Source organism: Tauraco erythrolophus, chromosome 7 (genome assembly GCF_009769465.1).
Source record: "Tauraco erythrolophus isolate bTauEry1 chromosome 7, bTauEry1.pri, whole genome shotgun sequence".
Classification (NCBI taxonomy): Eukaryota; Metazoa; Chordata; class Aves; order Musophagiformes; family Musophagidae; genus Tauraco; species Tauraco erythrolophus.
Genome location: NC_141471.1, coordinates 23,124,511 through 23,230,526, shown reverse-complemented (window position 1 = coordinate 23,230,526; position 106,016 = coordinate 23,124,511). Strand labels below are relative to the sequence as shown.

Sequence of the window (106,016 nt, the reverse complement as noted above, 5' to 3'; positions counted from 1 at the left end):
TAACCCAGTAACCTGGGGCTGTTCCCTGGTGAGCTGGTGTTCCCAGAATAGGAAGGTATTCTGAAATGTGACTTTATGAAAGGAGACCACTAAATAACAGCAATAGTTCCTCTGTTTAGCAGCATGCTGCAGACCGTTTCATGCTCTACTTGACCCCTGAGCAACCAGATCTAGTTGGAGATATCCCTGTTCCTTGCAGGGGTGTTGGACTAGATGACCTTTGAAGGTCCCTTCCAGCCCTAACGATTCTATGATTCTATGATTATGATAATTTAGAGAAATAATTTGGACCAAAGCTTAATAAATATAAATCTGCCCACTCATTGTGCTCTGTAGCTGAAAGCCCCAAATGATTTCTCCAGAGCACCCTGAGAGATCAGCAGGCTTTGAAACTTGGATGTCTAGAAATTCAGACAAGGATGATGTTCCTGCTAAAATGACAGAATTCAAATGCAAGAGCGCTCGGCTTTATACAGTAAATACACATCCCTTTGTCACTGTTCTTGGCTAGCAGACCTAGAGATGAAAGAGATCAGCTGATGAAGTACCACAAGATGAAGGATTACCTGGCTGTGAATATTTCAAACTAAGATATATCTAACTAACCAGCTCATGTGTAAGAAGTCTACTGCTTCAGAATGTGCAAAAAGTGGCTATCAGCTGTTCGAAATAAAGCTGTTTCAGAATAAGCATTCCACAAAATATTCCTTGGACTTGATCTCACACAGACTCCTGTACACAAGGTACGTGAGCTTTGTGGACCCGAGAGCTCCTGGAGGAGCTACTGCATGGATGTTCAGGATCTATTCCACAGATTTGTCACATGAGAACGAGCAACAGGACAGAGAAAGATCTCCCGGTCAAGTGTTTTTCAACCTAAATTGCCATGTCAGGCTGTAGCTCCACCACAGATTAACTGGTTTCAAAACTGCCAGACCTTGTGCAGCTCTGTTCCCTGCGGGTACCGTTGAGGTGCTGGGATTAGCAGAGCCTGAAAGGATAGGCATGCCAAATAACGAGCAAGTTTAAGCAAGTTTACTATCAGTAAACCGAGGAATAGTATTTACAGTCAAAGGTTTTTTACGGTTATCATTTCAGAACTTGCAGATGGTGGACAGCTTGTTAAAATGACTGTAACGGGAGAGAGAGAAGGGGGAGCAACAATCAAACAGTGTAGGTACCCAGAGTCCTTTGGCAACTTCTGTCACCATGGGGAGAGATGGGCTCCTGCCCACCCCTTCTGACTGGGGAGGGGCTCAGAGATGTTACCTTCCTCACTCGACTGAGGTTTCAGGGGACCACTGGGCCTGTCCAACAGCCATCAGATAACAAACAGCCCCCGCTGCACCCCTACAGTCCCACCTGCATGATCTCAACCCTTCCTTCGCTTTCACTCTGCAATCCCCCTGGCTCTGTTGGCATGAATCAATTTTCTCTTTTTGTTGCCATGTCAGGTTTTTGCCAGCTCAGTGTGCCAACGTAGCTCAGTGTAGGATCAGACAGGAGCCAGAGCCGGCACAAAGGAAGGGGTGGAGTGCAAGAACGAGGACTGGACTGTATAGCCAGCCATTACAGCTTAATCACTGTGGAGCTACAGCCCAAATTTAGCACTTCCAGTTAGGCAATGTGAATATCCCACCATGCTGCCTTCCTTGGGATGCAAACCAAGGCATTTTAAGTATGTTTTTACTATGCTGCAAGGATAGCAGCATTTGATTCATAACCATACAAACTCCCTAACAGACACTAAACAGGACTACATAATGCCCCACAGGGGGAAGAGAAATTACCAACTCGAGGCAGCGCTGCATCCTAAAGGAAGATGCAACATTAAAGATTCAGAGGAGAAAAAGGAATAAAGCAGCCAGGCAGGCTTAATCCAACGATGCTGTGAAGCAGTCATGTGCAAGGACACTGTCAGCCTCTGCAAAGGTACAGTGGAACTATTAGCATGTTGTCAGTGCTTCTATCTTTAGAAAACTATTTAATCTCAATATTCACTCCATAGTATGTGACAGCATTGGAGGCCCACAAACCCTAAAAATGACTATTCCTTATGTGAAGTAGAGAGAACTGAAAGGTCCTTCCTAATCTTTGATCAAGAATCCTTAATCGAAACTGCACTTGGCTTGGTCTTGCAAAAGTGTCATGAACATTCCCAGTCAGGAACCAAATTCATTTATTCATCATTAACCTGATATAGATGTAAAATAAATGAGAAATAATTGATCTAGCTACCCGAGAAAATATCCTTTCCCACAGTGAGTGTACTTCAGCAAGTCTTGATCAATCTAACTGTACCCTGTCACACAGAAGCGCTGCTATTAACTTGCCCAGCCTGTGCACAAATTAACACAGCCCAGCCACCAAGCACACAGCAGCAATAGCTATAATAAAGCCGAGAGCAAGGTCTGCACTCCTGTGAAGTGGATGCAACTCACATCTCATAATAACTCCATGTCTGGAGCAAGGCCTGAGAAAGCTACACTAAAAATAGGTCCTTCATCTAAAGTCTAATAGAGCATATTTTTATTCTATGAGGAGTTAAGAGTATTTGTAGGAAAGGTTAACAATTCCTCCACGCATTTCTGGTCGGTCCTGTGCTCCACACAAATCACTGAGAGTTTTGAGAGCACAGAGGATCAGGTCTTCAGGTCAACAGCAAATTTAAACTTTGCTGAAACAGTGCTAAAAAGTCAAAATGTCTGTCCAAGTTACAGAGCTTTTCATTTTCTCTCATTTGTGAGTGCTACATCACACTCCTTCAGTTAAGATCTCTTTTTGTCAAGGGAAACTAGCATAGTTATCTTCTTTTCAGATAAACCTCTCTTAAAATGTATTCCAATAACCTTTCTGGTTACTAATACATGTGTGTCATAAGTAACGCAGCCGTATAGAAATAGTCCAGACACACAGTAACTTCAGCTCTTTATGGTGTGTCATGGTACAGAGTATACATTTATTCACTGAGGTAATGCAATACGGTGCTAACTAAACAAGACTTTTGAAAAAAATTGCTTCTCCACTGCAAATAAATTTCATTTTCTCCTCTCCACATCTTCTACTTACACATAACCAGGTTTTGTCACTTTACTAATGCTGAGTAGCTCATTGAATTTAATCTGAGCAATGAACGATTTTCATCACCTCTACACACACACAAAGCACTTGCAATTGTTCTAGATACAATGCAAGATCCTCTCAATCTCTAAAAGATGTATGAATTTTTCCAAGTTAAACCATGTAGCTGCTACAAAGCCAACATTATCTCATTGCACTACACTAGACCAGAATAAATTGAAGTCCTTGCCTGAATACAAATGCGTCTTTGTTTCTCTGGATGAAATACGACATGGTTCTCCTCAACCTAGGCTATTTGCATCACCCAAAGGACAAGTACATCACTTTGCAAAGCTTCCAGCTACAAACACTCAGGGACAGTCTATGTGAGTGATTTATGGTGTAGGAGGAGCTGTTTGATGACCAAATTTGACTCTGATCTATAACCAGGGTCTTGCAGTAGGCAATCATCCATGATGCTCGTAACATGGATGCAAGGTCTTGCAGCAGCCAGCTCTCTGCACATGAGCAGCAGATGCCTGTGGCCAGAAACTGGCACAAATTTCACTGCTGGTGAAGACAAAATGTGGACATGTGGTGCTGCAACCATAACAGATCACAGTAAATCAAACTTGTGCTCGCCTCTTTCAGTCACCAGCTGGTAACGCAGATGTACCCATCAACTCAATTCTGATGTCTTTGTTCCTGTTAAAAGCTCTACTGATATTCAGAGGTCCATTCGTGTATTAGTGGTGTCATTCAATGCCCCTAAGCTTGATCTATTTTTTAAAAACCTTATTTTGCAAAAAAATTTACTTTATTGCTGATATATGCAGCCAGGATTTATAGACACTTCTGCTTGAGTAGTAGTATTGGATTCTGATGTCATTATCCTGGAAATGGATCAAGTTGCTGAATGTGTCTCAACTAACAGACCTGGAACCATAACAATTGATTCTAACACTTTCAGGATTATTTACGTGATTATAAAACTGCTGCAAGGTAAGCTTTCAAATATTACAACAATATAGAAATGCTCTTTAAGGTATCAGTTTAAAAGGGTTTTTTAACCTTATTCTATAAGGTTCAATTCATTTAAGTAGGATTTTTTTTGCAGATATAATCCTCAATGAGTGGAACATTGAATGCTCTTCAAATCAGTGGATCGGGGATTTAATGCTACAGTGGCAAAAGGAGTTTTAGCAAACAAAATACCTGATAGTATCTGACTGTAAAAGAAGGAGAAGAAGGACACTCTATCTTTGAACTGATCATTCAACAGACTCTCAAAAAAACCACTGAAGCTCTTCTTCTTTTAACAGAAACTGGTTATTACAATTTTTTGTTGTTGTTGTTGGTTGGTTGGTTGTTTTTTTTTTTTTCCTTATAGTAAAACACATAAGCAATAACATAAAAGCAGCCATAGCTATGGGAACAACTGCTTGCCATAGCTCCTGTAAATGTTAAATGTTAATGTGATTCTTTCCATTGGGCTGATATTTCACTTTCTATGGTCGCAGGATGTTGCTCCACAGGTATTTCTGGAGTATATGGAAACTTAAAGCACAAGAACTGCATTGGTTTTAAACGAAGTGACTCTAGGTTCTTTTCTCATGTGTCCTGGTATAGGAGAAGACCTTGGGGTTGATTGTAAGAGGAACATTCTTCTAATGATGCTTAGTGCAGTTTCCTCATCTGTAGTCACATATTGGTAGGAGCTATGCTAGATGAAAAGGAAATAGAAGAACGATAGGTTTGGTACCAATCATTTTTCTAATGAATGGTCCATCTCGTATGTCAGCAAAGATACAGATTTGGGATTGTAGGAATGTGCGCAATATGTGCAAAGTCATGCCCTACCAGGACTCTGGGGACTGCAGCATGAAACCTAGTTTATTGTTCTCATTTGGAGCTGAACTGGACCTTAGGAGCATAAGCAAGAAGTGGGGTTTAAAAACAATTATACAGCTCTGGTCCTTCTTGTTCACAAAATTAACATCATTCACATGAGTGATCCCATTAAATCCACAGCATTACCTATTGCCCACAAAATGAAAGCCCATAAACTGCTTGACTATCTCTAACCTGAGGGATTTTTTCATCTGTGCACCTTGGGACAAACTAAGAATGACAGGGCTCTGAATTAATTACTTCGCTGTAGCTCTTCTCATTTCATTTCCCATGTAGACAATTGCTAGTGTTTACAAGATCAAGTTCTTAATTGAAAACGTTCACTGTCAGCTCATGCAGTTACCATACAGAGACGACTGCCTGTACTACGTGATATTAACGATCCAGAGATCTTATGTCAAAATGTTTTAATGACACTTTAAGAAGTAAAACATGATTAATGTCACATATTGCCACCATCCTGAGATTGTGCTTTGCTACAATTAAACCACTAGTCAGGAGTTTCAGAATTTCTCAAATCAATGCTATTTTGTATTTAAAAAAATGATTACTCAAAATTCAGAAATGTAGCAGTCACTGTGTGAAAAATCACTTTTCTCTCCAAGTGTAAAATATTTCTCTATTTTAATAATGCCGTTTAATGCTCACAAAATCACATCAGACCAAATCCAACACTGAACTGCTGAGATATACACAAATTGTTTCCTTAGGATCAACGCCCTGGAATTAAAACAATAAATGTTACTGATATTTCTTGTATAGTAGGAAAACTGCTCATTATATTCAAAATAGCTGTCTTCTGTGTATTCATTTCACCTTCTACATCTGCTTTTTCAGCCTGATTTCAGACTGAGAGTCTACGACATTTATTACACAGTATCATAGGCCCACAAAATTCTCCTGGGTAAATTGGACTGCTACTGCCTGATCTAGCTCGAGCATCTGCTCTTTCTAAAGGAGGACTCCTTCGTTTGAATACCGCCCGAACTGCTCACACTTACTCCACCTGCACCACACTCTTCAGGATTCCTAAGCTAACCAAGGCTGGGTCTAACCAGTATCTTCATGGGACGCATCTACTATTAATTTGAATATGGATATGTTCTAAATTATATTATCTTAATCTTATTTTGCAATAGCTAGAGATTGAAATTGTTCTGTTTCTTCAACAGGCTAGTTCTGCTGTGGAAAAATAAAACAAAATAAAACCCCACAACTCTTCTAGATCTGTAAGTATTTTTTCATTTTATTTGAAATCTAATATAAATTCTAATTTGATTTAATCTATGTTTTTCTATTCTGGCAGGTTTTAACTAAACCAGAGCAACTTATCTCCACTTGTTTCATTACTGACAATATTCTTAACACTTAAATTTAGTTTGTGGCTGAACACATGAGTAAAATGTGTGATTAAAAGTTACACTGCATGGATACTAAAGCACAAACCCTTTCTTTGTATATATCCAATAACTTCACGCTGGATAATATTTGCCCAAGTCAAGGATAGGCCGACATTTGGCTGCCAGACAGGAATACAGAGGTGTCTTTATTTTCAAAATGTGGTATCATTTTTCTCAAGGTAATTAAAAGTGAATTGTGGGGCAGTTCGTATTTCTCTAGCTATATTGAGACATCACAAGCAAAAAAGAATTTCAGCAGAATTTAAGCTCATGCTGGTATCCTACTGTTATAAATAGGTTATTAATAATGATTAATATTTATAAATAAGTTATTTGTAACAGTATTTATCATTTACTTGGATTGCAGCAACTTTCAAGATTGAAAAAAAGATCACACCCTGATGGAGTTTGGAACAAAATGATTCTCTTTGGTGTTAATTCCTGAGCAAGTAAGCAGGCAGCTCCTGCTTTACAGGACGTCCCCCTGCTAGCTCCCCCTGAGTGGAGGACTCCACTGCAGCTCTTTCTGTGGGAAAAAGATAGCTTTTAATCATCTGGTTGGAATTTAAAAGCCCAATCTCAATTTTTACTTTTCAGGTAAGACACACTCACACTCAGTTGAAGGTTCAGCCGTTCTTACTCCCTAACCACCAGCACACCTCTGCTCAAGCCCTCCTCCTTCAGTCCTTTTGCTGAGACAATTGAGCACTATTTCCCAGTCTCAGGAAGTCTCAGTCTCATTCTTACTTTCTATGCTATTTTTCTGTTGACTGACTCCATTAAGCAGCTGCTTAATGTTACTGTGCTGTATGTCAAAGGAACACATACTCATCTTCCCTGCCACCTCCTTCTAGCAAGCAGAAAACCTGATGGATTCTTGGTCAGACAAAATTTGCATTTTAACCAGGCTTCTGGGCAATCAAATTTTTGCCAGTCTGAGTAATTCATCATCTGACAATTTTTCTAATCAGATTTTTCTGTCTCTTTTTAAATATGAATCAGGCCATTTCCCCTTCTTGAACTTATGTTTACTTGAAGCTAATGACATGTCCTTCAGGCTTATCAAGTTAAACCAATGAACAAACAAGACTTCCTTCAGCTGGAGGGCCATAGCAAAAATGATTTGGTAATTTAATACAAAATAATAAAGATCATTATTTTAACTACATTTCAAGATTTTGCTGATGTCTCATTTTCCATTTTACCATCTGTGATAGGTATGCATCTACTTTAGTGAAGACATGCACATGTCTGTTAAGCATAATCATTAAGGAGCAGGAGCAGATATTAAGGCAGATGGAGTTTCCCGCATTCTTCAGCACCAGCCCTCACAAGGCTCTCATACCTGACAATTCCCTCTATCCAACAAGCAAAGTTCTCCTTCACAATGGCAAAGACGGTGTTTAGGAGCGATACTGCCAAATGATTCACTGGGATGCAGTTATGCTCTCCCTATACTGTTCCAGAACCTGCCACCTGCTTGCAATACAGGTGCTTGCAGCAGAGCAGCTTCCTTCACTTCCTATTTGCAGCAGCAAACTTTAGTGTCCCAGTAATGCGTGAGGGAAGTTCTGCCTGAGACTTCTGTGGGCTCCCAGTGGTGTAAGGAACCTTCAGCTACTCACTAACAGGTAAGAGCGTGGAGCAGGGAGAAGAACATAAAAGGGAAACTGGGAAGAGAAAGGAGATTGTTCAATTTTTAGAAAAGGTCATCTTCAGTGAAATGTATTCATTGCAGAATTTCAATTACCTCTAATAGTTGATAATGGTAGCAGAATGGTCGCTCATACTGAAAACATTTAATTTCTTTGGCTTTAAAGGGCTAACTTTTCTCAGTGCAAATGTAAGTGATTAAGATAGTAGAGAAAAATCTCAGGGCAGCACAACTCATCCTTCTGGTTGTTTTTTTTCTTTACCGTTTTATTTTGCAAATTTGCCCACATAAGTGATTGTCGGTCTGTCAAGCATGGACACCATTTAATTAGTCCATACATATACAACATTTTTGTGGCTTCTATCTGCTTCTCTCTAGATAAAATATTCATAAAGAGCTGCCTTTCATTTTCTTAGCTGCTATAGTTACTACAATTAAAATTACATGGATGTCTCCAGCAATTTATATTATAGGAAGAATAAATACAATGGAAACTGCAGGGTGTAAACTGCTTAGCCACTAAGAAAAATACATTATCTATTTCTTAACCTTTCCAATATGCTGCAACTTTTTACAAGCGAAAAGTATACCTTAGCCACATGAAACTGCATATGCATACACCTCCTCCTAGGTAATCTCCTGCCATGGACTAGGAGAATGGATTCACTAGATGGCTTCTAGGGCCCTTCTCATATGTTTTATATTATTCTAATAATAAATGAAAACAGTTTATTTTTCTATTTCTTCAAATAAACTGAAACTGAATAAAATTGTGTCTTCTTGGTCCTAGCAATCTGCTAGTTTAAAACTTAGCAGCCTCTGACGATGAACCAAGTGTGAACGTTTCTTTGATAGCATGTTTTCTAAATACCATCAAAGGGTATTTTCCAATGCATTTCAGAACCTAGCTAGAAGAAAAGCCCTTAGATTTTGAACTTAGAATTTCTGGCTTGAACAAGATGAGGCTATTTTAATTATTTGAGTAATACAGTCATAAGATTACATCAGTCCAATGAAATAATATTGTCTACAATGGTAGGTCTACTGTACATTTCACTTACTGTTATACTAACTTGAATCCCCTGGAAAAATAGAGTTCTCTGAAAGGCAAATCTGACAACAGTATTGTGAGCTGGGGAATTTCTGAGTTGGCTTAAAAGATGAAGAAATATTTATACAAATAGGTCTTATTTTGTCAAGAGGGCAAATCAAGATTGAAAACATACAGGCAAGTCTTTTTCAAAGCCGTATGTAGTCTGTACACAGTAAATTGGCTCAAGGTCAGAGGCCAGACTCTGTGCTGCATTTCTCTGAGGCAACACACAGAAGGTAGAGGTCCAAGGGGGATGGGACAGTTAGAGAGGACAGAGTAAAGCAAATGACACTTCATCCTATATTTGCAACTCCCAGATTCCGAGCTGCCTCAAGGTAAAATCCTCAGCAAGATTTGCTGTAGTGTATGGCAGCTTCCTCACTGCCATCCACAAGCTGTTCTGCAGCCCAGGGCTGCAAGAGCATACTGCTCTAAACTTGTCTTTACCTAACAAGAGGGAACAAGGGCGCACATGCATGCCACTCCTTCATGGGCAATCTTAATCCTTACTTTGGCTTCTGTATACATCTGGAAAGGCTGTGCCAGGATTAGGTGTCTTCTCTTGTAGATCACAGTATGTGATTGCCTTTAATAAAGCAATTCACAAAGGAGGCTGGTCGATGGGAATTGATACAAAAACAAACATAGGTTGGTAGAGACACATATCTGAGATGAGGAAACACTACTGTTTGACTGTGAATTATGGTGACAATGTGTATTTAGCTATGCTCCCCATCTAAAGTTCACAATCAGAAAATATTTCTCGACTCTGTGATACATTATATTTATTTAGAAAACTCCAACTTTTCACTTATTTATGAACACAACTTTCATCGAGTATAAAGTAGAAGTGTCTAAGGAAGAACAGACCCACACTGTTCGCAAAATTAGTTTTCCCTTGACACATTACTTAAACGAAGACATTTTATGTGGTAAGAACGTGACCTACCTTTTTAGTCTGATTCACATTTACCAAACTGCAACTTCAAAATGCCTTTGCCATGAAGCTGAAGGAGCTGGTTGTATTCTTTGGGCATTGCATGGAAACCTGGTTTAGGCAGCTGGTTGTCGTAATAGTGGTGGCTGATTGGCATCTTCTCTGTGGATTTTGAGAAAGGCCAGAAGCCATAGAGCTTCACATTCTCACACAGCTCAAGAGCCGCACTAGTGATCATAAAACCAGATGACAACCGGTAGGCTTTCACACCCTTAGTTCTCCAGAACTGGGCAAGACTTTTCAGATAGGTGGGGTGAAAAAATATTGCCCTTTGGGTTGCTTTAAACTCTTGCAGAGTGTGATATACTTTAAAAGAAGTGGCTGTGTTGCTTCTGAAGGAAAACGCTGGCAATAAAAGGAAAGCATCTCCATAGACTGTAATGTTCTCCAGAAATTCTGTCTTCTTTTCATTTAGTTTGTTGTATCTGCAAAGTACATTTTAGAAAAAGAGTGAATGGAATGTACTATTGATATAATTATTACAGACCAAACCAGCACAACTGCACTTGCATATATGAGTTACGAACTCTGCTGCACCAGCTCAGCATGTCTGCATTGCAAATTTATACCAACCTGTTACATGTTGTCATATGTGCAGTTATGAAAATGTGGCTTTATTGTATAATAAGAGCACACTCCATTGGATTGAATTGGCAACATGGGAGCTTCTGAAGCAGATCAAATTCACTGCTAATGAGATCGGGTCCTGTTTACAGAATTGATTAATCCAAGAAATTTCAAAGGAAAATGAGAAAAAAACTGTCTTTATACTTTATTTAAAAATACATGTGCTATGATATGTCCTGCATGTGTTTGTGAAATGTGTTTCTTACTTCAATAGGTATACAATCATCTCTTTTCAAAATCTGGGTGTCTGCCCTGTATGGAAATACAAGTATGCATGTGAGCAGTCTTGAAGTGTTAAAAATATTGTGTGCTCAAGTTTTGCAGGGTCTTAGCTTTTTTTATATACTTTTGAAATAGCTGAAAATATAGGCATGTCTATTTATCTCCTTCGACTATAAAGGGAACACATGGAGATCTGTAAAGACTTGAAGATCTAACTTTACAAATGAAGAGGATTTTTCCTTAGATGATTTGGTTCCTCAACAACCAGAAAAGGGACTTAGTTGTCACCATTGGATAATTCTGTGTTCCCAAATATTGAATAATGAACTTCCAGAGTTATACAAGTGCTGCAAGGGACACTTGGGGGTCACTCAACTTGTTTCCTCTACAGATCTGACTTGTCCGAATCACCTGAACATATGGTGCTTGCACCTTCATTGGGATTCAAAGCACTGAGTCCTCTTTGTAGGTAGTTTTCTATTTGAGCAGTGCTCTTTCATCTTTTAAGGGGTACCAGAGCCCACTTTTCACAAATGGCTCCAGCAGAAACTGGAAAACTTGCTTTCATTGTTCTTCACAACTTGAGTAAGTTCAAACCCTCTTCTCATGCAGCACTTCAAGACAGAGGACAGCAGCCACTGCCAGTTCCATTCAAAACTCTCACAGAGGGGTTATCAGTTACCTCTTGCACAACTGAACTCATGCAAGGAGTGATACACCCCTTCTCAGCCTGAGGAGGTTTAAACTTACAGCTTCTGCTTCCCAGAAAAGTGCCATTACCACCAGACTCTGAAACAAAATGAATGAGAGAGACTCAGCCCCTCCTGTAGACCCTGGCCCCTGCACATGCAAGAGTCGCACCACCAAAACAAGCAAGAAACATCTGAGCTTATGTCTAGGAAGAACGTCTGAAGGGTAAACTGCCCTCTACTCCAAGAATTTTCTCTATTTCTACTCAGTGTAAAGTATATAAAAGCCTTCAGGATAAAATTAAGATATTTGTTCTTCCTTAGCTAGAAGTCTGAACAACTCAACCTTGTCTTTGTTTTCCTTTCCAGTTCTGCCACTGTAAGGTGCAGTGTAGCCCAGCTCCATTAAGACACGTAAGAACTATGCTTCTCTCCTCCAAGAGAGTTCACCTACATTGTACAGTCTGACAGACACAGTTCAAAAGCTTCAAACCTTAACAATAATAACATCAGACTCAGTACCCAAACACAGAATTATAAATTAAAGTGAATAGTCAGAATAAGTCTTCTGAGAGAAGATACAAACTTAGTTCTGCTAAATGGTGCCAAGTTGCTTCCTGATCCTCCTTCAAAAGCACTTACAGTGTTCCCTGAATATTTCAGTAGTTATTTTTTTTTTAAATCCTACAGTCCTCTCATAATCGCACTTCATCCTCATACAGGTTTAGCTCTTATTTTCTTCAGCGTGGTTCCTATTAACCCTGGTGTGGCTTAATTTGGCTAAAAAATGAGTGCAGCTGTGGCAGAACACTTTGATCAAGCCCAGACAAATTGTGCATCATGTCAGTAGTCACCAACGATGCTGAGTCACTGGACAAAGTTTTCCTTCCTCATATTCTTGTGCAGCCCCACTAACATCAATGAACTAAATCTATTTTTGGGGAAGCAACAATACACCTTCATTTAAGTCCAAAAAGGCTGGGTAAACATCAAGGTTATTAGTACTCATTGCAAAAAATCAAGTTCTACCCTTGAATCAATGACAAATGCCTGTTAGTCATTTCTATGCTCATGGTACTTTTTCCTTCTGCCTTTAAAGGAAAAAAAAAAAAAAAAAAGCTTTGCCTGATGTTGTCTATTTGACGAATACAGATATGACAGACAATAAGATACAGTAAGATCAGTAAGGAGTAAATAACATGCCACAGCAGTCCTTTCCATAGATAAGCTGCAGTTCCAGCCTGCTGAAGAGGTCAGATTACTCAGCCTGGCCTTATTAGATTTTCTTTTCATCAAGAAGGTGAAAAAAAACCCCACAACTCTGCTGAGAAAAAAGCGTGTGAGCAGCTTTCGTATGGATTGAGAAAATGGATTAAAGAAATTGTGCCTCCATTCAGGAAATAGCCTTCATCAGAATAGCCTCTAAGCACAATACCGAAGAACATGTGCTTACAGTCCTACTGATAGTCGGACACACATTTCCAAGCTTTCCTGATTTATGATTACAATTCCTTTCTTATGCTGGGGGTCATGAGGGTCATGGCAGGGAAAAGAAGTTGTTTGGGCATGCAATCATCAATTTTATTCTGTCAAAAATTGTGGACTGGTACCAGCTAAGGCACTTGCTAATCTGGGTATTGCTGGCTCCTTTCTGCCTCAAAAAAGCCAGGTTTAACAGATTTCCATTTGGACTGGGACATATTTCACATGGGAACTAAGGCTTAATGAAATAATTTGCATGCACTGCTCTCTGTGCTGGTATCCCAACGGATTTCCAGCAAAATCTAAATCATGTCAAACAATTATACAATATTGCACAGAAACAGATTTGCAGTGGTACTTACTTCTGAGATATGATACTCGGATTAACAGTCACAAGGTTTGTTTTATTGCCAACATCTTTGCTAATGCTTCCCGAGGTTGGAGGGAGGTTACACCTGAAATTGAGAAACATTTACTTAAACAGATGTGCACCAGAAATGCTTTACAGTTATTATTTGCAAATTCCTCTCTTGTGTAATGATACTTTCACATCAGCTCCCAGGGATCTCTAAGCACTTTACAAATATTAAATAAGGCTTACAGCACTTCTAGTAAAAAAATTTAATCTACTGTACAGATGGTTAAAATAGGGCACAGAGAGCTCATTTTCATAAATCATCTTACAAATCAGGACCAAGGTTAAAATCCCAGAAGGAGCCAGTCTATGAATGCCCTATGTTCGCTGCTGGGAAATACTGCCCTTTTTGCCTAAACAATGTTATTTCTTCTGAAAGTCTTCTATTCTTTTCTGTTTAAAACCAGTCTGATTAATACCAGTCCCTCGGCTTGCACAGCAATGTTGACAGCTGTTTCATGAGACAACAGCAGCATAACTTGTCGAATTGCAGAAACATTGGTTTCTGTACCAGGTAAGGAAAGTACTTTTTTAAAGTCAGTCACTTAGTAGGTTTAGCATCTTGGTATGTAGATTTCCCATTTTTATTAACACAGTTATCTAACTGGAAAGACTTTTTTTTTTTTTTAATCTGAAAAGCCCAAATATTAGTCAAAAGCAGGGAAGAAAACAAAAAGCAGCAGACTGTGTGACTGGACATCACTGAGAGAACCTTCACTTGTTAGTCTGTTCCCTTGCAGGAACTATGAACTGTGTGTCACATACTGACAGAGTGAGCCAAATTATACTCTGAGCATGCCTGGTATTCTCCACAATCTATAGAAGGAGATGAAAAATACCTATTTAAAGTAGATGTCTAATTTTTTAAATGGCTAACAGAAGGTGAGACAAATACCGGAGGGGGCGGGTGTTAATAACTGCTTCAGTGAGCCAATCTAAGGCTAAGTAAACACTTTGTTAAACCAGAGGTAAAAGTAAACATGTGACATTTAATACCAGTCTTTTTCAACTTCAGGGTTTTCTTTATTCTCTTCTCTTGATAAAAAAAAAAAAGAAAGAAGGAAAAAAACCAGTTCTCTCTACTGAAGGATGTTAAATGAACAGAAATTTCAGGTTCTCAGATAATCATGTTTCACATCACTGGCAAGGTATCTTTGCAATCATAGATCATATATGTATCCATATAGTCCTCTTTATACTTAGGAACCAGCATTCCGAAATCTACAAAGCAGAAGGACTACCCTTAGAGAGGCAGAAATAAAGAATTGTCAAGATCCTTCCTCATTACTACAAACTGGCGTTGGCGTGCTTCCAAGCTTGCCAAGTTTGTAGAAACATTTGACACCCTTCAGTAAGATGAAGCAGCTCTTACCTAAACACAAAGTCAGAACGATCGATTTCTGCTCCGCAGCTGGAATTTTTCAGAATGCCTCCATTTCCAACCACGGCACAGGTCTTGAAGGGATAGACTGAAAGAGGAGAGGACTGCAAACAAATAAAAAGACATAGCCAATGCCTTATAAATCTTTTCATTGTTTCTTCACGTCTTTAGTCATATGTCCTTGCAGGTTTAATCCAGTAAATCACAGTGAAAACATTCACCATTTAGCAGGCAGGGTTGCTAGCCAAGAGTCAAAAATAGGCATCAAAAACTGCTACTTCTGTCATCAGTACTTTGAGGGAAGGATTGTTAAACTAACTGGATTTTTAAAACAGGATTAATATCTTTTAAATATACTTAACTCAAAAATTATCTAGTAGTGGACTGAATGCTTGACAAGCTAAGGAACTGACTCGTACTGAAGATTGTTTACATTTCCCCATTTTCCTTTGCACTGTAACAGACTGGGAGTTGTCACATAGTCATTGACTTTGTCAGCTAACGGAAGGTAACTTTGTAAACACTTATTAGTGTGTCATCACACAATTAAATTTGATGTAAAATAACGAATTTAGGGGAACCTGGAGATGCTCTAAAGGATAATCATGTGCCCTGGCTTAACTCATGGTGAATGTGACAGCTAACTGAAGAGGTTACTGTGTCTGGCTGTTCACCGTCTCTACTCCTCCCCTTGTTAGAGGTTGCTGTCTTGCAGTGCTGAAGCTGAAAGGGAGCTAAGCGCACTCACTTGGGAACCAGCACAGATCACAACCTAGCAAATTAATGTAAATTGTTGGCCATTTTAGCTGACATTAATATAGTTGTCTGTTATCTCAGGGTCTCAGAAACATATCTTATATCTTGTTCAGCCTCTCCTGCTGTGGAAGCACTGACATTCAACAGAAAAGGCCAACAGCTGGGGTACTTCGACTGCAGAAACTGAACTCACTTGTAAAACTGAGTCAAACCTTGCTTACACAAAGTGTTATCCTTCCTTATCCTCTCATCAGATTGCCCAAAGAGAAGCAGGAAGGGATGCTGTTATGAACGAGGCAAAATGTATGGGGAAAGTGGCAGACATTATGTTGTCCGGCAATATATTACAAAAAAACATGTTAAAATATTTTGTTCAATTCTGAAAAGACAGTAGGAGAACACAAAGGCCAGACAACTCTGGCTAGCTTTGCAAGTATATACTCACATAAAACATACGACTTTTTTCTTTCATTGTTTAAATTTGGAACGACTGTAACCTCTATTGCAATGAAGTTTTTAGTGATTCACAGCAGCAGTAAAAAGCACTAGACTCATGGTAGCTGAGATCTCACAATTCAAGAATGCCAGAGACAGGTAAGAGGGCTCCCACATGCTCTTACTTTTGAGAAATTCTCTGTGCTCCTCTTTGTCTGGTCTCCAGAGCTTATATGTCTATTGTAAGTCCTGAGCTACAAAATCTGATTCCTTTGCTCAATCTGTGTTTCTGGCTGCAAAGGCCCCATCCCAGTGGGCAACAAAGATGGTGAAAGGGCTGGAAGGAATGTCCTATGAGGAGCAGCTAAAGGCTTTGGGCTTGTCTAGTTTGGACAAAAGGAGGCTGAGGGGCAACCTCATTGCTCTCTACAGCTTCCTGAGGAGGGGAAATGGAGAAGGAAGTGCTGATCTCTTCTCCCTGATATCCAGTGACAGGACATGTAGGAGTTGTCCAAAGCTGCACCAGGAGAGATTTAGACTGGGCATTAGGAAGCATTTCTTTACCGAGAGGGTGGTCAAACACTGGAACAGGTTTCTTAGAGAGGTGGTTGGCGCCCCAAGCCTGTCAGTGTTTGAGAGGCATTTGGACAATGCCCTTAATAACATGCTTTAACTTCCCGTCAGCCCTGAATTGGTCAGGCAGTTGGACTAGATGACTGTTGTAGATCCTTTCCAACTGAAATATCATATCATATCATATCATATCATATCATATCATATCATATCATATCATATCATATCATATCATATCATATCATATCATATCATATCATATTCTGTATCAGGTTTACCACCAAAATAGCTTTCGTAAGTTATATGCCCAAGCCTGCACCAGAAATGGCACAGGAATACAAGGAATATGAAATGTTGTTCCAGACTGAAATGCCTTTGAAAATGGGAATGAGAAAAGCAAGGGAATTGTTCTTGAAGGATTCACTCCTGGATTCAGCTGGCTGCCAAGTCAGGCTCCAACTTGTGTTCTGTAGGAACTCTACCTACAATCTGACCCTGTTCACACCTCCGCCACTGCAGAGGAAGGCGAAAGAAAAGTCTTACAAGGTCAATGAAGAAGTGCATACAGAGAGTGAAGGGTCTCTTCCAGAGGAATCAAACAAAGCAGCTCTATTACTAACCCGAAATATATATGATACTGCAATTATAATAACAGGTAAAGATACAGTTCTTACCACAGGCAGCATCTTAAAAATGTCTTCTGTAATGAGGATGGTCTTTTTACTGTCCACTTCGTAACTCATGTTACTTCCCAGTGGGGTGTTGTTTTGAGAAGCAATAAAATTGTGAACTGCATCACAGCAGGAAGCTAATTCTGACCTGCAAAAAAACCCAAACAAAACCTGCTCAAAGACAGGCAAATAAGTAGGTGAGTGGTGGCAGAGAACTAGATGAATGAAAACCAGTTCTCATTAACTAAGCAACAAAAGGCTATAGGAACCCTCTATAATGTCATTTCCCTTGACTTCCTTTGGAGAGCAAGTCCATTTTCACAGTAAATGTTCAGAAACTAATCTGACTAAGAACTCCTTTTCTTATCCTGTTTTTCTTTCTTGGTCTCCCTTTCCCATCCAGAAAAAGTTGTAATCGATCTTCTCCTTAATATTAATTGCTAAAGTTATTATAGAAACACTGAGAGATCTCAGTCTCCAAAGAATTAACAATGTGATTTCCATCAACACAGAATGAGTGATTGTAAGAAACTAGAAGGCTGAAAAAAGAAAACCAAGGAGATGAAAGGAATGGTGATGCAAAGTACTGGTTATAGTACTTCGTGAACAGCTAGATGTTTGCAAGCCAATTAATTAATAATCCATTTCTGCAACTGTTCAGCATGGGTTTTCTGGGCACAGTATCACAGATGTTAAATAAATTACATCACAACTTGCAAATAAAGAAGATGGATATCTTCATGGTAAAGACAGTCTAGCTGCTCCCTGAAACACCTAGCAGAAGTCCTTAAATAGGTAACAGTGTAAGGAATTCACTCAAACTTTATGTAGGAATGAAGGCTATCACTCATCTGACAATTCCTGTTACCTCCAAGCTTATAAAAATATTATGTGTGTAAACATCCTATATTATTAACAGTGAAATGCAACGAAAAGCCCCATCAGACCTGAAACACTATAATTCATTTTGCTTTAGGGAACAATGGTCTCTCTGCTGCCACTGGATCCAATTTTCAGACTGTAAGGCTGGAATATTCATGGCCAGCCGTTATCTATCAATAGGTAGGGCATAGCTATCTCATTAGTGAGATACTAAGAGAACTACTAACCGTTTAGAGAATAAAATTCATTGGTAACAGGATTGCTTGAAATTTTGAAGACAACACAGCAGGAAAAAGATAATAATTCCTGTTCTAACACTGAAAGTTAATTGTGGAAAAAAAAAAATATTTACAGTTAGAGCCAGAGGAATAGAAAAGTTTTATTTCATACTTTTTCAGTGAGTATGGTAAACCAAATCATTGAACTAGTTAAACAATATAGGCCACATTCTGGCTGAAAGTAAGCTGACTTTAACAGGGTAAGAGACAGGTAAGAGAAGTTGCTTCATTCAACTTTATTAACAATGTACACACAGCAAATATTCTAATAATAATAACATTTTATTTCTGATGGAGATGAGGCATAGTCTAGCACCTGGAAGAACCCAAGGATTATGTTTCCTGGAAGACAAGGAAGAGAATGAACAGGTCTGGGATAACTCTCAGTCTCACTTCTCTTGAAATAATGGTCAAAATGGGGGAAAAAAAGGTTCAGAAGTTTGGTTTGATTCATACCTAAAATATCAAAGGAAAGAGTACCATTTCAACTGTGAGATGGCTTACTGGTATATATTAACATGTTTTGAATACTGAGCTCTGAAACTCCTCAAAGATAAAGTTTCCAGATATATGAGGAACACTGGGAACAACTGAGTGCTGGGACGGCACAGATATATAATTATACTAGGAGAGTTACCAGAAAATGTTAACAGGAAATATTACTCCTGAGAGAGGAAACAGTAGGGTTCAGATCTCCACAAGTCATATTCAGCTCTACTCCCTGAACACAGTGATTCCCACTCCCTTGCTCGAAGCCGTAAGTGGCAGGGGGGGTCTGTGGTCAACGAAAACCACTAGTTACAAGGGTGGGGATGGAACGGAGACTATACTCTTGTGGGTTGGGAGGTGCACACATGGTGAAAACAACTGCTCTGGGCATGTAGCATCCTATTTTAAACATATGGAAAAATAGAAATGGAGCAATGAGACAGGAGAGTCAAATTATAAAGTTTGAGAACAGTGCATGTTATTGAACCACTCTTGACTACAGTCCACTTGCTTTTCTTTCTTGTATGCTTTTTCCTATAACCAACTTTTTCTAACCTTAATATGTACTGCAGTAATAAAAGGATTCAGATATCACTACCCCTGCCCAGCCCTCCGGGGCTGCTCCATGCTGCCCATGGCCCAGGACTCCATTTGAGTTCCCCAGAGCCCTTAGTCCCTGCCCCAGCAAAACTGCAGCAGGGCTGGTCTCCAGCTGTGCCCATCCAGTCCCCTGCGAGGTGCCTGATGCCCAGGGCTGGGGCTGTTCCACTCCTGGATGGGGACAGGACGAGCCTGGCTGCCAGTCTCTGCTCTGTGGGCCAGGTTATTGTGCTGAGATCCCACTCCCTGTTCTTCACTGCTCCCTGGCAATCACATGGAGATGAGGAATCACGAAAAACATAATTTTGATTTCCTTGATTTTTTTCTTAAAGCCAAATGAAGCAGGCCTAAATATTATCTATGTCAACCACAGAACATTCAGAGGAGAAGAAATAACACCAAAATATTCCTGCCCAGCTTTAGTAAAACAGCTGTTTTGTGTGTGATGGCTACCAGAAACTGAAAAAGCAAACGGATGATAGATAACATTCATTAATACAGATTACGCATTTTTTGCTTTTTCTTACTCATTCCACAAGAATGAGTGCTTCAATAAAAGCAGAAACTGTCTGGAAGAAAAGCAGGTATCAGCATTAATAAGAAAGTAATAGCTTAAATTAATATTATGGATCCATTGAGGAAGTAAAACAAAGCCAGGCTAGTTCAGAAACGCAACGAGAACAAGATAATACATATTGATTAACGACATATATTCTTAGGTTACCTAAGAGCATAAGAGCTAAAAATTTGGAGGTAAAAATAGAAATCTCTTACATAGATCAAATCATGACACAGAATCCCACCATGGCCAAGCATCCATGTACACAACTCCAGCGGGAGGGAACTCATGTAACCTTCAGACAGCAATACCCACTGGCAATATATTTAGTCTTCTGTTCATACAGGATTTTGTACAAGCTGTGACATATGCTACATCCACAACTGACAGCAAACAATGAGGCAGGGGTAGAGACTGGGCAGTTCAAGCAATCTATTACTGCAACAGTCATCACAGCCTTAATGTCATATTAATGTGGTCTCTGTCATGAGGTAACAACACCCTAAAAAAGCATGTACTTTATAAGATTATGACATGTATTGCACAAGTCAATTATTTTAAAAAGAACATCTTTCAAGTCGTTGCAAAGCCAAGACAACATTTTAACTCACGTATCATGCCACCTGGGCAGAGAGAAATTGTTAAAACCTACCATACAAAGAAGTTTCTAACCAGATAGTGGGATAAGAGACAAGGGTCAGAATCTTAACAGCTCCAAATGGTACTACCTTAAAGCCAAACTCTGCATTTTCTTTGGAAGAGTAGGAGGTGATTCACATTGTCTGTTCTGACCAGGAGAAAATGCTGAGATATGGAGACAGCTCTTGGAAGATAAGATGTTGCTATACAGGCTGAGCATCCACTTCAGGTATGTGTGAGAACATGGATGTAGCTTACAGTAAGAAGGTTTAAATTCCAGCTATTCATAGAGCTGCTAGACTTGGAGTTTGCCCTAGGAAAAAGTGTTTTTATGATCCAGTCACAGAAGACTAGAGTGAAAGAAGCTGGAGTCCCAGTTTTTGTAGGTTCCTAGGTTTGGAAAGTATCTCCTTCGGAGTACAGGTTGATACTGCTAGTTTCTTATTTGGAGGAAGACCTCTCTCCAATATTTCTCCTGCAAGCAGCTGGAAGCAGAGTGAGGCTTAAGAGCTATTTTTAAATCCTGAGGTGTAACAACAACCACACATACTTCTTATGCTAAGACAAGCAGAAAGTGAGTTGATTGCATTATCTGGAAATTTCACTTGTAACAAGTAAGGAACAAAATCAGTATCTGGAAAAAGACTACACCATTTGGATGGGTAATACATACCTCATAAAACTGAGTAAGCACAGTCATGATAGTCTTAATCAATAACCTAACTGGAGCGGTGCGCTGCATTTGTCTGTGAAGTTTTGTTCGTATTAGACAATACAGAGTCATCGTTGCACTGGAGAATGTTTTTTGTTGCTCAGCCTACACTTCTGCTGAATTGCACTCTTTGTGGACCAAGGACGCTGGACTCATTTTTGGATTGAGGTCAGCTGGGATGGAATTCTGGGCCCACATGGCATCCAGATAATTTCTTCAGGTTTGTGGCTGCTGAGAAATTAAGAAAATCCGGGTTTCTGAAGCAAGTCGTCAAGGTTTTGAGGCAAGCCAAAGGAATAATGTTGTTTTCCAACTGCTATGCAGTTAGTCCACACTGAACTGTAGGCAGTAATAGAGGACTGCTGCTTTGATTGTACATGTTTCCCAACCCTTCTGCACAACACAAACACTTCACATGAATAGCGCACTCTATTTAGTGAAACCAGTAAGTATCTACAGGATCTGAATATGATGATATAGTTTCTTTGCAGCTCCTGTAGTATCTCTGTAGCCAAGATTGAACTATTGTATCCATCCCAGCAGCAAAATTAATTAGCTCCGCTTGGTTCTGCACTAATACGAAAATATACCTTTTAGCTGGTTCAGTGCTTGCACGTGTCTGCTGACAAGACACGGCGTGCACACATCTTGAAGAGACTGCAAGTGTCTCAACGTCTTCCTTCCAACAACTCAGTTTGAACCAGCCATAAGGGCTAAAGCAGTCAATGGTTAGTCAAGGGCTCAGCTGGTCCAAAAGCCAGGACTGTCCTTATCCTGAGTGGAATGGCATGAATCTATACTAAGGGTGAAATTTGTCTTTATGCAAAGAGCTTCTGCAGAGTTTAGAAACTCCTTACTCCTCCAAACTACTGATAAAAGCAGCAAGAGGAGCTTTGATTCATTCTCCTTGCAGTAATTAGGATGTTTTTTTATTCAGAACCCCTTCTTTCATTAGAAAATGCTTTGCTAAAGTAATTTTGTTCTATATTCTTAAAAATATTTTATTCGGATATGTATCTGGTGTGGAAAAAGGCACTTGCTTCTGCACCAAAACTTTACACAGCCTCATACTTTGAGACACAGGAAAAAGATTATACCATCGGGATTGTCTGTTCCAGACTAGAACTGGACTACTGGGCCAACACAGTTAACTGTGATCCTCAGGGGGCTGCAGTACCCTCAGGGGAAGGTGAGCCTGCAGAATCTGACAAACCCATGTGAACTTACTATTTATTTTGTGTAGATTACACTTCAGTGTGACACCAGTGCCTGTAAGACCTGTGGCTAGAGGGCATTCTTCATTGCTGAGGACAGCGTGAAATATTTCACTGCCATTATTCATTGGACTAAATTGAGGTGGGAGGAGGGGAAAAGTGGATGGGGACAGACACCACAGAAGCATCAAAATATGCAAAACATTGTTCTAAATAGGAGTTACTCAATTGTCATCTAAGGCCATGGCAGGGAGGGGAAGGACAATCATTCTTAATTTGCACTAAAGAGATCTTAAGTTCAGTATTAGGAAGCACACTGAAACAAGTTGCCTAGGCAAGGTGCAGAATTTCAAAGACTAGAGATTTTTAATAGATATCTGGCCAAACTTCTTTCAGTGATGGTCTAAGTCCATTTGATTCTAAGTCACCTTTTATAAACATCTGTACAAGCAAATGTTTGTTTGCAAAAAGAATATACCAGTCCTGTTATAAAGCATTTGCACATTCTCCACACCAGCAATGCTTACACAGACATATCTTTTTGTGGATCTTCAGTTACCCAACACACACAAATGTCACATTTGAAAAAAAGGAAAAAAACAAACCCAAAGTATGACTAGCAAATATTTAAAGCTGTAACTCCTGTAAGCCTGATGCTAAGTGTATTTCACAGAACAGTTTGTAATATCATCTGAATAAAGGGCAAGGTATTCCAAGCGACAAAAGTCTGTGGATTACTAATAATTGGAAAAAGTCTATGCTTGCCTAGTAGTTTGTTTTAATAGTTCACCTAGCTTGGGCATTTGTAATTATTAGTTCATGTGAACTATTGTGCTGTACATGTGAAGACAACAAAAGCATTGAGGTTTCATATTGAACAGACTGTTGTGACAGTATAGAGAAGAACTCACAAAAAATTCCATTATATGACAGCAAAATTTCAAGGGTGGAACTACAAACAGCAAGACTACCTTTTATCTATGTCCACTCTTGTGATATCGTATAATGAGCAAGCAATTATCCCATTGTACTGCACTGGGGGCTTTAGACAATGATACGGGTTTCTCCAGGCTCTTGTCAATCCAAGTCATCATCAAGTTGCATCAAAGTGCAATGAGGACATACTCCAATCTTTTAGAAAAGAGTGGTTAAATCTGATATCTGGAACAGAACGTGTGGAAGGGAAATGATATGCTGACAGCCCTTGAACTGTCTATAAATGAAGTAACATCATAAATGTCTAAGACACTGAAAGCCAACAGGGTTGAATCTGACATCAAGGCTGAATATGTAAAAAGTGTAATAAAATTTTCAAACCAAAGACTATTTAAAGAGACCTCCACAAAGACATAATTAACTCAGCACGATCCAAAATTAGGTTCCCCTTACAGGAATCCTCCAATCTTCAGGAAAGTATATAATCTGTAGAGCAATTACAAGATTCACCATTTCTCCAAACTGTCACCAATTACTATCTCTCCACCCAGCCTTTTTCTCTTCTGAAATAGAAATATGTCTCTGAATAAATGCTTCTGATTTTACATATGATCTATTAAACGCATGCAGCAAATGTATTCTTAAATCACACTGTCATCTCAGAGTTCTGCATATTTTCTTGTACACTGGAATTGAAGACTTCGGAGAGTACAGTGGAATTATTGATCTGTTTAGTGTTAGGAAAGTTATTGATTATGTGGTGGTGTGAGCTTATGTAAGCACAAATTGACCTTGCAAGGTATTTTATTTGTGTTTCAACTGTGGTTCATTGCAGTACGCAGATGAGTTAAGCAATACTGTTATATATGTTACAGTGTAGCACACTACAAATTAATCTCTTCAAGGAGTGAGATTTTATAATCTGCAGGAATGTTTAACACACACTTTTCAGAAGAGATATTAAAGTGGGAAAAAGGTAACAGAGGTTGAGTGGAATAAAAAGCAGGAATGGAAATTACAGGACTAGGAAAATGGGTTGATCTTTTAACTATTCTTTTCAAGACCCAGCGATCTTTTTTTTAAAACCAGTAATGTTTTCTTTTAAAAAAAGTTAAAAATATTTTTGGTGGGGTGGAGCACTGTGCCAGCTAAACTGCTGTGTAACATAACATCAGGGGTTTTAAAACTGTATTTTACACCTAGGAATTTTCTTCTCTCTTCATTATTAGATGCAAGTAAGATTTATCAGGAATGGCATTTCCATGGGGAAAGGGCCCAGTATCTACCTCTCACACAGGGATATTTCAGTGTGATACCACTTCTGAAGAACTGTTGCATTGCTTTTCCAGGCTCCAATCTCAGTGAGATAGGCCAGAAATACAATGCCCAGAAGCTTCTATGAAACACAGCCTCTGCTCAGCATTTCTCCATATCCTCCCCACCCCTAGTCATTTTGAGGGTTGTTTTAGCTATTTGTTACCTTGCAGCAAAAACAGGAGTTTTAAATAGTTGGAAAACCTGCAGATTATTTGCCACCATGGGTGTACAGCCCAAATGAGAACAATCGAGCTTAAAAGTCTGTAAAAGCAAAGAGATGTGGAGGTGTAAAAAACAATTACAGCTTGCACCCAATTGGGCTCTGTAATTTGTTGCACTAATGAAACATTTCTTTTAAGTGGAAAACCTTTGAAGAATACTAATACAATAATTAATATTCAGGTTACCTAGGGAACCTGAGACTCTGCTGTCAGTAGCTAGAAGAGCCTTTGCAGAGGAAGCTACTTGGCACAGCTTTTTTCTGGAGCTTTAAGAACAATGCTTCCAGGCAGCTGCGAGATTCTTTCACCTCCCTTCCCAAGTTTGTATCAATCCTCTCTTACAACCAAGAAATCCGAGGACTTGCTTTGTCTAAAACAAGTTAGAGCTGATATAAATCTGAAAAGGGAGGAAGAATTCAAGTGGGCTTAGAAACAAAGAGGTAATGTGGAGATGCTAGATGATTGTTGAGCCATAAAGAACAAGAGAAATACAAAAAAAAAAAAATCAAACAAACCAAAACCAAGAGAAGCACAGTTGAATTTCATAACAGAAAAGTCTCAATAAAAACACTTAAATAGCTCTTTATATGTCAGTAGCAGTAAACATTGGAGAAGGCTTTCCCTAAATTACTGTTAGTAGGATGCCATTTACAGCACTTCTGGTGTATGCACATCACCTTTGCTAGCATCTATTGTGAAGTTAGATAAAATCATTTTAGCAATGGCTGATAAAAAATACCGGAGGGCACAATAAATCTTAACTAGATTGCAATAGCAATGAACCAAGTGCTTGCACTTGCGCCTCTGAGGGTAGCCTAAATCTGGCAGTGCTGATGTCAGCATTACAGATACTAAGTGAAGGGCCAGGAAACTGGTTCCCCAACAGAGGTTGGACAAAAATCAACCACAGAAGAGTGATCGTGGATATGGGAGGTATTAAAGAGAACATCATGGCTTGTACTTGCCTCGTGATTCTTCCTGATTTCAAGAAACGCATGGGTACACATCATGCAGTTATGTTACCAAGAACCACTGACCACTGCCAGATAGCAATATAGCCAAGTGCACGAGAGTGTGCACAGCAGAGCAGCTTTAGAGGAAACCATTTGGAAAAGGGCAGCTCTCTAACAACAAATGGACACAGCTTCACAGCTGCATGGCAAAGCCAAACTAGGTAGTAGAGAGTCAACCTAGAATCCTGCACTCTGCTTTTTGTACAATGGGTTGGCAAAAACACATATGGCCATCAGCTGTAACCCTTTCGCCAAATACAAAGACAAGTATTTATTTCCTGCATTGCACTTCTAATTCATACTCTTTTATTGGGCCTGGATCTGCTGGGTGTTCAGCTTACAAAGAGAATTGATGAGTACTCATTGGCACACAGTGCCGTCTTCTAGGAACATAAGACTTACTGGCTCAGATCACATATTCATTCACTCCACTACCAGTATGATAGTAGCCAACAGCAAAAGCTGCAAAGGAAAACACAAGAAAGCTTCTTTGAGAAACTCACTACCCCACGGGAAGCTGTTTTCAAGCCTTATTAATTAAAGGTTAGTTTATGCCCTGAAGCATACAACATTAAATCCCTTATAAATATGCATGCCTGTTCTTCAGAACTTCAGGATAATATAGAGATGTCATACAACTGACACCACACCTGAGAAGCATGTAAGTGTTCACTCCATCAAACACGTAGGCAAACAGGGAAAGAAGTCAAGCAGCTTCTCTGCAGTCTAGTCAGCAGGCAGACTTCTGGTGGCACTGGCAGGTGAATAATACGACACAGGCAGCTTCAAGCTCTCCTCCTGAAGGTGGCTAGCTGTATTACCCAATTCCTGCTGCACAGTCCCTCTGAGATTAATTTCCTCTTCTGCAAAATGGGTGTGTTTATCTACCTACTTAATGAGATTTTTAGAACTGAATAATATTTGTATTACACAATTATTATGCATTACTGATACTAGGCAAAGTTAGAAATAGGAAGAGATGCACTGCCAAGAGATTATTAATTCATTTATTTCGCCACATTTCTAGAAGCTTTGTTCCCCATAGAGCTCTGTCAATGATCATTTCTCAGCTAGAGTGTCCTTGCAAGGCTAGTTCCAGGCTTTTATGCTTAAGTCTGATAAATAAGTTTGGGAGCGTTGTAAGCACGAAGTGTATACAGATTTAGTTAGTAAATTTTATACTGAATTTGTTTTTCTCTTTTTTTATTTTTATTTTTATTTTTTAAAGCCTCTATTGACCGACTGTTAAGAGCCTTGAAAGTCTCCAGTATGGTCTGGGAGCAAGGACAACTGTAAAATTTTAATATTCTTTTTCCAGAAAACAATAGAGAGAAGAGGAGTTTGAGAAAACAGAAGAAGAAAAAAAAAGACTTATGCAAAAGCACACATCTTTTGTAAAATAATCATTCGTAAAGCCACAAAACTGAAGTATCAGTCCTTGGTCATATAACGGAATTTTTGGATGATATCAAAGCAGAACCATGGGTTTCAAAAGATTCTTTTTGCTTGATATTTGAGCTAAGTTAAAGCTAGCAAGCTCACCTCAATTTACCTCAAGTACACATTTTCTAGGTGGCTTAGTGCACCCCACAGTTTTCACTTTTGAGTATTTCCAGCCTGATCATTGGTTGTATAACCCACCTTGACTTCTTATGACCCATGCTCCTTGCTGGAAGGCAGACAGCAAGAGGAACAGTAAGCATCTTGTACTTAAAGTCCAACAGTCTCATATGACTGTTTAGATAGAGGGTGTCATATTTGATTCCCATAGGCCTAGAAGATGTAGAAAAAGTTGGCCCAGTTGAAGGGAGATTGCAGAAGCAATAAACGAAGAAGTCAAGCTGGAACAAGGAGTGGTTACTCTGTCACTGACTTGTACACCTAGCACAGCAGCAAAAGTGGCAAATTGCTGGTAAGTGGTGGCTGGTCTGTTTGGAAGGAAGAGAAGTTTAAAAAAAGACGGGAAAACAAAAGTCCTAAATGTAGCAGGGTGAAGAGCAGATTAGAGCAGTTTCACCTCTTATCATCTTATCAACTCTGTACAAGACACCTGCCTATTCTGAAACAGAATGTGCTGCTTCTACAGCTCCTTATCATGTTCCGATATCTCCGTGCACAGATAAAGACTGCCTGAATTAATTGAAAGTTTCTTAAACCTTATCTCTGTGTATTCTCTTACTTAAGTTTTGGGAAACACCATTAGTTAGTTATGATACACAGCAAACAAAGCAATTTATGTTGTAGGAAAAGCTTTACCCCCAACAAAACCTACTTCTGCCAAGGGTATCATGCTGAGCATGTGGGTATTAAGTTTTCAATGTTAGTTAACTCCAAAGAGTTGGAAGGTAGGTCAGTTTATTTATTTTTAATGATCATGACAGAATGCTTAATTCTGATCCATGTAATAATGTAATTCAAGAGAGTATTTCCCCCTGGAGAAAATAGGGTTGGCACAGTGAAGCTGTTCTCTAAATCCAGCATGATGCATTTCCAAATGAGAGTGGAAGCTTTTCAGGGATTGCTGTCCCTACTCAGCATGTACTTATGTGCCATCCCGAACAAGGACAGATGTAATCACGTGCTTATGTGCTCAGGGGCCATGACATGCAGTGTCAAACCTAATGAGTGCCTTGGGCACTTCTGTAATAGAAGCAATAGTCTTGGGGTAAGAAATATACTGCTTCATTACACAGCCTTTTACCAGAGTGCCAGTTCAGATGGACAAAATCATGTTACCGATTTTTTTTTTTTAATAGTGTAGGTTTTGTGTCAGGAATATTTTAAGCTATTCTAGTTACGTTAGTTAACTATTCATTATAGTGGAGACAGGTAAAATTACTTCATTTGTGTAGTTCTTTTATGCTACTCAGTCTGCACTGTTCAATTCAAACAAAGAAGAGCCCAGCATCAAAAGATTAATAGAAATGTATAGCTATGAATGCAGACTTAAAGCAATACAAAGTTATATTTTCAAAAGGGAAGATTGACATTTATGGCTTGTTAGATGAATCTAGGGTAAACAGTTTTTCTAAATGAGACAATGAAAGTTACCTGAATTTTGCAGATTCTTCTGGTCTCCTTATCCAGGTGCAGTTCCGCAGTTTTGTGACTATGTGAAGATAATAATCTTCTGAATATCTAAAAAAGGCAACAACATCAAACACTAGAATATATATGTATGTATATTTAGAAACAGTCTCTAAAACATTCAAATGATGCATGTATTAATAATAATGTGCATGGTGCATATATTATAGATTGCTTTTAGAACTCCATGACCTATTTTATTTTTGTAATTCATAACAGTACTATCCTCATTTAATTAGCATGACCTATTAAATATTGCTTCTTAATAGTGATGTCCTAATGAACTTTTCTTTTCAGAAACTTTCAAAAGTGCACTGGTTTCAAACTTAAATATTTGACTATAAATATTTTGAAGTTATTAGAAATCACCTCAAGTGCAAAAGTCTAAAATAATACAAAAAAATCTCTTTCTTGTATTTCGTAAAGTCCAAAAACGTTTTGAAATGTGGCTCTTGCAAGCCAAGATGAAACATTACACTTCTTATGCCTTTTCTTTCATTTAACTTCTAGAGTCCCCAAAGCTCAATTCAATCATCTAAGACCATAGACCAATATTTACAGATGTTCCTTCAAATTATCCCTTAAATAAAACAATCTGTTGTTTTACATCAACCAGCACTTTGGTTACATTGGTACATGTAACCAAAGAGCTTTCTGCTCCTTTTAAACCCTTTCAAGAGATTTAATTTGTCCATATGTGAAATACTTCAGAACATGTAAGTCAAATAATGGAGACATTTCTTCCCTTATAGGTGAATGTTAATACTTCTCCTATTTGTGCTTGGGTCCTAATAGAAGATTTTTAAAAGCAGTAACTGACTTATAAGGAGGATTAGAGGAATGGGAAGAAGAGATTATATGGATGCCATGACTACAAATTCTATGGGATTCATGTCTCCAGAAAAGATCTACCTTGTATTAGATCTACCTTGTATTATTTTAGCAAAAATGGCTTAGCATTGGCCCAAAACCAATTCATCATGAGCTTATTTAAGATGGAACTTAAGTTAAGATGGAACTTAAGTGTGTATTTTGAATGGTTTTTACAAGAGTTGAGATGGCAAGAAACCTCACTTGTTTTCAAATGGAGCATGAGAATTGATAAAAAGGAATATAAAAAAGCCTGTGGTGGCTTGCAACAGCAGAGGTCAACAACCCAAAACCTTCCCTCTCTCTGTGTTCAACACACTTTTAGTACCACAGCTTTATGGTAAAACATTTGAAAAAAATAGATCCCTCTTTTTGTTTGCTTCATAAAAGTATCGCAAGCGTGCAAGTTAACTTGTTTATCCAGCCCTAAGTAAAACCATGTCCCATTTTCACACAGAAAAGAAATAAACTTTTCAGAGAAATTCTGCATTAGAATTGGTCTTTGTTACACCTGTGACAACATGTACGATTTTGATTCTCCAGACTTAGCAAACTCTTAAAGGAACTAGATGATTGTTATTAAACTGATTTTACTCAGCCCTTGCCCAATTCAAGAGAGCAGGAATGAAAGGGCAGAAGAGGGAAAAGAGTAAAACTAGTTTAATTGCAGCTGTAGCTGATCTGACCCGGTGCAGTGCATTCTTCCTCCTTCCAGTCCACCTCCAAACCTGTTCTCTTCCTTGGGCCACTGCTGATACTTACTTGACTCCACCTCTGTTTTGGTTTTGCCAGCTTTCACACTTGTCAAGTGCCTTCATAGGCCACTTTAATTCACCACCATGGCAAAAAAAAATAACCCAGAAAGAAAAAAATTATGCATATGCATTTTCTTCCTCTTTAGTGTGTTACAGCAAATCAGGACTGATTCCCTTGAATACCACAGCCAGTATAAGCAAGGAGTGATGGGAGTGGAGAAACTGGGAACAAGGCTTTCCTATTTTGGCAGCTGCCTGCTGGTATGTTGTATTAGAAGCCTTGGAACTGCAGCCAGAGAAAATGGAACTACTTCCTTGCTGAAGCTGCTACCTAAATTGGCTCACTGTGAGGTCAGACAAGTGTCAGTACCAGCACAGGGCAGGACAAGGAGTGCATGTGGGGGAAGGATGGGACAGAAGCACAGGACTAAAATAGACTATGTTGATGCTGGATCACTCATCTAGTTTTATTCCTTAAGGCTAAACAATAAATAACTCTTAGATGCTGGGACTTACGCAAAAATTTCAAAATTAATAGGATAACAGGGCATGAAGAGTTACTTAGGCTATCATTATCTAGGAGAAAAAAAATACAGAAGAAGCAAATTCTAGCCTAAAGACATTTATAAGATGAAGATCAGAGTCAGAAATGAAAAGAAAAATTACCATCAGCTCAGAAAGAAATTGCATGGACTGACAAGTTATTAGCAAGTTACAGGGAAACATCTGGTAAGGAGACAAATCAAAGCATCATCCATAATGCTAGTTTTGAGGTCTCATGAGAAACACAGCAGTCACTGTCAGAAACTGTAAAGACCTCCTTATACATGTAACGGAAGTTGCACCTAGGGTAAAAACACGAGCTACAATGCAAGAACATTGCTGCCTTTCCATTGCTGTTTACTGGATGGAACCACTCTTGCTTGGAGGTGCCTAAGCTCACCAGCTCCCCCAGAAACGCACCACTTACAGGTTCTTACAAGACAGAATACCACATCTGCTCCACCTGCAGAGGTTTGCTCCTCCTGTGACTTCCAGAGAGACTATGGACTGCCAGAACTCATCTTTGGCAGCACTGGCACAGCACCGCAAGTGGCAGGGACAACCCAGCAGCATGTCCTGGGGGACAGGAGCTCCTGCCTGCAGCAGCTCTGCAAGGTGGCCGCCACATCGGCTCACACCAATATAAGGCTTCCATGACATGAGCTCTTCCTAAATGCAGACAATATTCCCCTATATTAATCTTTTTAAAGACTCAAGGTGAAACTCTGGGATTTGCTGCAGCTGAGTTTACAGCCCAGAAAGCTTTGTTTTCATCTCAGAAAGCCCATTTTAGCATTTCCTGCTTTAAAGGAGCCTTGGGGACTCACTCCTCCAACAGAAATCAGTCCAGAAGGCCATCATAATATCATTTCATGGCTCTGTTGTAACCCAGACAGTCGTCTTCTCCACTGTTCCGTTTTAAAGAGCTGGGACAATACATATATTTCCATTGGCACCCAGGAGCTTACAGCACATGTTCACTGATGCTAAAAGGGTTTTATTATTAAGATAAAAAAGCTCAAGTAAATTGAACTATAAAAATACACAGACAAGACAATAATTACAGTGCTAAGAATAGTGAATGAAACACATTTTATTCTGGTTTTGTTCACCACCTGCACCACAACCACTATAATAACTTGCTGTTGTAGGAAACTCATTTATACTGTATAAGCCTTGCTGACAAACAACACCTGGAAGTTCTTTTTAGTCTATAGTACTCGTCAGGTACGCAGCGACCTTCTACATTAACTGCAGTGGCTAAGGTGGAATTATTATGCACAGTCGAGGCACTGACAAAGTATAAGTATCTTCTAATTTTTCGCAGATACCTAAAGGACAACAGCAAGGACAAAAGTGTTGAGATAGTAGTAACACACTAGGTAAAATGTTAGAACAGAGAGACAGATGCAGCCCCACTGGTTACTTGCTAAAACTAAACATCTACTTGAAAAAAAAGCTATTTGAATTAGAAAGAAAATTAAGCAGCAGGAGTGAAAAAAGGATATTCCTACTTGGCAGTTGAAAAGCAACAGCAGGAAATGCAAGAGAAAAGGAGGATCCCTTTTGCCTTTGGACACTTCAGTACTACCAAAACAACTATCAGTTTTTAAAGCCCTCAGGAGAGCGTGCACAGGGCTTGCTCTAGAATAAAAATGGAAAACTGCCAGGAAAACTCAGCATTTCAAGCTCTTTACCACCACGAGCACATACTTGCTATAATAATAACTTCTCACTTACATAGCATTTTTTACTATCAAGTCATTTGACAAGCTTTATAGTAATTTTTTCCCTTTCTGCCAACTTAAGAGGCAAGAGTGTCCAGAACGTCCCTGAAAGTCTAGAACTGCAATATAAAGCATTTATATACATTGCCTGTGGGTCACAGCTCAAAAAGGCAAAGATCCCTGCAGCTCCTCTCAGTGAAGGGCGAGGAGTTGCAATATTCATGTCACAAAGCAGACCCTTGCTTCTTTGTTCCAAGCATCAGTTTCGCTTCCTACCTGCCCAATTCATCTTCTCTCTTGTTAAACAGTGCAGCTCCTTTCTCTTTAGCCACCGAATAAAGGTCTCACCATTCCTAACGCTTCTCTTACAGTCTCGGCTCCAAAACATTCTAGATACAAAGAGCACACCTGCGTTCCTGCAGCCTGTACAGCTTCCTAACACATGGGATAGACAACAGCATTTATATTGCTGTATCTGGATTTCAGAGGCCATACAGTGACTGGTTGTCCTTCTCTTGGTGTTAATTGCTCAATTTTTCAGTCAACTAACTCTTTGACCTCTGTTTGCCAACCTCTGTTTCAGCTCTCACTAGCAACACATCAGTAACAAGTAGTCCGCCACCTTTCAAAAGAGTAAAATCTTCAATGACAGCATTGCTGATGAGGAGGAATATTGATGGGAGAAGAGGTTATATACAAGAAAAAAAAGAAGAAAGAATTAAAAGAGTGAAGACAGAATGCTGGGAATATAGTGTCTTAAAAATAGGTGTTAAAACACAATGAGAAAGTGAGGAGGGGGCAGAAAAGACAGAAGTTTTAAAATCATGATTTAATGTTGTTGCTGTGTTAAGAAAAATTCGACTTCTCCAGTCCTTTGAATCAGGAAAGGCACATAATGATTTTTAGCACAGCTTTTTTTTCTCATTCTGTTTCTCTTCTCTTCACAAATGGAGCGACGAGGGAAAAAAAAATCTTCCAATTTTAAAGACACTATGGCACATAATTAATTTTAAGCTGGAACTTGGTTCTAATGGGAAGACTTTTTTATTTACAATGTGTTATTTATTGGTGCATCCATACAGGCAAAATGTTACAGGTCAAAAGTAACGGGGTGTTTCTCCCATTTTCACTTTAGCAAGTAGCAAAGAGCTTGGAAATAATTTTTCCATGTCAGGAAAAGGTAGAACAGCAAGTTAAAAACCAAAATCAATTTGGGGTGTTTTTTCAATGTATCTAAAATTGAATAATTAGTTTCCTGTGGACCAGTTATTATAATGAGTGCAATTAATTAGCAAGTTTTTATACTAGTACATTTCTACGCTCACTCTAGCGAATACACTGAAAAGAATCCATTAAATGAGGTTGCTCATAGCAGGAGTGTTCACCAATCAGCAAAAAGACACTCAAGAATGAAATTATACCTCATAGATTGTTCTACCTTTCTGTTATTATCTTGGAATAAAATGTTCTTAACTGGCAAGAAGAAATCCTGTTGATGGATATTGGGAAAATAAAAAAAAAAATAAAATCCAAACTCGAATAAATCTAATAAATGTGAAAGAAAAAATGCAGGCAGAGATTGGTTGAACAATTTCAGTTTCCTATTGTACAGCTTCACATTAATATCATCGAGAATTATGTAAAAGAGGACAATTTTTTACCCTTCTATTTAAAACAAACAAAGCATAAAGCACAGCAAACACCTACCTTTTCTTCTTGATAGATGATGACAAAATGTTGTCCTGAATTGCCTTACATTTTGAAGCCTGTTCAAACTGGTAAATTCCATTTTTATTAACAGTTGTTCTGTTTAAGTGGGGTGGAGAAAAAGCAACAAACTTTAAAAGAGAGAACATATTCTGACAACGCTGTCACATTTACTTTGCTATGACAATAAGATTAATAACAGTTGATTTAGCTGCAAACATTACCAGAGACTTATTGACTTCTATTGTGAAGCTCTTGTATAAAAGGGGAGTTTGCTGCTAGTGACTATAAAATATTTGATTCTTTAAAGTAACCCTATTTCACAGTCTGAATTGTATTTTCTGCTTTACACTGTAATCAGAAAATGTAATTTAAAGAAAAAGAATTGAAATGGGAATCTCTTGAACATTATGTTTTGAAGATATTTAAAATATTCACCAGTAAAATATTTAGCAGATGTCATTTCCTAAAGTTGTTGATGAAATGCAATATTCAAAAGCAATATAACACATACAGGAAACACCGCAGGTGAAGTAGATCTTTTTACTTGGACCTTAACTTATTGACTTGAGCTTAATACTTCCTCCCTTGTTTATTCTTTATTTACGCACTGAGAATAAATATTTGTAAAAGGAACCAAGGCAAGTGTCAGACAGTGATCTTTAATTCCTGTTGTCTTATTTTCCCCAAACTCCTGTGTGGTCCTCTTGCTCTGGCAGTCCCAGTAGAAGACTGAGCTGTAAATTAGTAAATGACTGAGATACCAAGGTCTTATTCCAGTCAGCTCAGTTCACCCTGTATCTAGGTTCAATCTCATACAATCATCCTCTTCCATCATCAACCTTCTGTTATGCACATTGTCATTTATCATGAAGTTTTTTTCCTCCAGCATTTCTATTTTCCTTGCTCCTCACCATCTTCCTCTCTCCCCCGCCCCGTTCCTTTTGGGTTCTTTCCACTGATTCACCACTTACGGAGCACTTGGACACTGCAACCTATTTGTCTAAACCAGAACTAGAAATACAGAAGACAGATGCTGTGTCATTCACTCCTGGGTGTGAGCTGCAGCTCTGAGCAGAACCTGCGCTGTTCTTAGAAACACAGAACAACCAAGCCGTGTCTGACAGCTTTTTAATATCTCCAAGGGTGGAGACTCCACAGCCTCCCTGGACAACCTGTGGCATTGCTTAGTCACCTTCACAGAGAAAAATTGTTTCCTGATGTTTAGAGGGAACCTCCTGTGTCTCAGCTGGCACCCATTGCCTCTGGTCCTGTCACTGGGACCCACTGAGAAGAACCTGGCTCCATCCTCTTTGCACCCTCCCTTCAGGTATGTATATACATAGATAAGGTCTCCCTGAGCTTTCTCTTAAAGAATTCAAATAAGACATCATCTGACTGAAGAACAGCAAGCAGAATAAATACTTGTTTATTTTGCTACTGAACTGACTGGCATGCTCATAGCTATGACAGGAAAAGTCCTTCTCTTTCCATTGCCCATGAATTTTCTAGTGAATCAGTCACTCCATACGAGCAATTCTCCCAGCATGTAGGCTGCAGAGAATGATCAGCTCTCCGCCTTTCTTTCCACCATCAGGAACTTCTTCCCAGCATACATCCAGTGCCCCTAAGGAAGTATGCAGCCTGCATGCCCCTTTTTGAGGGCAATGGTAAGACAACAGAACATAAACCTCTGTCCTTTCAGTTCTGCAGTGACTTTAATCAATAGTAACAACTGCTACTACTTGCTGAGAGCTCCTTGGCTGATTTTGCATACGGCTCCTTATCCAATTCTTTTTCAAGGAGCAACATACAAACGAGAGGGCAGAAGGCTCTCAGAGCACGCAGTTCAGAGCAAACAACTCAGTAGATTTTACATAGTAAGTGCCAGCAAATATTCTGCCTACACCATTTACACACACAGGTTTATTGCAGCTTGGTCTGACTGGTTCTGTCTACACCAAAGAACCAGGTGGGACCTTTCACAAAAGAACCCAATACCAGTTCCCAAAGAAATTTAGTTAGCAGTAAATCATGTTTCCTCTCTCTTGCTTCTTTAACTCACTAAGCTCAAATGATTCTTCTGCAGCTGCAGCTTGAAGTAAGAGAAATGGCTGCAGGCAAAGCTTAGCTGTATAAACAGCACCTTAGAAAAAGAACTATTGATATCATAAGCCAAGTGCATATTACTGCTGCAAATAAGTCTTTCATTACAACTAAAAATCAAGATGATAGATGCCAATTTGAGAAGTGGCCCCAGCCCTTCTGAGCCACAGCTGGCCAGAGGAGACCTTCTTTGACACACGAAGCCTGCCAGGAAGACCAACTCAGAGCAGGTGTTCCGGTTTGATCAGCTCACTGCAAGGTGTGTTCACAGGCATCCTCAGAGAACCAACATTCTTTCACAAGTAGGTTTCACCTCTGTGCAGAGAATCATTACAAGGTCCTTACAGCTTCCTATTAATTTATGTCCTGAGATCAGTGGAGGCAGCAAGTAAATATTCTCTCAACCAAATACAAGCTTTACTCAACAGACCTTTAGTCTTTTTAAATTCATAGCACTAAGATCAGCTGAAGCAAGTTGCCCTGGTTTTTAATACATAATTGCTTTTTTATGCACACTTTTTCGAGACTTGAAAAAATGAAAAAAAGGAAGAAGTCAGATAAAAAAGAATAAGAAAAATAAATCCCTGTTCTGTTTTGTCATTAAATCCTAACAATCACTTTTACAGCTATCGAGGGGAGAAAAAAAGGAATAAGGAGTCTTTCTTTCCCTTTCCATGACACGTGAAGATTGGTGAAATAGCAAAACTGTGGGGAAAACTGGACACAATTTTTAATTCAAATTCTTTATCCATATAATGCAGGCACAAGATAGATCACCAAAATACTTCTTCTGTGGCTTTTTCTACGTAAAATTCACTCAACGCTCCTTATATGGTACAAAAAGATACAAAAATAATTCATTCGCAAGACATGCAAAACAATGACTTCTTAGAGTGAAAGTTAAATTTCTGAATTTCTGTTTCACTGTCAGAGTGGCTTCTGCTTCACATGAGTGAAAGGTTTTTGCATTCAGATAAAAAGGGGTGTGCCAGGGGCAGTCCAGACTTCTACTGCATTATTCATTGCAGAGTTGTGCAGACATCGGACTCAGATTAGATTTCTGATCACTTAGGACAATCATGCGAGGCAACATTTATCACTAAATGAATTTGCATGACCTAGTGGATGACAGTCTTTGTTCAATACTTAGAACTGCACTAAAACTTCTGCAATGAAATCAGATAACATGCTTAACAACTCACGTATCAGCCTATATTCAACTGATTTTGCAAACTCTCAAGCTAGATGAGAACTTGAAGCGGAAACTATGTTACATTCTGCTGGCTTGAACTCAAAAAACTGATGGAAAATGGAAATTTCTGCTGTGTTTCTCTTAGAGTTTAGATGTTCTCAAAGCCAACCTCACTGGCCAAAATCTGAAAAGCAGGGGGTTTTTTAATCGTATACGAACAGCTTGAGGACCACATACTTCCTATGGTAATTCTAGGAACTCGGAAAGTACACCATCTGTACTTTAATAAATCCACAGTAGATTAAGACCACGTGCCACATTTATCAGCACGTTTTTATTCTATATCTTGCTCTCGGGAAGACAGCAGTTCTTTAAACCGTAAAATTCTTTAAGACAAGGATTGCACCACCTTTAGAATAAGAAATAGACAAACTATATGGAAAGTCCATGGCCCCTTTTGCTGCACCTGTAGCATACAGTCCTGAGACTACAGGGAACCTTAGCGCAGGAAACCACCAGATGGACAGGTACCTCAGTTAACATGGAGTTCTGGGGGAGCAGTAGTACAGGGAGGGAAAGGAAAAGGGAAGCCCTTTAAAAACAAAATCAAACTCAACCCCAAACGGTTATCAGAGTAGGAAAATGGATGGAGATAAAATGAATGAAAAAAGGATGAATGGTAAAAAAAAAAAAGACAGAAAATGGAAATACAGTGCTGTGAGCTATACCCTAACACAAAGATATTCCCAGAACTGAAAGGCCAATCCTCCAGAATTCCCACAAAATCAGTTGAAAACAACTGAAAGAATGTGGGGTGAGATTTTCAAAAGAGCTCAGAACAGGACTGTCTGGCAGCACTGAAAGCAACAAGAATTTCAGCAGGAGTTAAGTCCAGGCTGAACTTAAGGAAAAATCCCACTCATTGGCTTGATTTACTCCATGTCCAGCAGAACTAGTTGTTGCACTTTTTGTATGGCTTCCTGCTCTTGTCTGCCTGAAGCAGCACAGGACCTCTGAACAGCTGAGCATTTCCGGATAAAAAGGATAACTTTGCATGCAAAACTACAGATGTATATCCTACTACCAAACCGGCACTGAACAACACTATCCAGATTGTGAATACCTTCTGTCTCAAACTGTCTCTTGGAGAGACTAATTTATATTTGAATCTTATAGTCTATTAGTTGAATACTATTAAAACCCCGTAATCCATACTTCCCTAGGAAGGGTGTTCTTAAATGTTATCTTTGAAACTATTTCAAATAAATCAGATAAGAATATAGTGACGTTTTTAAGGTTCACAACACTTTGATTAGTAAGGCAATACACAATTTAAATGCTTGGTGAAATGGGCTGTAAAAATGGCTTTATCAAACCATAGGAGTAAGAATTTGTCTTGTAACATTAATCACAGTAACTGTGAAAGAGACTGATCCTACTATCCTTGTTCAAGCTCCCATGGAGGTTTTGCTTATCTAAGGAATGTTAAATCAGGTCTTTAAGACAAGCTGCATTTTTAAATTATTTGGAAGACCTTCTGGTGCATTCACCAGAGTTATACATAACATCAGATACTTTTTATTTATAAAATCCATAAACCACATGACACATAAGATGACAAGCAACATTCAGAGTCTCATGGTAGGTAAAGTGAAAAGAATAAGGTACCTACACTAAAATGATGTTACAATAGTACATGATAGACAGAATGACAGAGCAGTTTCACTTGAACCAAGTAAACAGAAAGAGGCTGGGAAATCTTTTACCACTGTCAGAACATAAATGTGTTCTGGCAGCAGCTTTCAGCTGAACACCTATTCATTTAGACAGAACTAATACATGAGGCATGTGTTAGAAACGTGCTCCTAAAATATGTCTGCATGTATCACCTGAGAATGAAGGAAAAACACTAAGAGAGCAGTAAAATTAGTTAAGTGGCCACCAATGCTGACTAATCTAAACTGTAGCAAATTATTTGTGCAATATACTAAGCTACTGTTCATAATCGTGGTAATAGCCTGTCTCTTCTTCCCCTTCTGCCTGCCAGAATGCAATATTTTGACAGGAGACAGAATGTACAGGTCTCTGTAGCATAGTTAATTAAGTATAGTTGTTTATTCCCTAGGCCTGCGTAAAGATCCGCTGCTCATAGCTCCTCAATAACTTCCTCCCACCGTTCAATTACCCCAATAGTCTCTACACTGTGCTCGCCTTGGACATGTGCAGACAGAGAGTAAGTTAGAGAAATAGTAAGTGAATATCTTAAAATTGGCAACACAAACAGAGTAACAGAGTAGTGGTGGTTGGTTCTTCAGGGTACTGCTGCCTTGTTATTACTTGTATACAAAGTATACACAAATAGTGCTTGAGAAAACTATTTTCACTTCCCTTGTGGAACTAGCATTATTTGCCTGCTACACGTTCTGGGGCAGTACAAAAGGAGCTAGAATTTCTGCCCAAGCTTAACATAGCACACTCTGGGCCTCATAACAAAGAAAATACTCCTCTCATTCTTGTCACCTTCCCCTGATAAGCACTAGCAGTTCTGAGCCCTCTATTTTGCTGTTAATGCTGTGACTACAGAAATATGTCAGCACAAATACAGGTGGGGAGGGAGGGAGGACCAAGCGTCTAAAGGTGGGACAAGTGCAAGACTACTTTTGTAGTGCTGTTGGCTTAAGCAAGTTTAAGCTGCACTTGCAGTTACAGCTTAAAAACTGAAAGCATGGTATGAGGCATACACATACAGATTTGCCAGAGAACCATGGATTGTGGTGTAAATTGTACTGGTTCCATGAACAAATTCCAGGACTACTAGAGACTACTTACTAATGATGGCCTTGTTTTTTGTAAGAAACCACACTAACAGGCATAGGAGGCTGTGAAATAAATCCAAGACAAAAACTGGAAGTCACGCTGTAAAGGCAGTCGCATTGTTCTGGTTATCTAACACTTATCAAGAAAAAGCAGTAAGAAATGTCCTGTAAGAGATAAACCACATCTTCAAGGTTATTTACCAAGACGCAGATCTTCAGAGAACTTTAGGCGCTTAGTCATCATCTAATTAAACATTTCTGTGCATAATAGCTTGCCTAAATATCTATGACAGTCTGAACCAATCCTCTGCTTTTCATCCTTCAGTTTCATCCTTTTAAAAGAATTACTCAAAGTAAATGAACAGATTAGCTTTCAATATTGTGAGGCAACAGAATAATAGGACCTTAGAGATTCTTCAGGAGGTGTTTGGTTACAAATATACCTTCAACAGCAAAGGAAATCATGACAAGAAGAGAGATTAGCTTGCAATTCAGAAGACCAGATTACTTAAACTTGGAGTTCAAGAAGGATAGTGTCCAGATTTTTTTCCTTTTCCTTTCCTGGATCCTCCCACCAGAGTTGGTGAGAAAATCTTAGCTTGCCAGAAAAATGCGTCAAACTGATGAAAAGAGCAGAGTCTAGCCTAAGATCCATGCACATACTCTTAGTCTTACGTAGGAAAGGATGTTGCTGTCAGCAACACAGCAGTGCTACTCAAACTGTCAGGGTACTTTAGGAGAACCATACTTCGGGAGTCTGCACCAATAGATTGTTCCTAGCTTTGTGCATCAACATACTAACATGGATCATGTGATTCAAAAATTCACTAACCTCTATACAACCTATTTCAATGAGGGACTCCTCTGTTCTTTTACTATACTCATGGATGCTGCTGCAAAACTCCACTGCAAACTGGAATCTAATTCCTATTGACCAGACCATCCATCTCCATCACTGAGGGATTGGTCTGAATCTCCTGAATGCGTCCAGATGCTCTCTGGATGAAATCTCTCCAGCACGGCCCTCAGCCAGACCCAGTCCAGCTGCTGCTTGGATCAAACCCCTCCAGCATGGCTCCCTGCCCAGTCCAGCTGCTCTCTGGATTAAGTAACAGCTCCTGGTTAGTCCAGCAGCTCTCTCTCCTTCCTCACATGCCAAACATGCACCACAAACTCCTGTCAGGCCAGTTTGCTGAGTGCAGTCACTCAGGTGAGAAAGAACATCCACTCTTGGATTTGGTCAGCAAGCCATCCCTCCAAAGAAAGACACTACGGTTGTAGGAGCTAGAGTGAAATGAAACTTTTTTTGATGAATAATTTACTTGTCACACTTTTGCAGTCACTTAGTCACAAAGAAATACAATTTCAAGTTGATCAAAACTAGCTCCAAATTGGTGCCAAAATCCTCCAAGTAGATTAAGGAAAAACACATATTTAAAACCTCATGCTCACAGAGATTAAAAACTGACCCATGCATGCCATGGATTTGCAGCCTTCTTCAGTACGCGTTGCTTCCACTTTCTTTGCTCTGCTTGTGAGTGTACTAACGGCAGATGGGCAGTAGCTAGACTCTGTTCTCTGAAGCGCTCTGTGCCAGCATTTCTAGTCAATTTGACTCCATGGTTTAGCACACAGAGCTGAGTGGAAGGAGGCTGCAGCTCAGAAACTAACAGGGAAACGGAAGAGTATGAGAAGACAGGGCAGGGGGAAACCACAAACGTAACACAAAACAGAGAGGAGAAGAGAATAGAGTCACAGCTACAAAACCCAAAGCAGAACAGAGTTCATACTGCAAAAACAATAAATTGTAAGGAATGGAAAAGAAGGAAAAAAGGCAGAAAGGGAAAAAATGAGCACAGGAAAGAGAAGCAGGGTAGAAGCACATAATAGCAGTTAGAACTCTGCAAATGTTCCTGTTCCTTTTGTTTCACTCTAATTTTGAAAGATGTTATAAACTTACAGCTTGTGAAAGTTCTAGATTTTGAGGCAGGGAGCACAAGGGTCTCTCATCGGAAACACGTAAGAAGCCTACCGTTAACGTACACTGCAATGGTTACTATGATTATTGTCACTTGCATTCACTCAGGGAAAGCATGTTATTTCAACCTCAAATTCAGTTAGATTGGGCGAAACGGCAGCCTCAGAAAGGGTAACTGCATTGTCACCATTGACTTCAATATAACCAGGGCATCACAGTTCCATCAAAGACTCAATTCCCAAGTTCTTTCTAATTTTTATCATGTGTTCTTGACCATAATATACATTAACATATAATAATCACTGTAACTGCAATGTTAATGAGGTCACATAAAGTAAAAGAGAAGAGCAAAAATATTTGCAAACTACTTCTTACATAGTAGCACCTCGTGTGGATTACACCACTCTCTTCTGCACTATGGGTTTTCCTACAGTGTGTGAAGACTCAAGAACACAAAACCACAGTCGTTAACATTGAAGCCTTCACGTAAGACACTAACTTGTTTCACAGCTAATTTTGCGATCTGTTTTCATATTAAACTTCACAGTATAAAATAACAGGCTGCAAAGCCAAGATCTGCACCGAGCTAAAAGTCCAAGACACTGGGTCAAGTGAAAGGGCTCCCACAAAGCAAGATGCTGCACAACATGAAAAAGGTATCATATGTCTGGCCTTCATCCTATGGATTTTAAAGGAAAAAATCTGAATTTTTGACTCAATACACATGACAAAAATGGTAACAATATTACCCAGCTCCACCTTCCTGGAAAGAATAAGAGATTCCTGGAACATGCCTTTCAGCAAGCACTTTTTGCATAGTGTGTTAACAAAACTGCTATATGCAACGCCTTACTGGGCTCAAAACCAACGGCAGTGCCAGCCGTCATTAAGAGGGCCTACGAGCAAATAATTTATTACGGTTAAAGTGAATTTTCATTTCCTCAGTCCAATAAGTCTCTAACGCTCCCTCTGATTAAGCTGCCAAAACAAAAGGAGGAATGAACTGGAGCGAAGGCAAATCTCCGCTTCGGTGGACCCTTCCGCAGGGACCCGCTGTACCGGTAACGGAGGGCGGGCAGCCCGTTACCTGTTCTCGGTCTGGGGAAGGGGCGTTAGGGGCGACCTCAGGGCTCGCACCACTTTCGGCGTGACAGCAGCTACTCCTGCGTCCTCCTCCCAGCCCCTGGCAAGCCAGACGGGAAAACAAAGTTGTCACAACCAGTGATTAAACATCCCCGGGCGCGAGCGGCGCCGCTCTCCTCCCCACGAACGCTTCACACGCCGCGAACACCCGAGCCGAGCCCAGCCGGCGCCGGGGGCTACCGCGCCGGGCTCCGCCGCGGCCCCCCGCCCGGCGGCGGGGGACTCGCCGCGTCCCGCTCCTCCTTCCCCAGCCCGCGCCAGGCTCTCCCGCCCCGCAGCCCCTCGGCCGCCCTACCTGGCGCGGAGGGGCTGCTGGCCGCCCAGGCGCAGGAGGCAGCCGCCGAGCAGCAGGCTGCCCAGCGCCGCGGACAAGGCAATGACAACCCGCATGGTGCGCTCCACAGCAGCGCCCGCCGCAGCTACGGCCGCCCCATAGTATTTAAGGGAGGCTGCGGGGAGGGGGAGGTGGCCATGGCAGCCATGGGGGCTTTCGGCCCCGCCCCTCGCCCGTTCGGGCGGCCGCATCCCTGCGCCGCCGCCATCAGTCCCGCTACCGTGACGGCCGCGGCTCGGGGTCGTGCGCGCGCCCGCCGGGGCGGTAGGGGCTGGTCCGTGGCGGGGCCGCGCTGAGGGGCAGGCCGGGATCCCGCCGAACTTTCCCGGCGGGTTCCCGGGGGGTGATGGCCGCCGTGCAGGGGGCGGCTGGGCGGGGGGCTGCCGCCTGGGCTCCCTCCCTCTCTCCCGGGGCGGCGGTGCGGGCGGGGGGCGGCGCGGCGCGGCTCGGCTCGGTGAGCTGCGGCGGCGCCGGGGCAGGACCCGGGTGGCCTTTGGTAACGGCGGCTCGCGGCGTTTGTCGGTAGCAGAGGCGGCGGGGCGGTGACCCTGTGGTGCGGGGGAGTTAAAACACCGTCGGAACTTTTGAACTGGGGGGGCCGCGGTGCCGGGGAGCGGGCGGAGGGGCCGTGCGGGGCGGCGGCGGCAGTTTGCGGGGGTTCGCGGGGCAGGGGTCGCCGGGGGAGGCCCGAGCAGCCCGCTCTGCCCCGCGGCTGGTGCAGTGAGGTCGCTGCTGCTTTAATAGCTCTGTGTCTTATTTACAAATAACGTTCAATGTGTTTTGTTTTGTTTTTCTAAAACGTGTTTGCAGTGGTTTTGGTAAAGAGATGTTTCTGTGGTGAGTTTGGGTCTTTTTACCGGATTGGTGCACTCAATGCTATTTTCACAAGGCCAGCCATCGCCTTGAGAAACCTAGCGAGGTGACAAGGTGGCGTTAAATTAGGCCTCCTTTATTAAGAGAGTGAGTAGTAGAGATGCTGTACCTTACAGCAGCCTTTCAGTCGTGAGCCAGCTGACACCTTGTTTTCACGGATCCTTCCCTATTCTTCCTGTTTTCTGTATCTGCAAGCATTCTCTTAAGCCTCGAAGCAGTTCTTCTTTTCAGACAATGGCTGGAAAGCCTTGACAAAAGAGCTCTGCTGCAGCTATATAAATGAAGTAACAAGGGACTTGATATTGTGACTGGTAAGTGGTTACATATGACAATGAGGAGCAGCGTGCCTGCGGTCCATCAGAGAAACAGCACAGCACCAGCTGTGATGGGTAATGCCAGGAAATACATAATTATTTTTTAGGACATCTGTTAGCTCATTGGTGAGCAGTGCTGTGGGTGCTGGTGGGACAGAGGTAGAAGCAGTTGTGAGCTGGTGTTGCCAAAGGGTGGCAGGTATCAGACTAGCTCAGTGCACAGTCCCCTGTGAGCACAGCTCAGTCATCCTCTTGGCTTTGAAGTACTTAGTTGCAATAGAGAAATAAAGCCAGAAGAAGTTTGCTGTTTTGAGGTTGTCATGAATCATAAATGTCTTGAACGTGAAGGTATTTCATCTCCATTTCCAAAAAACTTACTCTAGCTTCAGGCGTGTCCTATAAATTGAGTTGACATTGTATATGAACGTGTAGGGGCCAACAGTCAAGCTTTTCAAGGTACGTGTATGTTTACTGGTTAGCAGATCCTACAAATTTTGATCTCGCTGTTGCCTCTGTAAAACTTGAAGGCTCCTGCTTATGTCAGTGCATATTATTAACTATTTCATAATATCCATTAAATACTCCATGTAAAAAAATAAATCCTTCATTTTAGAAGGTCTAGTGGTATGCTATTTTGGCTCTGAGTGAAAGAAGACTAAGAATTACAGTTCAGAAAATGACTTGTTTTTTTCTTCTCACTGTTATTTCACTCTGCAATACAGTTTTCCCATGAGTCCTGAAGTATCGCTGTCAGATAATCCATGGGAAATTTAGTGATGTCAGTGAGGACATCGTATTTCAAATTAGAGGTCTGCTGCCAACACCAGTCTATAATATCAGTAGAGATTTTTTCCCCAGATCAGAAGGTTAATCTTTGTGTCATATTAAAGTTCTTGCAAAGAAAATGGGAAGATTATAAACCCTATCTGTTTAAATTAGACTTGGCACTTGGTGCTTGTTGTTTACCAACAGCTTTACAAACACTTATTGATTGATTGTCACAATATCTCTAGGTGTTACCAGTCTTAATTTCCTGGCAGAGCAGCTTAGTAGAGAGGTTAAGTGACCTAACTAAAGGGTGAGATGAGAATCAATGTTAAATCAGGATTCGAATTTAGGAATGCTCAATTCAAAGATCAAGTTTCTCTTGCATCATGTTGCCATGTCAGGTAACAATGTAGAGTGTCAAAATGATAAAGGCACGGGTGCCAAAGATGCCACACAAGAAAAGACAAAGACCAAACAGCATTCACTGAGACAGTGTCCCATCCTGTCGTCCTCCTGACAGCTGGAAGCTGCTGCATCTTGGCAGCATCCCCCAGCCTCTGATTCCCATTAGCTTCCAAAGTCAGTGGGAACTGATAATTGCTGGCTTGCACAGAAGGAAAGGATCACTAATCAGCCAGGTGGTGTCATGATGACTTTGTTGCTGTGTTCCTACAACCCTACTTAGCTGCTAATTTGGAAAAGGAAAATGTAGCCTTGAGTATCATCTGTGAACCGTGGCTGCTCTCCCCCAGGTCAACAGGATTGCATCTCAAAAGGAGTCTGCTGGTGGTGCCTGTAGGGCTGCTGGTCACATGGAGCTAGCTTAGCCTTCTTATTCCAGCAGCTAAATCATATTAAGAAGCAATTAATGTTCATTAAATGCTTTCCTAATGCTGCCTTCTCATCTAGGCAATGGCTGTCATAGGGATATTAGTTATTGCAAATAGGAGGGGAGATGACTGGTACAATTAGAAGAGAAAGGTACTAAAGTTATGCAGTGAAACTGGAGTCCCATGTTGTGGCAAAGCATGAGAGTCCCCAGAGGTGTTGGTGTGAGACTACTATTTCAGCATTTTTAGTATAGTCATCAATGTGTGTGCTTTTAGCCAAATAAATAAATAAATAAAAAATCAACAAGCCCACAACCCCAAAATGTGTTTCAACCTGGGAGAAAGTCATTGGTTCATTGCATTTCACACCTTTTTTGTTTATTTCCACCCACAGTTTTGGACAACATGGTTTAAACAATGATAAACAGCAAAGACCGAGGTGCTGTCTACCAACCTGCAGGACGTCAAATTGTTCAGATCATTTCATGACAGAAAAATGGCAGAAAAAAGTGCATTCCTGTGCCTCACAAAAAAAATGTCAAATCCAATAATCACCTTGTGTGACTGTTGCTGCTATGCTCTTTCAGTCTTGCCTTAACATTTTCCACTCTTTTTTCAGGACAGGATTTGGTGTCCTATAACTTGCAAATTAGGCTTTATGAAAATAATACTGTAATAACTAAGTTCAGCTAGTGAACAGTTTGTTGAGGTCTACGTAAGACTAGCTGAAGTAGATATTTAGAAGCAGTTGTGTGTACCCCAGTTTTGAGACTTTCATTAAGTGTGCCAGTGACAGCTTATCCTGTAAGGAAGGCACCGTTCACTCTCTAGAGAAGGTCAAACTGAAAGAGGTCGGGGCACATGGAGAAGTCTTAAAGATGCCAAGCGTCTCATAAAATGTCATGCTTATGGTAGAACTTGCCTCTTCTGCACAAAATTAGTGATTTTTCACTGGTGTAAACCGGCTGATTTTCTGTGTGTCAAAGTAACGTATTGTGTGTGCTTCACCAGATTCCACCATCTAGTTTAACCAAGTAATCAGCTTCTCTTTAGCAATTGCGATCCTGCCCTGTGGCAGATAAACATTCATTGCCAAAAATGCACCTTGGAACATAAGCAAACATGGGGCTGGTAACTACTGAAAAATCAGTGCTCTACTGCCAGCCACCGTGCAAGGCTTCATCCAATTAAGGGCACCATGAGCATTGAAATGCCCATTATTGTAGTGCAGTCCAGTGTGTGTGCTCTTCTAAGGAAGCTGATGGGGGGAAGAGGATCTGAATTCTAATTAGATACAAAAGAGGATTTTAATGCAGAAACCTCAAAAGCTTGCAAGTTGTTAACCTGGAGAGATTATTTTTTTTTCCCTCTCATTCTCTCTTCTTCCTAAATGCTCTCAGCGTAGCTTCTTAACATGACACCATAAGAAAGGCCATATTGGGTCAGACTAGAACAGCCTGTTCTTCAGGTGGTGCCCAGCAGCACAATCCTAGGGAAGAACTATGCAGTGATCTATCCCTAGGATCCTTTCTCAGCTTCCAGCAATCAACAGCTCAGGACTTTCTGAACCAGAGCTATCTCTGTGTTTAGTCACCTTTCATGGATTTTTCTTCCATAATTGTGTCTAATTGCTTTTTGAAACCATGTAAACTTTTGGCATCAACAGCAGCTTGTGTCGATGATTTCCATCCAAGCTGAAATCTTTCCCATTATGATTAGCCCAGGAACAATTTGCTAAGAAAAATCTCTGTTGTTAGTTAGAAACTCTAATCTCCTATGCTAAAGGACATGAAGTGGCAAGTATCATTTTGCACAGAATTTTACTACACATTGCACAAATCGCACTGCTGTTAATACAAATTCACAGCATCCATTGCTAGAATTCAGAGTGAGTTATTACAGAGCACACTGTGAATGCAAATTAAAAATAATGCACAACACTCAACCAAATCCTAATGGACCAATGGCACAATGTCAAATACATCAGGAGCAAATACTTCTAATACTGTTATTAAAACCCCAAGCAAACAAACAAAGCAAGTAAATCAGTGCTGACAAAAACTTTGAGCAGCGTTTACTTGGCATAGATGGGCACGCAGGCTGCTGTACAGCTCCCAGCGGCTCTTAAAATGCCTGCGCGGCTGAAAGGGGAATATGCCTCCAGGGATGTCACATAATGGAACGGCTCTCATCAGGCACTGTGGTCAATGGTGGAGGTAATTACGTCAAGCTAAACATTTCTTTCCATCAGTTGAGTGTGGCACAGTGTGCCCAGCTGCTTATCTGTAGAAAAAATCCGATTTGGGATCACATGTTTGTTGAAGTGTGTGTATAAAATAGTCAGCAATAGAAATGAGGGGCCATAGTGGAGTTCAGTGTCATCCTTGATGCAAGCAATGGGCTGCAGTGGTCAGTCGGCATCGTTTATGCTTATGGGGAATCAGAGCCACAATTTAGGAAAATAAATAAATGCTTGCTGTAAGGAAAGAGCAGGGATTACTTGGAAGAAGAAAAAAGAGGGATGGCTGTATGAGGGCCTTATCTTACAATGGGAAGATTGTCTATTGAGTTTGATCCAGAATGGTGGCCTGACAGCCCAGCTCCAAACTGGCTTCTTGGAATCCCAATGCACTGAAAAAAGCTAGAGCATATTTTTAAATTTCCTTCGTTGAAATTCATATAAAGTACAGTAAGTAAAAAACTAAGGAAGCATCATATCATGATGTATGGAGATAGATTACTTTGTTAGTGCTGAGGAAAACAACAGAAGTGATAGAGCACCATTAACTCATGGATTTGAGGTATTTGGAGGAAGGAAGACAGAACCTCTGTCTTTAAACTGAGAAAAAGCCCCATTAAATAGAGTTAAAACTATAACTCCCCAGATTGCAGCCTAAACCTGTTCTCGCATAAGACTGATTATCCCACTCTCTCCTGCAGTAAAAACTGTTTGATACTCCACAGAAACATAAGTGCTGTGAATCCCTCATTTTCCATGTTCTACATCAGGTACTTCTTAATCTGCAGCCTTGTGAAGTTAATGCCGACAAGGCTGCGGCGCAGGCGAGGCAAGGGGGGTGCCAAAAGGGTGTGGGTCTGCCCAAATGCCCCTGCCTGCAGTGGCTGTGACCAAGAGAGGGATGTGGGGATCCACAGTGGGGGCAGCCAGACAGGGCTTGTGACTCTGGGATGCGCCACTGAGAAGAAGAGATCACCTGGAGGAGAACCTGTGTCCCAAAGGTCACGGGGCTGTGTCATGAGGGTGCTCGAGAGCTGGAGAGCCAGCTCAGCAAGGTCCTTCAGTTCAGATACAGATTTATGCACATGAATATTTCTGTTAAACTAGGGCCAGTCTCATGCTTCTTGTGAAGCACCTGCCAGAGTCCTCCAGAAGCTCAATGTGTCTTTGTAATGAAACATCAGTTTTTAGGCAAGGCAGGAGGCGTATCCGTGCAGTGACTGCGAAAAGCAGGACAGGCACCAAACCTTCAGCACACCGTGGGAAGAGAAATGATGTAGGAAAATAAGCCAAGCCAAAAAATACCTCTTAGCGTCAGGGTAGCCTTCCTGTTTCAAGATCCTCAGTGAAACAGAGGGAAAAAAACTCTAGACAATTACTTATTTCTGTTTGTCTTGTAGTGTCTCAAGCCACTGTTGTGGTTTAGCCCAACCTGCAACTAAACGCCATGCAGCCACTTGCTCACCCTCCCCTGCTCCCGGGGAATGGGGAAGAGAAAGGGGAAAAGGGAAGGAGACTCATGGGTTGACATAAGAACAATTTTATAATAATAATATGAAATTAAAAGTAATAATGAGAGAATAATACTATATGAATATATCCATAAAATATGATTATAATAATATATACAAATAAGTGATGCACAGTATAATTGCTTACCACCTGGTGACAAACACCTGTCCCGGCAAGCGATGCCAAGATAGGGAAGTCCCATTGCCGCAATCCTGGGCAAGTGAGAGGCCCAAAAAGAGGACGAGAGAGAGCAAGAACTCCAAGAGACTGAGAGTGCCTTCAAAAGAGAATTCCCCAAAACAGAGAATACCAATTTCCCTGTCAACCCTCATCTATATACTGGCCATGACATTGCAGGATAGAGAGTACTCCATTGGCCATTTTGGTCCTCAATCAGAAGTCTAAGTTCAAGTCATATGAGGAGATGTGGGCCCTTTGTCCTGGCTGTGCTCCCCCCCAGCCTCTTGTGCTCCTGCACACTGGCAAAACATGGGAAGCTGGAAGGTCCTTGATGTCTCAGCACCAACTATTAACATCAGTGCACTATCAGCGTTCTTCTCATAAAAAATTCCAGACTAAATCCAGAACACAGAGCTCTCCTAGTTGCTAAAAAGAAAAGCTCTGTCCCAGTTGAAACCAGCACAGCCATTTATAAACTGGAATTGAAAACAGAAATAAGTCCAGGCTACTTCAAGAACCAGCAAGATACAGAGGCAAGGGAAACCTTGTTGTAAACTGGGGTTGTCTCAAATGTCTTTTTTTTTTCTCCATTCTGAAGTAATTTTCTGTCTGAAAGATACCAGTTGTAGACCAGAGTCCAAAATGAGCTGACAGATGCGGGATTCATGCCGACATTTGAGAGCCGCTCCAGCAGCACTGCGTGACCATGGCTGTCCTGCCGGAATCATAGAATTTTCTGGTTGGAAGAGACCTTCAAGATCATCGAGTCCAACCATTCACCCTGCACTGTCAGGGTCCCTAAGCCATGTTGCTCAACACCAAATCTACACAGTTTTTAAACACCTCCAGGGATGGGGACTCCACCACCTCCCTGGGCAGCCTGTTCCAATACTTCACAACCCTCTCTGCAAAGAAATTCTTCCTGATATCTAACCTAAATTTCCCCTGGCGTAACTTGAGGCCATTCCCTCTCGTCCTGTCATTCATAACGTGGGAGAAGAGACTGACCCCCATCTCCCTACAACTTCCTTTCAGGTAACTGTAGGCAGCACAGCCCCTCTCTGGCATGGGGGGCAAGTGACAAACCTTGGATGGCCTGTGCTGTGGCCACGTGGATGAAAGGCGGCAAGCGGAGGCCAGGGAGGGAGCTGAGACTTCTTATCTCTCCCAGCAGATCGTCACTGGGGCTCAGCTCTCTGTCCCTCTGTCCTTAAAACATGTAGTGCTCGGTACAGGGCTCTGGCCCCACGGTGAGATCCTTCGGTATGTAAATGTAATCTCCTCTGTGATTCACGCATTAATTAAAAATAACACTTCTTTTAAATGTTACCTTCTCCATTTCAGTAAATATGCTGATATCCCGTGCCTCGGCGGCAGGCCTTGCCGATCAGATTGCACTCCTGGCTCACTTTCATTAGGCTCTGCAAATATACTGCCATTCTCACAAGATCTGCGTGCTGGGTAAGCCAGAATCTCTCTTACAGTCCTCGGATAGCCACTTATGTATTTGTCTCCCTCTCAATTACCGTACTTCCAGAGAAAGCACATTTTGGTTTATTATTATCCAGTGCTTTCAATGGCCTGGCAGGGGAGAATTAAGGTCTAGCAGAGGGGAAAACCAAATGTAGCCTAGGAAAAGTGAGTGCCATCTGAACAGAAGGGATCAATAAATACTCTTATTTTAGCATTGTGTTCAGAACAGACATTCAGTACCTAGCTCCCAGGTGAGACCTTCTGCAGGGCATGGTCATTTTCTTCTTACAGGTTAATCGACCTTATTTTTAACCTTGAGGGCTGTAACACCCATAGTACTTACTTAGAGACCCTGAGGTGCTGTTAGAAATGCCCCAAAGTTAGCAAGTCCAGCTAAACAGATTAAGCTTATAAATGAATGGTTTACATACACCATTCCAGAGTCTTTATTCAACAGTCTTGGCATCACTGCCAGATCTGAAGGAATCTAAAAATGTATCAGTGCTTGGAAGGAGGACCCAAAGGGGAGAGCAGGAGTGAGTGGGGAGGACGGAGGCCCCGGGGTGGCGAGGGGGTGCGTGGGGAGCTGCCAAGGCTCAGCATAGGGGACAGCCCACTGGCATGCAAGGGTGTGCAGAGCCCCAAGGGCAGAGGAGAGGGAGGATGAAGGCATTTTCAGCAGAGAGGAATGCTGATGCTTAAAGTACCATTATCGTATGCTGGGGAGATGTGCGTTTTAAATACCGACATCCAAAATCCTTCGTCTTTAATTTTGTGTTTGCATATTGCATGAGTACGCATTTGACCGAATAGCTGAGCGTGTGTAAAAGGCGATTCTAAAGCAAGGAATTATCACTTGAAACCTGCAGCTGGAGAAAATTTATTCAGGCTTTCCAGATGTAGTCAGGCTCCGTTTGGCTGTGCTTTAGAGCAAGCTGAGAATTTAACAACTAAGCAATATGTGATTGTATTGATAACCGTTGGGCACGGTCATGAAAAACTGAGTGGATCCTGCTGACAGCTGACCAGACCGTAGTCCAGACACAGCAAGGCAGCACCTTGCTGAAGAGCAGCACCTCTCTGAACTGCCCCAAACCACTCTGCCTGGATCTTCCTCGGGGAGAGATGATGCTTCAGCCTCTGCACCACTGTTTTCCTTCTCGTGTGACTCACTCTTCAGTAATGTGTATGGTGCAATAGTTTTTTTGGGGAAAAAATGAAAATAAACCCAGATCTTTTCACCAGGGATGAGGTAAGACCACAAATTCAGTCCACATTGGAGGGATTGGAACTCACTCCCTTTCCTAGCCTTGGTGAACACATCATCTGCACTGAATTGCACGTTTTCAGTTGTGTGGCACGTTAGTGTCTAGCTAGGGATGAGTAACGCGTAGTGGCAGGTGTCTGAAATAGCTGCTGTACGGGATATTTGCATGTAGCATACCGAGCCCTGTGAGACAGGAACCAGTGGTCGTCACGGGGCCCATTTCGTGTCTGACCCAGTGATGCACGTCAAGATCTGAAGCGAGATGATCTCTGGAAATTAAAAGGTGCCGAGTAATTCAAAATTGTGACATATTGATTTCTTTGTTCAGACACCGTATCGTTTGTAAAGCTGCAACACAGCGCTATAACTCAATGTTTTGCACTTTAACGATTGGTCCGTAGCCCAGTTATAAACACTGTTTTACCATTTTCTGACATTTTGCATTTATTGAGCATATATTTTATCTAGACTCATAAAGAGAGTGCAGGAAGGTTTTAATAAACATACAAATATTTCAGGCTAAACAAAAGCGAGGACGCGTGGCTGTGGGAGCGTGGTCCCAACGTGTGATGAGAAAGTGGTGCCAGACGTTCTGCAGGAAATGGAGGAAGGAGGCGCGAGACAGGGAGCTGTGAGTGGAGCACGGAGAATTGTGCTGGTGGGGCACTGGTGCGAATCTGTGCCCTGGACACCAGCTGGCTGAGGTCCTGAGCCTGATGTGAAATGAGTCGCAGTGCTTTGAGCTGCCCACTCATTTGCCCCACAGAAGACATCATCCTAACCACATCCCGCAGCAGCCGTTGGAGAGGACAGCAGGGAAGGGAGCTGTGTTTTCCCCAGGCTCTGGGTGAAGAAGCACTGAATGGGCTGTGGGGTGGGCACATGAGGAGCAGATCACTTTTGGGTTTTTTTTGGCTATAGCAAACAAGCATTATTTTTTCCAGACTATAGCATCTGCAATTTCGGGTCAAGGTAACGTAACAAAAAAGGGACAGAACTCCCCCTTTGACTGTACTGATCTATTCTGTAATCATAAGGTTAAGCCTGTGTAATACTTGGAAGCTTGTGTTAGATTCCTGATTCCATATTTAGTCACTTCTCATATATAAGTATAGAGAACATTTTTGGGAATTAAGTTATTAAATATAAACTTAGAAAACTAACTTCCCATTTGCATTTTGGTTTTAAATAGCTTATAGATACTGTGTTTTCCTAGGCAGGATGTAGGATGAATGAATGATGTACAAACAAGCTAGTTTGGCCAACTTTAGGTACAAAAACTTCTAAGGACTTCTGCTTTTAAAAGGAGACTGAAGTTATACATTTTTCACACAAAACATCGGTTTCATTAGATCTAGTTATTTACAAGATCTTTAAAAAATAAAGACACAAAATCTGCTTTTATGGGACACATCTGGGACACCATGGCTGTGTTTTAAATGATCAGATACAGAAATTTAAAATATATACATCCACCTCTGATCCATTCACCCTGCCTCCATTTATATTTGAAGGAAAGATAGTCACTTCTGGGCAGATTATTTATCACCTCCAAAAGTGAAAGTATTTAAGCTCAGATTTCTTGCCACACATATAAAAAGTTCCCAGAGAGCCTGGTTCAGCTACAGGTGAGATAAAGCCCTCCTGCCTGACAATGAGAAATATTTAGGGCAATTTAAAGCATTCCTGTCCTCATCTGAAAATGCAGATTGTTTCCTTTATTCAAATATATTGTGCTATGAGATGGTGGCAAGCTTTTAAACAAGTATTTTCTACATAGCCTGGTACACAACTACTGAAGATGCAAGGTTGAATCAAGTCTCACTTTAACATGGATTAGGCTTGATAATTCCAGGTTTTAATTGCACTTAAATATTTGATTATGTGAGAAAAATAATTCAGAGATTTGGTACAGGGCATGCACTCATGTCCTTATTGACATGAGTTACCCTATCAATAGACACTCTGCTACATTCATGTTGCCTTCTTCAATTTCCCTTAAAATTAGAGCCAAAATTTTCCTTTATCTTCTCTGTTGGTCACCGCATTTATATTAAGAAGGTCACACAGCATGTGCTCACTTTGGCAATTCAATTACCTAAAGTCCATTCTCCTCAAAGTTATTCTTCCCCCAGTTATCAGAGACTTGGAAGGAATATTGGGTTAAATTTTTATTTACATTCATGAGAAAAAAAAAAATACTCAGTGAAAGGCTAGGTGCTGTAATGTTCCAGAAAGCTGACAGAGGAGCGAAATCAGAGAACTCTTATTCTGTCAGGCTGAGCATGTGCCTTCAAGAAAACAAGCTGCCAGAGGTTTTATTGTACTGAGCCATATGTGCAAGGTGATTATAGCAGATAAAGCCCCCAAACAGAGCTCACGGGCCCGGGCACAAAGAGCGCTGAGATCCGCAACGCGTGACGAGTACAGAGGCAGCCCGGCTGCACAGGGGGCCTTCCCGGGCGGCATTTCAGCCGTAACGTCTTACTGAACAAAGAGGAGCTAAACTCCTTAAAAAAACGGTTGGTAACAGTATATATAAAAAAAGCACCTTAAGCTGTGAAAAAAAAAAAGAAAAAAGCCTGGCCTTGCGATTCCTGGAAACTGACAGTCAAATTAAAGTGGAGCAAAAAGCTGTTTCTAAAACCCTCCTGTGAACCTGTTCCAAGCACTTTTCTCTGTTGCATTTAAGTCATTGTATTCAGTTACAGAAGCGGAAGAGTTAAAGGGATTTCCATCATGCAAAACACTTGAAGCTATTTTAATTTGGAAATTCCTTTTTAAGAAGTAACTGTTGCGGGGAAGGGGAACTAGTAATTAATGTAGCTGGTGTTATGTCAGGAAACCGTGAGCTTGGCTGCAAGGCTTCTCCAGCTGTTACCTTTCCTCAGAAAATATTTATTGAGGAGCTCTATTAGTTCAAAATAATATTTTTCATAGGATTTCTTCAATGCACATGCTATTCCTAATTTGAACGAAAGACACATTCTTTGAGTAGCTGTCTGATGCTTTAGTCTGTGCTTTATGTAAATGAATTTTATATTTACACAGGAGTTGGTATCGGTAATTTGCCTACGATATAGCAATAGATTATACTGCCACAGAATTAAAAATCAAACAGTTTGGTCATGAGTTAGCTTCATTGCAAGCCCTAAATTAAATGAAATTAGATTAGGAGTGATTGCCTTTCCCTGGCTAGGATTAAAATGTTAGCTGCTTTTGAGATCAGGAAAATATTCCCAGGACAAAGTCTCAAGAAACTGAAGGATGCCTGTGATTTTGTTATGCATCTTGTGATGTTTAGTGTTTTTCCCACTGCTCAGTCACTGGAGTCATGGGATTCTGAGAAGCTGAGCTTTTTCTTTAAAAACTGAATTATCAGTCCTTAAAGTTGCCGAGGGGGGAGAAAAAAAAAAAAAAAAAAAAGGAAGTTCCTCAGCTTTAAAGAAACCAGAGAGAAAAAAAGATGAAATATTTTGGAATAATTGGTGTGTTCTTATGCAGGTTTTGAAAAGCCATGCTTGATAATATCAGCCATTTCTTCTTTCTTCAGCAGCTTTCTTCTTCTTTCTTCTTCTTCTTCTTCTTCTTGTCAGCAACTAATACTGACAAGAGACTGTATACTTCATGGGGATCGTTTTTAAACCATTTTGCCCCACTTGGTCCTTAGAGGAAAGCCCCAAACAAATCAAGATCAGTAAGGAGAGCCCCAGCCTCTGTTGGAGCAGAGCACTGGGCCTCCTCCACGACCACCGCAGCAGCGGGCGAGTGGCACACGTGCCGGGTCGGAGTCATCTGGCACAGCTGGAGCTGGTGCCTCCTGGCAGTGACTGATATTTACAGTACTAACAACTCGATGGCAACTACCCTCAATCAACAAGCAGTATTAATGTTTTTCTACAGTTTTCACAGCCATGCTTATGTTCTAGGACCAGATGTTTACGCCAGGCTGTCCTCAAGGCGAGAGGAGAGGTGGGGAAGGGGGGGCCTGGGGCTGACACACAGACACACCGTCCCAACTGTCTTCGCTTCCAGAAGGAAACCTGGGCAACGACCATGAGACATTTAAGATCATAACAACAACAACATATGGGCTTAGGGTAGCCTCAATACCTCTCTCCAAGCACGTCCAAGAGGAAAAGCCTAAGAAGAAGGGGATATAGGCAGTAGGCTTTCCCTTAGTGTAACCCCTCGGCACTGTGAAATCTCCGAGTTACTGGTGGTTTCTGGACTGTCTTGTTAAAAAACCTCAGGGATTTCTATTCCAGGAATTTCTTTAAACTCCTCTCAAACTCACTTGCCATGTGGAATTGAATTCCACACTTTGGCTGGGCATTGTGTGAAAAAAAAATAATATTCTGTAATTTAATTTGCATTAAATATCTAATAATTTCACCACATGATCCTTACAGTGTGCCAATAGTGACGAATATTTTTCTCATTTATCATCCTCATACCAGTCATTGATTTAAATATCCTTGTCTTAATGCTTCTCAGCTGATGAGCTCTGTTCTATTTAATTATTTTACATCTGGAAGCAATTCTCAAAAAGTTTGAAAAAAAATTAGAAACATATCTTATGAAAAATCCAGTTTTTCCAATATTTGTCTTTAGGGCAATTTTGCATTGTCCTTGGTAATTAATTTGCCAATACTACATGCCACATTTCTAACAACCTGTCCTGGTTTCAGCTGGGATAGGGCTAATTTTCTTCATGATAGTGAGTATGGGGCTGTGTTTTGGATTTGTGCTGGAAACAGTGTTGATAACACAGGGATGTTTTCGTTATTGCTGAGCAGTGCTTACGCAGAGCCAAGGCCTTTTCTGCTTCTCACCCCATCCCACCAGTGAGCAGGCTGGGGGAGACACAAGAAGTTGGGAGAGGACACAGCCAGGACAGCTGACCCCAACTGACCAAAGGGATATTCCATACACCATGTGACGTCATGCTCAGCACATAAAGCTGGGGGAAGAAGAAGGAAGCGGGGGATGTTTGCAGTGATGGCATTTGTCTTCTCAAGTAACTGTTACGCGTGATGGAGCCCTGCTTTCCTGGAGATGGCTGAACACCTGCCTGTCCATGGGAAGCAGTGAAGGAATTCCTTGTTTTGCTTTGCTTGTGTGCATGGCTTTTGCTTTACCTACTAACCTGTCTTCATCTCAACGCACGGGTTTTCTCACTTTTACTCTTCTAATTGTCTCCCCCATCCCACCAGGGGAGAGGGAGCAAGCAGCTGCCTGAGGCTTAGTTTTGGCTTGAGTTAAACCACAACACAAGCTCTTTTTTGCAGAAATTAGAAATGCAGTAACAGGGAGCTGACTGTCTTTCACCTGTGGCTGAATAAAAACGTTGAAAAATAGCCAAAATTGGGGCAACAAAATTAATGTTTTATAAAGGAAAAACATTATATGAGATTGTATCTTTTACCAGCAGTAGGAAAAAAAAGCAAAGAAATATCACTTCAAGGTTTTGTAGAAGAGTCTAATTTGAAGGAACTATTTATAGGTGCTGCATATTATGTTAATTTGGCTTCTTCTGAAATACAAAGGCTTCCTTTGAGAGCTTTTGTAGTAAAAGAAGGAAGAAAGCGAGGGGCTCTCACAAACAGAGTTATGATAAAAGCTGCTGTCATTGTAACAGATCGTGAGAAAGAGAGAAGGAAACAGTGAGATGCCATTCACCACTGAGAAGTGCTCACAGACAGCTTCTGGTTAGGTAGGACTAGCTACAATATTTATGAAGAGGGATATGTTATCAAAAGAATGCAGTTTTTCCTCTTTGCGAGCTGTTTACAAACTCATCCCAGTTTCTGCTGGTGTATTTGTTATTTGCAAGAATTCATTCAAATACCTCACTCAAAACAGTAAGAAAGAATTCATTTCTGTTTGAGAATAAATTTCATTTCCCTGAAACGTTGTGGTGGTTTTGCTTGCATGAATGAGATGTGAAGTTTTCAGCTTGTAGGCTGTATGCAAACAGGCCATTTTAAGTGGGTTATTTTCATTGTATTGAGGTCCTTGATCACGCTACTTTTTCTAATGCACGGCTGTATGTGTGAAAAACAAGCTTTTTGACTTGGAAAACAGACCAGAACTGATGAACTATTGACAACGAATATAAATAATAGATAGCAAACAGAAAGGATCTATGCATCATAAAATTTCAGGTTATGTTTTATTTTTGATGGTTTAAAGGGGATAGTGGCACCCTGGCCACCTTCACTGATTGTTTTACTCATAAAAATGCAATTTTTTCGGGAAGAGAAAAAGAAAATCTTTACAAACAAATGTCTGCAAACATCAAACACAATATGGATAGAGAATAAATGTCATGTCAGAATTACGTGTTCATGGACACTGCTTTGTGGCCAAGTTCTTTTCACTCCCACTGCAGACAGCCATCAGAGTTAACCCTTTACACAGTGAAACAGTCCCCTCACAATATAGAGATCCTCTAGAAATGTGGTGGAGTAGCTTTATTTAGAAATATAGACAAAACACTAGAAATAACTCACTTGGAGCTTATTATGACTTCTTATTTGTATCAAAATATTTTTCCATTAGTCTGTACTAGTGGTTTTAACCAGACATTCGAAACACCAGTTGCTTTGGAAGCATTCAGAGAGAAGTTCCTATGCCAGGTACACGGCACAGCAGCAGCAGCCACCGTACAGCTGCTTTGACTGGGGTTTGCAGGGAAGGGGAGGGAGGCAGGAGGCAGCAGACCAGCTGTTTGCCCACACCTGAAGCCCATCCTCATGTTGCTGGGGTGGCCTGGGAGCACTGCGGAGGGTTTTCCCGGTGTGAGCAGGCACGCAGTGCTGCCCAGGGAGGGCATGAACCACAGGGGTAGGGACAAGGTTTTTGAAATTAATTGTCTTCACTCCAAAATCATCAAGCATGTCATGTTTTGTATATTGCCCATGTAACATGGACATGTAAGTTAAGAGCTGAGGCTCGGAAGAGCTGATGCCTGCACAGGTGCTGCTGGCCACGGTGGCTCTGCCAGCTTGCATGGGGATTTTGCTGTGGTATGCACTCTGGTGTTGACTTCACGTCATCCCAGATGTTAGCTGAATGAACTCATACCATCAGATCACACCATGGGCTGGGAAAGCTCCTGCATTTAGACAAGATGTAAGGATGCATCTGAAGCAGTCTCATCATCTCTTTTAATTCTTCCTCCTAGCAGTCAGACTGGAGATATGCAAAATCAGGGTCCTCGTCATTTTTCAGATGAGAGATAGAAAGTAATTAGTAGCTGCCAGTTCAAAAATATGCCTTGAAACATCACCATCGCACTCATCTCCTTTGAGCTGGCAGCTGATACCAAGACTACAGAGTCAAAATTAATCCTTCTGGACATATGGTTAAGTCAGCATAATTTCTTGTCTTATCACCCCATTCCTCAAGGGTAGAGGCAGAGAGCATCCTGATCTCCTGCATCCAATTATTTCTGTAACTCCCAAGGACAGAAATACTCCTCTACTTTGTAAGTCATCATAAGATGCCCAAACAGCATCACCTACAGTTGGACAAAAGGAGGAGACAGCAAAAGAGCCTCATCTCCTGTGATGAAACATCCTTATATACACAGACGCTGCTCCTCAGCTTTCTCTCATGCATTCAGGTTCGTAAGTAACTCTGCCAGATTCTTCCTGTGACAGTCTCTCCCTCATACTCTAATGTCAGAGGAAAGATGAGTTTTTCTGTTTCATTAAGTTTAGGAGAGTTTCCACCTATCTGTCGCCATCACGTGCTTTGGAAGCTGAGTCTTATTGCCTAATAAAACGTTTCTATGTTTAGGTGTGATTGCAGCTTTTGTGTTATATGCAATGAATTTTCCTCATTAAGACTTTAAATTAACTCACATTACAGATTCGCTTTATCTACTTCATAATAGAATTCTATCTAAAGAATATCTCAGTATAATTTGAAATGAATATTAAAAGGCTGCAGGCTTTAATCCTGAGAGCCCAAGAAACCAGCTCAAACGCCAACTTCAAAGTATTTTGGAACTGGAAATCACAAGCCTCAATACATCTCCTCCCAATAAAACAACTTCTCAAGGTTTAAAAAGTTACCCAAGCCTGAATTACTTGCTGAAAAGTAATCCAGATTTAAAAAGAGACACTTTCTTCCTGCAAAAGGACCTTCCTTTAATTTTTAATCTAGCATTTTCAGGGCAAGGAGCAGTGCTACTGAAATGAGCTTAATTCTGCTGGGATAATGAATTTGTTGATGTTTGTTCTTCTGTGCAACTATCTTTACCACACTTTGTCACTGAGCCATTCTAAATTTTCAGTTGATGCAACCAGACAGAATTGAATTGGAAAAAGCTGACATTTCCAAACGTGTCCAAGTAGGAAATGATTCAGTGGTTCCAAGGAGTGGAGCCAACTGTGAAAGACCATTTGCAACACGATATATCTGGAACCCTAAGCCACCCTTTTGTTTTATGAGCTTCTAATCTTTCTATTTTAATGTGTGGTGCTTTCCTTTTCCATAGGAAGATTTTGATACATGCTGGTGGGTTTCTTTTGTACCTGCTGGGAAGAATTCGCATTGTAACTTTCTAGGGAACTCATCACAAGGGCAGCCAGTGATCCCTGCCTTCCACAAACCCCTCTGGATCCCAGGCAGCCCAGGACAAGCTAGCAGGGTACGGTGAGCCATACACCTGAAGAAGCTAGTCAGTGACCGAGCCGCTGTCAGTTCGATGATTAGACTTTGACCTTGGATTCAAAATACTAATTTGCATTTGTCACAGAAGCGGTCATTGAGGTATGCAAGTCGTGCAGGCTCATTCTGTAACAGCCTATTTTGCAGCGTATTGGGGTATTGTATGCCCGGGGAGAACAATCAAAAGCTTGTTTTACCTAATAAGGAAACTGCTGAGGCACATGAATGACCGTACTGTTTTCCAATACATTTCACACCGATTAATTTTCCAGTTTTATGAAACAAGCTGCCGTTATCTTTGAGTCAGGTTCAGTGAACCAGAGCTCAACTTTAAATGGAAAACTACCGAAGTCGCTGGGCAGATGCGCACAGGCACTTGGAGGACCAGGGCTCCCATCAACCCTGAATGACACTGTCCTCTTCAATTTCCATCTTGTCCCCCTTGCTTGCTTCTGGCTACAGAAATACCGACTTCCCTTGTAACTAAATGATATTTTCATTTGATACTTACGACATTTTCATTTACGAACTTACATATCTGCCCTGCAGAAGTTCAAGTTTCATGAAAGAAAAAACAGTTCAATTTTACTTTTCTTATTCCTTTTCTATACAGTTTACTGGTTTCTCTCAATCAGGTACTTCGTGGTATAGAAGCTGAAGATGTGCTTGGCAGGCTGGCTGGAGGAACAGCTGAGGTCTTTCCTCCTCAGATGGTTTTATGTTGCGACTCTGTCTGTGAAGAGTGTTCCATAAACTACCAATATTAATATTAAATACTTACTCTTCTCTCTGACATCTGTGCTTCCCTATTATCATTAAATAATCCCAATCTTCAGCCTGTCATCTAAAAATTGCTAGTGGCTTTTTCTTCTTTAAATTGCAGCTGAACTGCCAGCACGCCAGTAAATTAGAGTGTCACTGAGATATTAATTAATGGCCTGTGACTGAAGTATCGAGCTCAGACCTTTTATTTCAATCGTATATAAGCACTTCTGCTTTTGAACTGTACTTTACACTTAAATATTCAAGTCTCCCTCTTTGATTCAGAGCTTTCCTTGCCAGCAGCCATGGCATCAGTCCTGGCTGTTTGCACAGAGGTAGGAAGAGTGACATTTACGCTTACTAAGAGTCATGTTTCTTTCTGACATAATGGAGCAATCTGCAGGGTCTTGTAGAGCCTGTTCTTTTGCCCTCTGAACTCCCTTTTCGTAATTATAGCATTCAGGACACTCAATCAGTACCTGATCAGACTGGCAAATTCAGGAAGGACATTCACACTCACACTCTACCTTATTTCTGATTTGATCTAAAATGCCATCTTTATTTTTCAGGAACTTTGCAGCGCTGCAGTAAAGATTTCTATAACATCATTGTATCACATCTTACTGGGTTGGAACTAGTTAGTAGCTGGGTGAGAAAAATCACAAATAAATTCAGCAACGGCTACAGAAGGTGACTCCAAAAATTGAGCTGGGAACATTTTTCTGCCCAGCTCCTGTGTGCATTTAGGACATACGTTAGTGAGGAACGTAAATGAGAAACAAAGCAAAAATCCTCTTGGACATCACAGATAAGTAAATATACCAAAGATGTTGTTAGAAAATAACGAAGACTCTAATGTATAATATAAATAATAGACTCAATGTCACCACTGACTCCCATCAAGCAACATCTCTTTCCGTTCTCTCATTATTTTGAGCGTTGCTATGCTTAGTTAGATGCATATTAGTGGTGCTAGGCACCACGTTCCTGAGAAAGAAATTCATGTTTCTAAGATGCACAGTCAATTCTTGCTTATGTTAAGTGAGTAGAACAGTACAAACAGAAATCTCATGTCACTCACCTTTCATAGTCAGCTGCCTGGATCTCCACAGTACTCAGGAGAGCACTGTTGCGCTAGAGGATGAAGCTGTTGGCATAATGCTCTTAGGAGAGATGAGGAGAGGGGCCTGAGGCACAGCTCCAGGACCCTCTCTCAAGGACTTGCACAGTCCCTTCCATTGCTGTCCCCTCTGGCACGGCATGTGAGCACCATAGCTCTCTGCCTAATACTTACGTATGCCAACCAGGAGAAAGACAGCCACACGCAGAGATCCTTTTCAATGCAGTAGTGAAGGGTGTTGAACCCTCACGCTGAGACCTCCTGGTCTGTGCGGGCAGAAAGGCTGCGGCATCGTATTGACAGCACAGCCAGGGCTGGATTCCACGCATAGGTTTAAACGTTCTTAGCATGAAAGGTGCCGTATAAGTGTCAGTCATCGCGTTCGCTGTTGGCAGAGGGTTAGGCAATTCATTTTATCACCAAGGCTATTCCTAGAAAAAGAAAACGTAAGTGCCTTAGAAAGGGAGAAGGGCTCCAAGTACAAGAAATCTTATAGTCTTTATAAGGGTGCCTTAGGTATCTCAATTAAGTACCGACGAAATCCTGGGTGATTAATGATCAGAGGAAATAGCAAAGGGTTTATGTTACTGGCCATGCTGTATCACGCCAGGACCTGGCAGAGGAATCGGAGACCTGCAGTGCCAGAGACCAGAGATGGGGCCACAGGCAATCAACAGCAGTTTTCCAGATGGAATTGTGGGTCAGTGGTATTTTACAAATTGTTAAAAGCTGCACGAGGAAGTCTTCAATATCCTAAATAGAGACCTCTGGAACAAGTACTGCTTGGTTTGCCATGAGTACTAACTCACCCATTACCAAACTTTATCCTGCCCATAGGAATGATTTTCATTCAGCTGCATTGTTAGAGAAGTTGAGGGAAGGTTCATCTGTGCTAACATTTTACACTCCAAGAATATGTTTTCAAAGTCAGTCACCCTATCAACCCTATTTTTGTTTGCTTTGTGGAATGGTCTCAGGGTGCACAAGCTGGAAAGGATTGCTTTCAGATTAAATTAAACCAGAAGACGTGCTTCTGGACTGTACCTAATGTGCTCCAGCCACTAATGGCATTAGTAACCTCACCCACCCCACGCCTCGAATAGTGTAGACATTGGATCCTCAGTGCCAACTGTTTCACTCCACAGATCTACTCCTGTTGCAGGGCACTACTTGCCAGCGTGGGTATCCATTCAGACACTCCAGCCAGACTCATGCTGATTTATGCCTCTGCTGATCTGGTCAGCACTATGGGGTCTCTGCTGCTTCCAATCCAGTTGGAGCACATCAGCTGACACATCTTCAGTCTTGCAGGTTGTAAACTTCAAAATCTGTAGACTAAACTCACAGATTGCATGTCAGGATGTCCACACATTCCTCCTCATATACCTCTCCACAACCTCCAGCTACTTCCTTCATGATTCCCCACAACCTTTCCTTATCATTTCTTTACACTAGAGGATGCACTCAGCCCTATTCCTTCCCAAAATATAATTTGAAATTATGCAACGTAGCAAAGCACAGAGAAGTTAAAATCCATTGAGTTATCAGTCTTGAGAGAGGGTGTTATTATGGCAGAAGACATTCTGGATATTGCTCAATAATTATTTCACCTATTTAAGTTACTCCAAATACTGCAGATGTGTTTCTATCTTCCCTGCTTTTTCATTTTTCCCAGAATGAACATGTTCAGCAGTAGACAGCTTCCTGAAATCTGTGGGTCGGCCAAAAGCCCATATTCAAATGTTGCTCTATTTCAGAGAGAAAAAAGCCATCAAGGTAATATATGGACTTGAAAACTCAGCTATAAGCACCTGTTCATCTCTTCATAGATGAAGTTCAGTTGTGCATCTTGCTTCTAAAATTGTCCTGACACTACTGGGAATGTTGGCCCAGAGTAAAGGAAATGAGCAAACCCAGCAGCTCTGCCAAACTCAGTGCTACGAATGCTGAACGTGCTGGGAGCAGAGGGAAGCCTTCTTATTCACCTCATGGTCACTGGCAGATTTGACTGCTGTATTTCATTTTCCATGATGTTATATTCAAACAAAGGGGAGATGTGTCAGAAGGAGTATTCATGTCTCGACCTGGGTCTACACAGAGAGGGGCTATCAGTGATAGGAGGTCTTAATTAAGAGGTTTATATCTTGCACGAATGAGGACAAAGTTTTCAGATGTGAGCAAGTTGTGGTCATGACAATGAGAAAGGAGTTTCGCTGTCAGGTCAGATCTCCATACTGCTGCCAATTTCTTTGCTGCTGCTGGAGCTCCTCAAAATAGGCTCCAGTTAAGGACGTGCTAAAAAGACAATAATATGAAGACAAAAGTAAGTAATTTGCTAAACAAGAAACATATTTAAAGTATGCTCATTGAGTCAAAAGAGAAATCCCTGACCTACAGTACTCAAGCTTTTTCAGAGATTGCAAGTGGCAGAAAACAAGGCCCATCCTTGACTAAGCAAGCTGTTTGTTAGGTGGTTTACAAGGCACCTAACATATTCTTATTTCCCTTGACAAGACCCACTTTTAAAAACCAACCAACTAAACAAGTAGGAAAATAAAATTGTGAAGCTGTTTATCCAAGGGGAGAGTGGGCTATTTGCCTGAAGCCTATGACCCAAATCCAAGTCTGTTTGCAAAGTCTGTAAATTCACACATCACTGAAAGCTGTTGCCAACTCCAGAGTCACGGCACCTGGTTTTCACTGAACTACTGGCCTAATGAAAACAATTTTTCTTCCTCATACTCAAAAACTAAACATTTTTCCCATGACAAAGTTTGCTTCTGAAGTGATCAGCTAGAGACTCTCCAATGGAAATTCGTGCAGCTTCGTCAATGTCAAGGGAAGACAGAACCCTCTGCTTCAGTAGGCTGGGGAGTGGGACATGAGAAGATTTCCGATTGAAAAACGTGGCTTCACTAGAAAGCTGGTAAACAAACCCTGTTTGTTCAGGTTTTATTATGGAACAGCACAGACACATGAAAGATGCAACAGAACTTTGCTTTGTGCATTGATCTATCAGTTGAGAAAGGGTTCAGATGAGGCCAGGTGGAAGAGCACATTTGCGTTTTCTTTCAAAGTGCACTCTTGCTTTTGTTGTCCCAATTCACTATTCCTAGAGCCACTTGGGGCCCGGAGCCTTTTCAAGTCGCTTTTCTTATTTACTGTCATTTGCTGATAATCCCAGCTCCCCGATGCTTATTCACTCTCAGGTACCTCCTGCTGCTGCTATTGTTGTCAGCTATTGGAAAAAGAAAAAAAGTGAAAAAGCAAAAAAGCAAAGCACCCTTCCTCTCAGACACCTTATCTTCCGTACTTCACCTATAGAGGCTGCCTTTCACATCATTAAATTGCTCCATCTCCTGCTGCCAGTTAGGCTTTTGGTAGGTTCCCATCTCTCCTGCTCAACATGGTACACCTTTGGAAAGAGCTCTGATCCTTAACTGGGACAATAACCGTTTGTCTCTCTCAGCTCTATTGTCTCAAGGCTTTCAATAACCACCTTTCCAACAGTTATTCACTGCTGCTAACAACACACTAGTCCCTAGTCAGGTTCATCCTGCAAATGCAGAAGAGCACATTTTGGGAGCAGCCCTGAGAGTAGCAGTGCAATTTTTTCTGAGTTAATGTGAGTCGTGGGGCTTAACTCTGTCTTGCACACACGTATCTATCCCCCACCGGAATTTAAGAAGCATCAATCTCCAGCAGCACAGATCCCTCTTCACAATCACCTCACAGCTCAATTTGACTGCTTTTTTTTCCTTCCAACTAGTGTTTTTACAGGCAACTGAATATCACCTTCTGAGAAAGGTTTCATATTTTACAGCTATCGTATTACTTCTTCTTTCAATAGCTGAAATAATTATCTACACCTTTTCTAGTACAGAGGGCTATATTACTGCTCTTCAGTGTCCAGAATATTCCTCTAATATGTTTCTGACTTACCTGATAGAGTGAGTATTTTTCCTAGACCGCAGGTGATTGCAGACCGTGTGTGCCAGGCACTCGAGGACAAGAGGCCGTGACAGAGACTGAAATGTGCTGGCTTGGAGCAATCCTGTCAGAGTTAGCTGATGTGCAGGCAGGCAGAGAGGGGGCTACGTGGATTCCTCTGCCGCCCTCGTGTACTATTTCTTCACGTCGTCTTTATTTTCACCTTTTATTGTAATAATGACTCACTGTGCTTAAAAGCTGTAACTCTGAATTCTCCAAAAACTCCCAAACCAAAGAATACTTCTTGATGCAAGGAGAAAGAGAATAAACAAAAGTAGATTAAAAAATAGAGAGAACATTTTAGAAAGAAGCAGCAAATAAAGTGTTTCATGGAAAAGCAGTTAAAAACTGCAAGAAAGGTGACATTTCCCAGAAATGTAACAGATGAGGAAAAAGCTTAAGTGACCATTGCATTTTCTCAGAAGGCAACAGGAAAGAAAGATGGCCCTGAGGCGGGTATTTTTTAAAATATTGCTAGGAGACAGGCACTAGATTTTCATTTATTCAGATTTGCATAGGTAAGTGTTGAAGTCTGAGTCAATGGTCAGGCAGCATGAAAGATACTGAAGGGGTATATCGCATCTAGGAGAAAGAAAGCACTCTTGAAAGGTGTCAGTTTTAAGACAGAAACCATTCAGAGGAGAAGAAAAACTTCTGAGCCATGTATAGCAGATCTATTACTTAAATCAAAATACATCATACGCTATTATTTTAATCACTGTCAGAACAAATTGTAATGGAGATCAGATATCAAAATCAAGGGGGAAAAAAAATCTAATCAACAGTCCTGATTTAACCTGTGAAAAAAGCAGGGATTATTTAGCATTAGCAAAACAGAACCACATCTGATTGCAAGAGCTAGAAGGAACAGAAGACAGTATTACAGTACAGAGGGTAACCAAACCCTAAGTCACTGAAGGACAGAGGAAAATGAAGGAATTCCAGGAGTTCTACAGGCCAAAGACTGAAAATCATAGTTGGAGTCAATGTAGACCTGCAGCAATCTGAGAGATCATGCAAGATGTGTGTGTTTCAAGCATCCAGACTTTGGCCAGAACTGTTACATTTGTAGGGAAAAACATTTTGTAAAAGATTTCAGAGCAGTATTTAATGTACCTATAAAAAAACCCCACCAAGTCACTCACAGTCTATATAGCGAAAAAGAATTTTTCAAAAGGGAATGATGTGAGCAGAACATCACCCTGAATACTGGAACCCCTGTTGAGTAAAGGTTTGTATCAGCTCGACACTGGCTTTTGAGCTAATCTGAGATCTCAAAGAGAAAACACCGCAGTGCTGAGCACAGACCTGCTGGGTGCAGACAGAACAGCTGCCGTGGTGGGTGTTCAACAGCTTCATGCAAAAGGGCAATAACATCTTGAAAATTCATTTTTATGGAATGGACTACTGCATCCGTTCTAAGGTGGAAAACAGGTCAAATACCCAGGCTCATTAAAAAGCAAGAGAAAAGAGTCTCTGAAGCCAGAAAGCAAACACAAAGATAAAAAGAACGATCGACAAAGGTCTAGAAATTGCAAACAAAATGTTTCATTCTGAGCAAGCAGACAAAGGACAGAAATAAAGTAACAAAAAATATTGTTGCCATTAAAAATGTAAAGTAAAATCTCATGTTTTATGCGTAGTCTTCAACATAGCGTGAAATGAACTTACTTACACTAACTGTGTATATACTGTATGTGGATTATCATTCCCACTACTTAGAAATAGCACTGTGGCAATGCAAGACACATAACCTCATACTTATCTATCGGCCTCCACATACCAGCTATGCTAATGATAAATAATACACTACCACATGATTATGATAATTTCAGATGCTTTTCAAAATATTTTAAGCCACAGTCTAAAGCCTTCATTGAAAACAGTGCTGAAATTGCCAAAAGGACACTTGAAAATACCATTGGGTAAAGCCCTACTGGATTGCAGAGCAGCACTTGTGGGACTGGGTGGCTTCTTGTTTAACAGACAGACACTACCTCTTTAACTGATGTCGAAGCAGGTGACTAAAAATCCTTAAAGCACAATGAGAAAACAACAGATTAAACAGAAAATGTATACAGTAAAGCTCATATGACCCAAAGCCTTTGTTGTCACAGGAAGATTAATTTATATGTAGGTATAACAGTGAGTAACCTCTTGTGAAGCTGTTTCTTACCCCAGCATGGAGATTTCTGAATAATGAAATAGACACAGCTAGCCAAGGAAACCGTACTAGCTCCTTTCAGCGCGAAGGAAGGAAAAGGTATACTCACATCATTGAAACTCAAGCAGACGGGCCGAGAAGTTGTTTCATAGGACAGGGCAGAGAGTAAGGACTGAGCAGAGCAGCTCAGGAAAAGAAGGGAGCATGGCAGGGACTGATGCCCGCCAGATGCTCCAAATACCCACCCAAGACTAACTCAAAGACCGAGGAGGTTTAGGTTACTGGCCACAGTATTGACAGGCACATGCTGATTTTGAGCAGTTGTTCAGGTTGGTTATAAGCAGCCCGACAAGACAGGGTACACAGCTCTTCTCTCCTTCCTATGGACATTTAGCTTGGATGCTGATTCTATTCCACACTGAATTTGTGTTGCAATTTCACAGTTTCTACTCTTGACCTTACCATAGTTCCTGTGATAAATTGCTTGGAGGAGCAGCCTTTTTATACCTTTTTTCAGTCGTTAAGATGTTTAAGTAGACTTATTAAATACAGCACTTGGCAGCAGAGATGACCTCTTTTCTGTTAGCTAAAGAGAACTGCAGACAGAGTGCAATTTTCTTTAGACTTGTAAGTGTTTCGGGGGATACTAAGAGGATTTCACCGTAGGAAACAGGCTTGCAGAAAAGGATGTTGCAAGTGTAGGCAAGTCAATTGTTTGCTCTAGTTTCTGAACAGCGTGTCCATCTTACTTTTTAAAATTCTCCTGGTCCTTCTTTGGCTTTTAAAAGTTAATGGTATTTACAACATTATCAGTGATTAGCAATGACATGTCATGAACAGTCAATCTTAGCCTGGATTCCTATGGATTTTCATCCCGCACAGCATTTCACCACAAACCCAGGTATGCCCTATTGCCTTTCTGCCTCAGCAGTCCTAGTTCCTGCTCTAATGCTCCCAAAATCCTTGCTCTTTTACATCCCCTCCATACCAGCTAGAGACAGGCAGCAGGGCGCAGCGGCTCATCCAGAGCCATCGGTGCTGCACGGCAGCCAGCATGTGCACCCCGGCTCAGCCGGCGGCAAGTCAAACAGGGCAGGTAACCACCCAGATGATGCCACCGCCTTTCTTTTATGGTGACACTGGGCTCTGCCTTCTCTACTCAAACACCAGTTTAAAAAAAAAACCAAAACACAAACAACCTTTTAGGAATACAGTGTCTTTGAGACATTACTGCCTCTTCTTAATGTGGCTGAAATTCACAGCTGGGTTGAAAAGCCACTGGAGAGAGGGCAGGAACAAACATGCACTCAAAGTACAGCCACGTATGCATCACTCCATAGGAAGCCACTAAGAGATGCAGGACTTGGAACCTTCTAGTAGATAAAACCTTCAAAAATATGGGATTGATTTCCCACTTGGAGGGATCATCTGCAATGTTTTCCTCCCTTTGTTCCAAGTGGGGCTCAGAAGTCCTGGAAAATGATCTATTTTGGAGAGTTTCTCAAGGCAAAGGTGTTATATCACACAACCAGTCTTCTCCTGATGGGGCCACCTATAAACAGTGTGGATGCAGGAGGCCTAGAGCGTACCTCCCAGAACACTGTTTGCAGAGTCAGCTACAGTATGCTGCCTTTACAGCTGAAGAGGCTAGAGTGGGATCACCTCAACTCAATTTTGAAAGTGCCCATTTCTCTCTCCTGACTCTAAAGAGAAACTTGTGCACTTACCCTGGCTGCACACACCTGCAGCATACAAATCTAAAGTTAGGTGAAAGGAATCCCACCTTAGAGTCCAGCCAGTAACTTCCCTTTCATTTTACTTCCAAGTAACAATATTCTCAAACAGAAAAAGATACAGGTAAACATAAAGTGACACGGCAAGATGTTTTTTAAAGCACAATCTTGCTATAAAATTCATAGGTGCTAAATAAATCTGTCCTCTTGGTGTCAAAGTTGTCAGCATTATCTTGACAGGATGCTATCATTCAGCTTACGAATGCTGGAGTTCCAGTGGAGTAAGAGAACTGCACTTCATTAAAATCCATTTCTCAGTACAACCACTGCCAACACCATGAGCTGTCTCTGCAATTAAGAAAATGTAAAACGATCCCCTGCAGAGAAGCGTACAGTAGCAACGAAGGGAACAGAGTCAAGTCCAACCCTAAGCCAGCAAATAATTTTCTTTTTACAGCTTCCCAGAAAAGACTTGGCAGGGGACATGAGCAGGCAACAGAGCACAGTAAATTTGTGAAGGCTTTATCATGAAGCTTCTTCTCTGTCATGCTGAAATGAATTTCACTGAACCGTACTCCACAAAAATAGATTTTGTTTTTATATATGGATGCACGTACATATATGACTATCCCTGGATGCACGTATTTCCTTCAAAAATGAGTACTTTGTAACTAGCTCAAAGCTTGCAGCAGTCACTGCTGTCAAGAGTGACCACTTCTGCCTCTTTCCCTCGTAGAAAGAGCATTACCAGCTAGTCACTGACACCACTTACCCTGGCAAACTCTGAATTTCTGTTCCACTACGTGTTTTTCTGCAAGATTCTCATTATCACACATTCTGATCTGCCTCAGGCAGCTATTAAACCCCTTGTCAAGTCACAGCTTACATCTTGACTGTGAATCATATCTTCGTTTAGCCCAAATTACCTCTGCATTTCAATATTCTGAAATAGATACTGTGCAATTAAAGCATTTTAAAGGCATTAATTGACACTTATGGCAATAACTCATTTTGTTGTTTGGTATCAGAAAAGCTATTTGTCTGCAGACACTGTATTATTATTATTGTTTTAGTGCCCTCTTTAGTTTTATGTCCAATAAACAGCATCAATCTTTTGTGAAGACAATATAATGTTCTCCGTGTCAGAAAGGACTCACACATAACGGAGGGGAAAAATTATCTTCGTCATAGCCTTAAACTGAGTAAGGCCTAGTACAATGAAATGAGAGAGTTGTCGCATTTACTTCAGCTTTCCAAAGAATGAGCTAGAGAAATGTAGTTTAGAAAACTTAAAGCAATATAGAAAAGAGAAATACACACGATATGTTTTATACACATAAAGGGCCACATATCTGTTGGTGTAAACCAGCAGCTTAACTTTCATGGCACTGTGCTAATTCCCACCAAACGACCATCTGGTCCACTTCAAGTGTCAGAAAAACGTGGGAAACATAGAAACCTTCTCAGTTTACCTCAGATATGCAAGATCAGCATTTATACTTTGGAACTAGCTTGTTTTCACTGTGTACTGTCGTTAAATCCCACGTTCCTACTCTCTAAACAGTTCTTGCTGTCACTTCATGCTTTATTTTTTGAGCCAATTTCTTGTCTGTCACAACATTAAGCCTCTTTCTAAGCTTCTGAGAACAAAATATGGTTCTTTCAGTCAGCCACACTTCCCAGAGGGCATAGTGGTAAAAAAAAAAATCGAGATAGGTGAACTGCTAGAATAGAGATTATTTTAACTCCATCTACACTCCCGGACTGAAAGCAATGAACCACTGCAAGAGTCCAGATTCGCGGCAGCGGCCAGGATCCCTTTGAAGGTCGGCTCCCTGTATCAGGAGGGGGTTGGAGGCTACCCAAGTGTGAAGATGAATCCTCTTGGCTCCTCTCTCCTGCAGGAGAGATCACTTCGGCAGAGGTGGATCTCAAATTGCTGGATTGCTGGCAAAACTCTGACTACTTCAGGGATTTCCAAAGGCTTCAGAGAAGTGGCTGTGTAGGTGCTTCAGACAGACCCTAGAGAATTTTCTCACAACAGAACAGAGGCGAATCAAGGTTAACCTCCAGACACATAGAGCAAACTAAACACTCCTTCGGAGGTACGCAGTGCAAATGCAGGCACGGCTGCCCGCAGGAGGATTTTTAGCTGGTCCCCATTTCAAATTCCTTCCACTGTTCTCAAAATTCAAAGTCAGAGGCACTAGGAGAGAAAAATTTTCCTAGGTCTTCTGCTATGACATGTCAGAAGATGTTTCCATCCCATCACTTATATTGGGAAGAAACAAATTAATTCAGGGTAAAAGATTACATGGTGTAAGTGACAGAGCAGGATAAAATTAGTAGAGTGGAATCTCATTGAATGCAACTGTATTTTTCTCAAGTCTGGGATTAATTAATCCTTCACCCCCTTCTCCTCCAGGAACACCACCTCCTTCTTCTGCAGGGCAGAAGACCCAGGAAACGTCTCCTCCAGATTTAAGGACTGTGCATTAAGCGACTGAGGACTGTTCCATCCCTTTCTGTCCCTTGCTCCCTGCGGCCGCTCCCTACTTCACCAGCTTGGCAGGCTTCACTGCGTATTGCTCCTTCCACAGCTTCTTTCCGCTGGTATCTCTACGGGCTGCCCTTGGCAGCCGGCTGTCTCTCCACCTACTGACCCCATTCTGCCGGGGCTGCAGTCCCGTACAGCAGCTGTCTCGGCATCGGAGCCTCCACTGGCAGCTCACAGCTGGGGGAGGCAGCATGGCTTTTCATTCGCCTTCTTCCACCCTGCTCCCTACACCCACATGGTCAGTCTCAGGACTTCGAGCCTGAGCTATCCAGGAACTTCCTAGGAAAATAATGCATTTTTGATAGAAAGTTGCCTTTTCCCAGCATCGGAATATTCAGAAAAAGGTTTAATCTCAAACTGGTTCAGAACAAAATCCCTCACTGCTTCCAGCTTTGTTTTTCTGCAATTCTAATTCTGAAAAGAACATTGGTATTTCTGGCACTTGTCCAAATTAAAAAAGAAAAATATCATCATTTCCCATGGACTACATATTCTCTGCACCGCAGCAGAGGAACTGGTCCCATGATTTCCATCTCCAAACCAACTGTGAACTGCAAACCTACCCAGCTGTGAAATTTTACAACCTGGTCTCTTAAAAGTTTTTCTAAATTGCCACGCCTTCCCATGCACCATCTCAAAATGTATTATTTGCAGATGAAATCTCTTGGTAAAGAGTATACTGAAGGAATAACAGCTATTTAGAGCTCAGTGTACTTACATGGTAATTAGTTCTCAGCTTCCCATGGAAGAGGAGCTGCAATGGGAAATGACACTGGTAGTCACTGTCAGTCTCAGAGCCTGGGTAGTGCTCTGAGAGCATTTGCCATGATCATGAGACCAGTTACTCTCTTCCTGTGGTTTCTAAGAGAGAAATCCTGAAATAATAGCTTGACTGCAGCTGACTTTAATGCATGCTTAATTATCTCATTCAATATACAGCTGTTATAGGTCTTGGAGTTTCCAGTAAATAATGAAGTAATTCAATCCCTTTCTCCAATTTGAGGTTTCCAGGTTTCATTGTAGATCTCACAGCTTTGAAACTACGCATTCATTGATCAAAAAACCCCCATGCTTACCATTACCAAAACAAAGGTAAAACCCTGTCTCAACCAGAGGAAATACTAGGTAATATTACTTGGGCTGTGAGCATTTTTGACTATAACAGTCACAGCCTCCCAGGGAAATATGAAACATACACTGAGAAAGATGATCACTGGAGGGATGCTATGGGCCTGTGATGAGAATACCACTGAATAAAAGAAAGGGTAAAGCCCTTTTAAAGGTAGAAATCTTAATATTAACACAAAGCACCTTGAAGGTTTAAGCATCACCTCCAAAGTGAAGTACGTGCAGTCATCTTAAAGCAGAAAGACCACCCCGACATGTCTTGGGAAAAAGAACTTGGGACTGGCTTCTCACTTAAAAATCCCCATCCCTGAGCAGATTCCCCTCGAACTGTTTCACAGTCAGGAAACCTGATGACCACTGCTGGCGACCAATCTTTTTGCTGTTCCTCAGAACCATCAGACTGATATTCCTCCTTGCCATGAACGATTGCAGAGAGGAAGGATAAGTCTCATATTTTAAGTGTGCTGGCCCACCTGCATAGCTCATATTTCTCTTTCATACATATTTTATTTTGTGTAACGAGATTTCATAGCATGGAATGAATTAGAACATACAGGCTATGCTGGGAAAGACGACATCAGAAAGATGGCAGACAGGACTAAATTAGCTGCCAGAACTATTTACGGAGGGCAACCAAAACCTTCTGCCACTTGAAACATTCATGCTCTCAAGATGGAATCAGATCAGTCTAAGGTGCTATTTCTTCCAAGAAGTTCTTGACATCTCAGAACTAAACTACATTAAAACGCTGGAGGAAGGTGTTAATTCTTTTAACATGTAAAAAGCGGCACCTACAAACTGTGCAACTGCAGGCACATAGTGTGCCCAGAGATGAAAAACAGAGCAGATATATAAATGATACCACTCGTCAGTGAAGCACGTCTCATGTGTCTTCTCAATACCAAGGGCTAAATAGCAAGCTTGTTCCAGTTACAAGCACAGCAGCCACCCAGGAGTCACTGACTCAGAAACACAGAGTCTCCTTTTCAGGTCCCTAAACACATATCCTACATACTACACTCAGCACATGGCTAAAGCCACCCACTCTTCATCTAACACAAAATATTATCCCCGTCGTTCTCTACTAGCTCTGTCTTCTGCACATTGGAAACAAGATGCTCAGGCCCCCGATGCTACTGGCCATTCAATCAGTAAGTGCTGGGGAGAAGGAGACAGCGCCAGGGCTCGCAGTACAAAAATTAAATGGGCTGTGGTCTTGCTCTAAGATGAGAAGGAAACTTTAAAGAACATAAAAAGGTGACTGAGTTATCTCCAACTTAGTGCTGTTGAACAGCTCATGGATTGTAATGAGCATTCAAAGGAGTTGGGGCACTGGAACAAGAGAACTAACTAAAACCTGACATTATTTACAAGAGATCTTGTGATTGTTCTCTCTCCGTCAGTAGCCTGCACAGATCAGAAGGAAGTAAGACAAAGAGGAAATCATGCTTAAATACTGAAAGCATTGCAAAAGATACCCTGAAGTATAATATTCACTTCAGACAGACGGTGAAATCACTGTCTCTTTCCCACAAATATTTGTGGTTAAGAGTTAAAGTTACTGATCAAGGAAGTGGACTACGAACCTGCCATAAACTCAAGGAACTCACACACAAGCCGACCACAAGAGCCCATCAGCTTCATACACGGTAGGTAACGAAGTAATTAGTTTGTAAGCTAAGTAACTACGTAGGTGGAAAACAAACAAACAAACAAACCCCCAAAACCTGTTCACACATAACAGACATTATTCAGGAGGCTATCATATTCATACAAAATACTAGTCTTTCATATTTTATCTTCATCCTGCAATTATTGAGAGAATGAAGTTATTCTAAAGAATGTAGCCATTGCACCAATTTAGGAATATCGCGACGCAGTGTTCTTCCAGCTGTGGACTGTGGACTACTGCTCACTCATAAAATGCCAGGGCTCTGAGACAACTGAGAAAATCATCTAGATGATATACTCATCCTCACACAGGAAAAAAAAAAAAGTAGGAAAATAATAATCTAAAAAGTAGCTTAATTATGGATATATGGTAAATAAAAAATATCATGGCAACACAGTGTAATATGGCTCTTAAGGTGATCTTTCCATTTAGAAGGGCTGAGAAACGGAGAAATATGCCCTCTTTTTTTTGTTTTCTCACCCAAGTTTCATATGACAGTAACACATTTATCAGTAACTACTTATGTCTGTTGATTAAAAAAAAAACAAACTTCTATATCAAGTATGAACACAGTGAAATTTGTAACGTAATAGACAGCAGCAGACACTGCCTATGGATCAAATACAGCTGAACAGGCAGACCCAAAATTTGAGCTAATCTTTCTGTTTGAGAAAAGTTAGTTTGTGCCTCCACTTTCTTGCTGTTAATCCTAAAATATTACCATCTTTTTGAAGATTCACTACTAGCATATTTAGTATCTGGGCACTGTTCTCTAGATTTCCAATTCCTTTTCAAGCACTTTATTATTGTAACATGCACAGAGAACAAAATCAATAAATTCTCATTTGATTTAAATTATTCTCATATGATTTAAATTATTGTTTCTCCTGAAAAGCATGAAAATTTTCAAAAGTATTTCTATCTCATGAACGCTTAGATAAATTTTCTATTTAGGACTCTCTAGAGGAATTGCTTCTAGGGTGGTGTTTTTTTTTTTCCGAGACACAGAACCTTTAGTTAAGAATTTGCTGGATATGACATAAAGATTGGAAAGTTAACTCAATCAAGGCCCATTCAGAGATGATCACTGCAAAAGACTCCTTCTGACAAGAATTCCAGATTGTTTTTCTCAGCAACATCACCTCACTTTGAATGAAAACAGAAGTAATGTCAAATACTTGACTTTCAATTGGCTGCAAGTGTTGGCTGGGAGATGCACAATTCTGTCTCTGTTTGCCACCAGGTGAATCTCAGTCTTAATGGTCTTTCCAGACTTAATTTACGCAATAAATTGTAATCGGCTGCCTTCAGTACTGAAATTTGTTTCTTACCTTCATGAATTGAAGTTCTATTCTATTATACAATGCAATTTCATACGTGATAAATTGAAGGCACAAAAATTTCACTGCACACCCAGCATTCTCTTCTAAGTGCAGGAAAGTGCTTGGCATGGGAAGCAGTACCCCCACCTGAATCTTTTCTTGCTTGTCACTCACCAATTTGTTCTACTGAATCAGGAACAGTGACTTAAGGGCAAGCAAAGTGCCATTTTATCAGAGTAGTATGAGCACAGACCGCCAAGAGACTACACACGAAAATCGAAGTCATTTGAATGCTGCAGTGACAGCAGCATTCCAAGCCAGGAATGTCCAAGCAGCTGTGAGGGCTGATCTACTCTGCCTATTTTTAATGGGATGTGTCACTGGGCCTAGATTAATTTCAGAAATAAAAGATACTTCTGCAGATATGTGAAGGGAGTTTCTACGGCTCTGCTGAATTCAGATTAGTACAATGCAATAGCAGTGTCATGCTGGAAATTTTCTGGTCTTTTTTGTTGCATTCCACAAGGAGCAGTGCTGGGTCGCGCCGTAAGGCTGGGAGGCAGGAGAGCCACCATGCAACAGCTAATGCATTAACAAGCATGTGCTCTCTCCCAGACAGTGTTAACAGGAGGCTAGTTTATCGGTTTCCTAGTAAATCCACAGAACAGAACACGTGAATATCTGTGTCCCATCATACTCCTGTTGAGATCAGTGGACATTCTTCCACTAGCTTCTGTAGAAATCAGACTGGTTCAACTTTGGTAGAGGGCCAGGACAAGTAAATCCTCTCCTGGAAATTTAGATCAGAAGACCACTTCTGCGGCTTTCAGATCAGGAGATCTACGTCGCTATTATAATACAGCTGACTAACAGGATTTAGCCTTTGTAGGCAGTTAAGCTCCTTGGGGTTACAACCACTTGATTCCTAATTCAAAAGAAGTAGGTGTGAATGCTCACATATTGCTTAATGGTACTGTCATGGCAACAAAATCCTCATAGCTGCAATGTCATTGTTAGTCATGTAGCAAAGGACAGCCAGAGGATGTTCACTGCCTCCACCTCCCCCAAAGGTTAATACCACAAAAAAATCCTGTTCCAAAATACTGAAATATCCACTATTGTAATACCTATTTCAGGATCACTGTAATGAAATTGCCTTCATACATGCTGACAGATGCTCTCTGTCAGTTCTCTCTGATGCTCTGTATTTTTCCCTCTTGTTTGATAAACCAATATTACTCCTCACACCTACCTCTTTTTTAATGGAATGTATTTTAAGAAATATAAAAAGGAAGGCTGGCTAATAGTAAATATGTTACAGGGGACCTCAAGATTAATTTGTGAAATAAAAAGTACAGTATTTGTACACAGATACCAGTCTGGTGTAATACACTGAACAGTTTTATGAACTGACTGCTACATGCTACAAAAAAAAAATAATCAAATAGAACATAGTTTAGAACGTGTCTTTTAATTGATGATTAATTTCTACAGTGCTACAGTATTAACAAACTCTAAAACAAATACGTGAATCTATAGCTCAACAAATTTTATAATCTTTGCAAATAAATAAGTTATTAGAAGTATTATATTGTGTTGTTTTCCTGTCTGTGTAAACTGCTAATGATAACGCATTTCAGAAAAAATAACCATAATGAGCAGCTGCGGTGCATTTACATTATTAAGAATCTTTAAGTACAATTCCATACATTATACGCTTCGTTAAATATTTCTGTACTTACACTTTTACAAAGCCATCAACTGAAAGGACATAAAATACATTCAAGACTGAACAGAGAAGCAAGAGAGCTGTGAATAAAAAGATGACATGTTTCAGTTGATACAACATGACACAGAAAGTATTGCACATTTTAGAACTCGAAAGCCACTACCAGTTGCAGGCCTGAGCTTGACAGCAAGTTCCTATGAGAGGGTCAGAGTTACCCAACATCCAGGTTCTCCACAGTTTGTCTCTGTACAGCCTTAAGTTCACTTGTCAGACTTTGTGACCTACGAGTTCACAAGACAGACCTTCTCCATCTGGTAATTCATAAGGATAGCTCCCTTGCTGACATCTGCAAAGCCTTCGGTCCTACTGAAGGCACTCAAGACCCTTACACATTAGTGGCGTATGGTATTAGACACCAAACCAAGAGCACCACCCAATCCTAAGGCGTGCTGTCATGAAAGCAAGTTTAAGGAGCTATCCTTGGCAAATATTAAGCTGCCACTTTAACAGCCTTGTAAAGCTCAGCAGGCACTAGCAAGACTGCAATCACTGGAGCAAGAGCTTTGCAGAAACATGAGGTGTTTGTTTCTTAAACAGTCATTGTAACAAACATAGAATAAAACATTTTAATGGGCTACAGTTAATCACCTGTAAAAAGTGTATGTTCGACATGAATTTTAATTGTAAACTGGTAATAACTAATACAGTACCTCTGAGCACCTTTTAAAACATACATTGTGAAATAAAATTTAATTTTCAGAAAAGCTTTCAACCTTTTTGTTCAAAAATGCATTTAACCTATCCTTTATAAACAACGTCGGCCAGTTTGCCTGCCTGAAAATTTTGATTTATAAAGCCCTCCTGCCTAGTGCAGTACACTTATTTGTATTAATTTTCCTTCCTTTTTTTTTCCAAGTCAGATTAAGCAAGAGCTGAATTCACAAAAACTGTTAATGTAGCAACCACCTTAAATTATAATTTTCATCATGGTTGTAATTTGTTTTCATTCTAGTTTATTTCGTAATCATATAAATGTCCAAATATCCACTAAAGTAAGGTACTGTGAAGAGTGCAAGTACCACAGTCAGAGCAGCAGCTAGACCTAGATTTTTAAAATGCACATATTTCTTTCTGGCTAAGAAAAGGTAGGCTCTCTCTGGTCACAGAAAAGGTCTCCATGCGCCTCCCTGTTAACTAGTCATTGCAACCTGTCCATTAACATGACTCTGGCTAAATGTTATGTTCAATGGGAATTAGAAGCAGCACACTGCACCGTTTCTCCAAGCCTGATAATTCTGAATTGTACTACTGAGAGCAGTGTGGCACAGCTATCTTGGCATATCAGTATTTCAAGAAACACAGACTCGTAGATAGTAATAAGATAGCTGAGTGGAGCAGAAAAGCCCTTTCTGTAATACACCTTTTGTGCACAGAGATCCTCCCAGCTGAGCTCACGAGCTCCCTACACAGAAGGTATGAAAGCACATTGAGCTTCCTCTCTTCTCACATCCTGCGTAGTAAGAGGTGAGAGAAATTACATCTATCAACCACTGTTCACAATGGCCTCAGTGACCCTCTTGGCAGCTAACGTGGAAGGTGCAACTTCTCAGCGTCATATTCCTTCGTACTGCCCATGCCCTGAAGCCAGGATCTGGCCTCTAGACATTCCAGGCAGAGCTGTGAAACAAGGTGATTCACTCAGTCTGTCCTGGAACAGCCTTTCCCAGTGGGAACAGTGTATGAGTATTGGGGAAAACCTCAAGAAATTCAATTGCTTTCAGCTAGAGTTTATAAAAAGGACTGTGTGTTCATGTTACTACCAATAATAGGAAATGTCATCTGATGAACAGGAAACTCCTTCCAAACGCCTATTCCTATGTATTGTCATTAAAAAAGCTTCAAACTCTATATTAATCCATTCCAGAAGGCACATATAGCGTAAGTAAGAAAACACCTTTATATGAACAATTTGATAAAGACTACATCAAAACATGAAAGACGCTGATGTTTGAATACATTCCTAATCTTTCATAAACAGGAGGATTTCAATGCTTTAGAAATCTAGGAATATTGCAGAGAGGAAGACAAAAAGACAGGTGTCAAAAAGAAGCTGGAAAGAGAGCACCATATGAAAATCATACTTAAATTCTTATGTCCATTTAGCAAGTTAATTAAGTGTTTCACAATGTTATACTGAAGTTTAAGTAAGCTACCTAGGATAAAATCCTGGCCCATCTGTAGTCAATGGTAAGAGGATTTTACCGGCAACTCTCACTACCTTTGAGAAGATATTAAAACAAAAGGTACACATTGAGGCTGCAGTGAAAGGCTTCAATCAAAAACGAAGAGGAAGAAAAGAACACGTTGCTTGGTTTTTTAAAAGTACATGCCATGTAAACTAATGTACGTGGCAATCTCTCTGGTCTATCAAATATTGAATGCAATACTGTAAGTAATTTTTAGCTTTACTTTTATTCATTTATCATTTAGCAAGACTCTTCTGTAGCTGTAAATTACTTTTAAAATTGTATCATTACCTTGTACACTGCTGCTCTATGAAAGTGCAAACCCAAGATTTTAGCAAGCAGTGCTGTATTTCTTTCATGTCACACGTAAAAAAGGATATAAAAATAGCTCTTTGATTGACATATGGTAATATCCTTAAGCCACAATGAAAACAAATATAATACAGTATTATAGCACAGGAATAGTATATGTGGGGTACACTCATCTGATCAAGGATTTCAAAATCACATCCTTAGAGTATGCAATGCATTTTCAATGAATCGATAGCTGTGGTCTTCAGTGAGCTGCCCTGACAGTAAAAAAGGAGACACAGAACTTAATCTAATCTTAGTTATTCATATTTCATCTCACACTTCTGCTTGCTAACTGAGAAATATCTCTAAAAACTGCCATGATGTTCCTCATGGATCGAAAAGCAAGTGAAGTTTGTAGAACAGTACTCTAATAACTTTGGACAAATACAGCTGCTAGTCTGAACATGTGTACAACAACTATTTTGTGATTCAGTGCTGTAAATGTAGTTTCTATTTTAAACTTTTAGTAATTTTAGCTACATATAAAACAGAGAAGTAATAAATTATAGCACCTTGCGTGAAATTTGTTCAAAAAAGTACAAAGATTACACCTTTTAAAATTCTAAGAAATACAACTATTCTATCTCAAATCCACTATGCACTTGTCATTTAATAGGAAACTAATTTACATGTAATGAAGACATGCGTAAATATCACAAATTTAAGGCACAAAATGGAACTTGAAAGTTAGGGATGTAGTAAATCCTTGCTTTTTTATCAAATTACCTGACATACTAGAAAAAGGTGCATCTACAATTTTCAAAAAGCTGTATTATCATAGAATTGCTGAAGCTAAAAATGAAAACTGCCTATTCAAGTATGCCTTTCAAACTCTTGCCAAAGGAAGATTATTTTCCACTATTGAATTACATCTAACTTAAAACCTACCAAGAACTTGTATGCATTGAGAAGTACTACTGTGTCATTCCATAACCTAACTGACCTCATTGGTAGGATCTTTCTCCTGATATTCAGAGGATATTTACCTTGTTTCAAATTTACATAATCAGTTGTACTTACACCTTCACACTTAGAAAGCCTCTTCCTTTGCATGCATTTGTCACATAATAAAAAATTATACATACTTAATGACACAATCTTCAAAGAATTTAGTTACTGTTCTCTTTTTGGAAGATTAACTCAATTCCTCACCCTTGAGGTACCCAAAGTATAAGACTGTACTCCAGAAACGACCTTAGCAGTCACACATACTCTGATTTCCAGCTGCCTGATGCAGCTTTTCTGCATATATACTCTTCTTTCAGTGATGCCAGAAGCAACTCTGTTGCCTACATTACCAAGGCTTCTTACTACATTATTACATTTCAATCTACTCTCACTCTCACCAAGTATCCAAGTTTCCTCAAATGCATTACCTTTTCTCTGAATCTCTCAGGCTGCGTCTAGTTCTTGTCTACATTTAATCCATCTGTTGGACCTCTCCCACTTAGGTATCATACAGTGTAGTATCATCTGTAACTTTTATTAATATACTGTAGATCTCTCTTGCAGATTATTGAAGACATTAAATAGAATCAGCTCAACAGTATAAACAATGGGGAGGAAGCACATTGGGATGCAATTAAAATTGCACAATGGGATGATTCAAAGCACAATTTATATTTTAAGATGCTATTTCAAATATTTTATCCCACTTAGCTATTTATAAGAAGTTAAATATCTCACTGTAGTTACAGTTTCTAAATGCAATACCATAATTTTTCTGCATACATAATTAAATGTAGAATAAGAAACATGCGGACAGTCTTCCCCAGCAAACGAGTCCCATTCCAGCCACTGATAAGAGAAAGGTAGGCACATCAAGTCTATTCCTCAGCAAAAACTTTTAACCAGTTAATATTACATCTGTTATTCTACAGATCTTTAAAATTACAAATGAAAATACAGAGAGACCTAAATTTGCACTGACAATGAAGAATTCAGCTCCTTTCAAAAGTTCTTCTGGAATTCTACAGGGTGATCCTGTAATTCAAAGAATGTTGAACAACATGCTAACAGTACTTATAACTGGAAAGGTATTATTTAATATAAAGCTTAAATAACATTTAAGCCACTTAGTCTATGAAAAACATCATTACCTAATTTACACTCTGTTTTCCAGAAGACTCACTTTCAGCACAACTTATCATATCTCCTTCTGTTCTTGATGATGACTACAGGTCAAAACAGAACTTTCAGAACAGAAAGCACAGTAGCCAACTATTCTGATTCTTAAAGCTATTTGTCAGCCTATTAAAAATAAGAAAATAATTTGTCTGAAGAAATGAACAATCAAAACTCAAAGTGAAACCGAGGATGAAAAGGTAAGTCTAAAGATATATTAATTGTAAAAATAATACAGTCCATGCTATTTTATGCACAGTTGTTTATTCTTGTTCCATGTTTTAAAACTTGGACTCAGAAAAATCACAGGAAGTTTTGGTTTTTTACCCTCTTTTTTTCCATTAAAAGCACCATAGTTACACGGCTTGATTCAGTCGTCCTTTTCCACAATCACTTCTCCATGAAGTACTCTTCTTCTCTGCCGCAGCATGTGGAAGTAAAGTTGTGGAAATACTTGATCAAAGCATAAAAGAAAGCAAATTAGATTAAAAAAGTGCAACAGATTACATAACAGAAAAATACAATTTTGCAGAATGATGAACTGAGGAAAATTATTGCACACAGTGCTACAGTTGGTTGAGGTAAATAATAGCAAGCCATGAACACTGCAGTGAATTACAAAACAATAATTACTCACAAGTCAGGCAAGGCCCCCTGAACATATACCCTGTGTTCAAGGAACTTCCCTTCAACACTTTCTTTGTATAAACAGGACTTAACCACTTTCCAGCAGTGCCTGAAGTCTTTGAAACTGTGCTAAGGTAAGCATGTTTGAATTAAGACTTTGAGAAGGATATAAACATACCCTACTTGTTCTAGTCTGAAGTGAGGAGCTCCCTCTCTCCTGGCCCTCTGAGATCTGTTACTGTCCTGCTGATACATTTGATCCTTACATTTAATGGATAGAAAATTCGATTTATTCCTGAAACATTAAGTTATATAAACAACTGTGAAACTGTTAGTGAGTTATGATAGCTTAGGACATTTTTTACTCATATAAATCTCTCTCATTGGCCTCCATGATTTCTTGAAAAAAAATTCACCGTGTGCGTGTGCATACTGTGAAAGTCCATGCTTAAGGTCAACTACTTTGTGATCTATCTAGGTGGTCCTGCTCAGGCAGGGGGATTGGACTAGATGATCCTTTGAGGTCCCTTCCAATACCTAACATTCTATGATTCTTAAAGGAATATCTTTTATGGATACAGATCACAGATCTTTTTAACTTTAATTTTCCTGCTTCTCAATGCCTCTCCCTAATCTCTTGCCTTGTTTCTAGCCGCACTGTCCAGACTATGTAAACTATTCTGTTTGCCTAGTTTGGTCTAGCCACATTCACGGTGCTATATACGAATCGGCCTTGTCTACACTGCTTAGGTACCAGTGGAAGTGAAAGACAGATAGCCTCTCTAATGTTAGCTCTGGTCAGCCAATTGATCTGTGGCTTCTGGTATCTGGAAGTACAAGGACAATCTGATTAAACCAGGGATTGAAGTATGTTCAGAGAGGTTTAGGCGGTCGATTTCTGTGCAAATGAAATATTGGAGAATATTTCTTCAAGTTTTTCCCAAGCATGCTCAAACAGTGATTTTCAGAGGTGACACATAAATGGATATAAATAGCAACAAAACCAAGGCAAATCTCTGGCACAACTTGCAGGACAATTGTTAAGCCATTGCTTCAAAGTGGCAGAGGCACTAGAAATTCTCAGCAACACAATTACAGACATTTCTGTGTGTAAGCAAAAAGGTTTTTTACTTAGTCTAAGTCTTAGAAATGTTTTTAGCATTTTCACTGAAATTTTTAAGACAGCGTATGTTCTGAGGCAGATAACAGAACATAAAATTTCAGTCTAACCAATTAAAGAACAGTAAAGCTTGGAACAACAGAAAGCAGGCTTTTATAGTAGAAAGTGTTCAGCAAATTTAACTACAGGCAGTGTTCCCAGCATTGCTGATAATTGATTATGATTTTGTTAGCCTTACTACAGTTAAGTAATACTTACATGGCACATAGGAGAACATGACAATAATAAGGAAGTAATAGTAGTCAAAGGAGACGTTATATTTGTTGGGAAGTCTCAGCGAAAACATTCCTGTTTTCTTCACGTAGGGTAAAGCAGCATATATGGTTAGCAGTTCACCTGCAACTCCAGCAGGATACAAAATGATAAAAAAGTTGTATCTGCATTTAAAAAAAAAAAAACAAAAAACAAACAAAACACTCTTGTGAGAAACACCTCATGAATTTAAAATTTCCTCTTGCTATTATTAGTGGCACAGCAATGTATTACAGAAGTTCCTGCACCAAAATCAAGGACCGCATCCTGACTTGGCACAGAAAACCAGTTTCAGTTACTTTGGATAGTGTTACTTTGGTTTACAGAGAATGCATTCCTCAGTCCTTTTGTTTAAAAACAGTGAAGTATCAGAATGTTTGTATGTCTTTCTAATACCAAAGAGTGAAAAAATCTTCAAATTTGTAGTCTCTAGTAATGTCTTCTTTTAAATTTACTCATCTTGCTGCTGTTGTCACTAATAGGATTCAGACCAGGACAGGATCCCAAATTCAGATGATCCTACATACCTTTGACACAGAGCACGCACAGTGGGTCAATTAAAAATAAAAGAAAATGACAGTGCCAGAAACTTTTTAGATCCACTTTAAAATGGCAAGATGTTCAAATAAAAAGCGAAGGTATTCAGTTTAAAGAAAATGTGGTTTGAATGCCATAGGCAACATAAGCGGTGACAAAATGAAAAAGGTAATCAACAGGGTTTGTGCTGTCCTTAATGCATAGTGCACCATGGAGATGCAGTTTCTCCTAAGGAACAGCTCTTGAGTTCATGCAGGGAACATCAATGAGAGCTGTCATACAGAGAGAAAGGTACAGTGTGCACTCTGCGACCAAAAGAGATGAGATTCCAAACAGCAGCAATCAAACATGAAACCCTCCTAGGAGAAAATAGGCTTAGAGGATTCACAGGTCAGAGAACAGATTATAGGAGGTATGAGAAGGAACTGAGGCCATGACCTAAATACAGTTTGTCTCTATGTGGTGAAAAAAACCCAAGTAAAAATTCTGAACTAAAATCTGGAGCATACCTATGCAATTAACAATGGACAGGCAAATATTTTACCATTATAAGTTAAAGATCAGAAATTTCCAGCTCTGTTGGAGTACTGAATTTATGCCCAGTTGTGCTGTTTGATTATCCATAAATCTTGACGGGATATTTTGGACTCTATGAAAAGATAATACGTTTCCAAATGTTTTGTTTATAGCATATTTTGCCATATATCTCTGCTGTGAGAATGTCAGTTTCCCCTATTGTCTGTTATAAGGAAACAAAAATTATCATTCAAGATACACTTTTTGCCACCAAGTCACTGTATCTGTCAATGTAGTACTTTCTGAATGCACTTCTCTTTCTGAAGCCTACATAAAAAATTAAACCAGATCTGATTATTTTTAAGTTTGCCATTTAGTGCTTAAACATAACCAAGCCTACTACCTTAGGTATTAGCAAAAAGATAAAGTATTATAAGAGTGGACATAAACATCAGACATATCAAAGAAGTGCATTAGAAGCATCAGAACTGCATTATCTGTAAAATAAAAGGAAAATAAATGAATGGACTCTGAAATAAGAGTTGCCTATGCTGAATGTCGGTAAGATATTTTCCTTCTAACAGTGTAAGTCTGTCTGTCTTAAATGCATTTTTCAAATAATGACTACAGAGAATACTACTCTTCCAGTTAAGTCTCCTGGTAAACATGCAGTCTCTGTAATGTATCTGATCTAGTGGGCAACCTTAACTATGCTTCAAAATCAAAGCAGTTTTGATATGGAACACTCTTTTTATGTGGGCTTAACTAAGTCAATATTTAGCTTCACTACATGAATATAACCTTACAAAAGCTCTGATAAAGCAGAACTTCTCATGAAGCGATAACAAGCATACGGATTGAGTGACAACAACTCCCACATTTTCAAAGACCTGAAATGTCTTTGAACATTAATTTCAGGCATTGTATTCGAAAGCATCTTAAGGAGTCATACTGTAAGTTGAAAGATGACTCCAAAGATAAAGAAAAAAAAATAAAGTAAATTAAAGCAGAGCTCAAACTGTGAGACACAGAAAGCAAAGGACAAATCACACTCCAAAATCTCAGCTAAAACATTTTTAACATTTTAAACCAAGTAACAATGATCCCAAGTACAGAAAGCACCCGGCTTGCACTCTGCTGACACATAACCAAAGCTGAAACATCTGCTCTCCTGTGTGTTAGCTCAGCATGCGTGAAACTAACATGCACAGAACCATAAGAAACTGAAGTGCAAGACATCTCCACCTGGCCCACTTAATGAAGTATGGCAAATGGTTGAGCAGGTTGAATGTGTAGAAGGAATATCGAGTAATCTCTGTCACAGTCCATACGACCAGAAAAAGAATAACGCTCTCCTCATTCTGGATCTGCAGAAGCATAAAGAACCAACACTTTCTTCATCCTTAAGCTTCTTTTCTGTGCAAACTGCAACAGACTTCTGTTTAAGATATACAGAACAGAACTAACACCTTGTAAAGAAAAAAAATTTTGGCATAAAAGTGATATGCTGAAACCATTAGCATGTACAGTTCTTTATCATACGTATTTACTAACACACAGACATTTTGCAAACTGAGCAATCTTTATCCACTATGCAAATACCAAAATATAAACACCCAAATTGAGCTTATTCCTCCACTTTACTCTCTATCTGCATTTTCACTGTGCTAATTGTCTTTCTCTTTGAGGTTGATTTACTTGTTTATTTTCTTAGTCCTCAAAACAGCAAGAAGAAAACAACACTACAGGAGATATGTTCCTTTCAAAATCAGTTTTTACCCATTCTGCATTTCACTACTCTGTCTCCCAGACTTCCTCTTACTTTTTATCTTGCTTCTTCCTCACCATATAATGCACATCTCCATGAAACTTTAGACAAAAGGAATTGCTTAGTATCATCTACTAATTGGAACTTAGTCACAGAAGGTCAAATTTGGCAGACTTCAGGGAGCTGTAAGATAGTTAAGGAGCTGGAACACAGACGGACCACTAAATGAAGAGTGTTTGGTAGATTAGGAGCTTTGGGTAAACTCGCTCAACAATCCCATTTAAGACTTAAATTCTGAGTCATTAAACTGCCTCATCAGTAGGTAGCACATCTATCTGCTGTTTCAAAACATCGGTTCTTTTTCACTCTAAGTGAACAAAAAAACAAAAGTCCCCAAACACAGAGAAGGCACGTGGGGATCTATTACAAACACTACCTTCTGAGAAGAAGAATTACACGCAAGTAATTTTCTTTTCTTTAAAAGGGAAGGAATTTTGTAATACATTTCCATCTCTGAAGGCTGAAAAGCTCCAGGGATGTCTGTGAAATAAAATAAAGTAACACAAGTTTTATTAAAATTACAAAAAACGGAAATTATTTTTTTTAATAAAATGCAACATGGTGACAAAGCTTAATACATCTCAAAGATGCTGAAAATGCCTAACTGTCGAAAGTAAAGAAGAATTGTAAGTGTTCATCATCTCATAAAATTGCGCCCTCAATGTGTCAGTCAAAGGAGCAATTTTAGTGAAAGGATCTCACCAATATCACAAAAGAAAAGGAGATATAAAAATATCGCCAAACTCACAAACAAATAGCAACAACTGAAGTGCAAGGACATCCAAAGAAGCAAAGGGAAAGACAGATTTAGGCTGCTCTCAGTGTCATGCGATTAGAGACAAACATTGATAACCCAAACTTGGATTCATGTCCCAGTGCTAAATTCAAGCAGAAGAGCTTTAAATAAGTATGCAGAGAATTTCTATCTGTTGCCTTGCAAATCTCCAGTCAAGTAGAGAGATCTGGGTCTGGCTATTATCACTAACAAGCCTCTCACCACCTAAAGTGACCCTGAACATTCATGCCTGCTAAGCAATAGCAGTGTGAAATACAATCAGACATACATTCAGATGTATTTTTTCTTGGACACAGCTTGAACTACTGTAGATAGAGGAGACCAAAAAAAATGACTGGATATGCTGAAGATTTAATCCACTGCAGATAACAACAAAACAGCGAAACGCAGTGCTATATTCCAGCATTCATGTAAACATTCAATATAAAACTTGTTAGCCTTTGAGACATTTTCCCTTCAGGGAAAAATGAAAACACTTAGCTTACCAAAAAAAAACCCAAAACCCAACAAACCAAAAAAAACCAGCCTATTCCATGTTAAGAAAAGCAACAGTAAAAGAAAAGATGAAGTGTAGAAAACGAGCCCTTCGTGAACTGAAACAAAGGGATTTGACAACTGAGGCAGGTGCTATGATACCCCAGCAGCAGAAAGGCCTATGCCATCTGCTGGTGAGACAGTTTAACGGCTCAGTTTTTAAGCTTAAAGAAATTCAGGAGCACAGACTCAAAATCTGTCACTTAATTCTTACATGCCCTTCACAGAAAGCAGACCTCAGAAACTGAACTGAATGTCCTACCTACTCGCTGTAAGCAGTCTGCTTGTTTCATTCTGCTAAAGTTACAATCGCCGCCTGCAGCCAGGCAAATCAACGATCGTCATTTATACAGGACCTTAAGTGTCACTGTGGCACGCTGGATGACTTGATATATTTTTAATGAAAAAATGCAGGATGCATGCCATCAAATGTTACTATTACCATAACATTAAAATCTTGACAAAGTTCGTAAAATAAATCGCAAAATGACAACATTGTTTACCCAGGTAAATTTGATTTAAGCTGTATTTTCATCTAGATTAATTCAGTGAGTACTCATTAAAGTTTCTGAAAGGGAATCGGTTAACACTGTGGTCGATCTGCTGTTAAATAATAGCAGTAGTCATCACTCTCACTTAGGCAGACCACAGTTAGCACAATGCTGAAGACTGTGCTGATTCACGGCTAAGATCCAGACTCAGTTTCCTGAGGAGAAGCACATAAATTCCATCCTGTAACCCCAACCTCCAAAATCGCACTCAAGTACGTCAGTGTTCTCTGTAGGAATGTCATTTATTGTTGAACTGGTCTCCCTCATGAAATGAGAACTGTATGACTAGCTTCTCCTTAAAAACAATCGAAACACGACTTGCTCACGCACATACCTGTTTTATACTATGTGCAATGAACCACACCATGAAGATTCTCGAACTCACTTGGACCCCAGTCACAAGCACAGATGTGCGAACTATCCCTTAAAAAGAGAAACATGTTATCTCTGTTCCACAATTCATGTTTTAATTAGTTACAGGAGAAACTAAAACAAAGAACTCACCAACTGCACAGTGGACTACCTGTAAATAAAAATAAGTTAGACGTTACTGACGTACAGTATGTTACTATCTACACTATAAACATGGCCTTTTCATATTAATATAAACCTAGGCTTAATTCTGAAGGAGAACCGTGTTTTTGTCTCCAGCTAACAATCTCTAAAAGAATGTATGTTAGAGCCCTGGCAATCAATGCTGTGATGGGCTCAGTATCTGATCTGTGCAAATATATGAAAGAGATTTATTTTCCTAATTAATGGTATATATTACATATTTAAATACTTTCAAAGCATTGATTTTTTCAACTACCAAGCCTCCCTTCCATTATCTTATTCAAAGAAGAATTTTACAGGACGGTATGGAGTTATATAAGGGATGCTAAACACACAGCGATTTTAAAATGTTCTGTATTCATTACAGATTAATAACTTTACTATAATTTTGCCAATGACAGCTATAAAGCTTCAGATTTATTGTATTTTCCGGTCAGTAATATTTAGCAAATACAGTGCTTTCATTATTTTGAAAGATTTGAGTAGAATTATTTATTGTGAAAGTTTAATAACATAAAAGCCTATATACAGCCAGCCACATGATTTTAATAGTTGCTTGAACTACAGATGGTGTAGGCAGACTGAGAAAATAAGTCAAAAAGTAGATAGGCACTCTTTGTTGTGCCTGGGAAAGAACTGTAAGTGCTCAATACACCCAACAGTTTCATTCCAGAGATGTACTGTAAACTGAGACCACGAGTACGTAGTTGACCACAGTCGTATTATTTAAAGAATACTTTGCATGACCTGCACAGATCATGTTGTAACAGATTATATGAGGCATCTAAATCCAGCCTGGAAATAAGCAGAAGCAGGAAAGGCACAGAAGGATAATGAGTCCAGTACATGAAGTAAGAGGAAAGCCATCATCTCTGGAGATGGAGATATCTACTAAGCTAGAGGGTTGATCTGCTAGCTGGAATGCATTCAGAGATTTTTGACTTTTGAGTTAAAGACTCTCAAATCAAAGCAGTTCCCAGGCAGCATGTGCTTTAAAGAAATATTAGAATTAACTTTGAAAGAATGTACCGATTTGTTTCAACTAGTCACCTTGCCCCGCAAAAACCCTTATTTAAATAATAAGGTTAAAAGGACTTTGAGTACTGATATAATATTTTGATATTAAATGCAGGTTAATAATGTGTTTTGCCTACAATATGCAGCATCCAGTAAAGCAAACTAATGTTTAAAATTTACCTCAAGCAAAGCAAATGTCTGGAAAAATTTAAGCGTCTTTTGAACGCTTCTGAATAAGCCTCTATGTGTTCCTTTCTGTATATAAAACCGCACCATGGCAATACCTAACACCAGCCACCTACAAAAGAAAGAGAATGGATACATTTCAAATTAGAATTCTAAAAATATCCATCCACCGCAAATAATTTAGTAGAATATTTTCTTCACAGAATATCTTTGCTTCTTCACTTCTCAGTGTTCTTAGGAGATTATTAAAAATATCTTTAGCCATAAATATTATATAATGTTATGTAAACATTACGCTCTTTCATCTCTTTTACTTGGGAAAGGATAGAGAATGACTTGTTTACCTTCAGAGGCCTGACTTGAATTAAGGGGACTCCCCAAAACCACGGGTCAGTCAGACTTTTCACTAGCAGTGACTGTATTTTTATTATTGAACCCTCATGCATCTTTACTGTGAATTACTGTTATCTGAAAACACGTGATGAACTCAGCACTGAAGCCACTCTTTTGAGTCGCAGGTTTGTATAAGGACCAGAACTTATGCACATCATTTCTACATTTTTTCTGGCCCCTCAACTCACAATTTTCAGAACTGACTAGTGATTTGAGTGCTTCTGTTTGTGATTGTCCAGCTGAAGTCACCATTACGATTCAGTTTTCAAAAGTGTTGAGGAGTTATCTTTGAAAATCAGACTCCAAAGTGCCGAGAGATGGGTGCTCTATGCTCCTGGCTTCTAGAGGTAGATATGTTTAACTAGCATGTTCGATGGTGTTGGCTAATCTTTTAATATTTGTTTAAGGAAGCTGAACAATGCTACCAACTGATAACCCTTCCAATGTAAAGGAAAGAAAGTAACAGCATCTTTTAATCAAACTGGAATTTGATACAAAACTGAAATTCAGACCCCGAACGGAAATTGAGACTAAAAAAAAACAAACTTCTAAACTGTGGTGGGTTGACACCCACCACCCAGCCTAGACTCAGTACAATAACCCAAGCATGTGCAATTCCTTCTATATAATTAATCCATGTTTATATAATAAAGATTTTCAAAATAGTGTGGTGTATGTTCCATCCTTAATGCGGAGCTATGCCACATTCTTCCAAACACCATGCTAGTAGTGAGGTGCCTTGAAAACTTCAGGTTTCAATCCACAAAGTATAAAAATTCATTAATATAGACTTATAGGCATAACCAGAGCTATAGATGGATGGCTGTTTTGAGAGTTAAAAATAAAATTACAAAAAAATACAATAATTTTAGCTTAACTTCTTGTCTGATGATATCGGAAATTATTACTCAGTCCTTTCATTCCACACAAAGCCATAGCAAGCATTCTGTACAGTGACATGAGCTCTGGCTAAGGAAGAGCCCGAGTGGAAAAGCAGAGGGGTCTGAGAAATACTCAGAGGCAGATTCAGAGAGCGTATAAACATCGGGAGAAATATGAATATACACATTTGGATAAATATTTAACATCTCTCTTGTTCTCATACTCTTCCCTAATCATAGGTACTGGCTAACTTTGGAAATGGGGTACCAAGAAATACTGATCTTTGGTCAGGCTTGTTATGCTGTAACGGCATGTGATTCGCCTGGGTCGTGACAGCTCTCTGTTTGCCTCGGGTGGCACGTACTTCAGTATCAGCCCCTTAACAACTCTGACACACGGTGCCTACTGCTACCCAGTCACTCGGCGTGGCTCATTCCAGCACTTCATGATGGCATTTCAAACTCACATAGAGTTACTCAGGCGTCCCCACATGGTAGGAACGACTCCTCTCCTTGATCCCTTCTACTTTAAGTCCAGGAATCCAACCTGCTGGAGCTCCAAAATCTGCCCCCACAAGTGTTACTTAGATTTTATAACGGATCTTAAATCTGAGCACAGTAATTTGAGGTTGTCTCCCACCACTGTGGAAACAAGGAATTACTGGACTATCACGGGCAGTCCTTCACAGTAAAGCTGCCCTGTGAAGTGAAAACAGTGAAGTGGAAGGTGACAGTGAGTTTATATCCACCTGGCGCACGAATAGTGACAGCAACAGCTCTGTCCTAGTCCTCACCTGAGAAGTTATCACACATCTAACTAAAAAATTCTAATTTCTGCACCTCATTCTGTAACATAAGAGTTGCAGAGAGAAGGAATCTTGGACTACACTCAGAAGTAAAGACTACAAATATTTTTCTTATGTAAGTTTTTATTTGGATTTCAATTTCTGCAGATTGACTTATTTAGGTGTCAGTGGCTTTGACTTTGGATGTCAGGAAAGACCTTGTATTGAGTATTGCAAATCACCAGGACATGGAAAACACTTTCTATAATAAAGGCAGCATTACCAGTTCGGACTTTCAGCAAGATTGGGTACTAATCTGTCATTTCAGACCCTTAAACCTTTGTTAGAAAGAAATATAAACTGCAATTTTTTTATTAGAATGGTTGTTAACATGCAATTATGTATTAGTTTGTTAAAACTCTAGAAACACTTTGTTCTTTTGCACTGTCTGGACAAATGTACAAATACACTGTTCTTGCTACTTCTTTATCCTGTGTAGTGCCCTTGTTAAGTATTGCTCTATTTCAGATGTTTCTTTTTCTCTTAAAAATTGTATCCGTAAAAGATTGTAAGAATTTGTCTTTATCTCTTATTTCTCTGTTTCCACATAAAATTTGCAATTTTGCATATCTTAATTCCTTTTGATGTTAATGGAAGATGGGAGAGAAAGATATGGGAGATACTGAATCAGCACCTAAGGTCAAAACTAATACGCTTCGATAATCTTCCGCAGACATACAAAAGTCAGTGGCAAGAGTCAGTGTTCATTAGCAAATTCACACATGGAGCACGAGGCTGGGAATCTGATGAGGTAACATTAACCTGCCAGCTAGAAAAAAACTACATTGAGTAAAAGCACTTTTCAAAAGGTGCTGCTGCAATATATGAACAGACTTAAATGTACGTGTTCAAGATTCACAGATGCAAGTGAGAAGAAAGTCATTACAATCATATTCCTGGTTTTCTGCATCAGTGCCTCAACTCCTGCTTCAACTTCAGCGTATCAGTTTTGCTCTATCGGATTCAGATGGCAGAGATTTCACCCACTGGTAACCAGAGTAAAATTGTTCTCGTGATGAGTGTCAGCCTGGAAGTTATGAAATTGTGTGTTCTTCGTTTTCTTTTAAGCATGTGGATTTTTTTTTTTAATTTTTTTTTTCCCTAGAGTTAGCGAACAGGACAAATTTTCAAGAAGCAAAACTATGCGCTTCAAGTACTAACAACACAAACCCGAGTGCTCTCATCTGTTATTCAAAACAAATACCCACTTCCCTCAAGGCAAAGCATCGCAGTGCGGAGCAGCAGCTCAAACGAGCCCCTTGGGGTATTTCAGCTCTTTCCCCCTCCACCCACCCGCTGCGCATCACCGCACGCCCGCTGGCGCCGAGGACCGCGCTCGGCTTCGGAAATTTCTGCCTCGCTTAGATCCGGGGCTCACGGACCTGGAGGGAAACCGGGGCCGTGAGCTCGCCGAGCCAGCCGCAGGCAGGAACCGCCGCCCGGGACAGCTCCCCCCGCGCCCCCCGCACTCCCTCAGCCGCCCCGACACCCCCGGCGGCACCGAGGGGCGCTTTCGCCTCCCCGCGGCCGGCGGGCAGACCGACCCTCCCGGCGAGGCGCGGGGGCCGGCCCGGAGGCGGGCGGCCGTGGAGGGGCGGCGGCGGCGGCGGTGCCGAGGGACGCGGCCCGCGCGGCACCCCCGCCCGGCATTCCTGTCCCGGCTATACTTAACCTCCGCGGCGGGCTCGGGGTGACGCGCCGGCGGCCGGCAGCGCTGCACCGTATTAGGCAATGCCCGGCGGGCAAGGGCTAGCGGCGGCTCCCCTGCGCCCCGGCTCTCGCACCGGCGAGCTCCCCTGCGCCCCCGGCTCTCGCCCTCGGCTGCCCCAGCCTGCCGGGCCGCCGGGACCCCGCCTCGCCTCGAGGCTCCCGCCGCCCCGCACTACGGCTCCGCGCTCCGCTGAGGCGGCGCGCCGCCGGCGCGCCGCCGGCCCGCGGCGTGCCCGCGCCCGCTTACCCCGCGGTCATGGCGACGTCGTAGAAGATGAGCCAGGCCGTGGCCAGGGCGCCCAGCCTCCTCCTCTTGCCATTCTCCTTCTCCTCCACCGCGCCGTTGCCGCCGCCGTCCTCCTCGCTGGACGCCATGGCTCCCCCCGCCCCGGGCAGGGAGCGAGAGGCGCACACCCGCGGGGAGGAGGGGCTCCCTCCGCGGCGGGGCTGAGGCCGCGCTGACAGCCGGGCCGCGCGCCGTCTCTCACCCCATCCGTCTCCCTCGAGGGCCGCTGCCCGCCGCCAGCTGCTCACATGGCGCTGCGCGCTCCTCCCTCCGCCTCGCAGGGGCTCCCCGGGGCACGCTGACCCTCCGGGGGCGGCGCGGCGCGGCGGGCCGCGGCCCCCGGGCGGGGCGAGTGCGCCCGGCGGCGGCCCGCACGGGGGTCGCCGGGCGGGCAGAGCCCCGGCCCTCAGGCGCTGTCCTCCCCCGGGTGAGGGAGCTCCCCGCGGGTTGGTATTGGTACCGCGTCTCCGGCCTCGCTGGTGGGCGTCAGGCAAAAGCGGAGGGCATAGCCCACCCCGACAAAAGCGACAGAAAACACCACAGTTCTTGAAAAACACAGAAATGCCTGTCGGAGGTTGAACATCTGGGAGTCTGGTCAGAGACCGACGGGTGGGAATATGCCCAGGCCCCCATTCAGAGGCCCAACAGCCATCTGTCAGGGTGACCCCAGGGAGAGGGCACCTTCCAGTCCGGTAGGTTGAAATAAATGCCACCCTCAGCACACAAGGAAAACTAAGGCCCACGCCTGAGAAGTGGGGGAAATTTTCTTCCTAGGGCCTGAAGAGTGCCCAGCCGGCAGTCTGAAGGATGAGATTTGAATGCAGATGTTGTAAGTCTGCTCCCTGTGCACACGCACAGGGAAGCAAACCCAGCACAGGGAACGTTGCTGGGACTCGCTCTGGAAGAGAGGGCAGCCTCAGCCCGAGCTATTCCCATGTGGCATGGGCCTTCAAAGGTGCAGGCTGCACCCGCTGTCCGGACACCTGGCGCAGTCTGTGCCAGCTGTGGGCAGTGTACAGGTAACCTTAGGCTTCTCATTTCCACAGCTAAGCGTGGTGACCATGGCCACCCAGCCCAAACACCTCCAACACAGGCATATACAGACAGAATAATTCCAAAAGTGGGTCAGGATGCATGTTTGAATTGCTACTTTTTCAGTCCTAAAAGATCTCAGGAGTCCAAGTCTACCTCCTTTAGGATGGGATAGGTCATCTCAATGTCTAAAATGACTAGGTGGTCTTGGTTCCTGGGCCTTCAGACAAGAGATTAATACATGTGCCATACAAAATCTCGGTCTCCCTCGCCTTGCCAAAGCACACAGCAGATGTTCAGCTTTCATCCTCAAAATACATGCGCACTGGCAACGGCAAATGTATCACATGGGCATGCAAAACGCTTACTTGGCAAAACAGCACCACGTGCGAGCTAGCAAGGTTATAGTAAGAATCCATATTATGCACGCCCAGCCACTTTCCATGTTCAAGTAGTCATAAACATAACCCAGTTCGGGAATCCTATAGTTAAAAAGTATAGACAGAAGAATTCACACAGAATTGAACAACCTAATTCAGAAGTTTTTGCCAACCTTATGCTTCAGAGGAAAGCGCAAGAAAACATGTAATGGGCAAATATGGAATAATCTGAGCCTAAATTTCATCTTTATGTAACAGTTATAAGTTGTTTAAACTCTGTAGCTTTACAAAATATTTTCAACACTTATTATTCTGAGTATTCCTGCTACCTTACTTATACCTTTTTTCCCCAAAAATTTCAATTCTATCTTCAAGTCTTCCTACCTTCTTGGCTTTGACAAATTAACCATATACTATGCGAAAATGTCTTTTTTTGTCATTTGAATTTGCCAACTTATGACTTCATTAACTGATGAAGGCTTTCTGATTTAAAATTATGATATGCAGAGGAAGGCATGACCCGATCCCAATTCTTAATGTTAGTTGTGATTTTTTAATACTTTCAGCTATCGTTTACCGTTTCCCTCTTGAGATTTTTCCACAGTGGATTTGAGAGAACAAATCCTATTTGCTTTCTGAAGTGAACATTTTCCATCCTTCCTTGGATGTTTTCCATGCTTTTGCATAGAATCTTCTGAAATTTGATACTCAATGTTTGATACTCTCATTAGATTCTGTATTACTTTCCTTCTCACTATTTATTTGCTCAAACTTACTGATTTTGCATGCACAAGTTATCTGTAAGGATGACCAGGTTTGTCTTCAGTTGATTTAGTCAATTAAGAACTTATTAGTGATGATAAGTAGCTCAATGTTTTCGCTCTAAAATTACGGGGTCTATTTATGAGCATACAATTTCTCTTCCTCTTGCACTACCCATTCACCCATTGATGAGATATTTCTGAATATCCTCATAATCCTTTTCAGATTTGGATAAACTAAACACTGTGTTTTTGCAAGTTTTGCCATCTCACACTTGTCTATGTTTCTTGACCATTTATGAATGCATTAAGCACAAAACCTATTACAGACCTTTCATAAACACTCTTGATTTCTTTTTGCCATAATAAAGAAAACTTGGTCTTTGTTTCTGTTTCCCATATTTTGACCCATGGAGATATTTTATTCCTTAACCTGCAACTACTTCATATCCTTGGTAGTTCCTGTGTGACAATTTTTCAGCAGCGTTTTCAAAATGTGTTTGTTGCGTTAAAAAATTATTTTTTAAAATTCTGGTTTTGTAATTACACGTTCCAGGAATTGAAATAAATTATTTGAAACATACTTTCTTTTTCATAAGTTTTCTATTATTATTATTATTTTAATCATTATTTCTGTCAATTTGCCATGTATATATTTGTGGTTTACTAGTCTGTATTTTCTGAATCTATATAAGATCCTTTACTTAAATTTGATAAAATTTCAAAGTCTTAAGTACAGTATCTGTGCTTAATTAGAAATACTGTACTTTTATAGTGGCAAAATTGTTTCATCTACTATTTCATCTTTGACTAGCACCTTTTGGCCCATAAAATCTCAGAATGGTTCATAAGACAGATTTTGTCTACATACAGAAATGTAATCAATGGAACTGAATGGGCTTATACATTAATCACATTATCTAAATAAGCTTTTTAAGTCAATTATGACCAGCGTATCAATTTAACTCAACTTTGCTGTTATTCAAGCACAATCTGAAATCAAACTTCCTAATAAACGTTAAGATAGTCAGACCGAGGCCTTTTGTGTTGTAGGTGAGTGCGTCATTATGTTTCGTACTCATTCTCGTCCTTCACAGGCAGTTCTCCTTTATTCACTCTGGTTCCAAACCATCAACATTGCTGCACTGTTATTGCAAAAATGAATGGTTTTCCTGGCCTTCTTTGTGACTGATGTTATCAACGTGTATTTATCTTCTGGGTTCCTATTGCACAAGCAGATATTCAATACTTTATAAAGCTGAATGGGTTTTGTTCCCAATCTTTTTCCAGAAATATAAGGTGAAGCTTTTATGAGAATTATTTTCTCATGCAGTGTTCTATAATGACTTTTTTTGTTGTTGTTGTTACAGAATTTACCTAACCAGTATGGGAACACTTCTATGGAGAAGGACTTGGGAGTACTGGTGGACGAGAAGCTCAATATGAGCCGGCAATGTGCTCTTGCGGCCCAGAAGGCCAACCGCGTCCTGGGCTGCATCAAGAGGAGCGTGGCCAGCAGGTCGAGGGAGGTGATTCTCCCCCTCTACTCTGCCCTCGTGAGACCTCACTTGGAGTATTGCGTCCAGTTCTGGAGTCCCCAACATAAGAAGGACATGGACCAGTTGGAGAGGGTCCAGAGGAGGGCCACGAAGATGATAAGAGGGCTGGAGCACCTTTCCTATGAGGACAGGCTGAAAGAGTTGGGGCTGTTCAGCCTGGAGAAGAGGAGGCTCCGGGGTGACCTTATAGCGGTCTTCCAGTACCTCAAGGGGGCCTACAAGAAAGATGGGGAGAGGCTGTTCAGGAGGGCCAGTTGTGATAGGACAAGGGGTAATGGTTTTAAAATAGAGGGAGGTAGATTCAGGTTGGATATTAGGAAAACATTTTTTACCATGAGAGTTGTAGAACACTGGAACAGGTTGCCCAGAGAGGTGGTGGATGCTCCATCCCTGGAGACGTTCAAGGCCAGGTTGGATGAGGCCCTGAGCAACCTGATCTAGTTGGAGATATCCGTGTTCCTTGCAGGGGGGTTGGACTAGATGACCTTTGAAGGTCCCTTCCAGCCCTAACGATTCTATGATTCTATGATTCTATGAATGAAAAGTTGTAGTGCTCTGAAAGTAATATAATGACTTATCAGATCCACTGTCACAGAGGAAGGTCATCTACTGCGAAACGCTGCAAGAATTACTTAGTACGAGCCCTGCAGAATCAAGGGAGTAGCTTTGTACTTCAGAATAGTTAAATGCCAGATGGTAACTTAAAATCCTAAGGAAAGAGAATTTGTTAAAAATATTAACAACTGAAATTCTGCTTGTCCTTCTTCCCTGTCTTCACTTAATCTTTCCAACACTCTTTGCAAGAACAAAGTGTTTAGACAACAGACTTATATATAGTACCTGCACGCTTTTTTAGGTTTACAGTATGTAGTAATCATGTAGTGAGGTATTCAAGGATAAACGCAAGTAAACAGATTTTAGCTAATTGAACAACACAGTGTTTACACACTTTCTGTGCATTCACTCAAGTGTGTATATCTATTATTTTATTTACTACTCTAGGAATAGGACAGAAGATGCTTCCAAAAGGCATCGCGTAGAACACATTGCGTAAGTCTCTTGGGAAGACCTAGAAGACATCTTTGTATTTGGCACATCTGAGGCAGTTGGACTTTTGCACTGCTACTGTGAGATAAATGAGTCATATTAAGCCTCTGACTGTACAGTTCTGTAGCCAGTGAAGGAAAACTTGCATCATGAACACATGATGAAGTGGAAGTTTGTATTTCTGTTATAAAAATACAAAAATTCTGATGTGAACATTTAGAAGTCTTTGTATGAAAACTATTGATTCTATATATCTGAAAAGCCCTAGTATATTTATTTTATGTACTGAAAAGCACCAGTTTGAGATGCCCTTGTGTATTGTTATATTTAATCCTTCTCAGAAGCAAAACTATAACCCAGACTGCAATGTTGAAGGACAGACACATGTTAAAGGGAGAAGACTAACCTGCTCATCTGAGACTATCCTGACATTTTGTTGCATTGCTAGGCTTGGATAGATTTATCTATAGACCAGTGCCACAGACTGTAATCTGTGCATTCAGCACTTTTGCACACTATGCACATCGGCTGTATCAGGAAGCTAACTCTACTGTAGTGTTCTAATTATATAGATATACATATAAAACTTGAAATTGGCACTGTTAACTTCAATGATACTCTTCACATGAGTAAAATAAAGTATGTGTTGAAAATGAACTGCTAGCCTAAGTAAAATATTCTTACATTCCCTTCCCTAAATTGTGCAATAAATGTAATATTTTTCTCAAACAAAGCAGCTTTGCTACCTTGCCAACAGATATTAGGCAGACTTTTCACAAAACACACTTCAACAATATTCAAAATACCCTTCTGATTCTCAGTGTATTTCAATCATAACTTGCTTGTGTGACACTACAATCTCTACAGAGGAGAACGCTTCCAGTATTAGTCTCAGAGCATGCACAGTCTTTGCTTGTTATTTAGTTTTACTTCAAGGACTTGAGCTAAAAAGGGCTCTTTATCAAGGGAGCAATGTTCCAGTCTAACTCCCATTATGGTCAGTGGAAGTATTTGTATTTTCCTTCTTAGAAGAGTGGTGGAGAACTAAAAGATTAATACTAACTTCATCATGGTCGAAAACTGGTCTGAGTTATCAGCAAGAAAAAGTGACCATATTGGGTGTAGTCAGTTTGGCCACACTGAGAACAGGTGTTCGTGCCAAAAAAAGCACTAGGACAAGTGGTTCTCCATGGCAGTGTCAGAAAGCTGGCACAGAATGATGCTCCTGCCAGCATCCCCAGGGAAGTCCAGGCACCCGGAGGTCCCAGCAGCTCCCAGATTATCTGCTTCTTGCAGGTATATCGCAATAAACCACCATCAGCTTACTAAAGCAAATAGTATAAACACATTTTTGTGTTTGACTTTAGTGAACTTGTTATCCAAAATCATTTAACAGAACTGCAGTGTAAACATATGAAATATTACTTCATGTGAGCTGATTTGCAAGTCCTGCTTTGAATACAGAAAGATTGAGGAAGATACAAATTCTTGTTTCTGGCATCTGTATGTGAAAATATTAACTAGGAAGTTGCGTGCTACAATTTTAATGTGGTCAGGGCAAACTGAATTGTTTTATAAAGTTTATTATTTGAATACTTGCCTAGTTCTAAAATTGCATGGGTTTAAGGGAACTCCAACTATATGCTTCATATAATCCTACTTGCATACTTCATAAATGTTAAGGCCAAAAAAGACAAATAATTTTAGCCTGGCTTCTTGTATAACAGAGGACACCAGACTTACTGTATTGATATTTTTCATATATTCTCCTCATATAAAGAAATAGATAAGAATACCGTAAGTAAGCCATGCAACTTGGACACTTGCAAAATATTAGGACATGTACAATAAAATCATAGATGGGAAGTAAATCACTGTAGTCCAGTACTTAGAACATTTTCACGAGGCCTGTGACTGAGATACATTTTGTCTTAATCATGTTGTTGTATTGTTATGCATTACAGCATCTTGCATGCCGTCCAAAACATCTTGTACTCGGCCTGTCAAAGCCAAAAGCTGTGATTAAATGGACTGCTGGCACTTTCTCTATTCTGAACCTTTCTCTTTCCCTTTGGTTTTCTTTTCTGCTCAGCTTCCAGCTCTGAAAGCAACGTATATAGTGGACTATAATGAAAATGCAGTTAAAATAGAGGTCAGCTTGACTGATCCCTGAGACAACCGTTGGTCTTCATATCTATCTCCTTGCTAAAGGTGTACCGGCCTGACTTTTTCCTGGAGTTATACACCTTATCTTTCCAGTGCAGCAGCTAGCAAACTAATTAATATGTGCTAAAATAAAGGGAGATGCCAAGTATAATACTCTTCCAGTAAACTGGAACTGCAGTGGACTTCCCCTCCATGACCACAATGGTTTTTTCTTCCTCTAAATAATATGTTCGTCTAATGCAGATGTGTGTCAACTGAGTGACTGTAAAAAATATTAGAACTTCTCTAGCAGATCGTCATTTATAAGTTAATGTTCCTAAGTACCCTTTCCTACGGGAAGACTTGAAGGAAATGATTTATTGTGTATCATCAGAATGCAGAACTAACCTTGGTATGGATAAATGCTTGTCATAACTTAAAAAAAAGAAATAATTATATAAACAAACAACGAAATTAAACAGTTACTTAAGCAAATTCAGAAGTATGTCACATCTTTAAAATCCAGGAAGCGAGTTGCACTGCCAATTAACTGAATATATACCTTTATCACTTAGCAGTATCTGAACAACAGTACTATAAAAAAAATGACGTGCAAAGAAAGAAGTGCCCATTATAATTATAGAATTACAGAATCATAGAATGGTTTGGGTTGGAAGGGACCTTAAAAATCATCTAGTTCCAACTCTTCTACCACAGGCAGGAACATCTTGCAGTAGATTAGGTTGCTCAAAGCCTCATCTAACCAGGCATTGAACACCTCCAGGGATGGGGCAGCCACAACTCCTCTGGGCAACCTGTTCCAGTGTTTCACCACCCTCAGCATAAAAAATTTCTTCCTCAGATCTAATAAAAAT

At 40.6% G+C, this 106,016-nt stretch overlaps 2 protein-coding genes across 2 annotated transcripts; both read right to left on the bottom strand.

Annotated features, from left to right (window-relative positions):
* Positions 1-10,071: 10,071 nt before the first annotated feature.
* ST8SIA6 (ST8 alpha-N-acetyl-neuraminide alpha-2,8-sialyltransferase 6) lies at positions 10,072-44,540 on the bottom strand. The gene is made up of 8 exons (XM_086614750.1): positions 44,446-44,540; positions 44,095-44,190; positions 34,916-35,014; positions 29,278-29,364; positions 17,370-17,514; positions 14,923-15,035; positions 13,498-13,590; positions 10,072-10,540 (listed from the first exon to the last, which is right to left on the bottom strand). The coding sequence occupies exons 1-8, from the start codon at positions 44,538-44,540 to the stop codon at positions 10,072-10,074; spliced, it is 1,197 nt and encodes a 398-aa protein (XP_086470876.1).
* Positions 44,541-85,893: 41,353 nt separating this feature from the next.
* HACD1 (3-hydroxyacyl-CoA dehydratase 1) lies at positions 85,894-98,306 on the bottom strand. Its single transcript, XM_086614704.1, has 7 exons — positions 98,179-98,306; positions 94,097-94,214; positions 92,849-92,867; positions 92,679-92,767; positions 89,881-90,002; positions 87,529-87,707; positions 85,894-85,976 (listed from the first exon to the last, which is right to left on the bottom strand). Exons 1-7 carry the CDS (start codon positions 98,304-98,306, stop codon positions 85,894-85,896), a joined length of 738 nt encoding a protein of 245 aa, XP_086470830.1.
* Between the last annotated feature and the right edge of the window lie 7,710 nt (positions 98,307-106,016).

Coding starts and splice junctions, on each gene's coding strand:
- ST8SIA6 (XM_086614750.1), bottom strand. CDS start 44,540: ATGCGGGTTGTCATTGCCTTGTCCGCGGCGCTGGGCAGCCTGCTGCTC. Junction 44,191..44,445: donor CAGCAGCCCCTCCGCGCCAG/GTAGGGCGGCCG, acceptor CTGGCTTGCCAG/GGGCTGGGAGGAGGACGCAG. Junction 17,515..29,277: donor GAAGAATCTGCAAAATTCAG/GTAACTTTCATT, acceptor GTTTTTTTGCAG/GTCAGAATTAGCTTCCTGCT.
- HACD1 (XM_086614704.1), bottom strand. CDS start 98,306: ATGGCGTCCAGCGAGGAGGACGGCGGCGGCAACGGCGCGGTGGAGGAG. Junction 90,003..92,678: donor TTGCACATAGTATAAAACAG/GTATGTGCGTGA, acceptor ATGCTTCTGCAG/ATCCAGAATGAGGAGAGCGT. Junction 85,977..87,528: donor CATGTTCTCCTATGTGCCAT/GTAAGTATTACT, acceptor GCTTTGATCAAG/TATTTCCACAACTTTACTTC.